This window comes from Lontra canadensis, unplaced genomic scaffold (genome assembly GCF_010015895.1).
Source record: "Lontra canadensis isolate GAN:19392208 unplaced genomic scaffold, GSC_riverotter_1.0 scaffold5, whole genome shotgun sequence".
NCBI classification, from domain to species: domain Eukaryota; kingdom Metazoa; phylum Chordata; class Mammalia; order Carnivora; family Mustelidae; genus Lontra; species Lontra canadensis.
The window spans coordinates 15,342,307-15,485,709 of NW_022630999.1; the positions used below are offsets into that span (position 1 = coordinate 15,342,307).

General features: G+C 48.5%; 2 protein-coding genes across 8 annotated transcripts in view; both read left to right on the plus strand.

Annotated features, from left to right (window-relative positions):
* Positions 1–11,632: 11,632 nt before the first annotated feature.
* ABLIM3 (actin binding LIM protein family member 3) lies at positions 11,633–121,240 on the plus strand. 6 transcript variants are annotated; one of them, XM_032851494.1, is made up of 24 exons: positions 11,633–11,802; positions 12,162–12,261; positions 49,199–49,336; positions 59,251–59,434; positions 61,657–61,769; positions 69,275–69,401; positions 73,189–73,282; positions 80,862–80,949; positions 93,584–93,642; positions 96,076–96,147; positions 100,098–100,253; positions 101,859–101,888; positions 102,365–102,494; positions 103,189–103,287; positions 104,695–104,742; positions 107,093–107,227; positions 108,539–108,603; positions 109,848–109,995; positions 111,225–111,254; positions 111,822–111,880; positions 112,920–112,980; positions 113,695–113,702; positions 114,230–114,310; positions 119,091–121,240. In XM_032851494.1, the coding sequence occupies exons 2-24, from the start codon at positions 12,249–12,251 to the stop codon at positions 119,202–119,204; spliced, it is 2,052 nt and encodes a 683-aa protein (XP_032707385.1). In that variant the 5' UTR covers positions 11,633–11,802; positions 12,162–12,248; the 3' UTR covers positions 119,205–121,240. The 6 variants fall into 6 exon arrangements, with proteins under 6 accessions (XP_032707385.1, XP_032707386.1, XP_032707387.1 ...); XM_032851495.1 differs by lacking the exon at positions 103,189–103,287 and having other exon boundaries at positions 119,091–119,204; XM_032851496.1 differs by lacking the exons at positions 103,189–103,287; positions 104,695–104,742.
* Positions 121,241–131,625: 10,385 nt separating this feature from the next.
* The window catches only part of AFAP1L1 (actin filament associated protein 1 like 1), a 56,690-nt gene continuing 44,912 nt past the window's right edge, over positions 131,626–143,403 (plus strand). For both annotated transcript variants that reach the window (XM_032851501.1, XM_032851502.1), the window contains exon 1: positions 131,626–131,702. In XM_032851501.1, the coding sequence (XP_032707392.1) occupies positions 131,687–131,702 (16 nt within the window). In that variant the 5' untranslated portion in view covers positions 131,626–131,686. The remainder of the gene's footprint in view (positions 131,703–143,403) is intronic.

The following is a 143,403-nucleotide window of genomic DNA, read 5'->3' on the forward strand; positions in this document are numbered from 1 at the left end:
TAACAACAGTAAATCACTTGTGAATTTGTAATTATAAAGGCGTAAATACAGAAATAAACAAAAGAAGAAGGTGTGGGGAGAAGGGAAACTCACGGCTAAGTGCGGCGCGTGTAAGGCGCCTTAACCAGCAGGGGGCAGCACAGACAGAGTGTCTGCGCTCCTGGGACCGTCAGCGGTGACCTTTTTTATTCTTTGCAGGTACAGTGATCACAGGAGGTCCTTTCTTATAGAGCTCATCCAAAGTCATCGACTCCTTCCGTGTTCACTCCGTGCCTGCGAAGCACGCTTCGTGTACGCGAGGAAAATGTCTGCTGGTTTTTCTGAGGTCTGATTCCTAATAGTTGGCAGAGACGCGCTTTCTCACATATGGGGGTGGGGACCTGTGTGACAGGGAATACACTCACAGTAGCTTCATCATTTAAAACTTATAAGAGAGCGTAAACCAGAAATACACACACACACACACATCCCACAGCACAAACCTCACGTCCATCTTCATCAGTTCTGCTGAATACTAAAGTCTAGATGCTTCTAACCTACCCAAAACCACTTTCTTATAGCAGTGATGCGAACAAGCAAAACAGACTTATCATCCACACATGCTCATGCACCGACAGCAAAAGTGAGAGCAAGAGGACCTTTTACATGCAGAGGCGAGGTCTTCTCAGTTCTTAAAGTGTATCTTAATACCATAGCCTACTATTTCTCAAACATGAAAATGCCACCAAGCCACTTGGGGATCTTAATAAAATGCAGATTCTGATTCTGTAGGACTGAAGGAGGCCCCAAGTGTCTGCATTTTCTAGCAAGCTCCCAGGGGATCAATGGCTGCTGGTCTACGGACCACACCGTAAGTTGTAAGGTCAGAGCCCCAGTCACCCACTGCCATTCCTCTCCCTCCAGTTAGCATGAGATGGGAGCAAGGGAGCTCCCAACCCCTCAGTTCCCTGCCTTTCACTGTGTGAGCAACTCTCCCCACTGAGAGTAATTCCAGTGTTTTTTTGTTTTGTTTTGCTTAATTCTAGTGCTTAAAGACACGTTTCACTCATACATGACTCTTAGACCAAGCCCATCAATTAACCTCAACTTCACCTGAAGAAACTTATCATAACTCCAGGCTCCCAAGTCACCCTAAGGATTACCTTCACCACTATGAGATTTTGAGGTTCGGTCCTGTGACATGATGTGAGTCCCATGAAGGCAACACTGCATTGACTTAAAGCCAAGAAAGAATTTTTGTTTTATTGTCCCTCAGTTCCCATGGTTCTCCACCAGGGGCAATTTCCCTCCGGGAATGTTTGGTAATATCAGGAGACATTTTTGGTTGTAGCAACCGGCTACTATATTCTTGGGGGTCAGAGGTCAGAGAGGCTATAGAACATCCTCCAATGCAGGACAGTCCCCACTACCAAGAATTATCCAGCCCAAATATCAATGGGTCAAGAAATCCAGCCCTATACAATCCACTCATACTGATCCTTATCTTTGGCAACTTCTTGAAGGACGCCTTGAATTCTGCCACAGATTCAGGGAAAGAAAAAGATCACAGGCGGCCTTTCATATCGGACCTTTGAGGTCTTGCTCTCTATTACACCAGGAAGTTGAGTGCCTGTGGGGTCCCGGGTTGGCTTGCATTCCAGTTCTGCCGCAGACAAGTTGGATAGAATGGACAAGTTACACAAAATCTCTCAGCTTTAACTCCCTCAGTTGTCAAATGACCAAAAGATCCATGAGGGCAGGGGTCTCTATAGAACGGTCTCTATTTGGGATAACAGAGTATATACATTCTCCTTGCATATACTAAGCCCTTGTATACTTCTTGAAGCAACGAATGATACCTGACCTGCTTATAACATAGTCTTTTTTTAGAACTCTGATGTTGACTGCTACTTTTTCAATCTTGATGAGAGACTTGACAGTTAGGGATTACTATTATTAGCTGCACCTTCTCTTGGCAGAGCCAGACTGGTACTCCAGGATCCCGTACTGTGTGTGGACAGCACTGGCAGTAGGAAGGACAGAGGGTTCTAGAATCTAGATGGCCCGGGTGCAAATCTTAGCTCCCCTACCTGAGCTTAGACATTTGATCTACCCTCTCTATGCCTCAGTTTCTCCATTTAAAAAATGGAGGTGATAACGATTCCTACATCACAGGGCACTTGGAAAAATTAAAGTTAAATGAGCATAGCGCCAGGCACCCAGGCACCTCTCCATAAAAGGAGTCTTTATCGTGCTTTTGGCCTCTTGCCTCCAAATCAAGGGCATCTGCTCAGATACTTCTCCTAACAGAAGGAGAGACACCACACTAAAATCAGAACTGGGCCCCAGAGACCAAGCTGACCCAGCTCCTTTCTGCTGCATGGAAAGTCAGGAGCTCAGCTTCCTCAGCTCCCACTCCACATGCCTGAATGAGGGGTTCTGGAACAAACATTCCCTACTCTTCTGCATGCCCACTTTGTCATGTTCAGAATACAGCCTGATGGCTAGACACACCGCATTCTCATTCTGCTAAAAGGCCAAAGGACACTAACAAAGATGTCAAAGCTCAAAATTACTTGGAGAGTGAAGAAACAAATGAGGAGAGAAAGCTACAGACTTTGATTCAATAATGAATTTTACATCAAGGTCTCGGGATTACTGCGCACCAGAGACCATACTGCGACACACACGACATTCCATTTTTTATGAGAAAGAAGAAAATGGGGGGGGGCACAAACTGATATTAAAGGCATATTAAAGAAAGTGTATTCAAGCATATATCTTGATTTGAGCCTGTGAACCCAAACCATCTATATTTTATAGCATAGTAAAAGCTTGGAGCCAGAAAGAAGCATGTAGTCCAATCTCTTGTCTCCTAGATGAGCAAATTGAACCATCTGGGTGTTAAGTAAAAGGCCCCACACTTTCAGCCTTGCAGTAGCTGACTTGAGAAGAAGACCCATGGGGTCTGTTCCTTCAGCCACTCCTGCCTTACTCAATGACTTGACTCTTAACTGGAAGGAACTGGAAGGAACCTTGGAATCCTTCTTCTCCCGGTGCACTGTTTTCACTGGGCTTGCAAAAGTCATACATTCATTCACATACTCTTTACTGAGCACTTACTATATGCCAGGTGCCATTCGCGGTTCTTGGGCTCCAGAGAAGGATAGGGTGGGTGCCCGCTCCCCAAGCACCTGCCTTCCAGGGAACCACACAGTTCATAAGAGTGCACAAATCAGTTAGACAACATAATTCTGGTGGTGTTTCCTGCTCTCAGAGAAGTAAAATAGCATGGATTGGTGGAGAAGGACTGACAGGGAGGGCACAACTCAGAAGAACCCTCTATGAGGCAGCATCACTGGAGAGGAGATCTGACCCCTGAGACGTAGCCAGGCTTGTGAAAGTCAGAGGGAAGAGGGCTCTGATGGAAAAAAAAAGCAACCACAGACACCAGACGCAAGTGACGGAGGCAGAGTGAGCAGACAGGAGGTCAGCGTGTCTGGAACAGAAGGAACAAGGAGGAGGTGGTAGGAGAGAGAGAGGTCAGAGTCTGCTGCGCTGCGGGCACTTGCCCAAGGACGCTGGGCGGTGGAAGCAGGACTGAGATTCAGACTGGAGGCTCCAAGCTCACAATTTTTATGAGTCTGTGTCAACTATATGGCGCAGACCCTTTCTGTCATGTTGAGTCACATTACAGGTCAGTTAAAGGAGGAATCTGGCCACGCTCTGCTCACACTCAGCACCTGGCATGGGACAGGCTTCCAAAGGCCAAAGGAGCCCTCCGGACCGGCCAGCACAAAGATAGAAAGCGAACCTTCCTCCACCGTTAGGCACCGTGACTCATGCATGTTTAATTAGTCATGAACCAGACAGCCCGGAGAAGGGGCTCAAGAGAGCCTAAGGCTAAATTTTTAAATCACAATTATTAATTTCTAATCACACAAGAACTCATGAATACATTTCCCTTATTTTATTTTTTTAAAGAATTTTTATCTATTTATTTGACAAAGAGAAAGAGAGAGCACAAGCAGGCAGAGTAGCAAGTAGAGGGAGAGGCAGGTTCCCCAAAGAGCGAGGAGCCAGACGTGGGGCTCCATCCCAGGACACCGGGAAGATGATCTGAGCCGAAGGCAGTTGTCCAACAAATGGAGCCCCCCAGGTACCCCACTTCCCTTATTTTAAAAATATGAAATGAAACATGGTCCCTCTAGGACACCTCTCCCCCAATCCTGGCCATCTGTCAGCAGCCCAGGTCTCTCCAACCCAGAGTTAAATACTATCATTATTCCAGACCACATCTAACGCCCTAAAATTTACTCCTAGGGAAGATAGCGGACGTTCTAAGTGTTTGCTGTCATCACGTGTGGCGTACAGTACGTGCAGGTCTGCAGCTTGCCCGGGCCCCTACCAGACACTAGGTCTCTGCAGCTCTCCAGGTTATGACATCATCGGCACCCACCCCATTTTGCTAATTGCTGCCTCCTATTCCTTAGGATGGCAGGCCCCTGTTCACGCCCCCTACAGTGTCATTTACACTGTTTCTGATTCTCTTCCCATTACAAATACAATCCCAGGGCAATGCAACTTCTCTGCCCACCTTGTGAGGATTCCTTTATGGCAGAAGGAGGCCTTCACTCTGAGATGCAATTCTCAAATGCAAGCAGAATGGGTCATGGGAATTTCTAAGCATCTGGTGATCCCCTAGACACCCCCTCTCCCAGACCTTGTTTTACCGTTACTGCCCTAATCCCCCAATGCCACTGGGGCTCCGTGGGAGGGACTTCTCTTCAATGAGCTCCAATGCTAACACAGCAGGGACAACCTAAAACACGTGACGCCCAAAAGAGTCCGCTGTGGGATTCTCTCCCAAACAGAGGTTTGCTGCCATTTCAGGGGTCACGAGGTGTTTGCTGGAGGCATGTCGATTGCAATGCCACGCCAAGAAGGGCAATGCCTATTAACGGTGTTCCCGGGGAAATGACGAGCACATCCATACCACAGTCTTCTGCTCGCCCTTTATTTACCATGGCCTTCCTGGGGATCGAGGGACAGGAGATTACCTTCTGCAAATTCTGTGTAAATAACCGAGCTTGAATGGCTCATTTGTAACGAAATGAGGGAAAAATAATCATCGCCTACTTTGCATAGACTTTCGTTCACAAAGCACACCATTTTTCACTGCATTCCCGGAACAATCCTGAGGTAGACACAGAACAGGGATAGTTATAATATGTATTATAATAATGTTTAAAGGCAACTGTTACTCGTTACTGAATAGCGGAGTAGATTCAGGCAACAAGAATTAATTGGTCGCCCAAGGTCACGTAGCGAGGAAGTGAGGGCAAACCCGAAACTCGTGTCCTCCGATTGCTGATGCTTTTCTCTTGCATAGGACAGTGCTGGACGTTCCCGCTGCCCTGCCACGAAGACCCACTCGTAATTTTTAATACCTACGAAAGAGGTGCGCCCACAGCAGATCCTAAAGGATATACTGGAAGCTCATACCCAGAGATAGAAGTTAGGTCTTAAAGAGCCAAGTGAATAAAGAGGGAAGCTCAGGGTAGGAGGGCATGGGAGTTAATTCAACTGAACTCTGAGATGAGTAAGTCCGTGTTGTCTGAGAGGCTTTCACCCCACCCATTAATTAAAGATTCTCTCGGGATACTTTAGCTAGCTGGTCATGCAAGGCCTCTCTAGGGAGGTAACAATTAAGCAAAGACCTAGAGGGAGAGGAGTTTCCAGCTTTGCAAAGAAGCAGGGGCAGAGCAAAGCAGGTGTAGGGAACAGCCTGTTCAAAGTTCCAAGATGGACAATCTCACTGCAAGGCCAGGGACTCCTTCTGTGCAGGGGGCCCAATGGAGGGGTGGGCAGAAGATACTGACTGGCCTGGGTGGTCAGTGCTCGAGGAGCTCAGAGGAGGGCTTCCAGGAGAAGACAGGGCTTGAGGGAATCCTGAAGAAATGCCTGGCTGTTCGAGGAAGGCACAGCAGGGAGGGTGCTTCGAGGCAAAACTGTAGGCAGAGGAGAGATGATGGGTGAGTAATGAGTAAGGCAAAGTCTCTTACTTTGAGTAGGTTAGAAGACTTGCTGACCTCCCTTTTAAATTCCAATAAGGAAATGGAGCCCAGGGAAACTTGACCAAGGGAACAGCAGGGCTGAGTCCAGCTCCTGGGTCTCCCAGACTCCCAGCCCCACCCCAGCTCCTGGCTTCTGCTGGCAGGTGCCCATCAGGAAGGAGGCTCGGGCTGTGGTTGGACGTGAGTGCGAGGCCTCAGCAGAACCCTGTGGTGGGACCATGGGCCCCGGGCTCCCTGCAGTCAACACAGCAGCCCCCAACACTCTGATCTCAAAGCCAGTTCCTTTGTTCCCCCCGACCCCCCGCCCCAGAAGCTTCCCAAAGACCTCGGGAACCGCTTTGATTTTTTTTAAAAAACATTTCTGTACAAAACAATGTAAGGAACAAGAAGAAAAGCATGGCTCCATCACCAACCTGTTTGGGCCAGAAAAACAGGCCTATGTCCTGCCAATTCCACCCCAGTTTGGGACACCCCCACCCTGCGCCCCAGGGAGGTAAGGGGCACAGACATGGAGTCAGGGAGCACCATGCAAAGCACCATTTCCTGGTGGGAAGTCTGTTCTTTGCTCAGGGCTAGGGGCTCTGCACAAACTCTAGTGGAACCCCTGGGGGATCAAAGGTCTCTACATCAGTCAGATCTTCTGCCAGACTCCAACCACAGCACACCCAGATGCTGAGATCCAAGCACGCTAGAGTGAAAGGTACGGCAGGACTCACCTGGTCCAATCCTCCATTTCTAGATGTGGCAACGTGGGCCCAGACAGGCACCTCCAAGTTGGTCAGGTTCTCCCAAGGCAAACAATAGCCAAGTATATGAGCAACACTGGATGCCTGGCACAGGGTAAGCCCTTCCACCTGTCACTGCCCCTGATATGAACAGTAAGCTAGCCATTACTATGACCCCTACTTTACACGCAAAGAACCTACGGCCGAGACAGCTTATGTCACTTGTCTGAGGTCACACTGCAATGAAGACTAGAGCTAGGACTCTAGTCCAGACCATTTTATCCCACTGCCTCAGGCTTCTTCACACCCCACTATGTCAGGATTGTAAGCAGGATCCCTCTCTTCCCACGCTAGGAGGGCATTCCCATCCCAGGTTCCTTCATCTAGAATGTGGTCTTGACCGCCGGCACCCCCACTCAGTGCTTCCACAAAGAAGCCTTTAGACTCATCATCTGCATCGGGTTCTGTCTCCCCTTGGACCTGTGGTTCTCTCTTTTGTCACTTAGTTCTGTACCCTTTCCTTCCCCAAGGCCCTACACCAAATCAGGATGGTCGTTCCTTCTTCTTCAGCTGAGCTCAAATGTCAACTGTTGAGAGAGACACCCATCATTTTGTGTCAATTACTGCCCTCTCTTTGCTTGCTTTACACTGTAATCCTAAGTCTGTGTGTTTATTTATGTATTGTCTCCTCCCCTGTGTTTCTGGCAGGCAAAGCTCCTGGCATGGATAGACACTGCATTCGAAGTTGTAGAATGAATGAATGAATGAATGAATGAACTAGAAAACAAAAGAATACCTCAGTTCTTCTTCAAATAAATGTCTGCCAAAAAGCTTACACTTGCCCAAGTGATTTTGTTAAAACTACATAATCCAAAACTTTACTTTGATCCAAGAGCCTGATAATTAAGAGTTCATCTTCCCAGGTCTTTTTCCTATGCATTACAGATATATGCATATGTGGTATCTCTATGGGATCCCACTTTGATTTAACTGAATTTATATGATATGTATATTCTATATGGTCTCTATATTATATGATACATATGTCCACAAATGTACATTACCCCCCAAAAAATACTGATTATATTTTTCTGCGATTTTCTGATTTAACCACATGCCATGAAAGTCTTTCCCTGCTACCACATGTAGGTCTGTCTCACATCGTTAACAATTACATACTATTTTTCAAAAATAAAAATAAAAGTACTCACTCTTGGTGAGATATTCAAATAGTCTAGGGATGGCAAGCAGAAACCATTGGATCACAAGCGCCTCTTCCCACCATTGCCACACCTCATAGGCCAGAAGGATTTTGTGCCCAGATGAAGGTGAGTCGGAGGGTATTCCTAAACGGGCAGGGGGGCACAGGAGTGGGGTGGCGCGGGACAGGCTCACGTAGAAGCAAGAAAAATGGGATGCAGCTGGATGGGATAGAGAGGAAGGGAACTGGGAGGAAAAGCCGGGGAGACTAAGGCTGGGTTAGTCAGGGAGAGCAATGAGAGGGTCAGAAAATGGGGACAAGAGCTAGAAAGCACCCCCATCAGGGACTGGAAGTCAGGAGACAAGGGGGCTCTTGGAGCCGAAGAGAAGCATAAGGGGGCAGCCCATTCGCCCTTGAAGAAGATGGAAAATCTGTCTCCCAATGGTTTTCCCACCTGGTTTTCCAACACCCAGGAGCATTTGCCTGTTTCCGAGTGAGACGTGTTTATCTCCCTTCTGGAGTCTCAAAGTTCAAAACAAACTTCCAAACAAAGGGACCCTCCGCTCTGTGGTTTTCAGCTTCATTCTCTTGCAAGGACAGAGCCAAGATTCTGCTTTCCTGATGACTTTCACAGCCAATTCCACCGACATCCCACCCCCAGCTTCCTTCTGCGTCTTTCCTGGCTGCCTCCAATTGTTGTGGACATCCTCATGGGTATAGTTTTTTTAGCTCCTTTTAACTCTTTTCTTCCTATCTTTATAACTATGTAGGGAAAATAAAATTATTTTCCCAAAAGATGTAATTTGGGGCTTTTAGAGTGGACCAAAATTCTCTCTCAAGAGCTGAATTCATCAGCATCAAGTTGTAGATATTATTACAAAGAATCTTAGACGAGAAGAAGCTATCTGTTAAGCCAGCTGCAGTTGGAAAATTCTGAGACATATTTTTATGGCCATCACCCTACGGAAAAACCCACCAGATTTACATAAATAGAAAATGACAAGACTGTCTCTGAGGGTAGGTGTAAGTGAGGGATGATATTAACAATCTGCACATATCATCTTCTTTTGCTAAGCCTTACACTGAGTATTTTAATACACACAATAATCCATGCGGCAGGTACCATATTATACCCATTCTACAGATGAAGAATTTGAGGCTCATAGAGTATATCACCCAAGGTCACGCAGACACTAACTGATGGAGCTGAGAATAAAAACCAGCCAGGCTGCAAATAGCTTCTGGGATCTTAATCAAGCCACCACTGGGTTTCCCTAATTCATGTTTTGCTACCTCAATTCTTGTCTACCACTCCTTCCCCAAGTAGGAGTTACACTCCAGGAGAGCAGGTCCTTGTCTGTCCTGTTATATCCCCAGCTGCCAGCACAGGGCCTAGCCCAACATAGACCCTCATAAATGATTACTGAGTGAATGAATTAATGAATGAATATTATGTTTTTATTGAACTATGTCTTGTAATCTGAAAAATTCTGAACACTGAGGTTTTGGGTGAGCTTAAATATGTTCATCCAACAGTCCTATTTCTTTTACCCATTTAACTTACTTGAGCTTTCTCCCAGAAAAAGAAATATCTTTTTCCAAGCATTAGAACCTAGCAAGTTACATGAAATGTAGGAATTGAGTAAGGAATCCCAATCTGAAAATGTAAAGAGAAAATGTAAATTTAAAGAGATCTTTTGTTAATCACTTACAAAGCTGTTCTAGGCCTCTGCCTTTTTCAGTAGCCAAAGTGGTCTCTGAATCACCTGGGATACTTATTTAAAGGCAGAGCAAGGGCTCCTGGGTGGCTCAGTCGGTTAAGCATCTTCCTTCTGTTCAGGAATAGAACCCCACATCGGGCTTTCTGCTCGGCAGGGAGTCTGCTTCTCCCTCTCTCTCTGCTGCTGCTCCCCCTGCTCACGTGTGCTCTCTCTCTCTCACTCTCTGTCAAATAAATAAATAAAATGTTTAAGAAAAAAAAATGCAGATGGGCGCCTGGGTGGCTCAGTGGTTTAAGCCGCTGCCTTCGGCTCAGGTCATGATCTCAGGGCCCTGGGATCGAGTCCCGCATCGGGCTCTCTGCTCAGCAGGGAGCCTGCTTCCCTCTCTCTCTCTGTCTCTGCCTGCCTCTCTGTCTACTTGTGATCTCTCTCTGTCGAATAAGTAAATAAAATCTTTAAAAAAAAAAAAAAAAGAAAAAAAAATGCAGAGCAAGAAAACCAAGAGCCTGGGAATCTGCCTTCTGCAGTCATCTCCCTTGAAACAGAAACAAAACTTGGACGCCCACTGTGAGGAGGTGAAGGTTATTCCTGATCCATTGAAAAAAAAAAAACAAACCCTAACAAGCTATCAACATGTGTTTCAGTACCAGTGACCCTTCCCTATATCAAAGGATTCCTGAAGCCTGTCACATTTAGGGGTCATGAGCCATAGCTATTTTTTGAACCCTGTATAAGGCAGAAACATTGTATTTACCTATAAGATATTCTTTCCCCGTTTTTAAGAAGGTGGTTACCTGCCATTGCCCTACCATACCACCTGTGCACTGAGTCACTCTCATATCTGCCACGACACACAGTGTGTCCAAAGGCAGGCAGCTGGGTGTCTGTGACCAACTGTTTCCCTGTCCGTACGTTGAGGGTGGGAGCGTTCACAACATTTTGATTCTATGCATGCTCGAACCAGAGTCATTCTAAGGACGGGGATCATGGAATCTCTCGGTCTTGGTTTGCTATACTCAGAAGTCATGCTTCTGTGACCGTGAATTAGGTTCAGAAGGTGAGAGGATAAGTAGTCAGGAGCCCCACCCCACTGAATTCATCATGACCAAAAGATCAGAATATAGGTTTCTGTAATACACACCTATGAGAACTAACTACAAAAATAATAATAATAATACTTTGGATAAGAGTCAGTCAGCCGGACGAAAACTGGATGAACCAGTGAGGGTGAGTCATGAGGCCATACACCAGCCTTTGCCTCAGTTGGGGAAATAGCTCAAGGTGGGGATTCCCAGACTTTCCACTCTGAGGGCTACACGATATTAGATCCACAGAAGACCTGGGGCATTCTATCAGCAATTTTTTGATACCTACTGTGTGCAAGGCACTGTTCTAGGTATGGGGGACCCTGTGGTGAACCCTACTGACGAAACCCATACTTTCACTGAACCAACATTCTAACTGGTTAGGGAAATGAGAAACAATTGTCCCCAGTGAAGCAATGATAAGGGATATAAAGAGGGAGGTAAGGATTCAAATGAGGACGGTAGAGGAACCCCTAACGTCTCACCCACTCGGTCCAGCAGCCACCTTAGACACCTGAGGAAAATGAGGCAGAGACAGCAGTGATCTGCTCAAGACCAGAGTACAAGGGCCCTGGTCAGAAGTGGAATTGGCAGTGAGAACTGGCTTCCTGCAAAGCCCATCCTTCCCTCGCAGGCCCTCCCGCTGACGGCTTTATCTTCCTAAAACTGTTTAGCCCATAGACCCCAGCACCGAGGGAGGGGAAAGCAGCGCTAGAGCACCCCCTGGCCTGCCCCTGGGCACAAGGGACCCCGCCGTCCCGCCATCCCACCCCAGGCCCCGGGGAGAAGCCCGGCGGGGCGGGGCCTGGCCACGCGCCGGCGCGTCCAGCAGGTGGCGGCAGCGAGCGGCCGCGCCCCCCGCGCTGCCACCCCGCGAGCCCGCATCATGGATGTCGAGCTCTCCTATTTCGCTTTGCTCGCCTTGGAATTCGAGACTCCAGACGAGGACCAGGATTCATGAGCCGGTCGCAGGGGCCCAGGCAGGGGCCTCTGGCTCCCGACGCCGGCCGAGAGGTGGGTCCCGGGGGCGGTGGCTGCTCCCGAGGCCGGGCGGGGACGCGCTGCCCCCGCCCTGCCTCCCCGTGGTCCACACCCCCTTTGGGCTCCGGAGCCGCGGGGCTGGAGTAGTCGGGGGTGCGCGCGGGCCGGCGCTGCCAGCCCCGCTTCTGCCGGGCACCGGGGTCCGAGGGGCCGCGGGACCCGGCGCGCGTGTCCTCCCGCCGCCGCCGCCTCCTCCCTGCTCTCACCTGCGCCTGTTAGTCCACTTGCCTTCAAGGCCGGTGGCTGCAGCCCGGACTGCCGAGGGGACGGCAGAGGGAGAGAGAGCACCTGAGGATACAGAGCTGGCACTGGACTGCCTTTTCGCTCCCCAGGTGATGAGTGAGGTCGGAAGATCGCAAGATTTAAAAAGCAACCGGGTCCTCCGTATCGAATGAAAGACCCAGTGCAAAGGCATCACCATGAACACGAGCAGTAAGTGGGTCCTCCTCTCCTTTGCCATGGGAACAGGGTGGGGGCGGGAGGTGCAGGAGCCTGCGCTGGGGCTGCCTGGAAGGAGGAAGGAAGCCTGGCATCGGGGTGGACACATGGCCCCCAGACTCCTTCTTGGTCCTTTCTGTGCTCCCCAGAAGAGGGATGGGGGTCCGGCTTTTCATGACAATTTTGCTCATGTTTTATTGGCAGCAACACTTGCCTCTGCGGGGAAGGCTGCTTGTCTCCTTCTAGCAATGCCTGGGAAGGCCTAGGAAGCACTAACGAACGTGGCCATTGTCTGACTGTGGGGGCTCTGAGGAGACTGCCCTGCACACAGCTGGAAAGCCGTGGACAGCCTGGCTTGTCCTGAAGCTGGGAGGAGGAGGCAGGCCAGCCCGGGGCTGGTGGTGGGTGGATGTGGGCAGGCAGTGGGCTGGAAGGGAGCAGTTTGATAAACAAATCATCAGGAAGCCACCTTTGGGTTTAGAGATTGTGAAATATCCTGATCTCGTGCCCGCAGCCCCATGGGCCTAGGGCTGATTTCTCCACACACCTACAGGCTGTGTAGCCATCCTGAGAAGAGAGGAGGGGGACAAGCCCTTTGGCCAAGATCGCTAACAGGCCAGAGGCAGCAACTGCTCTGCAGAGACAGGACCAGACATTTTGCTGCTAGGCTGGGCCTCAGCTGCTGAGAAATGCAGGCAAAAATACAAGGAGGCCCCATTCGTTTCTCTTCGGTGTAGTCCCTTGGACCATGGGCACCCACTGTGACCACCACCCTGGAGAGGAGGTCTGGGTTCAAGTCTCCCCCCCCCACCGCCCCCCTCTCCCGGCCTCCTCGTCAGCTCAGCTTGTCTGGGTCCTTTCAGTAGCAGGTGAGATTGTTGAAGCAGAGAACCCTAGGAACATTCGGTTCCCTGGGTCTGCGACTCTCCCATCATCTCCTCTCTGGATCCCAGATTGCTGATCTGTAAAATGAGAACGGCTGGATCTAAATCTGTAAGTTTCTTCTTAAAAAGCTGGAGCTGAAAAACAAGGCCAGAAAAATCAGCCCCTTCTGAGGCTGTGTCCAGACCAAAGCCGCTGTTTCTCCAGCCTCCCTCCATGTCAAGGCTGTTGGCATGGAGGAGAAGAAAACAAAGCAAAAGCCAGGGAGATGGAAGTGAAATATATTTATTTACTATGTATTTGTATGACTCATCTCTCTGCTGTCTTCCTTTGTGTATTGCATAGCTCTGCTGAGCAAGGACGGCTGAACTCCCCCTGCCTCTTCCAGCCAGAGAATTTTGCCTCCTGGTTTTGACAGTCAGGAACGGTGCTTTGGCTTCATACCAGGCTCCAGAAAAAAAGCCAAATTCCGTAGACCTGGTCACCCAAGTGGGCGACATGTTTACCTCTGAGTGTTTTCAGAGAAGTAAAGATGTGAGCTGTCTGTCACTGTCTCTCACTGTCGCCAGGGGAAAGACATATTTATGGGAGTCCTTTCTCATCAAATGATAGGAGAGAAAGATGGCTCATCTATTTTTCAAGAAACTTAGAATTAAGTTCCCAAGCCGCTGGCCCCCTGCCCTTTTCTCTTGTCCCATTAGCAACATTGAATATTCCTGAAAAAAGGAAACAGCTTTTACTTTTTTTTTTTAAGAAATAACAACCAATAGAGTTGAATGCTGAGGACTAACAAAAATGTGATACCAGCTTCATATACTTTTTCTAAATAGGGAAAGTATGTTTATTTTCCGGGAGTGGTGGAAAATAAACAGAGTAGAATGACTTGCGCAGCCGCTGAGGGCCCTGTAAGAAGTGCTTCTCTCTAAAAAAATAAATAAATAAATAAATAAATAAATAAATAAATAAATAAAAAAGTTCTTCTCTAAGGGCTACACCAGGGAACACCTTGGCCACTTGAGCTCGGGGGAGGGGCTCCATCATCCCTGCGGCCGCTCCCAGCCCTGAGAGTCTACAAGTAGAGAAGAGAAATCTGACCTCACATGAGTGAAGCCATGACAAGGTCATAAGGTCACAGGGACTGGGCATTGGCAGAGGCCCTTGAGGTGACCCAATGTCAGCAAAAATGCTCTCCCCTTTGGAATGTAAAATTCTTACTTAACCCTTGTGCCTGAAACTGGACCTAAGAGATAGTCTTACCCAGTTTTTCTCTCCCTTCCATGTTTTGGGTCCTCAGCCTCTACCGGTCCATGTGCCCATCATCGCACCTGTATGATCTCCCCAACTGCTACCCTGACCCTGGGAGATGGCATGACTGCTCCAGTTTCATGGGGGACACCTTGTAACTAATAACATTCACTAACGTCTTCAAGCCATGCGGTTAGCTTGGGGGTTATGAGAGGTGTTTGGACGCGTTGTGTTTTGACCGCGTGCAGCAGCATTCCTGATCGCTGGTTTGGATGGCCCCACTGAAGTGAGGGCAAAGTGGGATGAGGACGAAGTGCCAATCATTTCATCTGGGCAAGAGGAGTTCCGGGCCGAGGGCTTAGGGCAGCGCGTGAGAGCTGACAGAGCTCAGGCTCTGGGCTCAGCTGGTCCCAGGTTCTAGTCCTCGTGTTTCGCATCTTAGCTGTGTGGTCTTCACCGTGGTTGTCTTGCCTGCAAAGTGGAGATGATAGGACATACCTCGTGTGGGATGGAGGGAAATATTAACACGGCATTAACACAGCCAGAGTGTGGGGCCTGAGCCATCGCTGGCCTCGTATCAGCGATGGCGGTCAGGCCGTTCTTGTCACCACTGTGGTCATTGTGGTGGTTGTCGTGGACTCCTTGTCGTCAGCCAGCAGGTCCCTCAGCCTCTCTGATGTCACACCGTGGTCATGAATCCAGGCTACCAGAAGGTTTTTGAGGATTAAGTGGGATCAGGAGAAAATGCTTTGTACGCGTATGTGAATTGTTTTTATTCATAAATGAACCACCCATGGCTCAGATGGTAACACCAGGGGACATTAGGGCTCTGTTAGCAATCTTTCAGTGCACTTCTAGTGTCTTCTGAATCCTTTCCTCCAAAATCTAGCTGAGCTTCCATACACCGCAGAACAGGAATTTGAGAGGAAGAGGTAATTCCAGGGACGATGGAGTCGGTACCCGACGTGGCGGACTGCCCTCCCAGCCCTGCAGCCAAGGGGGCATCCCCCTGAGGTATGCTGTGGCTTTCAGAGGCCCAGAGCTGAACAGCAGCCCATCCTCCAGGTTGGGGGTCATCATGAGCACCATACACAATTAGGCCAAGAACCATCCTCCTTTAGCTCATTGGCAGTTCCCGTCCTCTGATCCTTTCCTTGATCTCTGTCATGGAAAGGTTACAATTTTGGAGCGGACCGTTTTGCTAAAAAGAGCATTGAAGATTCCTAGCGCCCATGTCATGAGATAAGCAGACACCATCCTGGGGCTGTAAGAACCAGCGCTCGGGGGTATGGATTCCTGACTTCAAATGCAGGATCTGTGGTAGACTCTGTGATCTCAGACCATACAGCTTACGTCGTTGAACCTAAACTTTATCATGTATAGGAGGCAACAGTAATGCCAAAGGGCTGGGTTGTAGTGAGGTTAAGAGAAATAACGTGAGAGGCTCGCTGGCCTCGGGTCCTAGGGCATGGAGTCGAATCTGAAGTTGAATTGGCCAAGGAGCAAAGTTCTGGAATGACAGGATCGGAAGAACTGAACCCTCTGGTGGAAAATGAACATGTTTTGCCACTGTGGTGGCTAGCACTAGGTCCTGTTCATAGGAAAACCATAGCTTCCTGAAGAAAACCTCTGGGAAGATTATTAACCTGGTGTTGTATAGGGCATGGGTTGAAAAGTGCAAGACAGGAAGTTAGGATCCTAGCTGAGAGGCAATCACCCTAGTTCAGAAAAGGTCTGAGGGCCAGGATTTTGGTGGTGGTAAGAATAAAAGTCAGGGGAAAGAGCTTTTAGAAAATAAAATCTGCATGGCCTCACAGCTGTTGGATTATAGAGGAAATTATAATATAATTAAAGAGGAGGGAAGGAGTCTATCAGTTAGGGTCCTGGAAGGGAACACATAGGCAGTTTGAAGGTTAAATAGAAGTTAAAGTTAAATAGAGTTAAATAGAAAGAGTCTATGCAAGTGTGTGAGAAGGGTGTAGAGAAACAAACAAGAAGCCAGGATGGCCCAGTACTAGAAGGCTGGTAACTGCCTGACTGCCCTCTCCTCCCTTCCTCCATCTCCTACTATGCTCTCCATTGGCCCAATCCAACCAGGGGCCAAAGGGTAAGGAAGGCAGTTGATGGGCCCATAATATTCAGCCTTGAAGGGCACAGTGCAGAGTACAGAAGGCAGCAGAGTGGGTGTGGAGACGCATGGGAGCTCAGAATTGAAGATGCCCAGCATAAGGAGCGAGATGACCGTCCTCTGCCAGGTCAGGAACTCCCGGAGTTCTTTACAAGAAGGATCCACTACAAACACTAACTTGGTAGGCTGCCCTCTAAAGCAATTTTACATTTGCAAAATTCAGATAAAATAGAGATGACTGTATGCTTTATAAGGATAGAGATTTTTTTTTTTAAACCATGCTTCTCAAATGAATGAAGCAGTTGTTGACAAATGAATCTTGGAGGCTAGGAGCAGGGTTGAGGAATAACATAAGGAACAATTTTAAAACCATCCGAAATGAGGGTGCCGGGGTGGCTGAGTCAGTTAAGCGTCTGCCTTTGGTTTAGGTCATAATCCCAAGGTTCTGGGATGGAGACCCTCAGAGGGCTCCCTGCTCCACAGGGAGTATGCTTCTCCTTTTTGCCTCTCCTCCCACTCATTGTCTCAATCTCTCTCTCTCAAATAAATGAATAAAAATCTGTTAAAAAAAAATCCAAAATGAGTATAACACAGCTCTGAAAATCACAATGTGATTTCAAGAGTATTTGTAGTGCACAAAGGAAGTGATACCAATTCTGAGCTCCAGCTTTCCTATCTGGCAAAGGCTTTATCTTGCTGAGATAACATCTGGTGTGGTGAATGGTCAGCCCCTGGCGGACCCCCAACAGTGGCCGGATACCATTGTACTAGAACAGAAAACAACCCAAAGTGTGGAAGCACCTCTGACTTTTTGAATATTTTGCCAGTTAAATCGTTCTCCTTTAGCCCTTAAGGGTACAGACTGGCTGTGTGTCCTTGAGCAAGTTGCATACCTTCTCTGTACCTCGGCTTCCTCATCTGATCACAGGGCAGCTCCTGATAGTTCCTGTCTCACAGAGCTATTGGAAAGAATGCGTGAGCTGATAGCTCTGAATTGCTTCATACGCCTCCGGGCCATGCAAATGTTTATAAAACAAATAAAAACAGCGTGTATCAGTTTGCTAGAGCTGCCATAACAAAGCAGCACAGATTGGGGGGCTCAAACGACAGAAGTGTATTGTCCCGCAGTTCTGGAGGCTGAAAGTCCAAAATCAGGGTGTTGGCAGGATGGGGTCCTCCTGAGGGCCTTGGAAACAATCTTTTCTAGCCTTTGTCCTTGGTTGTGGATGGCTGTCTTCCACCTGTGTCCCTCCCTTTGTCTGTCTGTGTCCAAATATCCCCTTTTGATAAGGACACCAGTCACACTGGATTGGGGCCCATTCTAATGACCTCACTGTAACTTGCTTACCTTTATAAAGACCGTTATCTCCAGACAAGTTACATTCTGGGGAACTGGGGGGTAAGGAGTCTAACATAGGAACACAATCCATAATGCAGTGTTTGTTACCTAAATGATTCATCAAGAAGATTTTTCTGTGGATGGGTTTCCCCCTGAATATCATCCCCTCCCCAGGGATCATGGAGGAGGCTGACCTCTGACCAGTGGGAACGGAGCCTCTCCTTGAGAACCGGAAACGTAACGCTCACACGTAGGAGGTCCCCAGAAGGGAAGACGGGGGCGACTTAGTATTCCACACTGTGTCTGTCTGCAGCAAAGGCAACTCCCACTCCACCCCCTATCCATGTCATTATGCACAACCATAGCCTCTCGATGGTGTAACAGAATTTATAGTCATGGTATTGGTTTTCAATTGGCCTCATTCCTGGGAATGTCCAACATGGGGAATAAGAATTGGATTGCTCATTTATTCACTCAACAAATATTTACTGACCACCAACTCTGCACCAGGTGGGATGCTGGGGACATGGCAGTAAATCTAAAAGACAGTGGGGCTCTTGCCTTTGTGGGTCACACAGGCCCTGAAAGATGGGCCACCTGGTGACTAGCATAATAGGACAGGTTTTATTTGCCCTACATGAGGTTTTCAGTCAATTTGAATTTTTAGCCAACAGTGAGAAATGGGGAAATTGAGATATAAAAATGAGAATTTCTAGCTTCTCTTAAAAAGCTGGACAGTGGGGGTGCCTGGGTGGCCCAGTCTTTAAGCGTCTGCCTTCAGCTCAGGTCATGATCTCAGGGTCCTGGGGTGGAGCCCTGCCTTGGGAACTCCCTGCTCAGAGGGGAGTCTGCTTCCCCCTCTCCCTCTGCCCAGACCCCTGCTCATCTTCTCTCTCTCTCTCTCTAACAAATAAATAAACAGTCTTAAAAAGTGGGGGTGGGGCAGAGAAGATTTTGCATCCCAGCCCCCGTTTTCCTGCATGAGGACAGCACTAGGACTGCCTGCTTTCCGTGGGGCATGTTCTGGTCTCCAGGCTGCCCACTTGCCACACTGTCCTCGTAAACTGCACAAGGACAGCTTTGTATTTTTATGTTCCCTTGCTGCTGGAGGCATTTTAATTTTTAACCCCCAGTCTAGTACATGATCAATATAATGTCAAACATGGGGAAGAGTGTGTTTACCCCGAGATGCAGAAACTGCAACATTATCTGCACGTTTTTACTGGAGAAAGTTCTATCTAGACTTAGCCACTGATTAACAGCGCCGTGCTATAAAAGTCCTCTTGAAGTGAGCAGAATCCTGCTGCATAAATAAGGATTTCCCCAGCTGACCCATTCCCAGAAGGGTGATATCATATCCTGTCTGATACAGTTGGGCAAACATGTCTGCCCCCATCTCCTAGAGGTCAGTTTCGTTTCCAGGGGAACCTAGTAGTAGTGGGTGGGGCATAGACCAAAGGAAGGCAATTCTGGATAACTGATCTCAGCCCGGGGTACTTTTTCTAGACCAAAGGAAGGTACTGTGCCAGGCTAAACTGTTCCAGGGATTGTTCTGACCTATGGGGCACGCCTGGCCCATTTGAGGACAACTGGTCAGCAGCATTAGCTCTGGGTCGGAAAGGTCGGTGTATCCCAGCTAAGGAGTGATTCGTGAGAGGGAATCACTGAACTTGACCCCAGACGGATTGATCCCATTTGGCTCTTCAAGATTTCTCCTCTATCAGTATGAGGTTCTCCTGCTTGGGAAAGATAGGTACGAGTGAGTAGATAATGTCAACATAATTTCCACAGCTGGGAGATTTTTCTTCATTCCTCTAGAAGAAATAGAGAGGCAGATAATTCACAAAAAGCAAAGCACAGTGCCTAGCCCACTGTAGGTGCTCAAAAGATACTTGATGAATTCATTTGGACAAAAAGCCTGTTCTCTTTGTCTTTATGATAAAGGTCTCTCTACTGAGCTCTAGGTTCATCTTTCTGACCATCTGTTAAGTTGCCCACTTGGATATCCCAGGGTACTTCAAATCCAACCCATTCTCCCTAAAAGAAAAAAGAGAAAAATGACTTCAACTCTATGGTCCCAGTTGATGGCTAGAATACTCACTGAGTTAGTCATTAGAAAGTAGTCCTTGTCTCCTTCATGCTTTTGTGTTCAGTCTGTGTCCACCTCTGGTCACCCCCATGTCCCAACTGGACCTCTTCCACTCCTCTGTTCCCATTACTTCCCTTTGTTCATGACACCAGGCATGGCGGCCACTGGAGTAGAAAGGTGGGGGAGGGGACACGTTGGTCTCAAGTTCAGTAAGAAGCAATGGAGCAATGTGGGTTGCTGGACAATGTAATTCTAGGTTGCGTGGACAGGCAAGGTCATAGCATGGCTTCTCAGAACCCTGCTGAAGCTGCGTCTGAAGTGTGGCATTCAGGCACCCTGGAGCGTGCCCAGGAAAGGGCGGCCAGAATAGTAGAGAAAGGGCATTGAAGGAGCAGTAGGGAGATGATGCGAGAGCCAGCCCCCCACATTGGCTTTGTGTCCCATGAAGAGTATGACCCCTTGACAATTTTACACAGCGCTGCTGGGATGTGCCCTGCCGCCCGGAAGTCTCTAGCTTCTTTTCTAAGTTTATCGCCAGCCAGACAAGGGGACTAGACAGGCTGTACTTGGCAGTCCCCATTGCTCCTGGTGCTGTGGTTATGGCTGTGTGCTCCCGCAACCATCCCCACCCCCTCTCCTGGCAGAATTCCACTCTCTCCTGCCTGTATCACTTCCAGACCTTCTTCCTCGCATCTGCTTAATTTTGTGCAAAGCGCAGGTCTTTCTCCATGGGCTGTTATCTCTTGCCCTCACCAGCACCAGCAGGGCCAATGAAACAAGTGCTTTGCGATAGTCTGTCTAATGACACAGTTGATCTATTTTAAGCACCTGAAGCACACTCCACCAAGTGAGAATCTTCCCGCAGCAAGCTGCTCTCAGCCTGTAGGGGAAGAGGCAGCCCGAGGTCTTCTCCTGCTCTTTGAAATCTGGGGAAACAGCCCAGGGATCCGGACTCTGCCCATGCAAGGACGATCTAAGGCAACTGTAAAATTAGATATTTTTACAGTCAGCATGAGTTATTCTGGAAGGAGAATCGCCTGTGATGCCAGGATTATATGGGGCAGGCACCTCGAGTGAAGAAAAATCCCTCCTTCAAGGGACAGAGACAGAGCCTGGACCCATTACACATGGGGAGAAGGGACCTAGGGAGGCAGCATTTCAGGAACAAAAAGAAGCCCAATGTCCATCAGAGATTTCTTAGCCCCTGACCACTTTTTTAATCTCCTTCCTAATCAAGAGATGATCTTTTCCAGATACAGCCTGAGTGCAAATCTTTTACATATACAATTTAGTTAATCCTTGCAACAGTCCTCCCTGAGCCTTCCCTGTATTCTGTACCTAAGACAGGTCCCCGTGTTATGTTGGCTCTCGCCATCCTCCATGGAACTTACCACAGTCAGTAGTTGCTTCGTCTGTGAGCACGTTTCCTTTGTTTCCGTCTCTTACTGTCTTTTGACTGTAAACCACGTGATGACCATGTGACAAGCTTGTCTGTTTCATTCACTGCCCAGCCCTCCAAACTCATTACAGTGCTTGACCCAGAGGGATGAAGGCTTAAAATGGTTCACGTTGTTGAGCATTTACTATGTACCAGGCACAGTGTTAAGTTCTTTGCAGACACAAGCTCACTTAATCTTCATGAAGGTTGTAGGAGATAGGTAGTAATAGTACCCTCATTTTCTAAAGGAGGAAACTAAGGCTCCAGGACCAGGTCATTGGCCACAAAGTTGGTCAACACCTCTTATCATCTGGGAAAGGCAAATGAAAGCCACCATGATCTATCACCTCACCCTTCTCAGAATGGCTAGGATCAAAAAGATAAGAGATAACAAGTGTTGGCGAGGATGTGAAGGAAAAGGAACACTCGTGCACTGTTGGTGGGAATGTGGATAGGGGCAGCCACTGTGGAAAACAGTGTGGCAGTCCCTCAACAGTTAAAAATAGAAATATCATCTGATCCAGTAATTCCAAAGAAAACAAAAACACAAATTTGAAAAGATCCATGAGCCCCTATGTGTATGGAAGCATGATTTATAATAGCCAAGATGTGGAAGCAAACTAAGTGTCCACTGATAGGTGAATGGATAATGAAAATATGGCACACATACACACACACACACACACGCACATATCTCTATATATGATGGAATATTGCTCGGTCATAAAAAAGAATGTGATCTTGTCATTTGCAACAACATGGATCAATGTACAGGGTATTATGTTAAGTGAAACAAGTCAGACAGAGAAAGATAAATGCCATGTGGTTTCATTTATATGTGGAATCTAAAAACAAAAACAAACAAACATTGAAAAAAGCAGAAACAACCCCATAGATACAGAAAATATGCTGCCGGTTCCCAGAGAGGAGGAGGTTTGGGGGATGAGCGAAGTGGGTAAAGGGGAGTGGGAGGCACAGGCTTCCAGTTATGCGATGGGTAGGTGATGGGGATGAAAGGCACAGCATGGGGAACGTGGCCAATGATACGGTAACAACGGTGTGTGGGGACAGATGGGAGCTACTCTTGTGCTGAGTACAATGTAAGGCATAGAGTTGTTGAGTTGCTATTGTACGCCTGAGACTGATGTAACAGTGTGTGTCAGCTACACTTCAGTAAAAAAAAAAAATAAGTAATGAAACCTTGAATGTTTATGTGAACGGGTGGATTTAACAAGGAATATTTAATACCCCATTTTGCATGAAAGGGCACTGAGGTTCAGAGGCGAAGTCACCTGGCCACCCTCACACGAGCAGGAAGTGTCAGGCAGATGTTCAAAACCATGTCCATGGGACTCAGATCTCCTTTCACTCCTTCCTGCTCCCTTCCTTTCACCTTCTTTCCTCATTTTACACTGATGAACATCACAGTCCGTCTCCTGTTCGATGTCCCAGCACTGCTGTCCCCTTCACTGGGACCATGACACAAATCCGTGCTTTGGATTTGGCAGTGGGCCAGGTGCCATAGGATGGAGACACACAGGACAGAGAGCGTGACCCCGGATTGCCTCCTTCTGGTGTGGCTGAGGAGTGAACACGATATGTGGCTAAAATGCTGGAGAAGCCCATGAGTGTTGAGAGGGAAGGAGTGAAGGGGAAGGCGGGCCAAATTCCTTTGGAAGACCTGGGACCTCGTTGTAGAGAGGACCTTGAGATGTGAATAAACTTTCGTTAGGCAGAGCGTAAGAGAAAGCTGGGGCATCCCAGATGGGCTTACTCAATCCTTCTCCAGCAAGATTCCACAGTCCCCGTTGCACAACGCCTGCGTCCTGAGCCCTGGGCTAGAGTGGAGGGTGAAATAAACAAATGCAGAGTATTCCGGGAAATATCAGGATGTCCAGTTGGTCTGTACTCTATAGAGTATGACTAGGTGGCCAGTGAGGAAATAAGGCTGGGCCGTTGGTGAGGATCAGATCTTGGAGAGTTTTAAAAGCCGTTCTGGAAGGTGTTTGTTACAGTCTCTGGCCAATGAGAAGCTGTGAGAGGTTTTGAGCCAAGCAGGGATCCGACCAGAGCCGTGCATTATTTAGGACGATCTCCCTGGCAACACATACCTGATGGATGGGAGAGTCCAAGGACAGTGAGAGGCAGATTAAGGGCAGCAATGCGGTGGGAGTGTCAGGGAGGGGAGGTGCAGGGTGCAGGGAGGGTGGCACCGGTTCTATAGCCTGCGCTGCGTTACTGTTCTTATACCCACAGGTGGACATGTTATCTGATTCTGATTTCTGGGACTGTGAACTGATACTTTGAAAACAAGGTTACTAACCAAATCGAGCTGCCTAGAGAGTGTGTTCGATAAACCCTTGAGCTGTGTAGTCAGACGGCCTGGGTTCAAATTCCAGCCTGGCCACACACTAGCTGTGCAGGTTTCAATGCCTTGCTTTATCTCCAAAGTAGCCTTTTTTCTCTCAAGATGGGAATATTGGGGGAACACTGAGTGAGGGATGGATGTGTGATGCTGAACACAGGGCCTGGCTCATGAGAACACCCAGCAGTGGTTAATAACTGTATAGTAATGAAATACAAATACATTGACTGTGTTAGGGAAACTCCCTTTAAATAAGAAATTAATCAACACATAATTAATTGTGTTGTTACAACACAGTCACCTCCCAACAGAATGATGGGATATCAATATATACTTCCATTGGGAAAGGGGAATGGAAGTATATATTGATATCCCATCATTCTGTTTAGCTGACATTTAAGGAGCGCGTTATTGTATGTCAGACTACATTCTAAACTGTCCGTGGATTGTCTCTTTTGATCTTAGGCATGAGTCAGAAATAAAATTAATGTTGTAGAGGATAATCCTGACTGAGTAAGAAGCATGTCCTACTAGACCAGGGGTTGACACACTTTTTCTGTAAAGGGCTGGGTAGTAAAAGATTTGGAGCTTTGTAGGCCCCACAGTCTCTGCAGGGGAGCATGAAGACTGGAGACAGCTGTGTACGGGCCTGAAAGCAGGCCCAGACAGTGTGTCATAGAATGGACAAGGCTTCAGCCCAGTCAAAATTGATTTACAAAAATAAAGATGGAGAGTGATCGGACCCACGAGCCAGAGTTTGCTGCCCCCAATGCTACATGACCTCCACTGTCTCTTCCAGCTTTGACATTGCTCTCCAAAATGATGACACAGAAATGCCTAATCCCCAGTTAGTTCATCCTTTTAATTCCAAGAGGAATTTACTCCAAGTGTGACAGACAAGATGCGCTGGAAAGATAGACACAGAAAGGCCTGTACGCAGCCGTCTCCAGTCTTCATGCTCCCTGCACAGACAACACACCCATCATTCACACTCTTCCCAACAGGCCACTAAATGTCAGGCTGCCCGGGCTGCTCTGGGATCCGCTGAGTAATGGCTCTTGGGCTGCAGAGAATGACACTGGGGCAAGACACCCAGGTGACATTCCATGTCCGTGCTCCATGTCTAAAGCAGAGTCTCCTCCCTACTCAAAGCCCACGTTCCCTTGTAATGAAATATAGCAGCTGATTGTCTGCTCAGTTATCTCCCTTCCTCTGATTCTTTCCCACCAATACCATATAGTACTAAGAGACTGTCATGTGTGGGGTTCTGCATCTCCCCCAGATGATGGCCCATGACCTAGACTGGTTGGCCAGAGTTCTCATCTACCTTGGCCACAAGGATTGGTATCATGAGTTCCTGATATGAGACCCAAGAGAAGCCAACTAGAGTATTCCCTGAGATTGAACAGGGTGATATTGGGAAGGAGAAGTAGTCATTTCACTGAGGTTGTGCAGCTAAGGAGATTCTGGGAGGGTCTAGGGATTCCAGTGGCCATTCTTGTCCAATATGTGGAAGTGAGAAGCTGTCTGAAAAATAAAGAAAGTCATAGCTCTGACCCTGTAGCAAAGGCCCTGAATCTAGTCAAGACCTAAAGCCAGAGACTACCTATCATTCCCCCTCACAGACCCCATCCTCACAAGAACCAACACATTTATTTTTTGCTCAAAGTAATTTCAGCTGGGTTTCCGTAAATTACAACCAAAAGGATCCTAACTAAGGCACCTCTTTTTTAACTATTCTTCCCATTAGCAGTTACCCCTTACAATTATTCCCATCTGTCAAAATCCTAGTCATCTTTAGGCTACAAGACTCTTCCATTCCCGCTTCCTCTCATGTACTCCTGAAGTGTTGCTATTCCCTCTTCTGAAGCCCCCGACCCTTGATTTAAAACGTCCTTAAGGTCATTTGCTCTAGGTCCACGTGGTTTATTTATGTGCATTTCCTAGCTCTCTTCTTAGATTATACGCTCCTTGAGGACAGGAGCCATATGTCAGTAGGGTATATAGTATATTTGCTCCCTAACTACACGCCACAGACCAGTGAGGAGCCAGAGAAATTGTTCCAGGGCTTGTAAACCCATGTGTGCACTCAGCCTCGAATGCATAGCAGTCCGTCAAGTGCATGTGTTTGAGGAAATTCAATATGGCAAAAAGCGACGGTAACTATTACTTAACTGTAAGACTGATACAAAGAGGCTAGCAAATATTTCTGATATTAAGAACAAGTCCTCTGGGCTCCCGGGTGGCTTGGTTGATTAAGCGTCTGGATGCATACATGGATAGACACGTATGTGAAAAACTTTTGAATTTTACACTCAACATCCGTGCACTTCATGCGAGGCATGCCATGATAAAAAGTAAAACTAAAAGTAAAGGAGGGGCACCTGGGTGGCTCTGTCGGTTAAGCGTCTGCCTTCGGTTCAGGTCATGATCCCAAGGTCCTGGGACCCAGTCCCGCATCACATCCGGGTCCCTGCTCAGCAGGACATCATCTTCTCCCTCTCCCTTTGCCCCTCCCCCATCATGCTTGCTCTCTCTCTCTCTCTCTCAAATAAATAAAATCTTTTTAAAAATTAAAAAAAAAATAAATAAAAATAAAGGAATCCTCATATTTGACAAACTTGTCCATCACTAGTCAATACACAAACATTCATCTGAAATAGGTCAGGGACCTAAATAAATTGAATGCCAAAACTGTACAGCTTCCAGAAGAAAATAGAGGAGAATATCTTATGACCCTGAGGTAGGCAATAACTCCTTAGAGCACCGAAAGCAACAAAAATGGGCAAGCAATTCTAACAGACTTTTCACAAAAGAGCATATACACATGGTCAGTCAGCACACAAAACATGTTCAACATCATTACTCATCAGGGAACTGCAAATTAAAACCACCAGTTGACACCCACTAAAATGGCTAAAATTCCCCATACCTTGTTGGTGGGAATAGAAACTAGAACTGGGGGAAACTGTGACTTTCATAAAAACCAAACCTATGCGTACCTACCATCCAGCACCTCCACCTCCTGGGGATTTACAGGTGAGAGAGGAAGACATGTATCTGCAGAGAGGTTTGTGCAGGAATGTTCCTGGCAGCTTGATTCATAACATCCCGGAGCTGAAAACAACCCAAAAGCTCATCTACAGGCAAATAGATACGCAAATTGTGTTACATTTTACACAGTGGAATACTACGCACCAAAAAAAGTAAAAAAGAACCAACAAGTGGTACAGGCCTCAGCATGAATGAATCTCAGAAGCCTTAGTCAAAAGCTGAGAAGAGGTAGCCAGGCATAAAAGAGCACATACTGTAGGATTCCATTATATGAACTTCAAGAACCTGCAAAACTAATCTGTGTGGGTAGAAATTATAACAGGGTTTGCCTCTGGTTGAGGGAAGAGTGATTGATTACAGATTATCAGAGGTGGTAGAAACCACCCCATCTTGACTGAGATGCTGTTTACATGAGTTTATACGTTTGTCAAAACTCACTGTTTTTAAGATCCACATATTTCCTTATTTATAATTCATACCCAATTTCTATATATGTATATATACTTTCATACTCTATATTTCATATATAAATAAATGATATACAGGTCTATGAGTATGTAATAGGTATATAAATATATAGGTGTGTAATACTTATTATATATGTAAATATATAATTACATAAATACAACTTATACATATAAGTATATAGATAGCAAGAGGAGACCTTCTAAAAGATTCCTAAGCTTAGGAACAGAAGAACTGATGCCAAATCTCAGGTCTCCCACTAACTCTGTGATATCTGCTAGTGTCCTCATCAATTCAGTGGACCCGTCCTATCAGGCTCGCTTACTTCGAAGAGCTCTTTCAACTATAAGAACTTCTGGGAAATGTTTGGAAATCTTTTAATTGTTTATTTTAAGAACCTTCTCTCATGTAGCCCTCTCCCTGGCCCTGATGTTCTAGCTACACTTGCCCCTTGAACTTGCCTTGTGTTTTCCAGCCTCAGGACCTTTGCACATGCTGCTTCTCCACCCACATGGTTCTTCTCCCTGGTCTTCCATGACTGGCTTCCTCAAATTCTTGCAGTGTCATCAGAAATGTGTTATGTATTCCCACCCCTTACTCATTTCCTTCATTCTACTTGTCCTACTTTGTAGTTATTTATTTATTTACTTACCATCTATCTTTCCCATACAAACTTTCCCATATCTTTCACATACAAACTTGGGGAGTTTGTATGTGAAACTCCCGATAAATAAGAAACGTACTGGTTTTATTCACTGTTGTATCCTGAGTCCTTAGCACGTAGAAATTACCCATCCACAGAAGATGACACAAACTTGTTGCCAAATAAATGACTATACCAACAAACATGAGCTTTATTGTGCGGACTTTAAAATCTGTTTGTGCTGACTTGGGACTTGGAGCCAGGTCTTCCCTGGGGCTTGGTGGGTGCCAGAAGAGTGACACCGGAATAATGCTAGTGTCACTGTAGTGTGCTCATGTGGGAAAAGCTTTCTGTGTCAAAGAAATCGAGGAAACCTTAGAACATCTTGTCCTTAGGAAGGCTGAGACAGCCTCTCTTCCTAGTGATGCTTTATAGTCCATCTGTTGGGCTACAACTCTGGGTTCTGCACGCACCTCCAGTGGAGAAGAATATGAACACAAGCTAACGATCCAACATGCAGGGATTGTCCTCCAGCTCTAGCAGGACAACGCGGAGTGTGTCCTCCGCATCCCACACTCAGCACAGGGACCAGGAGAAAATGGAATGAATGCCTGTGTCCATCTCCTTTTTTGGCACTTTTCAGACCTCTGGTTTTTCTCATGGGTCTTTAGGCCTAATCCCCTCGGTCTCTCTCCCACTAATAATTGAACCACTATCTTCTTTTAGTTTTCCAGATCAGAATGCCATTGCTGTTACTGAGACCATCTCTCTTCCTGGATTTAGCCCCAAGTTGAGCGGGCCACCCCGCAAGCCCAGGGCACCTGAGCATCACACATAGCTAATCTGCCTGTGGGAACTCTCTGCGACCTTCTGTTTTACAACTGGAATGTGTTGGCTGGCCCAGATTATTTTGGCTTCTGTGATATCAGTGCTATGGGGAAATGCTTGTTAGCCAGTTACAAAGTCCACATGAGTGTATGAACATAGAGAAAGCTCTGGTGAAAATGTAGGTATTTTTAAATCGGGAAGAAGTCCTCCCTCTGCCCCCCACCTACTTCCTCCATAGCCAAAATTCTATTTTCTCTCTGCCTAAGTCCCTTGAAATCTGTATTCTTTTCAACAGATAATGTCAATAAGCCCTTTATGTGAGTGGGATTTGGGGCTTCTCTGTTTCTCATCTGAGAATCTGTCCTGTGCCAATGAGTTTGGGCCTCTGGCCCACATGTTAATTATTGTACCAGGGTTCCTGGAGTCGACTGGGGACAGAATGGCTTTTTGGCTAGAAGAGATGTAGTCTGGTAGGATTTTTTTTCCCTTAAAACATTAATCTAGCTTAGAGAGGCCGAGAGAGTGAAAATGTTTGTATGTTTCATTGATGTTTGCTCCTTCTTGTCTGAGCAACACATTTAACTGGGTTTGAGAACCAAATGTGAATGAATCTCTAGGATTTCTTGAACTTATATTGGTGATCATCATCTTTGCTGACATTAATGCCAGGAAATTTTTTAAAAAGTATTATAAGATGCAAAATGGTGGGAAGGGAATCTAGCGGGGTGTGTGCGCGCGCACGCACTCACGGGCACAAACACAGAAAAGAAACCTCACTGGATTAGGGTCAGAAGGCATGTCTAGAAGTCTGGGCACATCTCTCCAGTTCCCTAAGCCTCAAGTTTTTCATCCATAAAACAGGCTGAATGACCCTCACCTCTCCTAACTCCCATGTTGGGTGACAATCAAATGAAGCAGTGAATGAGAAAGCCTTTGAGTTAGCCTCTGTTTTGCTAGCTTCTTCCCTTAGCTAGTCTTTGAAAGAGAAGCGAACATATATTTGGCTTTTATTATTATTATTATTATTGTTACTTTTGGTTGCTGGCCATGTTTCTTTTCATCATTAAAATTTAATACAATTCTGCACAGCAGTTGAGCACAAGGCAAATCGAGCTTTATTTGGGTTATAGGTAAATGGGGCAGGGTTAAAAGAGTCAGTCCATTGTGGGTCTAGTGTCCTTATGTATAATTGTCCTCATTTGAAATATTTCATCCCATTGTTAGACCACGCGTCCAACCATGCATTTCGGTCTCTCATTCAGAAAGCACAGTCTCTGTAATTAAGTGATGATAAAAAGAGGACACAGGACAGTGAGCACAGGATAGAAGCTTTGCTCTTCTCTTTGTGTCTGGAAGGACAGTGGGCAAGCCAGACCAAAAAGAAAGAGCCCTTTCATCATGCCCATGAAAGCAGGTGACTTGTTTTGGCCAACAGGCCCAGAATTTCACCCTTCAGCTCCTTTTACAATTCCCAGGTGAGTGGTGACACCCGGGTCTAGTTTGGGAAGGACATCCTGTGTCCATCTCTGTAGGCCTCACCTTTTACTGCACCCTCGCTTCAAGTTCTGACACTTTTCAGCTGCTCTTTGGACAATTTCTGCTGGTGACTAGGCTGACGAAGGCAGTGGGGCAAAAGCAGTGAAGACTTCTTCCTGCTGGAAGCCATCTGCCTCCAGACGCATTTTCCAGGACCTGCCACCCGTCTAAATGTGGAAGTGGCCCCTGGCATGTCCGTTTCCGACTGGAAATGTCTGGTGTGGAGAGAGAGCAGGATGCATTTGAGGAAAAGGAAAGCGAGCCAGTGTGGCTGTCAGGTGCCGCCAGAGGGGGCGAGGGGTCTGGGGTGAGATGGGGGAGCTGGCGGGGACCAGGCCACACAGGGCCTTGCAGATCATGGCAAGGAGCCTGGCTTTATCCCAACAGCCAAGTGAAACCACTGAATGGTTTTAAATGCCATTGGCAGTGATGGGAGTCAAGGTTAAACATCGCCAGATTTGCATTTTGAAAACATCACTGTGGTTCCTGAGTCGAGAGTGAGTCAGGGAAAGGTCCAGTCTAGACCTACTAGCATCCTCCAGGCAAGAGATGTTAGGGCTCAGACGGTGCAAGGCATCTTCTCCTCCCAGGGCATTACATGGTCTTGATTCTCTGACAGCTTTTATACCCTTTAGACTATCTAAAATACTGCTTGCTTTGGAGCCTGAATTACTTTGTTAGGGCTACCATAACAAAACACTACACGTGAGTGGCTTAAACAGAAGAAATTTATTTTATGATAGTTCTGGAGGTTGGAAGTCTGAAATCAAGGGGTCATCAAGGTTGGTTTCTTCCAACACCTTTCTCCTTGGCTTATAGATGGCAGTCTTCTCCCTGTGTCTTCACTCAGTCTTCTCTTAGGCATGCTTACATCCTGATCTCCTCTTCTTATAAGGACATCAAGTCATATTAGATGAGAGCTCACACTGATAATGTCATTTTTAACTTCATCATTTCTTTAAAGTCCCTGACTTCAGATACAGCCACATTCTGATACCCAATGTATTTTTATTTTTGGATTCCTTATAAAGGGTATTGAGATAAACTTTAGTGTTTCTAGTATTTGTCATTGTTCGCCCCCCTCCCAGGGCCCCACACACACACCCAGTAACCACATTGTGTAATAGAAGAGTTGTATAACCACTTGATGGATTCCATTTGGGTTTTGGTCTTCCACCAGAATATTGAACTTGACCGTGTTGTGATTTCTGTTACAGCGTGGTTTAGCAACAGAAATTTCCTGTACTGGCTACAGGTTACTCTTTGGGAGCAAGTCTGTTGCATTTGCTTCTTTTGTGGGTTCAAGAAATACCTGTTGTAGGAAACAGCTGTCAAGTTCATCCTGACCAGAAACGTAACTCCTCATCTTATCCCATAGGTGTGTCTAAACGTTTGTCCAGGGGACCCACAAGAATCCTCCAGACTGTAGCATTTCTCCTCAAGTAATTTCAAAGCTGCTGGGGGAAATAAAGCAAGCACAAAAGTGACATGGTTATAGGGTAGAACATGGTCTGGGTCTGTGGTTCTCCCCACATCAGTGGCAGGAGCATCACCGGGAGATGTTGTTAGAAATGCAAATTCTCAGCCCCACCCCAGACCTATTCAATAGAAAATCCTGGGGGTGGGGCCCAGCAATCTGTTTTGACAAGACATTTAGGGATTCTGATGCAGGCTCAAGTTTGAGAACCACTGCTTAGTCATAAAAAGTACATGCCATGCGTTTTTAAAGAAGAGAGCTCATATTTAGAGGAGAGTGAGGGGAGAATCTGGAAATAGTTCTAAAAGTATGTTGCATACGAGATAGGCCTTGAGGAGTGGGTTGGATTTTTATATTTATATGTAGATGATCATATTTACTACAATTGCCATCTGCATGTTTATGTATTTCTTTTACAAAAGTAATTAACAGCCTGGACTCTAACTGGAAAGATCTGCTAGCTGTCCCTTCCTTGCATTTTAACTGGCTCACTTTGAATTGAAGCTTCCACCAACATATGCTCAGTTATAGAACTGGCAGTTACAATTGGAGGCATTTTGTTGGAGGATAATTTCCATTCCAAACATAGCTTGAATTGGAGGTGGAGATTCTACCTCTCTATCCTTGAGGTAAAATCAGGCCAAACGAGCCTTGAATCTCATAGTGGGTAGGGATCTTTCAAATCATCTAGTCTAAGTAAGACCCAGCCAGAGTGCCTCTGAGCTGGCCTAGAAAGATGGGCGGCATCAGGACACTGAGCACAGACACACACACTTCTGCTAGCCCGCTGAACGATTCTATATAGCAGGGCTGGGCAAATGAGGGCTCAAAAGTCAGCTCTGGCCCACTGCGTATCTTTGTAAATAAAGTATTATTGGAACACAGCCATGCCCGTTCATTTACCTATTGTCTCTGGCTTGCTTTTGCACTACAGTGGTGCAAAATTTTAATCCCCTCCTTAAGACTATATCTGCAAGAACCCTTAGATTGCAAGTTCCGATTAGCTCAAGTTCAGCAGGAATCTGTAGGCTCCTGACCTTTGAGTGGCTGCTCACGAGATCTGAATGGACTGTGCTCTCTCTGTGAGCTGCTCCGGTCTGGTTGACTACACCCCCTATTGCCCCCGTGGTCAGCTTGACTCTCCTGCCTGTGCTGCCCATTTCCATTTCATTCCACCCAATCCATTCTCCTCTAAGTTCAGATCCTTTTCTTCTGGTGCAGCAGATCCTGCCCCTGTAGTATGAGCATTAAACTTGGCACCAGAAGTCCTGAGTTCTGGTCCTCACTATGCTACTGAAAACAAAAACATGAGATAAGATGTCAAGACGCTGAAATGACTACCAGTGGGTAGGGCCAGGGGGATCAGGGAATGGCCCCTCCTTGAGATGGAGAAAAGATGTGTGGTAGGAAGGTCACTGAGGTCGTCTAGGTGAGAGATGTTTATGGCTGGGACGGGGCTAGTAGAGATGGAGAGAAAAGGCTGAAGTGGGGACTTTAGTAAGGGATCTATCTATATGCTTGATCATGGAAGGACCATGTGAGTTTCAGCAAACCCACGAATTTCAGGGCTCATCATGTGGAAGAACAGACTCTGCTTTGAACAAATGGCACCATCTGAAGCTGGCTCTGAGACCCCAAAAGTGCATTCCTCAGAACACACTGGAGAGAGAGGAAACCCCTCTGCTCATGTCTCTGCCCACACCACTGTTCATCTCTGCCTGATGGGGGGTGGCTCTAATCACAGACCAGAAACAGCTCTTCCTAAAAGAAATGACAACTTGAGAAAAGAAAGGGGCTGAGTAAATTAAGTGGATGTTTAATCTACTTGTATTAGGACATTATTTCATTGCCAGATGACTTAAACATTTGTGAAGACTGGCAAACACATCGGAGAAAATATACTTTGTAATGCTCAGAAGGATATTGGCATCAAGTCATCAGTGACAACACTTTTGATATGCACTACTCTCAGATATCAAGATTTCTAAAATTCTCATCTTGATGCCAGAGAGTACATGAGTCTTCTAGTCACTAACCCAAGGGTTCTCAGCCGTTCATGAACAAAAGACTCTCCAGAGGAGCTTGTTTTAAAATTTAAAGTCTGATTCAGCAGGTATGGGGGAAAGCCCAGGAATCTGCATTTTGACAATCCATAACAACCCCTCCCCAGGTGACTCTGAAGCAGGTGGTTAGCTGATCACTTTGAGAAACACTCAGACAGTAAAAAGCACCACCGTGATGAAATTTGTTCCCATTTCACTTCCACCACTGACTTCCACTATACAACCACCTTGTCTCACCCCACCTCTGCTCGGTTAACTTTTTCACCTCCAGAGTGGCTCCAGAAATTTTTCCTGACTGCTTGGATGCTCCATAGTATAGCCCTCTTGGCTCCACAGAGTGTCCACAGCAATAAGTGACAGCCCCCCACCTAAAAGTAGCTTAAAGAATGTAGCCATGTCTATTTCGTAGACTAGAAAAGCCAACGAGGAGCTGAACCAAGGCAGGTTGATTTAGAGGCTCAGCAGCACCCTCAAGCACCCGGATTCTTTACAATTCCAGAATCCCTCAGAATCCATCGTGGGCAGCAGGGCTGCAGTTCCAGCATCCAAAGTGGACAAAAACCTCCAGAGACTAAGAAGAGCAAAGACAACCCTCCCCTTCCACCTGTCCTCCCTTTGTGTCTCCTTGGCCAGGAGTATATCACATGCCTTTGCCTAAGCCAGTCAGTTGACAAAAGAATCTGTCTCCCCAATCAAGATTCCCTCCCCAGGTGAAGACTGGAAGACATGGTTGCTCAGGGAAGGTAAACAGAAGCAGGTTTCCTCCAGGAGAGAAAAGTTCTGTTAGCAGACAAAGAGAGGCATGGCTATTGAGTCAGCAACAGACTCCTCTTCCTCTCTTGGAGCACTTTGCCTGCCATTTTCCAGGCTGGAGTGTGTCACATGAGGAGAGGGACCCATCCACCTCATCCGTCCTTGTGTCCTCAGCTAGATGCTGTGAGTTGTGTTAGATTCATGAGGTCCAGCATGAAATGGTCCTGGAATGTGTTTAACTTAAATTGATAACAGATTATGATTTAGAGGGAAAACTGTGATTAATTAAGACATAAAGTAGTCAACTAAAAGTGACAAAACTGCAACTCAAACTAACTCGTATTTTTTTTAGAAAGGGACTGTGCTATATTTGTTCATATAATTTGGAAGTTCAAAAATGCCAGTGACTTCAGGCCCATCTGGAGCCACAGACACAAGTGATGGGTTCAGCACCTGTTCATTCTCTTTTTCCATCTCTAGTAGGCTCTCCCAACATGGGGGCGGGGGGGGCCCAAGATGGGCAAGATGGCAGCAGGAGCCCCAGACCACCTCCTCCCACCGTATCCACCCAGATGGCTCCTCCAAGAGCTCCTGTAGAAAAACCCCAGAGATGACATGGTCACGTGCCTGCCAAGCATGTGGAAGAGAATCGGGGTCCTCTGATTGGCCAGGCCCAGGCTGCTTTCAGATCGGGCGTTGGAAGAGGGTCAGCCCACCGGAACTCCACGGAACGCGTGCCCCACGGGAAAAAGAAGTTGTGTTGCCAGAAGAAGCTGAGCAGATGCTGAGCAGGCAAAACAACAGATGTCCACTACACTTATGGATGGAAAAATCTGTTTGCAGGGCACTCTCCATGGGCCAAATGATAATTGAGAACTACTTGCTGATACACACAGAAAGTAAACACTTCCCCCTCATCCCCCAGATGAAACAGGTTCAGTTTTCAACCTGGAACAATGGTTTATTTCCTGAAGGCAAAAAGCAGCTGTTGCCTGTTGATTTGGGGGTAGAGGGAGATCTTTGTTTCTATAAAATCTTTTCTCTCCAGAGGAAGTATAGTCTTCATCTTTTCTCCTAATTATCTGTTAGTCTTTTTATTCTCCTTCTTGGTTGTGTCTCACGTCTTGACTTCATCCCAGGTATCATGTGTCGACAGCCTACTGGCAAATACAAAATGGTGCCTCCTCCAGTTGTGTTCTTTGTCTCTCCTCCCCTTTTCCATAAGAAATAATTTGCTCGTGCCTGGGTGACTCAGTTGGTTGAGGCAGGGACTCTAGATTTCCGTTCAGGTCATGATCTCAGGGTCCCGGGATGGAGCCCCGCCTTGGGCACTGCACTCAGTGGGGAGTCTGCTTTCGAATTCTCTCTCACTCTCCCTCTGCCCCTCCCCCCACTAGTGTTCTCTCTCTCTCTCATTCTCTCTCTCATAAATGAATCTTAAAAAAAAAAAAGAATTCTTAAAAATGTTACTCCGTTTTTGGACCTCTCTGATTCTCTTACCAAACTCTCCCTGAGACTGTAGCACTTAGGGACTATGTGTTACCACTATTCATTCATTTGGCAAGTATGAATGGAGCACTTACTAGTTCCAGGACTGGGTGGAACATTAAAAAGGTAATTAAAAAAAAAAAATCTTCCCTCCTCCATCCTGGAATTTCCTTTGGAGTGGGAGGTGTATTTAGTTTAGTCTTACATTGCCACAATATTTAGCTTCATTTTGTTATCATTACTGCTGCTATCATTATCACGATCATGTCATTACAACGGGCTTGGGTGTAGCACTTGCAACATAGCAGGTGATGGGGCAAAAAGCACTTCCTTGAAGAAAGGCGTTCTGTCGGGGCACCCGGGTGGTTCAGTCGGTTAAGCATCTGCCTTTAGCTCAGGTGATGATCCCAGCATCCTGGGATGGAGCCCTGCATCAGGCTCTGTGCTCAGTGGGGAGTCTGCTTCTCCCTTTCCCTCTCCCCCGCTTATGCTCTGCCTCTCTCAAATAAATAAATAAAACATGAAAAAGAAAAGAAAAGCACTATGTGTACACCACTTCTGCCCCATTCAGAACTTCTAAAAGGCAAATATATTATTCCCATTTTACAGATCTGGAAGCTAAGGCCCAGTGACATGGCATTCAGCTCAATCTCATACAGCCTATGAGAGAAAGTCTGCATTTGAGCCCAGATTTGACAGGTTCCATAACTGGTTCTCTCTCCAGTTCCCAGAACCCACTCCATAAATTTCATGGATGGCAATGAAAATTTGCTTTCGTTTTTCCGTGAGGGTTAAGGTTCTGATCCACAACCTTGGGTGTAGACTGAAGGATGTGGCCTTTGAGTTGTGGGTCTTGTCGTGAGGATAAATATGCAAGGGGCCACTCTTCATCCTAATTCCTCTTGTGACATTGGAAGACATCTAGGAGGCTACAACCATTTGTCCCCGACCCTTTCATCCACAATTTCAAATGCATCTCTCTGAAGGGCCGTGGGCCTTGGTCTCCTCAGTGGCAAAACTGTGAGGTTTTTTGTAGATGAGGATGTCTAATAGAGCTTTCTGCACTAATGAAAATGTTTTATTTCTGTGCTATCCAATATAATTGCCACTTGCCACATGCTGGCCATGGAGGACTTGAAATGTGGCTAGTGTGATTGAGAAATGGGATTTTTAATTTTACTTAATTTTAATTTGAATAGCCACATATAAAGAATGACTACCGTATGGGGCAGGGCAAACCTAGAAGGATCTTTATCATTCTTTTCCCTTTTGATCTTATACATATTATTGGGTTGCAGACAACATTTTTTAATGAAATGGCATGAGCTATTAAAGAGAATAGAAATAGAAAAAATACCAGGACACATCATGCCTACTAAAAAGAAGTTTTGTCTGGGAAACTTTTGTTTCACGTATTTGTGTCCTGGGTCATTCTGCAAAATTAATTTCGCCTAGTGATTCACGGTCAAAAAAACCTTGAAAACCTTTGCCTGTCCCTGAGTAATGTCATAGAGACCTTGAGAGTGACAGGCTTCTGTGGCAGTCCTTTATCCAGCCTGGGGCTCTGCAAGACCTCATTTTAGGAATATTCTGTTCTTCCAGATCCTACAGGCATATGGTGAGCATGTGACTTCTCAGATGGTAATTGGAAGTGACTTTGTGGTCATCTATCTGTCTGGATGCAGAGATCCCAAACTGGTGGCCCACGGGCAGAATACACTCCCACAGACACGCCTTTTGGGGACCCTCACATGCCTTTGCAGGACAGAAATCCCCTGGGGCCCAGCAGCTTCTTCTTCCTTTAGGTGAGCCAGCCTCCTTAGTTTGATTATCCACTAACATTACCTGCCTGGCCCCTGAAGGCATTTTGTGTTGCAACCTTGTTTAGTATGCATAGATTATTGGATCTGAAAGCAAAGTGAGAGATCCAAGAATGCAAGCCTTTTCCTTTGTAGGTGGGAAAACAGTGACTCAGGAATGGGGCGTGTCCTGCCGGAGGACTCTTACATCCCCCTCTCAAGGAAGAGCCAGGGGTTAACCGAAATCCTGGTAGGACAGAGGAAGGAAGGGAAGGGAGAAAGGGAAAAGGAAATCGAGGGAAAGAGCAAGACAGAAGGAGGGAGGGAGGAGATGGGACGCAGTGATAGGATGTGAGCCATCCCGTCAGCCTGGGGAGAGGGGGACCTGACTGATAGCGCAGATTTCGGGTTGAGGGGATGCTCTTGGAGCAATCATGCCTTTGGGCTAATGGACGGAGCAAAAGTCATCCAGGAGATCCCTATAGAACGTGGAGCAATGGAACAAGCGCTCTGGACACCAAAGAGGGGTCTCTGCGGGACCTCTGCCCTCTGAGTGCTGAGGCTGCTTGGAATGACTTTGAGAATTCCCTAACTTGTGTCACTTGGCCGTCATTTTGGCGTCCTTTCAGGCAACCTGCCCGATCTGAAGCCAGAGCATTTCTCTGCTGGTCCTAGTGTGGCCAGCATGGTGGGGACGCTGAGCAGGTTCAGCCACTCTCTGCGCCTCAGGGCTGTAAAGGTGTGCTTGGGTGGGAGAGGGAGCTGGGGGCCAGCTTGGAGAGAGAGGGTCATAAGTAGGTCCGTGTCGGGCCCTCCACCTCTTCAATTATAGAAGCTCTATGGGCCCCAGGCGGGAACAGCAACACCCGTGCCTTCAGGTGCCTGGTTGTGAGGGAGAGAAGTTGGCCAGGGGTGAGGCAGAAAGGAAGAGGTAGGAACCATGGTGTTCTGGAAGGCTCAGAAACAAACACCAGGCTGCCCAAGTAAAGCGTGTCTGGGAGCCCCATGCAGTACAGGCATCCCCTGGTCTGGCGACTGTCCCCGAATGCCCGCGAGGGGACCGGATGTTTGCATTCTGAGCATGGTTTACGATGGAATCTGTACAACCTGGAGGCCATTTCAGCATTTCAAGGAAATGTTTGAAGCTTCCAAAAAAACCAAAAAGGAAAACGAAAAAGAAACCTCTAGACGAGATGTTTTCTGTGTGTCTTCCGCTAAAAACCCGTAAGTCAAGGGGAGCCGGGGTGACAGCTGATGTTTCTTGCATTTCTCAACGGTGTCTCGGAGCCTGATGGCCTGCCAGCCTCAGGAAGCAAACATTGTATAAGTGTTCAAACCTCCGGCTCACAGGCCAAGGGATGGAGTCACTCAGAGCACAGACAATCACTGGCTTCCTGGAGTCCCTCTACTTCCAACATGGCTTCCAGGACCCCAGAGGAAACCCAAATCGTATTCCCAAAAAGCTGTAGAGATGCTGGAAAAGGTGTGTCAAGGCCCCAGTGCAAGGCAGCCCCATGCTGCCTGCTGGCGATGCTTGGGCAGGTCCCCCTCTTTCCCTCAGGATACACTGGGCAGAAGGAAGCCCAGCTGGAAATACCCCCTGGGAGGGAAAATCAAATCTCTTCTAGATCTACAGTGCCTGCCTCAACCCTAGCTCCAACCTTTACATGTGATGGGACTTCAGGCAAATTAACGAACCTCCCTGGGCCTCAGATTGCCCATAGATAGAAGAGGGATCCCATGGTATCTGTCTCCTGGGGCTGAGAGAATTCAGTGAGTTGGGAGGTATGAAGCCCAAGGGGCATGGCACAAAGTAATTGCCCAATTTGTGTTCGTATTGGGCTCCTCTTATAGCCCCTCAGTGTCCCTGACTGGGGACTTTGGTAAAGGTAGTGAGGAAGAGAGTCAGCAGTGTGACAAGAGACTTGGTGTTTGCTGAGAGGAGGCAACCCCAGTGGGAAAAATGTCAGATTCGCTAGGGAGTATCCCCTTCCCTGTCAGGGCTCAACAGAACCTCAGCCGTTCATACCCAGGTCTCTAGATTAGATTTTCAAAACTCATGGCCCCAGTGTAGCGAGATGATATTCTTGAAATATTAACTGGTATTTCCTTCAGCCGCCGTCTTCATCCTTCCCCCTCTATTCAGGGAGGGAGGCCTCAGGGCCAGGATGGGCAGCAGAAGGCAGAGACAAAAAGAGGTCGCTTCCTGGCTTTTGAGTTTCAAGTCTGTGCCCTCAAAACAGGAAGGATCCATTACAAAGCTAAATATTCTAGAGAAAGTATAAATTAGATAGGGCAGAAAGGGCTCCTTTACCCCCAGCTAACAAAAAATGATTCCCTGGCCCAGAGGTGGGGAGGAGAATCTCAGGGAAAGAAATGAGAACACAGATCTATTTGAGTCCTTAGAAAAGAGGCCCATGCTGCCCCCGCTGGGCTGAGTCCTGGACCAGACCCCCCAGTGAAGAGGGGAACGGAGGTGCAGACTGCCTGCCACTTAGTTTCTGCTTATCTTGAAAGAGGAACCACTCTGACTTACAGAATTGAGGACTTTTCTCGTTTTGTTTTGGTTTTTTTTTTAATCGTATAGTGTTTTATTGACTTCAATCAGAAATACACAGTCTCTTCTTTTTTTTCTTATCTTTTTTTTTTTTTTAATTTACAATCATAAGATGAACATAGAAATAAGGGGAAACCTAATTCTTTGACTCCGGATCTGGACCAGCTTTCTGAATTCACCAAATCAATAACAAATACGCTGTTCCCATTTCAGTGAGGAACCCCACTCTCACATGAAGAATAACTTCCAGCCACGGCTGCGGGTCAGGCCTCGCCCCCCCGCCCCTCCAGGGCCCTGGCTGTGCTAAGGGACCCGGCTGGGTCTAGCAAGTCCGTCTGCTCGAGCCCTGCTGCCAGCCGCACTCCCTGACCGCGGAGCACACTGCTGAGCCTGGCAGAGAGAGAGGCTGGGAAAGGGTTTCTGTGGCGGCGAAGGTTTGACCAGAACGTCTTGGGGTCACAGGCTGTGTTACTGACGTTCCTGACCTGCTGACACGGGAAAGTGTGGCCAGGTCAGGCCACCTGGGCAGGGACCCGGGGATCCCCAGAGGGCTCCTGCCTCTGCCCAGCGCCAGCTGCCAGCACCTGCTGAGCTGCCCCTCCAGGGAGCCCCACACACACACCTGCCAGGCCATCCGTCCTGAGCCACGAAGTGACTCCAGGTGGTCATGCCCTCGCCCTGGGGGCAGCCATCACAGCCCCTTCATCCTCACCTTCAGCCACAGATGCTCAGTCACTGCGTCCGGTTTCCTGGTCTGTACCCGACAAACATTATTCCTCAACCTGTGTGGAATTTATGTACGTATCTTAAGTCAGCCGGGTAATGGATGGATGATTACTGCGGGGGGCGGGGGGGATAGTAGATCCCCCGTAGCCTCCCCCAAGCCCACTCCCTCCCCAGAGGGAACCCCTCTTGGCCCTTCTGCGTGGCCAGCAGTAGAGCTTCATGGTGAGAGCTGCCTAAGTTCAGGTTCCTTCTGCCATTTCCTAATGATATGGCTGTGAGCAAGTGACCTCAGCTCTTTGGGCCTCCGTTTCCCCATCTGTAAAATAGGGATAATAATATCACCCCCCTCCCCGAATTATGAGAACTCAGTGAGACGGCATATTTACACTGCTGAGCCCAGTTCCTGACAGAGTAACCACTCTGCAAACATGCTCTCTTATCCTTCCAGACCTTTCCTTGGGCGTTCGCCCCTGCTGTTTCTTCATGCATGGCTTCATTCCGAGCTCCCTCCTCATCCTTCTGCATCTTGGACCTCAGACCCCCCTTCCCCACTCCCAGCCCACCTAGGCTAATGCTAAGCCTCAGCATGACTCCAGACTGATGGAAGCATATTCTACTGTGAACTCCCTCCCCCACCTGTCTGTGACCCGTGGGCCACGCTGCAGGTTGCGCTCTCTTTTATCCTGTTATCCTAGAACACACACCCTCAGACACTGACACGCGGCATGCCTGAGTTCTCTCCATCTCCCTCCGGGCCTCAGCCTTCTCATTTGCTAAATGAAACCATGGGACTCATCTTACTCGGTCTTGTATTTACCCATCAAGTAGTTACTGAGCCTTTACAGACCTGGCACGTACAGTGCAGAGACAGACAGGACACCGTGGTCCCTGCCCTCACGAGGCTCACAATCTCTGTATTAAGTGACCTCCCAGCCCAGGGAGCTCTGATGGGTTCCAGGGATTCGCACGATGAGCATAGATGTCATGACACAATGAGATGATACACGCGGGGCCCTTAGGGGTTACCAAAAGCAGCTCTCATGGTCTCCCTAGCAGAGTTTTCAGAAAACAAATCACCCATCTCTTCTAAGTATGCACACACAACTGACACGCCAACACATCCCCCTAGAAACAGCAGATGTGCCCAAAATACACCGCCCCAGGAAAACATAGATCATAGCCTCTGTTTCCCACAACAGGAAACACCCAATTCACACATTCCTCAGCAGGATACATCAAAAGCGTGTCAGCCACCCACCTCTGCAGCCCACAGAAACCCATCAACAGAAAGCTCAGGGATGGGGGCAGAAAGAAGAGGTTGCTTTAAGGGGGTGAACCGGCTGCAGCCGGGGCTTCTCTTCCTGAGCGGCAGCAGGGAGGGACAACCAGAAAACCTTTGCCCAAGTTGGACTGGCCCCAAAACGGATTTGACGATATTTGAGCCAAACCCAGGGCGAATGGCAAGGGGCAATTCAGAAAGAATTCCCGCACTGAGTTGAGGTGGGGGTGCGTGACTTGAGAGAGCCTTTAATATTAATTTTTGCTTATATTCGTTAAGCCCAAGCAGTGTCCCAAGCACTTTTATATAACTGAAGTGATTTAATACTCACAGCTGACCTGAGTTGTTCCCATTCTAGAGATGAGCAAACTGAGACAGGCGTCATCATGCACTTAACTTGCTCAAGGTCACACAGCCGGCAGGCAGCAGAGCTAGAATACCAACCCAGCCCCCCTGACTCCAGCATCCACACCCCGAACCCCTGCACCCAGTGCCTGTCAACACAGGGATCCCCTGTCACTGCCGCCTTTTCCCAGGAGACGGGATCAGGGCTGCAGATCCCAGTTCAACTCCAAAACCAAACTCAAGGTCATGTTGCAAAGGACCAGAGACTATTGTCCACAGACCCCACCCTAACCTGTCAGGCAGACTGCTTTCTACCCGTGAAATGCCTGGATCCACAGTCGGGTCTTCTCCTCCGTGCTTAGGAAATACCTGTGAACACACTCAGGGTACTTTGGGCCCTAATGAAGCCGTGAGTTGCCGACGTGTGACAGCTGCGGCGCCTGGCTGCTTCCCGGGGCCCGGGGCGGTTGCGAGCTCATTTTGGAGCTGGTTGATTCTCTCTACTTGATGTTGCACTGTTCAGGCAGAAGCTGCACTGTTTCTATTACACTTCCAGCCATTTTTCACAGTGGTTCTGTTGTCTCCAAGACAGCTTTGTCATTCTTTTAATTACGCCCCAGGACACCATAGGTGCTTCTACCTCCTAAAGACGAGTTTAAAGATGACGCGATTAGAACAGAGGCTCGTCTCTTTCTACAAGGTCAGGCCACCCTCAGAGGGGGGAAGGACCAAGCGTGCAGGCACCACATCAGTGAGGGGAGCATAACTTAGGTCACGTTGTCTGTGAGAGGGGAAGCATGCCGTGACCGGCTCTTAAAAGAGAGTAATCGAATGGCAGCACCGGGGAGTTGAAGAGTGAGACCGGTTAATGGAGAGAAGGGAGTGTGTGGAGGGCGGAAGAGGCACAGAGAAGGACACACAGAGCCAGAACCAGCTTTTAATTGGAGGGGATTTCATAAATCATTTTGTCCCATCTCATCCTCAGTGACTGCAGAGGGAGGGCGCGTCCAAGATGGTCAAAGCAGGTAACAGCGCAGAGAGAACCGGAACTCAGGCCAGCTGGGGCTCGTGATGAGAAACTCCTGAGACAGGAACAACAGCCCCCCGGAGAGAAGGAGGAAAGCGGGGTGCGGGAATTGGGTGTCGAGCTTACTTCTAGCTCCTCTGACTCATGCGCTCTCTTTAACTTACAGGGAGGCCAGCTGCCCCTCCCCTTCTAATGTGTGGCTGTGCTCCCACACTTTTAAATTATCTCTGTCACACTTGGGAAGAGCTTTACTTGCAAATTTAGTTGTGGAATTAAGTTGTATTTTCTCTTAGAACTAAAGGTCTGCTGGGTGTCTATTTTAGACCCTTCACTTTTCTTTTTTTTACCTGCACAAATAACATTTTTATTTTTATTTTTTTAATTTAATTTAATTTTTTCAGTGTTCCAAGATTCATTGTTTCTGCACCACACCCAGTGCTCCATGCAATACGTGTCCTCCATAATACCCACCACCAGGCTCACCTAACCTCCCCCTCTCCTCCCCTCGAAAACCCTCAGTTTGTTTCTCAGAGTCCACAGTCTCTCATGGTTCGTCTCCCCCCTGATTTCCCCCAGTTCACTTTTCCTGTCCTTCTCCCAATGTCCTCCATGTTATTCCTTACGCTCCACAAGTAAGCGAAACCCTATGATAATTGACTCTCTCTGCTTGACTTATTTTATTCAGCATAATCTCTTCTAGTCCCGTCCATGTTGATACAAAAGTTGAGTATTCATCCTTTCTGATGGAGGCATAATACTCCATTGTATATATGGACCATATCTTCTTTATCCATTTGTCCGTTGAAGGGCATCTTGGTTCTTTCCAGTTTGGTGACTGTGGCCATTGCTGCTATGAACATTGGGGTTCAGATGACCCTTCTTTTCACTGCATCTGTATCTTTGGGGTAAATACCCATTAGTGCAATTGCAGCCAACCCTTCATTTTTCATCTCACAGGTGCTGACTGGGCTGATTTTCTGTCTTAAAAAAGTATACTGACAGCCATTGCCAATTGACCTCTTTGCTTCTAGTCTTGGAAAAATTAAGATTGTTCAGTCTCGCAGTACCTGAAAAATTGTGACTTTTTAAAAAATTAATATTTATCGCATTGCTTGGAATCTTTTGTTTCTAGGTCAAATTCAGGATGGGTGAATGTGTGTGTAATTGGTTCAGATTGCAAACTGCTTTTGAGTACAACTTTAAAACTCTTCAAGGATGAAAAGGAATAATTTAAGTCTGAGGTGGTATACCCGAATTAATTTGCACATGTTATTTTTATTTAAGTAGGGTTCCAGCAGAGTTAATTTCTTCTTTCCCCAGTCTCAGTGCCTGGTTTTCTGTTTATGGATCTATAAAGTTGAAATGTCCAGTAGTGGTACCACTAGCCACATGTGGCTACTTAAATGTAAATTTATATTAATTAAAATGAGATAAAATTAAAAATTCAGTCCCTCAGTCACACTAGCCATGTTTCAAATGTTCAACAGCCACATAGGGCTATTAATTATTATTTTGGACAGTGTAAATATTGAACATTTCTGTACTCAGAAATCTGTTGGACAGCACTCCTTACAGATTGTCACTGCCAATGTCCCTCCTATGTGCCCTTTCCTGGCCATGTTTTAGAAACATATCCCATGATCCAGGTCTCTAAACTTCATAACTTCATGGATTATTTCACAAGTCATCCGAGCTAATGTCCTTTGAGGCTCATGTCTTCTCTAAAATGTTGCTGTCAAGGACAGGTAGTTCAAAATACAAGTCAATCTGGAATTAAAGAGACATTTGTACATAAGACAAATGTTATAAATCATGTGACTAGCTTCTAGTTCTTTCTGAGATCAAAATTCGTGGAAATAATAACCAGCAGAAAATCAGCAATAAAATTCCAGTGCTTTGGGGGAGGGTGGGTAGGGATTGGTGGGAAGAAATGGCACCTTCCACACACACAGAGTATGGTTTGATTATGTCATTGACTTAATTACCCAAAGATACAAGATCTTGTTGGGAACGAGGTAGCTTCAGGGCAAGAGCTGATATGGCACAGCTCAGCCTACCTTCCCCTGACCCCTAGAGCTCCTGTTGGCACTATCTAGATAAGGAAAATCTTCACACGTCTGTAAACTCAAATCTTGCTACACTGCTGCCCTTTTATAATCACAGTTTACATCAGCAATCTGGAAGAACTCATACAAATGAGGCCTGCATTTCTATTTGTGGGACGGTTTACAAACATCAGACGCTTGTGGGTTTCCAGCCACCCTCAGCAGCACCAAAGGAGTACCCTGATCCTGAGGAAAGCAGCAGAGTTGGGTGGGGGGGGTCATCACTAACTCTGTGCCCAGAAAACCCATTTTCCTAATCTGTCCCCTCCCCCAGATTTTACATCTTTTTATCTGAGTGGGTCAAAGACTGAGTCTTGGGGCATCTGGGTGGCTCAGTGGGTTAAGCCTCTGCCTTCAGCAGGTCATGATCCCAGGATCCTGGGATCGAGCCCCGAGTTGGGCTCTCTGCTCAGCAGGGAGCCTGCTTCTCCTCCTCTCTCTCTGCCTGCCTCTCTGCCTACTTGTGATTTGTCAAATAAATAAATAAAATCTTTAAAAAAAAAAAGACTGAGTCTTGACTGAAAACCATGATCCCAAGTCAATTTCCCCCAGAAAATCAAATCAGGGGAAAATCTAATTGATCGTAGAAGTTGGTTCTCAAGCAATAAGGCAGGTTAAATTAGAAAAGGTAAATGAGAATTCGGGCAGTGATTCTGGGGTGGGGAGGCTTTTGGGTACTTTTCAGACTTCTCATTGCTGTCGATGATGATTATCCTGTTAGTTCTTACTTGATTTTCAGACTCACAGTTTTGTTTCCCTCAACAATCGTGGATCAGCACACTGTTCAGATACCTTTCTCACGAACTGGTAGAAGAGGGAAGAGTGAAATATTTTCCAGGGGTGGTGAGCACAAAGCAAAGAAAGCAGAAGGGGAGATGGGATGAATGGTTATGGACGTTCTGGGGGTGGGGAAGGATTGCTCTGAGCTGTGGGGAGGGTGTGATGGTCATGGTACCGGTGAGCATTTGTGGAACACTTCATGCACTTTTTGAAATGCTTTGTGTGTATTAACCCATTTAGTGAGTTAATTAATGATTTAGTTAACTAGCTAACTCACTACATTTTGTCTTAAATTTAAGACAGCAGAAAAGTTGAATAAGGGGCAGGGACTCCTCAAGACAAAGATTCTGAGAAGGATATTATTCTCCCGCCTCAGACAGCAAAGTTGTCAGATGCAACACTTTCAGGGCTCAGTAACCAGCTTCTTGCCCTATAGCACAAGGGGGATTCGGGAGACCTGTTAGTGGAAGATAATTGAAAGTCCATGGTGCCTGGGTGGCCCAGTCAGTTAAGTGTCTGCCTTCGGCTCAGGTCATGATCTCAGGGTCCTGGGATCAAGTTCCATATCAGGCTCCCTGCTCTGCAGGGAGTCTGCTTCTTCCTCTGCCCCTCATCCCACTTGTTCTCTCAATCTCTCTCCTCTCTCTCTCTCCCAAATAAATAAAATCTTAAAAAAAAAAAAAGAAAAAGAAAGAAAGAAAGAAAGAAAGAAAGAAAAGAAAGAAAGAAAAAGGAAATCCTGTTTTCCTGTTACTTGTCTTTAAAAGGAGGAAAGCAGCTAAGATCAGTTTTGGAGGCCATCTTTGAGAATCTGAAGAGAGCTGTAGCATAATGTACATCATACCAAACTTTATATTTAATTAGAAATATTAGATCCCAGGCATATCCATCCAGATACGCTGCAGTAACAAGGTCATGACAACAAAAGTTACTCTCTGCTCACCATAGATGTTCGTCCTGGGTTAGTCTTGGATCTGCACTCCAGGGCTCAATCAGGGATCCGAGCTGATGCACCCGGCACACCATCTGGGATATCCCTGGTTGCTGGGTTATGGAAAAGGCAATATGGCAGATAACAAACTGGCTGGCTCCAGTTGAAAGTGACACACATGATTTCCATTCACTTTTCATGCCAAGCAAGACACCATGTGCCATCCTTCCTTGTGCCTAGAATAAAAGATTCAAATTTCAGTGAACACCCATTAACCATGACCACACTAGGTCAAGAAGCCCTGAAGCAAGTATTTTGTAAATTCCTTTGCAGTTCAAGGTTCATGTGAGTCCAGATTAATTTATAATAAACTTATTCAAAATTTAGGCAGTAAGCCTGCATGTCTAAATGGTAAACATCAATTCCCCTCCAATCAGGTGGTCATCTTTATAGCCAGGACAAGAGTGAGCTTCCTCCTAATAGAGTATGAGCAAAAGATTTGGGACTGTTGCTTCAACTTTGAGAATTGAGGAATTGAGGAAATCTCTCCCAATCTCCCCAGGGGCTTCTTACAAGAGACAAGATCTGGTTCCTCATTGGCAAAGTTATCTCAGTAGCTTATACATAATGAGGTTGGACCTGAGAGCTGGCAGTATCCCTCCCAACCCTGAATTTTTTTATTCTAAGCAGGTGCCTACTAATATTAAATACCAGAGGTCAGATTTAGAGTGGCCAAGTAAAGTATATCTCAGGGACAGGAGTTCTGGAAACGTGGCCATGGAGAGTCTGGGCAAGAGAATAGACCTATAGGGTAGTAGCTCTATACAGTATCGTCAAGTGCCCAACCTCCATGACCATAGGCCCTTCATAATCTCTACCAGATTTTTTTTCTTAATTATATACTTTTGACATTTTCTCATTGTTATGGAAAGTGCCACTCAGATGAGTCCTCTCTCCAACCTCCTTCCAACTAGAGTGCCACCCCTTTATGCATCTTTTGTACAAAACCCATACTACCATTGACCACCCTCATTTTATAGATGTCAAAACTAGACGCCCAGAGAGGGAATGTCACTTGCTTTGCTCCAAGCCCATTGGAGGTCGCCCATTTCTTTGAGACCCATGTCAACTGCAAGAACCAAATTCTCTTGAGAAGTCTGGGACCTGAGAATTCTGGGACCTTGAGAAGAAATTCTCTTGAGAAGTCCTGGTTTTGATCCAGAATCACCCAAGAACTGTTATTTCTGAATCATTTACCTTGAAATACTCTACTTCTTCTTTTACTTTACTTTTAGTTCTTCTTTACTTTACTTTAGTACTTTAGTTCTTCTATAAATTTGACCTCTATTATGGCAAGGAAAGCTTATGCTCACTCATAAGTCTTTGCCTGCTTAAGGAGATTCATGGACTCGCATCTCCATGATGACTTAGCTTGGCATATGCGGCCTGCTGATGTATTGAAGGTACTTGGCCAATTACCTGCACGTGTTCTGCTTTTTCTCCCAGTTAGGATTATGATAATGTCTTGTAACAGAGTTTGTAAAGGAGACAGGACTTCTGGATAGTGATCTCTTTGTTTCTTCCTACAGTTCCTTATCAGCAGAATCCTTACAATCCCCGAGGCAGCTCCAATGTCATCCAGTGCTACCGCTGTGGAGACACCTGCAAAGGAGAAGTGGTCCGTGTCCACAACAACCACTTTCACATCAGATGCTTCACCTGCCAAGGTAGGAAGCCCAGTCTCCCAGCTCCCTTGTCAGATGGCAGGACATGCCACGGGGACAGACAGAAAAAACAGGCAGTTGAGCTACCTCTACAGCCCTAGAGAAACTGTCCTTGAGCCTTTATGAGAATTCTCCCTTGGGCAGTTTGGAGGGAAGTGGGAGGGAAAATTCTGGATGTGGGGGAGGGAGGGAAGCTGGGGACCTCAGAATGGCAGTGCTGATCCAGAAGGAAAAAGGCAATCCTGCAAGTTTTACCTAAACATCTGGAAAGACTCCTGTCTCGTGCCTCTAAACCAATTTGAGAGTGAATGAAAGAATGGGGCTCTGAGATGAGCCCCTCTTCTATGACCAGTCCTCAAAGGTGAGGCTTAACAGGGGAGAAGGTATGTTATGACTTCACTGAGGTATGTAATTTGGGAGCAGATGGATGTCGGGTTACCTCTTAAAAACTACAAGTTCCTAAACAAGCAGGATAGCTAGCAGCAAGAAGAAAGTAGGACTCTGCTGAAAGAGCCCGGGAGCCCTCTGGCCCGGGCAGGGCAGCCATCCCTCCGCCGTGGTCCCTGACAGATGCCTCTCCAGCTTCCACCTTGAACTCCTCATCCAGGCTTTCTCTTCCCCAGAGCAGCCATTCTGAGGTTGGATGGCCCCGTGGGTTTGGGAAATGTTTGAGCCCAAACCAGGAACTTGCACCTGCTGGTTCTAGATTTGTTCTCACGAAGTGTGACAAGTCCTTCATGTGTGCTGTTCCCTGGGGCTGGTGCTCACATATTTGCAGCCAAGTCTCCCCAGCCCTGATGACATTGTGGGTCCTCACCTTGAGCTTCATCTGAAATGATTCCAACTTGTATCATCTTGGAGTCTTCTTCCTTGATCCATTCTGGTCTGTCACTATCATTCTTAAAACATGGTGCCTAGAACAGACCGCGGTTCTCAAAGTCTAGCAGACAGAGCAAGGGCACCATTTCTGTTAATACGATTGATGTTGAATTGACCTCCGGAGGAGCTGCTTCATGGCATTGACATATATTGAATTTAAGATCAATTGAAACCTCAGATCTTTTCATTTTAATAACTGCGTCCAACCTCAGTCTTATGTGTCTGAGATTGACTTTCCCTGCCACTGAGAAAAATTCTGGATTTCTTTCTCAGGATCTCAATAGACTCTGCATTGAGCAAATAAATGACATATTCATATGTCCTAATGTTTTTAGTGGAAGCATATATGGAATATATTTTAATTGATGTGATTTGAATTCCAGATTGAGGCTTGGCACACCCCTTTAGTGTAAGCTGACTTGCAAAAGTGTCCTGGCGAGTGACCATTTCTACATCCCCAGAAGCTGGGGCAGGACAAAGGGTAAAAACAGTAAAATTGTTCTAAGGAGGCTTGAGCTAGGACTGTGCAATCATATTCTTAAGAAAGTCAATTAGTTACCCTTTGTTTAGACCAAAATTTAATAGTTTTAGGTAACTTTTTGTTTTAGCTCATGATTCTCTGGGTTGGCAGGCAGTTCTCCCAGGCTGAGCTGGCTCTTCTTGTCTCCACTCACCTCATCATGATGCTATTGCTGGGTCAGCTGGCAGTGGTTGGCAGGCTGTTGGGCTGAGTGCCTGCATCTGGCTTCTCATCCTCCAGTAGCCTGGCTTGGACTCATTTGCATGGTGGTCTCAGAGTTCCAAGCACAGCCAGGGAGCAAGCTTCGGAAAGCAAGACCTTCTTAAGCCTCAGCTTATGTTATACCTGCCAATGTCCCATTAGCCAAAACGAGTCAAGGGGCTGACCCAGGTTCAAGATCATGAAGAAATAAACCTTGCCCTTGGTGGGAGGATTTGCAGACTTCAAGGGTGTGAATACAGAGAAAGGAAGAATTTGGACATTTTGACAATCAACCACAGGGAGGTTGGAAAACATCTTTTCATGGAGACTTTAAGGAAAAAAAAATAGATTTACTTTTCTGACTGTTTTCAATGTCAACTTGCTTAGAAGTGAAAGAAATGAAAGAATTTTTGTTTCCAGCAGTAACAGTTATAGTTACCTTAAATAGCTTCATTTGAAAAAGTTAAAATCTCTATGAATATTTCTTACAGTTCTTTTACCATGCACTACTGTGCTGACATGAAATGAAAGAACCCGCAGAGGTAAAAAAACAAAAGTAAAAGCAGAAATCCTCGTGTGCCTGCCAGTGCAAGATTTAATCCTGATGGTTTATGCTCAACCTTGGCAACCTTGGGCTTTTGCCTTGATGGCTGCATAGATGATGGAGACATAGGAAGTAGAGGCTAGAGCCTGGTCTAAGTAGGAATCTAATAGGAGACCTCTGAGTAAAGCTGAGATTTTCCCCTATGAAAATCTTACTTTCAATGTATGGTTGGGTGAGAAATAAACTGGAGGAGGAGACAGCAAGGAACCTTTTCTGTACCAACTTTGGCACTAGGTAGAGGAGAATAAAACTTGTATCAAAATGTCTACCCATAATCCACCCTTAACATGGATTCATGTTCTATATTCATGCTATATATTTGGCATAAATATTTAAAAAGGTGAAACAGAATTTAAAAGAAAGTCATCCTACACTTGGCAAATGGCAGAAACAAGTGATATTCCTCTTTGGAGGAACTCAGCTTTACTCCAGGACTCAAAGAACTCCCACATGTAACATTATTAGCCAAATGAGTAACTCACGGTCAAAAACACAGAAATCATACTGGGGGTAGAACACCACAGAAACAAAGAAGAAAAGAATCAGAACCTCAAAGACTTCATAAGTTGGCATTTTCTGACATTATATAATGACTACATACAATACATTTAAATAGGTAAGAAGAGCCATTTAAAAAAAGAACAAGAACAGAAACATTATAGGAAGTAGCACGGCAGATTTGAAAAAGAAACAAAACTTTAGAAATAAAAATAAATAATATTTGAAATTTAAAAGTCAGTGTATGGATTATATAGCAGATTAGATGTTGCTGAAGAAAGAATTAATGAACTGTAGGATTTAGCCAAGAAATAGATATATACATTTGGTTCAGAAATATAAGAAGGAGGTAAAAATAAAAGAGAAATTTATGCATGGAGAAAATAGTGGAAAGATTTGACATATATTCAATCAGAGTTCTAGAGATATGTAATTGAATACATGAGTGGGAGGATATTTGGAGACATGACAGCTGTGAATGTTCTAGAACCATGCAAAGACACAAATCCTTGGATCCAGAAACTTAATAAATCCCAGTAGAAAAATATAAAAGAACTCCACTTACATACATCATCAGAGTGAAACCACAGATCACCAAAGACAAAAGACAATTTTAAGAACAGCCAGAGAGAAGAAATAGATCATCTGCCTATGAATGGTAAGTAGACTGACAGCTGACATGTTAGTAGCAACAAGGAAGCCAGAGACCAGTGGGGTAATACCTGTATATACTAAAAGAAATAACTAAATTTAGAATTATGTGTTCAGCAAAAATATTTCTCAAGAACCAAACAAACCTATAGCTAACATCATATTTAATGGTGAAAGACTGCCTGCCTGCCTGCCTTCCTGTAAAGTCAAAAGTAGCAAAAGGATGTTTGCTCTTACTACTTCCATTCAACTCTGTACCATAGGCTTCTATTGGGTCAGTTACGTAAGAAAATGAAGTAAAAGACATCCGGATTGAAAAAGTAAGAGTAAAGTTATTTCTATATGCACATGACATGATCTCATAAATAGCAAATCCTAAGGAATACACTAAAAAGCTATTAGAAATAACAACTAAGTTCATCAGGGTTTGGGGGTGAAAGATCAGTATGCCAAAATCAATTGAATTTCTATACATTTACAATGAATGATCTGAAAATAAAATAAAGAAATGATTTATTTGTAATAGCATCAAAAATAAAATACATAGGAATAAATTTAACAAAAGTATAAAATTTATACTCTGAAAAGAAATATTAAAGAAGATCTAAATAAATGAAATCTCGTGTTCATGGATCAGAAGTCTTAATATTGTCAAGATGGCAGTATTCTTCAGATTAACCCACAGATCTGATGCTCTCTTACTCAGCTCAGGTTTCCACAATAAAATACTGTAGGTTGAGTGGCTTAAACAGAAATTTATCTTATCACAGTTCCAGAGGCCGGAAGTCCAAGATCAAGGTGCCAGCATGGTTGGGTTCTGGTGAGAGTTCCCTTCTTGGCTTGCAGATAGCCATCTTCTTTCTGTGCTCTCACATGTCAGAAAGAGAAAGAGAGAGGGAGAGAGAGAGAGAGAGATGGCAAGCTGGCTGGTGTCTCTTCTAAAAAGGACACTAATCTCATAATAAGGGTCCCACCCTTATAACCTCATCTAAACCTAAGTATCTCCTCAAGGCCCCTACATAAACACCATGACACTGGGAGTTAGGGCTTCAAAATACAAATCTGGGGCAGAACAATATTCTGTTCATAGCGAATACAATGCCCATAAAAATCCCAGCCCACTTCCTTGAAGAAATTGACAAGCTGATTGTGAGATTAATATGGAATTGCAGAGGACATAAAGTAGCCAAAGCATTTCTGAAAAAAAAAAAAAAAGAACAAAGCTGAAGGACTCAAACTTCCCATTTTCAAAACTTACTACAAAGCTACAGTAGGTAAGACAATGTGGTATTAGCACATGAATAGACATATAGATCAATAGATTTGAGAGAGCAGAAATAAACCCTTAGGTTTATGGTCAGGTGATTGTCAGCAAAGCTACCAAAACAATTCTATGGGGAAAGAAGAGTCTTCAACAAATGGTGCTAGGAAAACTGGACATACATATGTAAAAAAAAAAACAAAAAAATGAAGTTGGACTCCTTCCTCACACCATACATAATAATTAGCTCAAAATAAGTCAAAAACCTACCTGTAAGAGCTGAAACTATAAAACTCTCAGGAGAAAATACAAGAGTAAGTCTTTGTGACCTTGAGTTAGCCAAAGACTTCTTGGCTTGGATACCAGAAGCACAAACAACAGAAGAAAAATAGATGAATTAGGTGTCATCAAAATTAAACACTTCTCTGTGCTTCAAATATACCATCAAGAATGTAAAAAGGCAACCCACTGAATGGGAAAGGAAATTTGCAAAACATACATCTGGTAAAGAACTTGTATCTAAACTATATAAAATATTCTTACAACTTACAAATAATCCGATTTCGAAATGGGCAAAGGTTCCAAAGAGACGTTTCTCCAAAGAAGTTCTACACACGTCCAGCAAACACATGGAAAAAATGTTCGATAGCATTAGCCATCTGAGAATGCACATCAAACCACAAGGAGACACATGTCATACCCACAAGATCGGCCATCTTCAAAAAGACAGAGAATCCGACAAGCGTTGGCAAGAATGTGGAGAAATTGGAACCCTCACGCGCTGCTGGTGGGAATGCAAAGTACACAGCTGCTGTGGAAAACCGTCTTGCAGTTCCTCTAGAGTTACCCTATGACTTAACAATTTCAAAGTCATAAGATGTATGCTTAAGAGAAATGAAAACACATGTCCACACAAACACTTGTGCATGACTGTTCACGGCACTATTATTCATCAAGTCAAAAATTGGAAACAAATCAAATATCCTCAACCAATGAACAGATAAATAAAATAAAGTGGAATATTTTGTAGCAATACATCTGCATGGATGAACCCTGAAAACACAAATGGCCCATAAACATATAAGAAGATTCTCAATTTCATTAATAAGCAGGGAAGTGAAATTTAAAATCACAATAAGTTGGGGAGCCTGGATGACTCAGTCAGTTGAGCGGCTGACTCTTGATTTCAGCTTGGGTCATGGTCTCAGAGTCATGAGATTGAGCCCCAAGTCGGGCTCGCACTGAGCATGGAGGCTGCTGGGGTTTCTCTCTCTCCCTCTCCCTCTTTCCCTAGCCTCGCCCCCTGGCACCCTGCTTGTGCACATGCATACATGTGTGCTCCCACTTGGAAGGAAGGAAGGAAGGAAGGAAGGAAGGAAGGAAGGAAGGAAGGAAAGGAGGGAGGGAGAGAGAAAGAAAGAAAAGAAGAAAAGGAAAGGGAAGGGGAGGGGAAGGGGAGGGGAGGGGAGGGAGAAAAGAAAGAGTGTGTTTTTAAAAATTAATTAATTAATTACATAAAATCACAATAAGATGACATTTTACAGCCACTAGGTTGACGCATATATTATCAGCTTCTAATGATGATATGGATCGGTGGAAACTGCTGGTGGGAAAGCAAATGGGAAAAACTCTTTGGAAAACTACGAGGCTTCACCTCACAGGTACAAGAATGCCCAAAGCAGCATTTCCATAAAAGAAAAAAAAAAATTGCAAACAGTTCAAATGTCCTTTGACAGTGGAGTAGATCGCTTGTGATACAGACCATGGGATACAGCAGAAAAACCCAGTTACGGGCATCGACCTGGACGCATCTTCAGCACATCATCCTGAAAGTACGAAGCAAGCGCGGAAGAATAAATGCAGTGGGGTTCCACGAACATAAAGTTCAAAAAAGGCAAAACTAAACAAGGCATTATTTGTGGATACATCAGAGGTGGTCAAAGTAGGAAGAAAAGCAAGAGAATAACAAACAACAGTTAGGGACAACATGGGGAAGGGGATGCTTTCGGGAGATGCAAACAGGCTTCCGAGGCACCGGGAATGTTCTGTTTCATAGAGTTGGAAGCGGGTAGCGGGAAGTGTATTTTATTCTTCTTCTTTAAACCGTGTTTGTATATTTATTCCTTTTTCTGTATGTGTAATGTAGTTCATAGTTAAACATTTAAATGTTAAATGGATCGCCCTCAGGAACCCTTCTAAAGCTTTGGTTTTGAAAACTCCGTCTCGTTTGCAAAGTACGGGTCTCCGTGTGTTCTCAATTTCTTCTTCTTCATTTCACAAATGAGGCAGCTGAGCTTGAGAGAGGTGGGGTAACTTTTTCAAAGCCACACAGCACCTGAGTGGTAGAACAGAAATATGGACCACGGTCCAGTGACCCGCAACACGGTCAGTCCATTTTCCCCTGAAATGCACGATGACTGTGGGCAAGGTCTCTTTCTGGGCATTTTTTAACAATGAACACTCATTCTGGATTTTCTCAAAGCGATTCTGATTTCTCATATTCTGTCCCACTGTCAAACCCATTGATCTGCTTTTTTTTTTCTTGTTAATAGACTTCACTTTTTTGATTCACAGAATAACGTCTGCCCTGAGTGTGTTAACTTCCGCATCAGTTCCATGCTGCAGACCCTCTCCAAGGTCTTTCCTGTTATTTGGATGTCGGGCTCTGCTCAGCCTCAGACACATCTGTCGTGCTGTCCAGCTTGCCTCCCATCCCCGTGCTCCCCACTGTATTTCCAGGAACCCCCTGAGATTCTTATCAACCTTTACATCCTTTCTACCAAAAACTTCCTCCTGCAGCTCCTTGGGGAAAACGGAAGAACCGATTGTTCCGTTTTCTTACCGCCTCCTGGGTTTGTCCACTGGGAGAGGTCGCTCTGGGGGTGGAGCTGGCCGGGGAAACAAAGGGGAGAAAAGAAGGAAAAAAACAGGAGCTGTTTCCAATGAGGTCGTAGGCCATGACCTCACTAATTCCACAGCCGTGAAGTCAATCGATCTGCCACCTGCACGCCCCAGAACGCCCTGTACCCTGGCCCAGCCTGCTCTTGAGGCATTGTTTGCTGTGAAGAATTTTCATGAAGCCTGGTAGAAGATCAACCCTCCCATCATCAACCACCACCACCCCCTGCGCTAATAGGCCCTGCTTCTCTGCAGGCAGGGGTGGGCTCCAGGGCCCGCCAGCCCCACCTCGTACTGAGTTTAAAATGTTTAGGCCCCTGGTAGACCCCGAAAGGAGCAATGCTTCTCCTAGACTCATGGCATGCCGGTGTCAAAAGAAAAGCTCAGATCACTTTTTAATCCACCTTCTTCATTGTACATGCATGTGAACAGAGACCAAGTTCATTGTCAGCCAGAGAGTTAGTGGCAGTGACAAACCCAGAGCCCGGGTGGTCCAGTTTGCAAACTATCATGACTCCCACTGTGCTGCACAGTCCCCCTAATGCTGTGACCTCTGGGGCTGCCCTCTTGCTCACTCATCCTGGCCCCATAAGCCTGCCTCTGGCCTGCAAGGTGAACACACACTTGTGCCACATATCTCTCTTTAACCTGACTGCTTTTGCATGACAAGTTTCCCTATGAACAAGGAGACAGTATTTGCTGGGGTAGCCTCACCCAACCCAGGCCAGGTCCTCACAATTACAGGCTTGGAATTCTATCTTATTGGTTTCCACACCATTGATCATGCCTCAGAAAGCTGATCCATGCTCACCAAGACCTCAGGAAACCAATGTATAAAATCAGAGTGCCCTTTTATTAATGGAGAGATGTCATTCTCTGTTATAGTAGTTTGCATTGCCCTGACCAGCTTCTTCTCTCCCAAAAGTCTACCTAGTAAGTCAAACTGTAAGTCACGTAGTGACTACAGACTCAGAACAAGGGGGCTGGTCAAAGGGTTGGAATGGGCTCCCCAGTGGCCTTCCCTTGATGTCTGGCCAGCCTCTTCTGGGCTGCCACCCCTGCTTTAGCCAGATCAATACATTCAGCAGTTCTGGTGGCCCTAAAAGCCATTTGATCTCTTGGAAGAAATTTTGCCTCTTTCTGTCCTTCCCATTAGGTGTGGATTTCGTAACTTAACCCTCGGAGGGAAATCTCACTTCCCACGTTTCTAAGTCCTTTGGAGGTAGGGAGTCCTACATGCTTTGGTTGTTCAAGCACCTATAACTACCTCCACCTACTCCTCTGTTATCAACCCTATGCATCTTCGTATTGTCTGCAAGGATATCCCATAAGACCTGGTGACATACGTCACCTGTCTGTGCAAAAGCTAGCAATGCAATTGGTCATTTTTGCAACTGGGTGATGGGGCATCATTATAACCTTCTCTCTTCTTTTGTTTATGTCAGAGAGTTTCAAAATATTTTTTTAAGGTTTTGAAAAACTAGGAGAAAAACCATCCATGGCTCCTCAATATCCCACAAAGCCTAAACTTCTTAAGCTGGACTCAGGCTCTCCTCCAACAGGCCTATCAATGTCTTCCTGTTATTACTGCCCTCCACACCCTAAAAATACCACACCTCCACACAGATATCACTTGCAACTTCCTGCTTGTGTGCTTTAGCTCATTTTCCACCTTCAGGGTTCAACTTAAGTGCCTCCTCCTCCAAGAAGCCTACCATGATCCCTCCCCCACAACATTGCTCCCTTTTCCTCCCCACTCCTGGCACTTGCTGCCCGCTCCAGCCCATGGCCTGTTGCCCATGATGTATGTTCTATAAGGTCGTCTTTTGGCATATACTGTTAGCTCTTCATGGTTCAGGGATTGCGTTTTATCATTCTTGCCTTGGAACAGACCAACTCTTTATGTCTATGGGGAGAGCAGATTATAAATTTCTAACCATTCATCCCATTGCCATCCTAAATTGTGTTCACCTTGCACAGAATCATACACAGGGAAAGTGCCCAGGGACATTTTAACTGATCTTATCCAATTCATGAGATGGTATGGCCTTGTGTGAGCCACGCAGCCCGAAACTTCCATCCGTGCACGAGAGGGGGTACGACCTCCGTGGTCTCATCTGAATCACCTGCGGAGTGCGCCAAAACGCAAATCCCTGGGGCCTTGCGCCCAGGGGGTCTGATTCAGGCCCAGGCATCAGCCTCTTAAGGAGCCCGTGGTTTCTTCCAATGCAAAGGGTCTTCAGGACACACTTTAAGGAACACTAGCCCCACGAGGTCCTATGTGCCACCATTTTGGGGTCACTCATGACCAAGTCACATGCCAGCCTTGTCCCCTGCGAGAACCTCGTGCTGGCCAACCTTCCCTGGACTCACCCTGCCCTCGATCTTCTCCTTGTGTCCCGCAGTATGTGGCTGCGGCCTGGCCCAGTCGGGCTTCTTCTTCAAGAACCAGGAGTACATCTGCACCCAGGACTACCAGCAGCTCTACGGCACCCGCTGCGACAGCTGTAGGGACTTCATCACCGGCGAGGTCATCTCTGCCCTGGGCCGCACCTACCACCCCAAGTGCTTCGTGTGCAGCTTGTGCAGGTGAGCAGGTGGGGGAGGCCGGCCCCTCCACCTGGGACCCGTGGCAGTCTGGGGGCTCCCAGGGCTGGATGCTGGACACTTGGATTTCTAGACTGTCCTGGGCAGAACAATGTGACAGCAGCCGAATCCTGTCTGTCAAAGGTGATCTCCTGCGAAACACTAGTTTGCCTAGAGATCCAGACAGAGTGAGGACCTGAGCCCCAGCCCTCAGCCTCCCATTTCCCGTCAGAAGTCCTCAGAGGAACTACCGAGTACCCTGAACCCATTCTGGAAACCGGGCAACTGGGCCAGCTCCTACCCCCTCAGCCACATATAGTGTAGAGATATGTTTGTAACCTTCCCCCATGACCCTGACAAGTGATGCCCTCTCTATAAGCCTCAGCTTCTTCATCGGTAAAATGGGCATCAAAACCATTGCCGCATTGTTGACTTTTTATGAAGGATAATGAGATGGCATTTGCAAAGAGTGTAGCTCAGTGACGGGGACGTAATTGTGTCTGCTTTTGCTGTTCTTGTCATTATATGACAACCATCTAGCCTCTCAGGCAAGCTGGTAGGTGATGGGAAGTTCACCCTTCCCTCCCCCTCATGCCCTGTGCCCCGGTTCCTTGTTACCTCAGCAGACATATGTGAAGGGTCCACCGTGTGCCAAGCACTGCATTAAGGAGATGCAAAAAATAAAGGAGGCCTCAGCCTTGCCCACAAATACATTAAAATTTAATGGACTGTTCTGATTAAGTCATATGTAGAAACGTGGTTTGGAATAAATGTATGCTTTTTTTAATTAAGAAAGGAATTTATGGATTATTCTCCCCATAAAATAACTACCTATTAGTTACCAGTTAGGGTTGCTGCCGAGACTGATGACACAATGTACAAGAAAATAAAATCACGCAGTGGAATTCATTCACTCATCCATCTCCTAAAACCTGGGTGCTGGGCCCCAGAATCCCAGACCCACTGGAGGCTAGCACAGTAAGGTTCATATGTTGGTTTTTGTTGTTGGTTTTTTTTTTAAGATTTTATTTATTTATTTGACAGAGAGAGAGATATCACAAGTAGGCAGAGAGGCAAGCAGAGAGAGAGAGAGGAGGAAGCAAGCTCCCCGCTGAGCAGAGAGCCCCATGCGAGGCTCGATCCCAGGACCCCGGGATCATGACCGGAGCCGAAGGCAGAGGCTTAACCCACTGAGCCACCCAGGCGCCCCTGGTTTTTTTTTTTTGTTTGTTTGTTTTTTTTGAGGAATTTATTTAGTTATTTGACAGAGAGAGAGAGGAAGGAGAAACAGGCTCCCCGCTGAGCAGGGAGCCCGATGTAGGACTCAATCTCAGGACCCCGAGATCATGACCTGAGCCGAACACAGTTGCTTAGCCAACTGAGCCACCCAGGTGTCCCGGGTCCAGACAGTTTAAAGTGAAGTTTCTGTCAAGCCCCACACAGAGGCAGTGCCTGCCCCAGCGTCATGCTGTGTCCTTTACCAGAAGTCAGTGTCTGGGCCTCGATGAGAACCCAGCTCCCCCAACTCACCCCAGCACTCCCTCCCATGCTCCATGTTGCAAATACAAGGGCAGGGGAGCCCCCGGAAGCCTATGTCCAGGGCTGCCGTCAGAGTCTGTGTGATGGACTCTCCCAGACTTCATGCGCGAGAGCCCCTGAACGATGGGCTTGACGCTGCCGGGGACTCGTACAGCTCATCTTTGTTAGGGAGGCAGGACATGGACAAGTTCGAGACCTCTGAACTCTGAAACCCAAACTGCACCATCGCAGAGGAGAGGAAGAGGTTATTGGTGGATTTCTAAAGGTCCTGGCTAGTGAAAGGGAGACATTTTGGTGAATTTAGGAGTTGAATGAGTTCTTCTTGATATTTGGGGATAGAGGAGGTTGGGATGGAAAAAGTCTTTTTGGGAAGAAAGGGCAACTCTGGGAGGAATTATTAACCAATTCGTTCACAGATGAGAAATGTGAGCTTCACTAAGTGTCATGATTGGCCTGGTGTTAGTCCTATCAGTGGTCCAAGTGGGCCTCCAGTTCCAGTCGTGGTCCCAACTGAGTTGGTTGAGCCAATCTGGCACCGTGAACAGCACTTGAATTTACCTTGTCTAATAGAAGGCAGGCTGCGTGTGGTGCCAGCGAGCTTCGAGCCCATCTTCTGTCAGCTCACCAATAGAAATGGAATCCCTCTAGAGATGAGGTGTTGAATTTCTCTTCCATCTCCCTTGCAGGAAGCCTTTCCCCATTGGAGACAAGGTGACCTTCAGCGGGAAGGAATGCGTGTGTCAGACATGCTCCCAGTCCATGACCAGCAGTAAGCCCATCAAGATCCGTGGACCAAGCCGTGAGTGCTCCCCCCAGGCACCTCCGTGTCTGCGGGCCATGCGTCCTAGGGCTCCCTGTCCCAGCTCCGGCATCCGTTCCTGCAGGCCTGGAGGGAAGTGGGGGAGGTTTCCACCCTGGAGGACTCCTGAAGCCTGACCCAGTTGGCATTCGGCCCAGACTCACCAGCTTCCTTAAGCAGAAATGCAGGGAAAGCAGGCTGCTGACTAGAAACAGTGACAGCCTGTACCATGCTTGGCCGCTTGGGTGGGGCTCTTCTGGGATGAGCTAGGCTCCCCATCTCATCTCCCTTCTGGATCTGTGTTCCTCAGAGCACCCGAACAGGGCTGAAGAAGCCACCAAGGGTTCTCAATTTCTACAAATGCCACTAAAATGTATACACAGACACATCTTAAAAAGGAGAAATATGGGAGCAAACCACAAGGGATGGGCTAGTGTCTCTTAGAAAGTGTCCCAGGGAAACCTTCACTGCATAATGCTAAACATACAAATTTTTAGACCCACTTTGGACTTCTTTTTTTTTTAATTTTCTTTAATCTTTTTTTTTAGATTTTATTTATTTACTTGACAGAGAGCAAGCGAGAGAGAGAGAGAGAGAGCATGAGCCAGGGCAGGGAGGGGCAGAGGGAAAAGCAGAAAAGCAGACTCCCTGCTGAGCAGGGAACCCGATGTGGGGCTCGACCCCAGGCCTCTGAGATCATGACCTGAGCTGAAGACAGACACTTAACCCACTGAGCTACCCAGGCACCCCCCCAACTTTCGACTTCTAAGAAAGGAACCTAGAAGTCTGCATTCTTAATAAGCTTCCTAGGTGATGCATTTGCTGCTCCTACGACTGAGAACCAGTGTTTAGAGATGAAGGGAACATCTACAACACCAGAGTGAATGTTATATTTCATGACCAAACTGTAGATTTGGGGGGAAACCGAGGCTCAGGAGTGCACCTCAGAATAGTCATTGGAATCCGTGGAACATCCATTCCACTCAATGTGTCTAGTGGTAAGATGTCTAAATCACTGGTCCCAGATGCCTTCGATGGGCTGCTGACGGCAGGTGCCCACCCACACAAGACCCTGGCTCCCGGGGCTTGCCGCAAGCACGCTAGGCCCGGGGGTTCTTTCCCATTACGTGACAGCCCAACCGGCCCCACAGCAAAATCAATGAAAGTCCATTAGCTGCCTGCATGTGGGCGCGGGCACCGAGAGAGTCAGCAGGCTGGGGCTGCATGCTTCCGAGGGGCTGAGACAGAACACCCCGAGTCAGCAGGGCTGGACCCCGAGGGGCTCCATCAGAGCCTGCCGTGGGGAGCTGGGGAGAAAGACGATGGGAAGGCTACCTCCCTCGCCCTTCCTTCCTCCCGATCTAATCAGATCTGCTCGCAGAATGCTCAGAACACTTCCTTCGGCATCCTTGGTGACATTCGAGAAGACTTTGCTGGTCTGAGCAGGTTCCCATCTCAAGGTGCCTGAGTGCACACACTGTTCTCTTTCGTGATTCCTTGAAAGCCTCGTGCAGGATGACAGCAGGGCTGGAGGGCTGGGATGCAGGGCCACGGCCCTATGACTGATGCTGTGAAGGCGCCCAGAGACCAGCAGGACGGCGTGTGAGGCAGTAGAGAGAGGCAGGCTGGGGCCAGGAGCGTGAGCCTTGCTGGGGCTCCGTTTACCCAGCTCTGTGGAAAGCAAATGTGTTAGTATCCAGGAGCCAGACTAGCATACGCTGTGGTGTGTAATATGTTCTCTGAATATAAAGTGAGGATGCTGTGGACTTGGAGATTTAATCTGGAAAGCACACCAAAGAGAGAGTATGATTCCTGAATCTGTTACTTCTCTTGGCTCGTGCTGCGTTACTACACACGCCAGGGACGTCGGAGAGGTGGGACAGTTCCTTGGCTGAGTGTGGGAATCCTGTATGCAAGCGTGTCCTTGAGGAGAGGCGCTAAATGTCTCCACCATAATTCTGCAAGTCCAAAAGCAGAGGAAGGTGAAGAAGAGTGAATAATGAGAAGCAAGTATGCATATAAGCAGTCGCCAGGGGGAGGACCCGGGATCGTGGCTCATCTTGTTACTCACAAAGCAAAGACTACGAGCTGTGGATCTACGGGGAATATGTTTCATGGAAATGTTTTCTCCCGAAAGGTGGTCACTGTCCATGCTAAAAGATAACTAGAGGGGGTGCTGGGAGGTCTGCTGAGTTCCCAAAGGAGAGACGGAACCAAAACCAGATTCAAAAGAGGACTGAGATGAAGAATGTATCATGGAAAAAGAAAAAGGAGGAGGAAAAACCTGATGTATTTTTATCTATAGGGGTGTGACCTTTCATCCCTGGAGGGTGAATAAAGACGTTCTGGAACAGCAGGAGCAGTTATCTACTCAAAATAGATCAAGAAGAAGACTCGGGAACTATCAAGAGAAAAAATAACTTTTTATAAAAATAAGCGTTTCCTCACCATCCTCACTAAGAGGAATCAGCAGTGGGAGCAACATCAGCTTCACTATCACAACTGTCACCACCATCAATCCCAACACCAGCACTACCATCACAGTTGTCACCACCACCACCACCATCACCATCACAACAGTCACCACCATCACTACCAACACCAGCACCACCATCACAGCTGTCACCATCATCACCACCACCATCACAACTGTCGTCATCACCACCATCATCACAACTATAATCACCATCACTACGAACCATCACCACTGTCACCATCACCGTCACCATTACCATCACAACTGTCACCATCACCACCACCACCACCATCACAACTGTCACCACCATCACCACCACCACCATCACCACTGTCACCATCACAACTGTCACCCCATCACTCCCAACACCAACACTACCATCACAGTTGTCACCACCACCACGACCATCACCATCACAACTGTCACCATCAACACCACCACCAATACCACCATCACCATCATCACCACTGCTAACACTGATTGACTGTTACTATTGTCAGGCAATGCACTAAGTTTTCTTTACTTCTATACATAATATCTCATTATAGTTCAATGAGGGAGAGAAAAGTAATTGTTTTATAGATGAGAAAACTGAGACCCAAAGAGTATAAATGACTTGCCCAGAGTCACACAAATAGTAAGTAATGAAACCGGAATGTGGGACCAGGCAGTCTGGCCCTGGGGCCTCTTCCCTTCACACCCTATACCAGAGATATGACTGGCTAACAGGGAAGGGTCATGTCTTCCGGGAGTCGTTATCTAAAGCAAGGAATGCTTTGACTTGCTATGACTCACAAAACCCACTCGCTTTCGTTGATCTAGATGGAATGTATGACACAGTCAAGAAAAGCTAAAAATGGCTGCCTGCAGTCTCTAGAGACCTCAGGAGACTGAGGGACTTGGGGGAACAGGTGGTGGACTCAAACTTTCTGCCAGCTGAAGGCTGTAATCTTGGAAGAGAGAGGAGCATACGAGGAGCGGACAGCTGGCTGCACAGCAACCACCGCGGAGCAGGGGGTTGCTCTCCTGACTGCGCCTGTTTGTTGTACCAGACTCACGGGCTCCCGGCTGGCGCCTGAAGCTCCACCGGGGGTCAAGGCTGAGAGGAGGAGGAAGAAGAAGGAGAAAAGGGTCTTGATCAATCTGAGGACCCGCGGTATAACATGAAAAGGAAAACCACCTAGAGGAGGCATCCCAGAATCCTCAGGGAATCCGCAGGCCTTCCCGGCAACAGGAAAATTCTCCTGGCCTCAGACCAGACACAGGACCAAGCACAGAATATGGGTCAGAAACACAAGAACGTGAAGTAAGGATGACAGCGACCATTCATTGAGCTCGCATGTTGTGTCCTTACAGGCCTGAAAGTAGCGCATCTTCACACCAGTGCCGTAAGGGAGACAGTCAGATGAGGAAGCAGGGGCTTCGAGGTCACACAACCAGTCCCTGAGGGGGCTGGGCTTGTGCCCTCAGCCCGCCTCTCACCATTCACTCTGTCCTCCTGGCCCAGCCTCTAACCACACCCCTGCACGCCCTCCTGAATTTTGACTCAAGTTACCACATCCATCGCAGACACATCACAGCAGCTTAAGGAGATGGGACTCAGGACTAGAATGTGGCCGCATAGGATGCGGATATTCAAATGATATCTATTGGAGAGGCGGGGCTTTGTGTTGTTGGCTCTAATACACCAAGTCCATGGAGTCAACAATGAAGTTGGTGGGAGGATGACCCCATCAAGCAAGGAAAAGTGAGGTGTAAGGAAGGAGGGAGAAGAGAGAAACTGCAGTTGTCTCTAAATATTTGAAGGCAATGTCAGGAGACAAAGGAGGTAGTTCTTATTGCATAAAATAAGGGACATCACAAGGAGTCAGGTCTCAGCTCCATATAAAGAAGGCAGTCATGGGGCACCTGCGTGGCTCTGTCAGTTAAGGTCTGGCTCTTCTTTTCAGCTCAAGCCATGATCTCAGGGCTGTGAGATCAAATCCCACACCCAGCATGGAGCTTGCTTGGGATTCTCTCTCCCTTTCCCTCTCCCCCTCTCCCCCACTCACACATGCTCTCTCACTCTCTCTCTCTCTAAAAAAAAAAAAAAAAAAAAAAAAGGACAGTCAGGACAAGAAATGACAGGTGTTGGTGAGGATGTGGATTGGTGCAGCCCGTGTGGGAAACAGTATGAAGGTTCCTAAAAAAAAAACTAAAAATAGGGGCGCCTGGGTGGCTCAGTGGGTTAAAGCCTCTGCCTTTGGCTCCGGTCAAGATCCCAGGGTCCTGGGATAGAGCCCCGCATCAGGCTCTCTGCTCAGTGGGGAGCCTGCTTCCCCCCTCTCTCCCTCTGCCTGCCTCTCTGCCTACTTGTGATCTCTGTCTGTCAAATAATAAATAAAATATTTTTAAAAAACTAAAAATAGAAATGTCATATAATCCAGTAATTCCACTGTTTGGCATTTTCCCAAGGAAAACAAAAATCCTAGTTTAAAAAGACATAGGCACCCGTACGTTTATTGCAGTATTGTTTATAATAGCCAAGATATGGATATGACCCAAATACCTATCAATTGATGAATGGATAAAGATGTGGCAGATATATACCCTGGAATATTACTCAGTCACAAAAAAGAATGAAATCTTGCCATTTGCAACAATGTGGATGGACCTAGAGGGTATTATGCTAAGTGAAATAAGTCAGAAAGAGAAAGTAAAATACTGTATGATTCCCCATATATGTAGAATCTCAAAAACAAAATAAATGAACAAACAAACCAAAAAAACAGAAATAGACCCACAAATACAGAGAACAAACGGATGGTTACCAGAGGTGAAAGGGAGGAGGGATGAGCAAAAATGGGTGAAGGGGAGTGGGAGGCGCACGCAGGCTTCCAGTTATGCGATGGGTAGGTGATGGGGATGAAAGGCACAGCATGGGGAACGTGGCCCGTGACACGATAACAGCGGTGTGTGGGGACAGATGGGAGCTACTCTTGTGCTCAGTATAGCGTGAGGCGTAGAGTTATCGAGTCGCTATCGTACGCCTGAGACTGATGTAACAGTGTGTGTCAGCGACACTTCAGTTAAAAAAAAAAAATCAGATAGGAAATTAAAAATGGAGTTACAAAACAAAAAAGAATAAAACTTTATAGGATACATATTTTTAAAAATGAAAAATGAAAATGAAAAAAAAATAAAGAACGCACTTGTGACTATTTTGCTGTCCAAAGGCAAAGGGGAAGGCTTCCTCCATAGGGGGTGAGCTTCCTACCTCTGGAGGCAGTTAAGCAGAGGACGGTGCCTGCCTGTCAAGAATGCTGTAGGTTCCTGCATTAGGTGGGACTGTGACTAAGGGTTCTGTGAACCCTGCGCCCCTGTGGAATTATCTAAGTCTATCAAGGAGGCCCCGGACACAGGTTCAGTATGCGGGGTTCAGTCCTTGACCCCTGAGCCCTCAAGTTCTTCTGTGCTGGGCATGCACGAGTCATGTCTATAAAAGAAGAAGGGGTGCCTGATAATCTCTAAACGATTACATTCTAAAGCCTGCGATTATTGGGATGCAGGTGGGTAGACTTTTTCTGGAGGAGTGAGGAAGGAAAAGAAATCCCAAAGCTGTTCTCCCAGCCCCAGTCTGAAGGCCTGGGGCTCGAAGCATTTTGCAATGCGAGCCCCTCCCACCCCAGCCTGTGCTAAGGGATGTTCAGAAGGTGCTAGGGAGGGGTGCCTGGGTGGCTCAGTGGTTAAACCACTGCCTTTAGCCTGGGTCATGATCCCAGGGTCCTAGGATCAAACCCTGCCTGGGAGAGCCTGCTTCTCCCTCTCCCTCTGCCTGTTGCTCTGCCTACTTGTGCTCTTTCTCTGTCTGTCAAATAAATAATAAAATATCTTTTAAGAAAAGAAAGAAAGGCTAGGGAGCCAAGAGGCGGGAACCGTGGGAGCTGCCTCCTCCAAGCACTTTAGTGGGGCTCAGACCCTCCCCGCAGTCAGCTGGGCACACCCCCTTCCTCAACAGGCCGCTTCATCTTCTCTCCCAGGCCTGGCTCCCAGCTGGACAGGAGGGCTTCCGGCCAGCCTCTCCCAACTTGATCTGCAGTTTCTCTTCCCCCCACCACTCCAAAGTACACATCTGTCTGGTGGTGCCAATAGAGAGGCTCGTCCTCTGGTAAACTTTGTCCCATGACCCTTTCCCCCTCCAGAGTGGGCCTGCGTTCCCAGCATCTCCCAAGCACCTTGGATGCTGGCCCCCTTTCCTGCCTCCCCAGACAGGGCTTGAGCAGCAGGCAGAGGGCCGGCCGCCACATTCTGGGGCCCTGGCGCGCGTTCCAGGGTGATGAGGATGGGGAGTGAGAACAGCCCCTGGTTGGGGTCGGTCTTACCAGACTCTAACCCTTGGCGAGGGGAATGTTCCGCATACTATAAGCATGTTGGGGCGGGGGCAGGCACGGGAAACTCTGTCCTCCTGGGTGCTACGAGGTCCTCTCCTTCACGCTCATCCAGTTCCTACTATGTGTTGAACACAGCACAGAGAGTGCATTTACGCACAAAACACAGGGTCCTTGTCATGGAGCATACGGTCCAAGAGCAGGAAAAGATTAGATACTGAGCTTATCCCCTGCAGCTGTGCTGCTTGACTTGACTCTGCTTGGAGACCTTCAGTAGGTCTGCAGGCTCCCAGGTGCTGCTGATGCGACCGGTGCCCAGGCCACAAACAGTAGTGCGCTCAGTTAGCTGTTTGAGGGTAGGCCAGACATGGGACAGGGTCCGTCTGTGAGGGATGAAGAGCGGTCAGGATGACAGAGAGCTTTCTGGAGGAATCCTAGCATGTCTTTCCTTCTCCCTCACATCCAGTCCTCCTGTCCAGCAGCCTGGGCTCTGGGGCCCTTGCTTCCACCTGGTAGAGCTCAGCCAGGTGCCCAGGCCAAGCTGGGAGCTGCCATGGGAAGGCCGCTTTTCAGGGAGGGGTTTCCATCCCCGGGACTGAGAGGACAGCAGAGGTCATGGGCCCTGGGATGTTCTGCTCAGTGGCGTCCCCTTGTCTTTGCAGACTGCGCTGGGTGCAAAGAGGAGATCAAGCATGGCCAGTCCCTCCTGGCGCTGGACAAGCAATGGCACGTCAGCTGCTTCAAGTGCCAGACCTGCAGCGTGATCCTTACCGGGGAGTACATCAGCAAGTGGGTGTCTCCCCCTCCCCCATCCCTGCCTGGCTTCCAGGACCCCTGCATTCCACCAGCCTGCCCCAGGGGACTCTCGCCTGGATCTCCCCCGGGCCACCTCCTTCCACTTGGCCTCCAGCCACCACACTCCCACAGCCACAAAGAACAGCTCCCCAGCCTCCAGGCCCTTGCATGCCGCTTCCTCTCCCTGAGATGCTCTTCATGCCACATTTGCTCCTCCCCTCCCTCTGGTCTCTGTCTGCAGCCAGCCACTCTCCGAAGGTCTCCTACCATCCCTGCTGCCTCCGCTCCCCCAACCCCAGCCCTCGAGGGGTCTGTTCCCTTCACGCAGGCTCACACCATTTGCAATCATACTCTCATCTATGTTAACTTCTGACAATGACGATAACCCTAGCTACCGTTCACCAAGGATGTATGATGTACAAAGGATATGCTAATGGCCGTGGAAGGGTTATCACATTAAACCCCACAACTCACCGTCCCCCCCCCTCCCGTGAGGCGTCTATCCCCATTTTAAACACTGTAAAAGCTGAGGCTTGAGGAAGTAAGTAACTTGCTCTGTGATGATATTTAATGTCGTCCTCACCTAGGCGGGGCGTCTGTTTTACCAGCTGTTGCCGTTAGCGCGATGCCCATCCCTGGCCAACAATGCAGCTGTTGAATGAATTGAATTGAGATGAGATACAAGGGACACAGGAAGCTATCAGCAGAGAGGACATCACCCCCCGGGGCTGCACTGGGTCCCACAGGAGGAGCCCCGCGCCCCCCTTACCTCCAGACTCTAATGACCACATTCCCAAAATCAGGAACCCGAAAGAAGTTGACGGCCACAGCCCCTCAGCGCGCTGATGCTGTCTGAGCCAGACACTGCTGAGGCGCGGGCTGACCCACAGCCAGGGGAGGGCAAGCGCATAAAACCGTACCGTGTCTGGGTTTCTCTGTCAGGAGAGCTATTGTCTAACAAGGGAGATACACTAGATACATAAAAAATTACGGCACCAGGACTTAGGTGATGGGGAGCGCAAGGGTTTTGTTCTTTCAGACCCTTTGGATTATAAGCAACAGAAAACCCAGTTCAAACCCACTTAAGCAAAAAGGAGTTTATTGGCTCAGAAATGGGAAGGCCAGAGGCCTGCTAACTTCCAGCACAGCTGAATCCAGGGGCTTAAAGATGTTACTGGCACTGCGGAGGTCTCTCTCTCTCTCTCCCCTCCTACACACCCCTCAGCTCTCCCTTCCTCTATGTTAGATTTATTCTCAAATAAGCCCTCCCCCCAAGGGTATTAAAGATGATCACCAGCATCTCAGGGTTTCATTCTACCAGCATAGCAAGCCCAGCAGAGAGACAGAGGCCCCTTTCCCAAGGACCCCAGCAAGAGTCCCACGGTTGTCTCTGATGTGGCCACCCTTGGGTCACACTCCCATTCCTGACCAATCACTGGCCAGGAGGACGTGACTCCTAGAGCCAGAGAGCAGCCCTCTGTGACCCACAGTAACTGTGAGTGGGAAGGAAAACCAGACGAGGCTATGGGCAGAAATGGGACACAGATGCCACCAGACAGCACTGTCTGGGTCAGAGGTCCAAGTGACAGTCTCAGATTATTCTGAGAAAGAAAGGAGCACTTCTAACTAGCAGGGAGTGAAATCTGGAATCTGGGAGAGCTTCATGGAAGAGAGCACTCTTTGAGCCAGACCTTGAAAACGAGGGTAAGATTTGAAAACACACAGAAGGAAAGCTTGTAGGCGGAATGCCCAGCCTGGGCAAGGGCGGGCTGGTGCCTGACACACCCATCGTGTCTGCCCGGAGCTCCGACGTGTGCGCAGGTGCACCACGGTCCCAGGCTGCAGAGAGGAGCTGAGGTCACGGCACTGAGAGCTTTGAAGGCCATGCTAGGAGGAGGTTGGCATCTCACTCCGTGCCTGCCGAGTAAGAAGTGCCCTTACTGAGTCTCCGGCCTGGAGTCCTTGAGTCTGTGAGCCTCAGCCAGGGGTGTGGGGTTCACGCAGAGCTCCTCTCAAGAAGGCCCAGCCTTCCTAAGGCCTCTGCAGCCTGGCACTGGGCTCCTCATCTGGCTGCTGGTGCAGTGGCGGGGGCAGAGAGACACCGCCTTGGGGATTGACGATGCCTTGGTTAGCAGCCCAGCCTGGGTGTTCTTGGCAAGGGACTTAACCCTTTGGAGTCTGTTTCCTCGTTTATAAAAACAGGGATAGGAAGACCTACCTCACAGGGTGGTGCCAAGGCTGAGACAGCACCCTCATAAGTGTCTAGTGAATACGAATTGGACCATCTCTTTCTTTTTAGAATCAGGGCTATTTCTTATCAAAGGCCTCCTGACCCCGGGGCCAAACAAGGCGGGATTGGCATGTATACACAAATTTTGCTGGCTCATTGTACCCACCTCCTGACCAATGACTTTCTCCCTGAGCCAAGTCATCCTCCCACACCCGTGGAGGGCAGAGGGTTGGCAGGGTGGGAGGAAGCTTGTCTCAGGGGCCTTTAAAAAACAGTCTGACCACTGGCCTTCAGGAGAATACACGCTTCCTGCCTCTCGGGGTGGGCTCCAGCAATCCCAGCATGGCAACAACTTAGAGATGAAACAAGGACATGCCTGTCCTTCGGGCCTCTCTGCGTCAGCCAGTTCTGTGACACCCAAAAGAGGGGGAGGCGTCCCTTTCTCCTCAGGGACGTGTTAGCACCACAGGACCGTGTCGTCAGATCCGGTCCTTAGAGTCAGGCAGGGCCCAGAGCTGGGGTGAGCTGTCTGATGCCCCCAGCTACCTCCATGTCCACCTTGAAGGCCCCTCTCCGCCATCACGGGGTTTCTTCTGCAAGCCATTTGCTGTGTGCTCATGACAGGCCGGGCCCTGAGCCTGAGCCCCGGGGCATATGGCAGCCATGTCCTTCAGGCCACATGACCACCTGGGTCCGGGGGAGTGGAGGGGACCAGAGCGCCTGGTTTTGAATCCAGCTTTAGGTCCTCTAAGTTGAGTTTTCTCATCAATATGCTAGAGGGAGAGGGATAGTTCTGACTTCCCAGGGCTGCTGTGAGGATTCAATAAAATAATCTATGTAACACCCCATCGGAGGGCCCGCCATATACAGGGCCATCCATGTCAGTGGCTGTTAGTAGCAGGGGGCAGTGTAAGAATGATTCACAATAATCTTATTACTGCTGGATAAGCACATGGGAAGGGGTTAGGGTAGGTTCCTCTTATCTCCTGACCCGGAGCAGTCAGATGATTTACTACAGGTAAAATTTTTTTATCAGGTGAGGAGCCCTGAAAGCTATGCCCAAAACTTGACCCCATCGATGACCTCCTGGAAGGGGCTGCAAAGAGGGAGAAGACTTCTCCCTTTATGTCTTTGTAAGGTGCCAAATGCAAATACTACCTATTCTAAATAAAATAAAACTTCATACATTTTTACAATGCATTTTAAAAAGAGTCCTTGGAGATAAAGAGAAGAAAGTGGATGTGGAGAACTTGTGGGAGAGAAATAGAAGGGGACTAGAAGAGGGATCTCCGTGGCCAGCAGCCCAAACCAGTGGTTCCCAGGTTCACCTGGGAAGTTTGTCAAGAGGCAGATTCCTGGGCCCCCCTCCCAAGGGTTCTCTGATTCCATAGATCTGAGGGGTGTCTGGGGAGTTTGCATTTTTAACAAGCTCCCCCAGTGTTTCTAATCTCGATCCAGTCATCACTGGCTGCAGGTCCAGGAACTTGCCTGTGACACCCCCCCATGGACCACCCCCCAGCCTCCTCTCCCTGTGTGCATTTCCTCTCGCAGGGATGGCGTTCCGTACTGCGAGTCCGACTACCATTCCCAGTTCGGCATCAAATGTGAGACTTGTGACCGGTACATCAGCGGCAGGGTCTTGGAGGTGAGTGGGTTCAAGTAACTGGGAAGGTGTTTGTGCAGGATGGCCTCTGACTCCAAAAGGTCATCACCGAGGACCCCTCCTTCCATAGCCTACCCCACCCCCGCTGCCATGACCTCAGCTGAGTTTGCTCCCTGACTTGAGTAGGTAACTTTGCCTCTCTGGGCACCCCAAAAATGAGAAGCTGGACAAAATTATTCCTGGCTCCAAAAATGCTGTGCTGGGACTATCAGTGTCGTCTCTGGACTCAGACCCAGATAGATCACCACGGAGAGACAATTGTGGTTTTCTTCCCAGCCCTGCTAAAGGATGGAAGCCATTTTTAAGTTTTAAGCATTTGGTAAGGTGCTGATCTAAGAATCAGCTTGTCTAGCGGTTGGCTCCCTGGCTGGTCCATCGCCATGACAACAGCTATCCCCTGCCTCTGATGACCAGCTCGCTCTGCCTTTAACAGGCGACCCGTAGCTGAGCCCCTGCCCTGGCCCCCTGTCTGCTGCCCTTCCAGGCCTTCCTTCCACACCCTGTGGGTCCAGAAAGCTTCCTATGCTTTGGGACCACCCACCTTGAGGAATTAAAAACAGGAAAGAGCTTGGTACAACAGATGAACAATAGCCTAAGAGCAGGAACAATTGGGATCGGATATTGACTCAAGGGCTAACTCATGCTCAGGTTCACGGTGAGTGTCTTTGCCTCTCTAGGCCTCAGTGTTCCTTTCTGGAGGTGGCTGGGGGACGGCAGACTGGGGCAGATCTTACGGGCAGGCTCATCAATCATGTTACAGCTGGCCAGTCGGTGGTGGTCACCTGCAGTCAGCACTGTGTTGAGAAGGATTCTGCAGCCACCTCTGGGCCCAGCAGGAGAGAGTGTCACAACCAGGGAAGGAGGAGCCCAGGAGATGCCCTGAAGCTGAGCCCCAAGGACGAGAAGGAGACTGTCTGGTGATGCGCTAGGAAAAGAATAGAACTTGATCCCTTCAGGGAACAGAGAAAAAAGCCAGTGTTGCTGAATTATGTAAACTGAGGCTCAGGAAGGATGGTCCAGCACACGGGGCTTACCGCATAGGGCTTTGTAGCCGTTTAGGAGTTGGATTTTGTGGTAAGTGCAATGAAAAGGTATTGGAGAGTTTTCAACCGAGGAGCAATGGTGTTGAGATTGTAGGGATTCCGAATAAGATAAAGGCACAGAGCTGATAAACCATGAAAGCTTCCCAGGGAGCAGTAGGAGTGAGGTGTGGAGGAGAAAGCAAGCTACAGGAGCACAGCTAAGGTGTTGGCCCTGGTTTCCCAGGGCCCCATTCCAGGGTGAGGAGTTTGTATGGGATTCATTGGGCAACAGAGTTTGTGGAAAGACTGAGCATGAGTGACCCACTCAGAGCTGCTCTTCAAAGGGGGATGACGTGATGGACACAGGTTACATTCGGAGGAAAGAACCTGGAAGTGGGAGAGCAGCGAGGAGGCCATGACACCTCTGGCAGGACTGGAGACCTGTAGTGGCAGCAGACAGAGAACCGACCTGCCTCCCGCGTGATGGCAGTGGGATTCCCATAGCTTTGTTCTGGGGCCACCAGTAGACGTAGGGTTTGAAGGAAAAGAAGTCAAAAGTTGTACCAGAGCATCAAGCCTGGATGGGAGAAAGTGGTGCTGCCCCCTGGGGAACTGGGGGCGGCCGGGAAAGGAGCTGATCTGGGCAGTAACAGCAAGTTCCATCGGAGACAGGTTGTGATTGAAATTCCGGGAAAGGCTTCGGGAAGGCGGTCAGAAATGTGGAGCAGAGCTCAGGAACACAGCTCAGGCATGGACGGGATAATCTCAGAGAGGCTAGGATTTGAGGAAGTGGCAGCACCAGGGGAGTCACCCAGGATTGAGAGAGGGAAACAGAGGAAGAGAGGGAGGAAGATGGAGGGAGGAGTGAGCTGAAGGCACCCTGGGGAACAGGTGGCACAAGGAGACTGGGGGTTGTCAGAGAAAGAGGAAGAGCAGTCAGGGCTATGGGATGAGAATGGAGCGCTTCAGACAGCGCTTCAGAAAGGAGGGCGAGGTCCGCCAGTCTTGGCCAGATTCTGTGGAGCAGGTGAGGACTATGTGGGCTGGGGAAAAGCCAGGAAGGGGGGAGGCCTTCCAGAAAGTTTCAAGTCTGCAGGATTAGAGAAGAGAGGCATCTACACCTTAGTGGGGGTAAAGGGTCTATGGGATGAAAGGTCATAAAAGAAGACTTTTTTTTTTTAAGAATTTATTTATTTGAGAGAGAGAGAGAGAGAATGAGCAGCTCCCTGCTGAGCAGGGAGCCCCAGGCAGGACTTGGTGGAACTTGATCCTGGGACTCTGGGATCATGACCTGAGCCCAAGGCAGACGCCCAACAGACTGAGCCACCCAGGCGCCCCAAAGCAGACTTTTCTTTGGAAAAGGAGGAAATCTGGATCACATGCAGGGCTGCAGACAAGAATTCAAGCAGCTTTGAAACTGTGTCTGTGGTGGCTGTCCTCTCCCTCGTGTTATTGGGTTTAGCATCATGGGAGCCTCCTCTCGGGCTGCTGTTGTAACCAGCTTTCGATTGATTCCAATTATACGAGGTTCCATTAGCATCGTGGACTTACTGATTTTTTTTTTTCCTTAGCGCTGGAAGAGACTTTTAGCTATCAGCTAGTTAACCCTCCTCATTTTACAGATGAGAAAAGTGAGCCCTAAGACCTGTGATGTTATTCCAAGGTCATACACAGCGTTTCTGGTAAAGCAAAAGCTAAAAATCTAGAACTCGAGATTCCTGTATCCCATGACACGTGCCCACAGCTCTCAGCCACTCAGGGGTTGGTCTTTGAGGTTCCATGATGTCATGAGATACATGGTTGGAATGAAACAGATTTGGATTCCAATTTTACAACTTCTAGCCATGAAACTGGAAGCAAGTCACTTTCTCTGAGACTTAGAGTCTTTCTCTATCCTGTCGAATTCTACTGTCATTCAACTTCTCATGGATATGTTAGTGTGAAATAATAGAAAGTAAAGCTATTGGTCTCTGTCCCCAGTTCCTGGCACGGGGCTCCTAAAATCTCTGCAATTTCCTAAGTGTTAAGAGCACTAGGAGCATGTGTTGTTCTAATATTAGTCTTTGACCCTGGTTCCTGATGCAGAGTTCCTAAATCTCCTGGAATTTCCTGGGTGGGTGGTGATAGGAGTGTCTTTTGTGAATGAGGCTGGATGGGGTCCTGGAGAGATTCGGGATGGGAGCTGATCACCAGGAAGACCGAGCCATGATTGGAAGCTTGGAACTTCCAGCCCCATCTCCCATCTTCCAGGAGGGGCAGGGGGAGGGGCTGGAGCCTGAGGTAATGGGGGATCACACCTAAGTGATGAAGCCTCCATAGCAGTCCCCAAAGAATGGGGTCTGGAGAGCTTCCAGGTGGCCGAACCTGTGGAGGTTCTGGGAGACTGGTGGGTCAGGAGGGGACATGGAAGCTCCGAGCCTCTTCCCACACACCTTGTCCTACAAATCTCCTCCAGCTGGATGCTCACCTCTAACCTTTATTGTAGGTAAATGTGTTTCCCTGAGTTCCATGAGCTATTCTAGCGAATTATCAAACCCAGCTTGGGGGGCATGGGGACCCCAATTTATAGCCAGTTGGTCAGAAGCAACCTGGGTCTGACAACCTGGGACTTGGGTTGGCATCTGAAGAGGCAGCCTTGTGAGACTGAGCACTTAACCTGTGGGGTCTGACGATCTTTCCAGGTAAATAGTTTCAGAACTGAAGTAAGCTGTAGGATACCCAGCTGGTGTCTCAGAGAATTGCTTGGTGTGGAAATCCAGCCTCCAACACACATCTAGTGTCAGATGTCTTGTGGGTAGGGTAGTCATGTGAGAGTAAAGGACACATACAGGAGTATCTTTATAGGTAGTCAGAACCTTTTTGGTTGCAAGTGCAGAAATTATACTGAAATGGCTCAGGCCAAAACGGAAATTTATCAGCTCCCATAATAAAACACCCAGGTGGAGGGCTTGCTTCAGGCACAGCTGAATCCAGGACTCAGATGAATGCATTTGGAGTATCCTGCCATCCTGGCTCCACTTCATCCTGTGTTGGTTTTATTCTCAGGAAGGCTGTCCTTCATGATGGGAGAGTTGGACACCAGCCGCTTTAGGATATAAGCCTATCAGACAGCATCTCCAGGGGAAGGAGAGCTTCTCTTTTCTCATAGCTCAGCTTGGGACTGGTTCTCACTGGATAATCTCAGAGCCATCTCCAAACCAATAGCTGTGACCAGAGAATTGGAATACACTTATTGGTGGGGTCAGCCCTGCTTAACCACATGGACTGATGTGGGGAATATGTAGGACCACCTGGGTAAACCCTGGTGCTCTTTCTGGAAGAAGAGGGAAGAATATTGGCCAGGCAAAAAACACTTGCCCACTACAGGGCCCAGGACATTTGTAGGGACATAACAGTATGTAATGAAATTTCATTTCCCCTTTCCCATTCCCTCCCTAGGCCCTTCCTCAGTGACAGAGCTCAACACGCTGAATGACAGTCACACTCCCTCCTTCCTTGTCTGTGTCCTCTCCAAGGACAGCCAGACTGCCTAGTACAGCCTCTCCTGACCTTGCTCTGATTCTCAGCCTCTCCGATATGCCCCGTTTTTCTGCACTATTTTCTTGATTTCTGTTTCTTTTTTTTTTTAAAGATTTTATTTATTTATTTGACAGAGAGAGATCACAAAGCAGGCAGAGAGGCAGGCAGAGAGAGAGGAGGAAGCAGGCTTCCTGCTGAGCAGAGAGCCTGACGCGGGGCTCCATCCCAGGACCCTGAGATCATGACCTGAGCCGAAGGCAGCGGCTTAACCCACTGAGCCACCCAGGCGCCCCGTTGATTTCTGTTTCTTAACGGATTGTCCCATCTTAACCTCACTGACTTGGTTTCCCTTAATCTGGTGCCAGCTGTTCTGGCAGCCTCCCTCCCAACTTGCTTCCAAGTTGTCACTGTGATGGTGCACAGCGTCTCTCGGCCTGGGTGGGGTGATGGGGCGCGACATTGAGGAAGATGCCAAGCTTGGTTTTGCCAAGGCGCTGTTGCCTCCCTGGAAAACAGGTCTATAATTGAAATGAAAAAGAGACACAAAGTAGGAAGAGGCTACTAATTAAAACGATTGTCCTTGTCATGGTAGGAGAGGTTCAGTCCCATGACATATCAGCTTGGGAAAATAGCAGGCTCCTCCCAAAGTTTGAACACAGTTTGCTTTGGTGATGATAAGGGCATTTCATCATTGCTTGAAGCCACACAAACCAGAGCAAATAAGGAACACTGGAGATTTTTTTTTTCCTTTTTGAAAAATCTGCCCTTTCTTCATTCTTGCTAAGTTTTTAGAATAAATCAAGTATTTCGAGAATAGAGAAGCCCATGCCTACCCATCCACCACCCCCCCCAAAAAAGATTCAGAAATAAGCCTTCGGCGTTATTCAATTATAATTTTTGAACTGGAAAAGGAACCCATTCGCATCCCACCAGACTGGGAAGGGGCTATAACAATTTTCCAATATCCATTAATTTTCTGCAGGCATATCCCCCCAAATTAACCTTGCCCTAACATGCAGAATATACACTTGACTCTTAAACAACACGGGGTTAGGAACACTGACCCCACACAGTTGAAAATCCACGTATCCTTTTGACTCTCCAAAAACTTAACTACTAATAGCCTACTGTTGACTGGAAACCTCACCCATCACATAACATTGATTAACACTTATTTTTGTGAGGTATGTGTTATACACAGTATTCTTACAATAAAGTAAGCTAGGGAGAAGAAAATGCTATTAAGAAAATCATAAGGAAAAGAAAGTACAATTACAATGCTGTATTTATAGAAAAATATAGTCACCTGTAAATGGACCTACGCAGTTCAAATCCATGCTGTACAAGGGTCAGGTGTACCTTAAAACAAGCCCCTCCTTCCCACCCCATCACTGAGCTGAGTTCCTCCATATGGAGAGTCTGGAACCACCACTGAAGGACCCCTACATGCCAAGTCTTCTGGGCTTGGATTGTAGTATCAGAACAGTCAGCATAGAAGTGAGTGCTACACGGGGGACCTGCACCCCAAAACCCCCACCCCCATGACCTCTCCTCCAGGGGCCAGTATTGCTACCAGTTTCCAGTGACACCTAGAGGTGTAACCTTCTCTGAGGCTCTTTCTTCCCCCATAGAAGAATTTGCGCTGCAGTTGGAGGGGGAGCGCCTGGGTGGCTCAGTGGGTTGAGTCTCTCCCTTCAGCTCAGGTCATGATCCCGGGGTCCTGGGATCGAGCCCTGCATCGGGCTCTCTGCTGAGCAGGGAGCCTGCTTCCCCCTCTCTCTCTCTGCCTGCCTCTCTGCCTGCTTGTGCTCTCTGTCTGTCAAATGGATAAATAAAATCTTTAAAAAAAATTAAAAAAAAAATAAAGTAGTTGGAGGAAAAGAAAGTGGGGATAGTCAAGGGGGCTTACCAAAACAAGACTGGGGTGAGCTGGGGGATGGGGCAGAGACACTGGGGTGCAGCCGTCACAGGCCTGGAGCCTCACTGTCAGCAGGTCTTACATTTGTGGGACCCATTATTTGTCCACTGAGCCCTAAAAGCCTGTCCTTCATGTGCCACTCTCAGAAGTTTTGTCATGTCTATGGACCTTACCTAATACTTCCTTACCTAATACTTTCATTGGCTTTAAGTTGGCTCACTTACAAATAATAAATAAATAAATAAACAAACATGTAATAGGAAAACCAGGATCGCTTCCTATATTGTCAGTAACCAAAATAAATATATATATATATGCATATATATGTGTATATATATATATATATATATTCTCTATTCTCTCTCTCTCTCTTTCTCTCTCTCTCTCACACACACACACATACACACACACAGCTCTAACTGGATTCTACTGCTTATGGAGGTGCCAAGCCTCAAACCTATTCTCATTCTGAGAAAGGTAGGTTAGTAAGTTTCCAACAAATGTTAAAGACACGGTAGCGCCAACTGGTACTCTCGATTCCACTGACTTGGTTAGAAAAGCATATGTCTTGATCTCAGGGTTGTGAATCTAAGCCCCATGTTGGGTGTCGAGATTGCCTAAATAAATTCAATTTTTTTTAAATGAAAGCATTGAAAGAGGATTGAAAAGAGGTCCTGTTCTTTATTGATCCAATGTTATTAAATCCCAGGTCCCTGTACCACTCAGAGTCACTCTGGTACAGCCAGTGATAAGGGTCCCATTCTTGGGGAAGTAATGAGATGTCCTCCAAACAAGATTGTTTCCTCATCTAGAAATGAGGAGGTGGGACCAGTGGACTCCAAGGGGTCCTTCCACTGCCAAAATAGAAGTGCAGGTGTCCGGGGAAGTTCTCTGAACTACCTTCGGGGTCCCACGGCATAGAATCACCAAGCTTCCTGGGTGGGTTTTTAGATGGTTCTGGGTTCCTCTGGGTAGACTCCCAACCAACCTTAGGGTCACAAAGGCACCAACAATGCTAACGTGCCTAGGAGATGTTCAAACCCGACCTGCCCTGTGGACAGCAGCCCCAGCTCTGACCTCTTTCCTCTCTCGATCTCCACAGGCAGGAGGGAAGCACTACCACCCTACGTGCGCCCGGTGTGTCCGCTGCCACCAGATGTTCACAGAAGGCGAGGAGATGTACCTCACAGGTAAGCAAACCAGACCTTCTGGAAGGCATCCCTGTCCACCCACGTCTGTAAAGGAGAGACCATCTCCTTCATTTCGGTGTTATCTTTGTTTTTGGCTTGTCCTCAAGGCTGCAATTAATTCGCCCCCCTCTGGGTGGTTTGGGAGAGTTGCCGTTGTGGCTAATGTGAAGTGACATGTAATCTGCCTTCCGTCCCCGTGCACCTCCGCCCGCTGCTCAGCTGGCCTGCTTCCCGGGCCGTGCTCCGAGCAGACTCTCCTGGCTCCGCCCGGGGGGGCGGGAGCAGGAGCAGAACCAGGCTGAGGGGTCAGAGAACCCTACAAAGATGGCTGTGTTGCGGGACGTCTGCAGCCTCATGGCCTCTCCCCCACCTCCCTCTCCCGCCTCCCACAACACAGAGCACCACAGCAGACTGCCTGGGGCTTCCCGCAGACTCTCGGGGTACACCAAAAGGAATGGAAAGGAACCAGCAGTCTCCAAGAAGTAAAGAGGGACTGGTCTCCCTGTCCCCCCTCCCAAGGCCTAGCCCTCTGGCCCCAGGCTTCTTACAAGTCGGCCTGTTAGTCCCCAAGCTCTGTTTTCTGCTCCAGCCTCGGCCCCATCCATCCTCCCAGAATCTCATAGTGTTCTCGGCGGATCCCTGTCTTCAGGGCCCCTGGCTGCCCACCACTATAGGTACCCTCTCACCGAGGTCTCAGACTGCCTTTCCACTTCTAGCCCTGAATAAACCCAACACGTCGGCTGCGAGAGCCCGCCTGCCAGTGCTTCTCTGTCCACTCAGCAACCATTTCCTGAGATGCTACCGTGTGCGGGCTCTGCCCCAGGGCCCCTAGCAAGTTCCAGCCCCAGCCCCTTGCTGCGGAAGGGGCCACAGTCAGGAATCCCACAGATAACCGGCCATCGCGATAAGCTTCATGAAGGGGGGAGGTATGGGACTCTGAGAGCCCTAATGTGTGGGGTGGGCGTTGGGGAAGATGCCCTGAGGAAGGGCCAGGAGCCGGGATGTTGAGCTAAGAATCGCCCCCTGAGGGGAAAGAATCCACCAGGCTCTAAGGCGGGTAAAGAAAGCACAGGTGTGGGGGCCATAGTGGGGGGATGGGGGGGAGTAGGCCCGATGGGGGGCAGGGGCAGACAGGGAGCTCATTCCCTGCTGCATCCTCCTCCTCATTGTTGCGCTTTGCTCTCCTGCCTGCTGGCTCACTCCAGTCTCCCACACCCTCCTCTGGAAGTCCTGCCATTCTAGGCCAAGGTGGGTCACTCCGGACTTCACGACCCCCTCTGGTGCCCCCAACCCTGCCCACAACTTACACACTCCCTCCTTCCTGGTCTCTCCAGCTTGCCGTGGAGTCCTCGGCCTTCTCCTGGAGACTGTTTGCTCCTGACATGGACCCCACTAAGTCCTCACTCTACAGGGGATCATTGTTGGCTGATGTGTGAGCTAGGAGAGCCCTTCCTCCACATTTCCCCTCAAAGCAGGACTAAGGCCAGGGAAGCAGTCACAGAGCGTGTGTCTTCCTGTCACGCTAGGCAGTGCGTGCTTTGCCTAGAACAGGGTTTCTCAACCTTTGCACTGTTGACACTTTGGGCCAGAAAAGTCTTGGTATAGGGACTGTCTTAGGCCACGCACAGTGTTTAGAGGCACACCTGACCTCTACTCGCTCAATCCCAACAACATACTCCTTCCGGTTGTGACAACCCAAAATATCCCAGACATCCGCCCTGGGGAGGCAAAATTGTTCTCGGTTGAGAACCACTGGCCCAAAGATAGTCAAGAGAATCTCAGATCTTCTACTGGGAATGCTGGAGCAGGAATTCTCGGTTGGGTTGGACTAGGTGTCCATTTCTAAGATGCTGTGAGCTTACAACTACCTACTTATATGTACAGTCAGACAGGTAGCACAGATGGTAGGTCCCAGAGGTCACTCTAGACTAGTCGGAACAGTCCTCGTTGTATAGATAGGAGCTTTGAGGCACAGAGGAATGTAGAGCATGTAGGGGCAGACTGGCTTTATGACGCCCATCCTGGGGCTCTTCCCACCTCACCTCCTGGGACCCAGGCTCTGCCTGCTACTTAGGTCCCAACAAGGACTGGGCCTTCCTCTTCCATCAGCGCTGATCCCTAGCGCTTCCTGCTGCAGGACACTGGGTTACGTGCAGGGAGTCCCCCTGAGTCTCAGAACCCTGCATGATGTCTTTGTGCACCCCGACCACCAGGAATCTGGACTGTGCACTTAGTTTGGAAATTCTTTGCATGGTGTTCCTCTCCCCCTTTCCTGGTAAGCACATTTCCTAGTGTTGGAACTACTCTCTCACATCTCTAGAATCATCAACATCTTTATCTACCTGCCCGAATTCCCAATCCCGATCTCTCCATTGAATGGCTGGCTGCACTACTTACCAAGTTTTTGACCTTGGGCAGGTGTCTTAACACTGAACCTCAGTTACCTAGCCTGTAAAATAGGCTAATAACAGTCCCTATAAGATATGGTAGGTTTGTGACACATGGAAAGCTCTTAGTTCTTTCACTCATTCAACAAGTATCTATTGAGCACTGCCTGTATGTGTCCAGTGCTCCCTTAACAACTGGAGATGTAGCAGCGAGCAGGTCTGACAAGTTCACTGCCCTCACGGAGCTCACGTCCTCGTTTATCCAGAATCTCCAAGCCTTGCTTCTGGCCAGAACGTCACAGAATGCTGAAAGGGTTAAGTGATGAGGGGAACAGTTTGGTGATCATTCGAGAGAATGTGCAATCAAACCTACGAGAGAGGGGCCTGCTGGAGGTGGGAGATATTTTTGGTGATGAAGAAGGGCCTGTCACCCTCCTCCTTAATTATCTCCATTCCTAACCTCCTGGCTCCTAGGAGAGTGGGAGTAATTGCAGGGTGTTCAAGGACCTGCCTCAAGGGATGCTCTGTGATTGTACAGTGAGGGGGCCCAGGCCTTCCCATGCTGGAGTCATGCTGACTCTGGCTGTGGGAGTCTTAGGGGATGCAGCCACCTGGAGGTTCTGCTACCCCTGAGAGCCGGGCCTCTGATTGTCTTGGACATCCTCCCGGGGGGCGTGGGAGGGGTAACTAGCCCTCAGAATGATATTCCCCAGAAATGGCAAGAAAACTCTCCGCATAGGCAGCACAGAAGTGAAGAGAGCTGGGAGTCCTGGGTTCAAGGACCAACACGTCTGCAGATGGGCTGTGACCTTGAGAAATGACTTCCTTCTCTGGGTCTCTTCCCTCACCTGCAAAATGAGAATAATTGTTCTCCCTCGTTCATACATTCAAACCAGGGCCATGCTATGTGCCAGGCTCTCTGTGATGTGCTGGGAGCTCAGACATGAGCAAAGCAGGAGTGCCTGCTTCCTCGGCGGAGTGCGCTCTCAGGAGGGGAGGCTGACTTCAATCAAATAGAAGCATAGATATAACGACCAGCTGTGATAAATGCAGAGAAGGGAAGGTTTGGGAACCATGGGAGTGTGCTTAGAAGGCTCCTGATCTAGTCTGGGAGGTCAGAGGAGGCTCTGCTGAAGAGGGGAAATTTCAAGCCAAGATCTTGGAAATGAGTAGGAGGTGGGAGGGTGAAGAGGGGAGGAAAGATGGTGGAGGCGGGGGAGCAGCAGGTGCAAAGGCCCGCTGTGGGAGGAAGCATCGTGTGGTGGAGAAACTGAGGCAGGCTCCCACACACCCCCACCACCCGCCTACAGAGAGCAGGTGTGCTCCACAAGGTCCTCATGAATATCAGAGACTGAATGCAAAAGTGCAAAGTGCCCAGTGCAGAAGCAACATACAAGACAGAGACAGAGAGCGAGCGAGAGAGCATTAGGAAGGTTGCAAAGTTTAAAAACCCAGTCTCGTCAGTTCTGGAGCGGGACACAATGAGGCATTGGCAGCGGGCCTCAGGAGGTTCTTCGGGTCAGTTTGTTTGTGTTTTAATTACGGTGTGATGGCTTTCTGATGAGCTCTAATTGGGAGAAGGCTGACGTCTGTCGAGGGGAGAACTTCTGGGGCCCCCCCGGAGACCAAAGCAAGTTTTCTTCTATTTGTTTTAAGTTCTGTTGTGCATTATCTTTTAACTGCTTCTGTAAAGATGCCAGATTTCTAAACTGTTTGTTGTCCAAACCCTTCATTTGGGTTTCACCAGGAAATCACGTCATTGATTTCGTGCAGCGGTATAATAGCCGAGATGCTACAGGTTCAGGCAAAACACACCGAAATCACAAAGCTTACAGCTGCTGGGTCAGCGGGAGTTTTTCTAAACCCAAAATGTGGCTCATCAAAATCTGGCTTTATTCTAAAAACATCTGGACCCAGGGAAAAGGAGAGATAGACTTTGTTCCTGTCCGTCTTTCTACACTGCATACACCCCCTCCTCTGAGGGTCTGAGAGAGAAGGACGCTGGGAACCCAGGAGCTTGGCTGCAGAGTTTTAAACAGGTCTCTGTTATCATCGTATAGTGAACTACACAGGCAGGAAATCCTGACAAACCTGGCTCTGCTAAAGGAAGAAATGTAACAAATTGTAGGTCCTGCTAATAATAATAATGGCCCATCAGCTGATACTGGTGGAGTACTTAGTATGTGCCAAGCACTGTACTACAAGTTTTAAATGCAGTCTCCCATTGTATCCTCCCAACAGCCCTGTGAGTTAAGAGCCATGAATATCCCCCATGTAGAAAAGAAGAATGTTAGAGAGGTTACGTCCCTGAGCCAAGGTTAGCTGGCCTATCTTCCTAGGCTTCCTTTAAGGCACTTTCTCCCATTTCTTTTCAGAATCCTTTTCTTTTTAAAGATTTTATTTATTTATTTATTTATTTGAGAGAGAGAGAACGAGCAGAGGGAGGGACAGAGGGAGAAGGAGAGGAAGAGGGACAAACAGACTCTCCTGTTAAGCAGGGAGCCGAACTCAAACTCAGGGCTCAATCCCAGGACCCCGAGATCACGACCTGAGCTGAAGTCAGACCCTGAATTGACTAAGCCGCCCAGGAGCCCCCATTTTCAGAATTATTAACCTGTAGTTATAGTTTGTAGTTGGCCTTCTGAATCCAATGAATCTCTTTGAAATTGATTGCTGAAGTTTGCATGTAGGTATATTTCTCGAAGGAGAGGGTCCGTAGCTTTTCGCAAATTTTCAGAGGTGTCCAGGGCCCAACATCAAGTCAGGAGCCCCAGTTCTGTGTTAACACAAATCCAAAACAGAACCCTGAATGCTTGCTTTGGTAATTACCCCAAAACCTTCTCTTCTATAAGGTAGTCTATTTCAGATCACTTTTTTTTTTTAGTTCAGATGATAGAAGGTTCTGGCACCAGGAGGTGTGTATTTCTGGCACAGCTGGGGATGCCACTGACATATAGGAAGGCTTCTTTTTCCTCTGACAAGTACCTTAAAAGAGGTGCATGGAACAAACAGATGTTCAGGGCAGGTGCCTCCCGTTATTATGGCTTTGGAGAACACCAGCCCTCTGTCATATCTACGTGTCTCATCAAACCACGCTTTAAAAGGCACCAACGTACTATTGGTTGCTATAAGCTAGTAGTTTAGCATTGTTACTTTAAATTGGATCTCTCTACTGACAGCTTAGCTTGTAGGAGTAATGCTTCAAAACTTTAAATCTCATGTTTCCCCAATCCTGCTACATAATTTTAGACTCTTCAAACATATCCTGTTACTGTACTAAATTGATACCTCCTAACGTCTGAATCTACTAAGCCTATTTCACTTGAAATAGACTACATTTTCATTTTGGATGAGCTGCGATTTTTTTTTTTTTAGACTTTTAGGGTTACCAAACATCTTGCAGCCTATAGAAAATATTATAGCGTAGTAGTTTGAAGTTGGTATTTTAAAGTCTGTTTGCAACTTGCTTCTTCTCTCCGGTAACCTCAAACTCGAGAAGATGTGGCTATTTTCTCGAGAGTTACATGTCACATCTACTTCGCCAGCCAATTTGTCCATGTTGGTCAGAATTAGGTCTTGAGTAGCAATTTCCCTGGCGGCTTCCTCTATTTCCTGAGAAACAAAATTGCCCGCTGGGCAAGTCAAGAACTTGTCAGATACTGGGCTTTCACTCAATGAGAAATTTTATTAGTCTGGACTTTTTAGGTGGCAGAAACAACATTAGGTAAAAGGGGATTGATCGTCCCACAGAACTGAGAAGCATCTAGAAGCGGCACGATGGGGTTGAGGAGCCCACAGGGGTCGGCAGGTGGTTCTGCTCCTTGCTTCCTTCAGCGCGTGACCACCCAGTGTCCATCCCTGCACCGGCTGCCTCGGTGTTGGGGAAGGAGGGCTCCGTGGTCCCAGAGGGGCAGTATTCCATGCCAAGTTCAGCACAGAAGTCCCAGAGAGACTCTGTGGAGCCTGAGTCAGTCATATGTGCAATACCCAGGCCAGGGCGAGGACACCATGCTGGACAGAGCAAGACACCCCAATGTCCCCATCTGAAAACAGGGATAGCACTAGGCCCACCTCGCCAGGCTGTGGGATTAAGTGAGCGAACACAAGAGGAAGGCTTTGCACTGAGCCTGGCCCTCCCAGGTCCGCCCATATGAGCTCATGTAAACATCCGGGAATGTAGAAATGGCCACGCCCCGTGACGCATGCGCTAAAAAATGATGGCTCTCGTCAACATTACCGTCATTAGTAATAACGCTTAGCATATGGCTCAGCCTCTATGGTCAGTAAACGTTAATTATCGTGGTGAGCCTTGACTTAAGTACCACTGTTCTAAGGTATGTAGCGTAAGGCCTGGCATAGGCGCTTTCTAAATGTTAGTTATAATACTAACAATAATAAGGAAGCTTAGTGGGTGACACGTAGTAAGCACTCCTTGCAGTGTAATTGCCGGCCTCGCTCTCGTGATCAGCAGTTAGTATTTCCCGTGAGCCTCTGCACCTGGGTGCTGCCACACTCCTTCCTTCATCCCGCCTCCTAGCCTGCATGCCAACCAGCTTCCTGGGAGCTGAGCACTTTCTCCGTCCAGCTCTTTATTAAGCTTCAAGCCCACTTGATCCTCTCAGCGCGAGGCAAATGAGGCTTTTCGATGTCTCCTGAGCTGCCCTCGTCCCTGGGCCCAAGCCCAGGCTCCCCGAGGGGTGTGCTGGCAGCCAAGTCCGGCTTCTGTTCACCAACTCCACCCACACAGCCAGCCCTGTGCTTGCCGCAGGCCCCTCACTCCCCCGGGGCCAAGGTTCCCGGGAGTAGAAGAGTAAACTCTATACACCCTGCCCTCAGGTCTCTCCGGTACTCCTTTCCCCTTCCCAACACTGGATCCTGGCAAAGAGGGGTTTTTTTGGTAGGGGAGGGTAGATGATGATAATTACAACCGCTTACACTTGCATAGTACCCACGCTAACAGACCTTGTACTATGTGCTCTACGAACATGAACTCACTAAATATCACAACAGACCTCTGAGGCAGATAGTGTTATCATTCCCATTTTATCAGTGGGGAGACTGAGGCACAGAGAGGTAACTGACTTGCTCTAGACGATGCAGGTAAGCAGTGACGTAACTGGCATTCAGACCCCAGAAGAATATTATGACAAATAAGGCATAGATTACCCAATACGCGGTAAAGACTTACCAGGGCCCAAGATTATACTTGGGCTGTTATTGTGGGTCAGATTTGACAGAAAGGCTCGCTCGTCTCCCTATTGCGGAGTTTGGGACCCTTCAGTAATAAGTGAAGAGTCAAGTATCCTGTGGTCTACAAAAGCCATCCACCTGCTAGGGGCAGGAAGTGGGGATTTTCAGGTTCAAGGTAAAATTCATGTATCATAAAAGTAACCATTTTAAGGTGTACAGTTCAGTAGCTTTTAGGATATTGACAATGCTGTACAACGACCTCCTCTATCTAGTTACAAAACGTTTTTACCCCAAAAGGAAACACATACCCACTGAACACTTCCCATTCCCCCTCTGCTAGAGCCTGGCAACTACGAATGTGCCATCTGTCTCTATAGTTTACCTATTTGAGAAATTTCATATAGATGGAATCCTACAATACATAGGCTTTTATGTCTGGCTTCTTTCACTTAGCACAGCATTTTTTCTAGATCCATCCATGTTGTCACATGTATCAGTGTTTCCTTCCTTTTTATGGCTGAACGCTATTCTGCTGTGTGGATGCAGCATGTCTGTGTGTCCGGGCAGGGATTTTAAAAGAGCCATTCCATATGGTGAGTGCTGTGAAATGTGTAAACCTGGCGATTCACAGACCTGTACCCCTGGGGATAAAAATACATTATATATTTATTTAAAAAAACTTAAAAATTAAAAAAAAAAAGTCATTCCATGATCCTAGCAAGTCTGAGTCACAGAGGTTGTCCCACTGACATACAGGCAGAACTTTGAGAAACCTCATCCTGCAACCGTCAAGAGAAGTCCGGGGAAGAAAGCGGCTGTGAGAGTACATCCTGGCTGGGATCCGGGCTTGAAAATCTAACCGCCTACTGAAATGGAAGAGAAGGGCCAGGAGGCAGACAGCAGGGAGGGTCACTGGCCACCTGCCAGGTCAAAAAGCATTCAGATACCGAAAAACAAAAAAACGCTGTGCTGGGCAAATAGAACCTTTGGGTGAGCTGGGTTCCTTCACTGCTGTGTTCATAAGCATGACTGGGTGGTGTGGAAGACTGTGGGACCAGGTCTGGCTTCGGCCTTAAAATCTCCACTAATGTGGAAAAAAAAAAAAAAAGAAGTGTGGCAAATTGCATTTCAATGTCCCGCAGAGAGATGGGTGGGTTCCCAAATGTTAAGTAACCCAAAAGAATAACCCAAATGTGGGGTGTGCCGTCACCGGTTGGAGAGACAAGGCTGATGTTTCCTGTTCTGGGGATTAAGAAGAGCCTTACCATCGCCAAGGGACAGCTTTGGAGATTCCGATCTTGGCCTCTGAGTCAGCTCACAAGGAAATAGCTAATCCCTCCACTCGGTAACTTCTACACGAGGTTTGAACCGCAGGACCTGGACTGTCTGGGACAGTGTCCGAGGACAAGGGTATGACTCATGGAACCAGGAGTCTAACCAGCAAAAGGTGTTAACTTCCTACAAGAAGTCAACACATTCCTCTGTCTTATACAACTGGTTCTTTATCCCATCACATTCCAAAGGAACAGAGTTGGAGTGTCAAGGAGTACTCAGCCCTATGGTTCTCCACTTTGGAATCCTAAGTCCCTGGGGAGCTTGTCACAGATTATCAGGCCCCGCCCCCAGGAGCTGACTTCAGGGGCCTCCCAGGAGCCCAGGAATCTGCATTTTCCCAGGCTTCTGGACAACTGGGCCACAGCTCCCACTTGGGCAAACCCCAGTCCTGTGAATATGCTGATAGAAACTCACTCTGGAATTGTAGCTGTCAAATCAGAGTCTAAATTGTACTGTTTGTCTAAATCTTGGAGCCCAACTTGGAGAACTTAACTGGCCTGAAACAGAATAATATGTTTCTTTTGTTTTATTCATTCATTCCATGAGTATTTATTGAGAATCTGCAATCCCTGCAGCTGTATCTACAGATAAGACAGATGTGAATCCCGCTCCTGGTAGAACTTACATTCCAGTCTAATTCACTGGATAGGAGCAAATAATTCATTTTTTCTATACAGAGAAATCTGTGAAGATGAAAATACAGACTCCCCAAGGGATGGGAGGGAAAGTGAACATCCACTAGGGTAACTACCTCATTATATGTCTCCTCTATAATATCCTTGCTGAGCATGTACCCACCCAATGTGTAGTTACATACTTCTAGGGACAGGGGAACTCACACTCAGAATGGACCCATTCAGTCCTTAGACATTGAATTTTCTTTCCCTGAAACTTCTGCCCTTGGTCCTTGTTCTACGTTACAAGACGTGCAGAACAAGTTCATTGCTCTTCCCGCAGAGAGGCATTAAAATACTCAAAACTCTTTTTCACTATTCTGCTAAGTCTTCTCTTCTCCACAATGAAGACCCTGCCTTATGGCCTAATTTTGGGTCCCCTCTCCGTCCTGGTTACCATCATCTTCGGGGTGCCTTTCATCCTGTGTCTCATTTTAAAACACAAAGGTGGGGGCACCTGGGTGGCTCAGTCTGTTAAGCATCTGACTCGGTTTCAGCTTGGGTCATGATCTCATGGTCGTGAGATCAAGCCCCACATCAGGCTCCATGCTAGTGCAGAGTCTGCCTGAGACTCTCTCTCTCTCTCTCAAATAAATAAAATACTAAAAAAATAATAATAAAATAAAATAGAGAGGGGGGATCCAACCAGTCATTCATTTATGTCTTTATGAAACACATATGAGCCAGGTGCTGTTTTAAGTCCTGGGGATAAAGCCCATGGAAGAGAGTAATGGCCTTCTTCACTCAGGATGCTGTCTTTCTGTCTGTGACACGTCATTGAGCTCAGCCAACCACCACTTCCTAGGGGTCTTCATGAACAGATCACTTTTCTTACTGTAATTTACCTAAGTCTGTTGCTTGCAACCAACAAATATCTTCCCTCTTTAGATGCTATCCCGCCAACTCCCAAACTTCTGATTTCTTTCCATCTCTAATATTTCCTTTCTCCCTTTTGATTCTCCCCTCTCACTTCTTCTATAAACCTGCTTTCCTATGAGCTGAATACTGAAGTCATTTGTGGCTCAGCTCTATTTCAAAACAGATTATGTGAGCGACGTGGAGAGACCATCGAGTCTGACCTCCTCTCTTAACTCATCATTGCCCCCCCCACCAGGACTTCTACCCGACCTTTTCCCTTCATCTCACCACCTTCTGAGACATCCGTATCCCCCTCACCCATTTCCTGCAGTGACCTGTGACATAGGCTTCCTGCCGGAGTGCCAGGGGTAAACAGCTCCTAGTGGATTCAACAGTATCCCGGGACCGGAAATGCTCTCTTGAATAACTCCCCAAAGCAGGCATCCCCACCCACCACTGGCCGCAGACACACCCTGTGATGACCAGGCTTGGTTGAGCCACAGACCGGGAGTCCCTCTACTGGGCTCCAAGAGCCATTGCACCTTACGTTAGCAAGAATTAAACTCCTGTTGAATTACTAAGAACCCACAAGAAAAATCAGCAAACGAAACTGAAAGATCCTGATCTATCTCATAAATGGCAAACTGGGCCTAGAATTAAAAGCTTGGAGATGAAAACAATCTCCAGCACCATCCAAATCCCACCTCATTGTTATATTCCGATGAAGAAACCGGAATGGAAAAGAGAATGTGTTAGGGGCCAAGCAGAGACAAGAATCCAGGCTGAGAAACAAGATCCCAGGATCCTTGCCTCAGGCCTATCCTCTCTCCATTTTGGGGGCTAATTTTTCAACTTCACACCACCCCCCCGTCGCTTGGCCAGCATTCCAGTCCTGGGGGTTCCAGGCAACAAACCACAATGGAAAGCGTATCCTAAAAACAAAGTCAGACAAACAAATGCCATCTGGGTGCCCAGGAATCCAGCTATTTGCTGGCCCCCTTCCTTTCTGGGCTGGTGATAAGAGCAATGGCACCAGAGGGATAATATGTTCCTACTTTTCCTTCTAATCCATGACACCTGTTTCTTCTTTGGGGAATGTGTAATATTTGGGGCTTCTTCTCAACATGTGACCAGCCACCTGTTGTTCATGCCTTTCCAAATTGGCCTCTCGAGTTTGGGGCTGGCCAACTGGACAGCCCCACACACAATAAAATGCAGGCATTTGCAATATACTAGATTTGCAGAGTCTGGAGTCTCTTAGGAATTAGCAGGTCAAGGCCGTCCTCTGTAGCCAACTCCACGCACGTCATGGCCCCGCCCCCCTTTTCCTGTGATAGCTCTCAGACCCTGTCCGAAGTCTTTGAAGAGAAAGGAAGGTTGGAGGTCACCATGGTTGGCCGCTTTATTTCACCTCCACTGCCATTCATTCATTCAACAAGTATTCACTGAGCACCTGCTGTGTGTCACTCACTGCCAATCATGCACTCACCGGTTCCCCCCGCAAACATGGATGGGGCCTCTGCCGAGAGCCAGATCCCATGCTGCCTGCTGCAGGAGGGCCAGCAATGAATAAAACTCAGCCCTGCCCGGAAGCGCTTCTAATTTAGTTAGGGCCCTGAATGCACAGGCCACTGTGATTTGAGGTCGTGTGTGTTAGGAAAGATACCAGGAACTATGGACCGAAACGAAGAGAGAAGTCACTCCCAGCTGGCAGGTAAGAAAGTTTGCAAGAAGGGACGCCTGGGTGGCTCAGTTGGTTAAGCAGCTGCCTTCGGCTCAGGTCATGATCCCAGCGTCCTGGGATCGAGTCCCACATCGGGCTCCTTGCTCTGCAGGGAGCCTGCTTCTCCCTCTGCCTCTGCCTGCCATTCTGTCTGCCTGTGCTCGCTCTCTCTCTCTCTCTCTCTCTCATAAATAAATAAAATCTTTAAAAAAAAAAAAAAAAAGAAAGAAAGTTTGCAAGAAGATGCTGTGTGAGACCTGGACCTTGAGGCATGGGTAGGATTTGGACAGGTAGAAAGAGCAGGAGTGGCTGATCGATGGAGCTGCAAAGAGCCTGGTTCCCCAGGGGGTCCTCCTGCCTGCTGTGTAGGGGAGGTGCGCTGCCAACAAAATAAAGGGAGGTGAGGGGTGGCAAGAGAACTCTAGGGATGAAAGGTCTGAACCTTTGTTATTTGTTGGTCCCCTTAGGTTCTGAGGTTTGGCACCCCATCTGCAAACAGGCAGCCCGAGCAGAGAAGAAGTTAAAGGTAAGCAAGCTGGTAGAAATACCAGACCACACTTCTCACCTCTGGTGGGGGGCACTGTACTTTAGAGGGGGTCTTTCCTTAATACGCACCCTCCCAGATGCATGCCCATATCACTAGATTTCCTTCATGGGAACACCTGCCTCATGGCACATTTGAGGGGATAAAGACATGGGATGTGAGAGCACTTTGAAAACTGTCAAATTGTGAGGTTTTAACATTTCTGGGGCCAGGCCTTCGTCTTAGCGTGGCTCACCAAGACGGTGGCCTCGTTGAAGCCAGTGTGGAGACATGCTGGGGGTTTTCCCCAGCCTCATGTCATGTATTAGGAAGAATAGAGTTGACGGTGGGCACTGACAGTTTGTAAAGCGTCTTCACAGCCACTGTCTGATTTGCTTCCTTTAACCCCGTGGATCAGATGGCGCAAGGCATTCTATGTTCTCTTTGCTGGTAATTAAAGTCACAGTCTAACAAGGGTGGTGGTTTGCCCACAGTAATGCAGCAGGCAGAAACACAGCCAGTGTCCCCAGGCACGCGCCAGGCCACCTGCGGTCCTGTGTCCCTCTGAATTACTGTGCTCTGACTAGTCCCAGGAAGTCCTGTGAATCTGGGTTCTTGATCCAAGGACCATAGGGAGGGGCCCAGCTCCTGAGTCCTTGACGCTGTGGGGGAGAAAGCTGGGTGCATGCTGGGGACAGGCACTTGATATCAGAAGTGCCTCTACCTTTTGCACCTTTTGCACATCAAGAGATGTGCAAATTATACATCAATAGATGTATAATTGATGTATAATTTGGTTTCAGCCATGTGTTTTTTCCCCGTTTCTTCCAAATCCTTTCCATTTAAGAGGTATAAAGACCTAATTGTCCTTTCCTTCCTCAATTTCTACCTTTTTGGTGGCATTTCTCAAATTCCATTATCTTTCTACAACCCCGATGCTTTTGCCGCATCCGTGCACCACCTGTGTCATTACAGACTTAATATTCTTTTTTTTTTTTTAAGATTTTATTTATTTATTTCACAGAGGTCACAAGTAGGCAGAGAGGCAGGCAGAGAGAGAGAGAGTGAGGAGGAAGCAGGCTCCCTGCAGAGCAGAGAACCCGATGTGAGGCTCGATCCCAGGACCCTGGGATCATGACCTGAGCCGAAGGCAGAGGCTTTAACCCACTGAGCCACTCAGGTGCCCCCAAACTTAATATTCTTCATGAAATCAATCCACCACTCTTCCCTTAAAGGAGCTTATTTTAATGTAAATCTTGATATCGCCAAGTGGAAAACCAGTATTACTTACTATAAATAGAAGGTAACCATAAAATACATTCAATGAAAATAAAATGTTTTTTAAAAACAAATCTTAGAAATTCCAGCTGGATGGTGTTGCCTCTACTCTCTTTGTTTAAAAAAAAAAAAAATGGGAAATGAACAACAGTGGAGACAGTTGCTGAAATACATCAGCACTAAGTTAAGACCTCCTCCTTGATGTGAGGGAGATGAATGAAATACAATTTTACATTTTACTCTCCCATTCTGCAACTCAGTATCATCAAATGCTCCCCCTAAATTCATCTTGCCAGAGTCACCACCAGTTCAGGAGGCACAGTTTGGGAGACACTGGCTATAAAGCCCCAGGTAGAATGCTTTCATTCTAAACTGTGGCCTGAGACATCTGGCAGACAATGTCGCAGTCCCTCAGACCAGCCCCTTCATGTTACAGATCTCGAATCTGGGATCTCTGAAATCACATAGTTCATTCACTAGGGACTCTTAGTTCCCGGTCTGGTTTTTTGTTTTTTGTTTTTTGTTTATTTAATGACTATTCCATCATTTTTTTATGTTATGTTCATCCCCATACAGTACATCATTAGTATTTGATGTAGTGACTACATCATAGCCCCTCCTTCTGCCGAGGGAGCCATTAACGCCTCATTGTCTTTGTTCAGTGAAAGATTTTTTTAAGCTTATCACTTAGGCTGATGTCAATTTGCAATGGATACACTGTGAACAATCAGTGCTCTCTGCAAATTACAGGAAGTTGAACGTGCTTGTACATTTCACATAAACAAACTGCTAAGGAATGAGTCCCAACCAATTTTATTCAGTTAAAGTAAATACAATATTGGCAGGATAACCCCAAATGAAAAGTTTTATGAATAAACACTTACCTAAAAGGTCAATTACAAATATGTTTAAAAAAAAAAACACACACACAAATCCAAATTCTGTCCAACAGCCTGAAGTCCTGCACATTTCCCATTGCATTCACATCAGACATTGATTACTAAGGCAGAAAATAAAGAGAAAGTACAGAAAGCTGGCAAGTGTATTTAACCGTGTTGTTGCTGTTCCCTAAAGAGCTGCCGTCCTCCCTGCCCGTCCTCCCCTCCCCACTGGCGGGAGGTGAGGCTTCTCACTCCTTCTGTATCATCTCTCCCACAGCATAGGCGGACATCCGAAACTTCCATCTCACCCCCCGGATCCAGCATTGGGTCACCCAACCGAGTCATCTGCGTACGTATCGCTCTTCAGCCCCCCAGAGGTCTTTGTTATCCGCAGGTCTGGTTATCTAAAGAGTTTCTAAGGATAGCCAAAGACAGCTGTCAGGTTTTCATCCAACTAACATCTCGTGTGCACCTGTCATGTGCTAGAGACTGTGCTAGGTCCCGAGACACAGTGGGGCACAGGGAGGGCCTTGCCTGCATGGAGCACAGAGCCTAGTAAACAGAGTTATGGGGGATAAGGCCAACTTCAGCTGGAGCACAGGAAAGTCAAAGACAGAAGAAACCTTGGTGAGCTCTAAAACCAGCACAGTGGGCCTCCTTCCCCACTGCTTAAGTGAGCTAAGAGTGGGACAAAAATCTGGGGTCAGAGTGGTATACAGAGTGGGGAGTAGGGGGAGATATGGCTGTGTGATAAGGAGGCAACCACAAGCAGGCATCTGCACCCCCCCCATCCTCAGAGACACTGAAACAGAGACACTCATCATTGCAGAGACATGGAAGAAAGGACAAGAGTGGAGGCAGATGATCTGAGGTCCTTTGGCTATATCATTCATCCATTCAATCATTCATTCATTCATTCATCCATTCATTCAACAAACGTGTGCTAAGTGTCTCCTCTGGGCTAAGTTCTGGCTTCTGTGCTGGAAAACCGTGGTGAAATGCACAACCTGATGGCCATCCTCGCGACCTTGAATATATAACCCCAAAGAGAAGCAGTCGCAGTTCTGGTATGTGCTAGGAAGGAAAAGTGCAGGGTGCTCTAATGATGCTGCAGAGGGACAGAGGGACAGAAGGACAGGCCATCTAGGGCCACCTGGAAAAAGAATCCTGAGGAAGAAACATTTAAGTTCAGACCCGACAGAGAAACAAAAGTAAGTTAAAGCAGGTGAGGGAGGCAGGGCCAGAGAGGACAGAGACGAGCCAAGGACATGGGCCATCTGACTGTGGACTGTTCCAGCCTTCCCCAAGCCCCCAAGTTGGAAGGGCCAAGAAGACCAAAGCTGGGGAGAGGGGATGGAGGGAGGGGAATGGTCTAGAGCAGGAAGACGGCTCCTGATTAAAAGTTCTAGATACAGTCCCCAAACCAGCCAGCCCTGGGTGGGCCCTGGCCACCATCGCTCCATTATTATTTTACCCCAAATCCACATCTAGTTTCCTCCTTGATCCCTGGATAATGCCCACTAATGGAGCTGTTTCCTTTCCTTTCTTCCTCTGTTCAAATGAAAATCAGACATAAGAGTTATCACTGACAGCAACTTCCATGTGGTCAATACTGCCTTGCGGCTCCCACAGAAGACAAGCTCTTTGATCACAGGCCGTCCTCATTGAAGATTCCTGTCAAGAACAAGACAGATGATTAGCGCCACCGCCCCCCCGCCCCCGACCCGGTGCTATGAATGGGGCCAGACACAGCAGGATTAATGAGCTAGATTTCAGGGTCTACACAGTGAGAAGGTTATTAACAAACTGAGCGTGTCTCCAGGAGAGTTATTAGGATATGCAAACTTGGGAGATATAGATAGATGATGATAGATAGATAGATATGGCAGTTCTCTAAGATCAGCTCCATAGAGACGAACAAGGGCAGCTGGACACACCTGCCACTGGGCTGTCCATCTGGGGCTCGCACACCAAGCTCAGCGACCCGCGCATGCTGGCAGAGGCATGCGTCTCCCCTCTCATACTCTCCTTTCTTGCCTGTTATAACGGCTCACCTTCAGCCGCTCTGGGGAATGACCCCACAGGTCACAGGGGCCGTATTTTAAATCAAACCATTCTAAGGTGGCTTCCAAACTCAGGGAAGAAACCAACTGACCACTTTCGGGACACGCAATAACAGGCAAAGAGAGAGAGTGTGTGTGTTTGTCTGATTTTCATAAATGCTGAGGTTTGGTGTTAAAATAGAATCATCAGTGAATGGGGTGGGGGGAAGGTCTCAGACTTTGCCCCACCCCCCACTGATGGCTAGAACCACCTTCAGGAGGTCTGACCTCGAACCAGCTCCACGTGTTCTCTTCCTTCCTGCTTGCCTAATTATGTCAGGAAGCCTCTGTCCAGTCATTGTGCCTCCAAACCTGAGGCTCATTTATAACCCCATGAACACAGTGGCTATAAGAGGAAATATAAATATAGTATTTTTGAGGTTTGGACTGAAGCGCTGAGATGACTATTGATGGGTCAAGACAAGTTTGCAAGATGCCAAGAGCTCTCAAGGTCAAGATCTAACATCCCACGACAAAAGGCAGCAAGGGGACCATCCTAATAAAGTTCCCTTGACCCACACACCACCCCAAATTGGCACAGACATGATGTCTAACCCGGGCAGGCTCTGGCAGAAATGAGATAGCACCCTTCTAAGGGTTTTACTGAAGATGGTTTTGTGAAGCGACCACTTACAGAGGTGTAGTTAGGGTTAGGGGACCCACAAGACATCGTGTGGCATCCAGAGTCTACAAAAGCAGGAGCTGTCACCACCCTAGGCCTAAAGAGAATGTCCAGTGAAAGCCAGAGCTGTGAAAGGCAGCCCCGGATGGGAGCTATGCCCACCGTGGCTGCTGATGGCAGGACAGTGGGAGGGGACAGTGTCTCTCTCTACCACTCCCAGTGTGCAGGTGCCCCCCCACTGGCCCAGCCCAGCAGAAAGCCAGGGAGCCTCTGAAGCAGTCCATGGGGCCTCGGAGCCCAAATCAGGGAGAGGAGGAACGGATGGTGGATCTAGGAGCAACGGAGAATGAGCATCACCGTGTCCAAACAACAGGGGCTGGGACAGGGACAGAATGGTAGAAGGACCTTGGAATATGTTTTGAATAGCAAAGCTTGTAAGGGCTTTATGAAAGTTACTCTCTCTACAGTCATTTTGGGCTTGAGACTCACCTGAGCCCCCAGGCACCAGAAGAATGTTATTTGGATAAATACAGTTTCCTTGGAGTCTCTGTCTAGTGGCCTCTCAATTTCTCTCACATCAAGATCTTGAAAGTCACAGCAGTGGGGACAGATCCTGGCTGACCATAGCAGAAGCCAGGCACAGAGGGAGCAGCTGGAGGTTGCCAGCGTGGAAAGGACAGGGCTTCGGGAGCCACGAGAAGGGGTCTGCCCCATGCAAGGGAAACTGTTTCTTAATCCATGCTGTTCTAGAGAACTGGGCTCAGCCAGGGTCAGGTAACAGCTAGAGGCTTGTCTCAGTTCGATATAGGGTCTGCTTTCTGAGTGCAGCCCTCTGCCAGCTGTAGACAGTGAGCTCCCCACCCTGTAAAGCCAACAGAGGCAGCTGGGAAGGCAAGTCCTAAGGCTAGGCGGGCTGGGCTTGAATTCTGATTTTGCTACTTATTAGTTATGTAACCATGGGCAAATTCATTGACTTCTCTGTGCCTGTTTCCTTATTCAGAAAAGAAGATGGTATTAGTGCCTGCTAGTAGCACTGTGAGTTGTTTGAGCTAAGGGAGTTAATCCCTACCAGGGACTTCAGAGTCTGGCTCATCGTAAGTGCTCACCAAACGTGTGCTCAGGTTTCACTCTCTGTCTTCATCATCACCTTCAAGGAGCTGGGAGTGAGGAAGTCCTCCCAGCATGGGTTCGGAAGGCAGTCCCCACCAAGGCTGGGTAGTTCAGACAGATTCAGACCTACTGGCTAAGGGGCACCAAGCGCAGAACCGTCTGAGCTTCACCTGGAAAACAGTAGTAACATTGACACTGACCTCACAGAGCCATCAGGACACTTGGAGGAGATAATTCCTGCAAAGTGCAGGGTCTCACACATAAAATACACTCAACCAGTGTGAGCCCCCTTGGAAGGGAGGGCCTCTAAGACCTGCCGGGTTCTAATATTCTGTGCATCTTCCATCCTAATATTCTGTTTTTAGTGGAAACTGGAGAAGCTCCTTTCCCCTGTGCCTGGTTTTTGTTTCCTCTCCTTTCCCTCTTATCTCTCTGCCTCTTTCCTGTACCTCTCCTCCTCCCCAGGCTAAAGTGGATAATGAGATCCTTAATTACAAAGACCTGGCAGCTCTCCCCAAGGTTAAGTCCATCTACGAGGTACAACGCCCCGACCTCATTTCCTACGAGCCTCATTCCAGATACACGTCCGACGAGATGCTGGAGAGATGTGGCTATGGAGAGGTATGGCGTCTCGCCCCTCTCCCTGGGGCTGTTGGAGGAGAGAAGGCCCGCACGGTCCCCATCACTCCATCACACACACTTTGGCCTCCACAGTGTCAGCCCCTGCACTCTTTTAAACTGGAAGTTAGAGTGTCATCATTTAAAAATCGAGTGATTTCATCCAAAAATCTGGCTTTTCTTAAAAAATCAGAGCAGGTGTCTTTCCATTATTTAGAGTGGGGGGAAGAGTGCCTCCTATAGGCACGACATGGGCTCCCCATTTCTCCCTACTTGCCACCACCCCGAGAACCCCAGCATTGAAGCCACAAACCTGTGACTGCTTATCACTTGAATTACTGTTTTTCTCCTAGTGGAGTGATTTTATACGAGGCCCACGGCTTTCATCCCTGACAGGCTCAGTGGCCACTTAGGTTTATAATCCCTGGTGCGTAGGCTCTCTGGGTTTTGCACCTGGCCTTAAGCCCCTATGCTCAAAGCAAGAGACACTTTTTAAGAACTCAGCAGTTCTGAGTTCTACTGAGTTGTCAAAAGCCAGCTTTTGAAAGAACTAAGTGGTTGCTGGACAAGAGAAAGTGTTCTTTGGAGAAGGCCGGTGACCATTACTCTGAAGGTCCTGGCAGGCTGTATCGCAGGTGAGTCCTCACCCCATTCAGAGCCCCTGAGCAGAGATTGATGAAAGAAGGAGCCTTGGCCTGGGGAACAGGGACCTGGGTTCTTGTCCCCACTCCACCGCTGTCCCCTTCCTTTCTAAAGGAGTTAGCGTTCATTTGGTTGGAGAGCCCAGTGCTGAGAGTCTCAGGGCTCTGGACCCTGAAATAGACCAGGGAGGGGGGACCAGCTAGAGACTGATGTCACTGAAGCCAGAAACGGCACACTGGGCCCACAGGCCAAAGCCAACTCCCAGATTTGTTTTGTTTCACTAAGTATCTTTTCTTTCAAAAATGTAAATTAGTTGCCAACTATTTAAACATTTAAAAATTAAACATTAAAAATTTAAACATTAAAAATGCCAACATTTAAACATGCCGAGATTTCACATAAGAACCTGCATTTCTCACTTGTCTTGGAAACGGAAAGAGTGGGGTTAACATGCAGGGCTGAGCAGCCACTGCCCTCTGCAGACGGGATGCTCCACCTCCAGCCCACCACACCGCCCACTGGCCCAACTCCCACGTGGACAGCCCCAGCCCAGGCCTTGGTTGGCCCAACCTGTGTGTCCCCAGCCCTGCACGTTGTCCTCATGAACCACAGAGTAGTCACGAACTGGTAGACAGGACAGGATCACGAAATGGCTCTGAGTGTGTGATAGAGAATCCTGGGTCCAAGTGGAGACCCCACCACATTGTACCCAAGAGTCCCCAAGACACCCCGTTCCCTCTCTGGGCCTCGGTTTCCCATTGGTACATGAAGGGCGTGATCTCAGGTCTCCCTGCTACGTGTCGGCACTGCTGGCGTTCCAGCACACTCGGCGCGACTGCTGTCTGGGGAGGAGGCCCCAAGCAGCTGCTGGCCCATCTCCGCTCCGCTGCCTAACCCCTCTTCCTCTCTCCCTCCTCTCTCTCCTCTGCTCCTTTCACGATGGCCTTCCAACTCCTCGCTCCTAAGTCGCTGGGAACATTATCTCCCTACTCCCAGGTAACTGGGTTAGTTTGGGGAGGACTTTTCTATACTTGGGTCCCTTTAGGCAGACCGAGCAGACCCCCAGTTTCACTGCCCCCACCCAGCACCCCAGGGTGCCCCTGACCAGGGCACAGACGGCAGAATTAGGAGCATAACCTGGAGGAAGTAGCTGTGGCATAAACGGTAGAGGAAGTGCCTTTTCCACCCAAAGGGAGCCTTCCTGGCGCTCCTGGAATCCTTGACCCACGGGTTCTGTTCAAGAGACTCTGAGTGATAGGCAAAGGCCCCAAAACTTGTCTGCAGCTTTCCTCGGGCTGTGTGTGTAACCCAGGGAGGGGGCCTTGGTATTCGGAAGGGCAGCACCATGAATTTTGGATCCTCAGCCCCCCAGAATCCTGGATTCCGCATCACAGCCCCACCTGCCTGCTAGACACTTGAGCCACAGGCTTGCTTAATTGCCGGCCTGGCTCATGGCCCACTTCCTCTCCCAGGACATCTACGAGAACCTGGACCTCCGACAGAGAAGGGCCTCCAGCCCAGGATACATCGACTCTCCCACCTACAGCCGGCAGGGCATGTCCCCCACCTTTTCCCGCTCGCCTCACCACTACTACCGCTCCGGTAAGGAAGGGGGAAGCCCCCAAAGGAACAAGAAGAACCAGGGGGACCACACAGTGGCTGGCTGTTGCCCACTGCAGAGACAGCCCAGGGCTTCCCCCAGGATCTCCATCACAGCTCCGCCCGTCTGGAGGCCGGTGACCACCCAGAGGACCAGCCAGGCCAAACTGACGTGCCCCTGGTGGGGGGAGGGGCACCCGGAGTTGAGAAGCAGCAGGAAGGTGGGCGGTAAGCAGCCAGGAGAGGAGAGTGGTGGACAACCCAGCAGCCCTGGCTGGAAGAAGCCTCCTCTGTCCTCGTCCCTTGGCCTGCCCCATCCAGAGGGCTGGAGGACTGGACACAGACCCAGCCTTACCCCATTCGGTCAGGTCAACCACAGCCACATTGAGGTCAGGGATGAAGCAGGTGTTTGGGTGGAGGAAAGACGCAGTTGAAGGGGGGAGGGGAGCCAAGGGGTCCATAGGCACCTTCCTGAAGCCCAGTGGAGTGGACGCTTTATGGCCCACGAACTCTGACTTTTGGGGTGAGGCCAAAAAAGAAGGTCGAGCTTGTATCCGCAGACACGGTGCATGAGAGCACAGCCCCTCCCTGCCATCCCTGCTGTCATCACGTCACTGCTGCCTTAACTGCCACTGCGGTAATGCCTGTTTTCTCTGTGCCTCTGTTCTCTCTGGGGACCACTGCCTGCGCGCTCCAGGGCCCGAGAGTGGCCGGAGCTCTCCATACCATAGCCAGTTAGATGTGAGGTCCTCCACTCCGACCTCTTACCAGGCTCCCAAGCACTTTCACATCCCAGGTAGGCTGTCAGCCCGCAATTCCCAGCATGGGTGCATGCTAAATGGGGTCGCCGGGTGCCGGCACCGGCAGCAAGGAGAAGCCAGTCCCTGGGACCCTCCCTAACCAGTCCCCCACATTAACCCTCCCCTCGGTCCCCACATACCCATGGGCTTTAGTCTACCCGCTTGACACAGCCAGCCCTGACTAAGCCGGCCAGGAAGCAGCCAGAGAAGGGCCTCGACTGTCTGAGAGCCTTGATGGGACGCAGCAGTAACCATGCTGAAAGTCACGTACTTTTGCATCAAAACTCTTGGGACCAAATCCCCATTCCCCCACTTGGAAGCCTGCGACCTTGGGCCAGTTCCTTAAATTCCCTGAGGCTTTCTGTTCTCTCTGTATAGCCCAGCACTGTTCTGGGCCCTGAGGCTGCAAATGTGCTCAAACTAGCCCAGATCCTTGCCTTCATGGTGTTTATACATGGGGAGAAACTTAATAAATGAGAACACAAACAAGTAAAAGGGTAATTTCAGGTAAATGATGTGGGCAGTAAACATAATAAAACAAGGCATGTGATAGAGTGATTGGGGTGGGGAGGCTGGGCTAGGCAGGGTAGTCAGGAAGGGCTTCTTAGAGGAGGTGACATTGAGGCGGAAAGATGAGAAGGAGCCAGCCACGTGAAGATCTTGGGAAAACATCCTGGGCAGAGGGCATAGCAAGGGCAAAGGCCCTGGAACACTGAGCTGGTAGCAGTCCAGCATGGCTGGAAGTGGTGAGCAGGAGGGCAAGTGATAGGAGAGAAGGGAAAGGCAGGGGCTCAGTGACACTGTAGATGGTCTGGACAAGGTCTCACCCTGAGTTCACTAGAGCTGGGTCTGGAACCTGGTCTTTCAACTCTGAGCTCAGAATTTCACTCCCCACTCACTTTTCCCCAGGATCGCATCCTGCTGTTTCATCCGTACCTTTCTCAACTGCCCCAGAAAGGTCCCATCCTGTCTGTTTTTGAGGGAGAGGGTAGCGGATCATGCAGAATGGGCGGCTGCAGCATTCTGGGGACTTCCATGTGGAATGAGGCGTTGCTGCTGGGTGGAAGCAGGGGGCACCTTCGTGCATGGGGTCCTGCTGAGCACGCACCGCCTCGTGCATGCATGCCCACCATTCAAGCCCGAGTCCCTTCCTCAGCACCGTTAGAAGCCATCCATTCCTCTCCCCTCACCTTTCTTAGAACCTCAGGCGTTGAGGTGGGAAATTGAGTTTTGGAAGAGCGTGTCCACCAAGGAAAGATAGTGGACCTTCGGGAAAGATGGGGACAGCCTCTCTTTCTGAGATCAGCTGACCAACTCCTGTCTCCTTCCTCTTCTCTCTCTCTCTCTCTCTCTCTGTTCCTCTCTGTCTCCTCCCCATCGTCAATTCCTTGCCTGCCCGGCAGCTGGAGAAAGTAACATCTACCGGAAACCCCCGATCTACAAACGGCATGGTACGGTCTGGGCAGAGAGAGCATGGCCAGACAGGGGGCGTAGCCACCTGTGCGGATGGTCTGCCGGGGTCACCAAGAGGGACGCCTGCGAGGCTGCAATTCTGTCTCTCTTGGGGGCTATGCCCCAATCACTTGAGGTGACACTGGGGAGGCGTTTGGTGTCACTTCAAAGGAGCAAGGAAGGCCTCGTGTCCCCTAAATGTTTCCCCACCTCCTTTCCAACCGCCCTTCCCTGCTGTCTGGTGTCCTAAATTCAGGCGCAGAGCAACACTTGTCAAATGCACGGACCACTGGGAGCACTCCCAGGCGTGGCTGCTCAAACTTTGACGGTCGTTGGAATCATGTGGGATGCGTACAGATTCCTGCTCCTCAGCCCAGACCTACTGAATCTCAATTTTGTGTTTGTAACAGTTTCTCCATGTGATTCCAAAGCCCGCCCCGACTTGAATGAGACCCGAAACCGCTGCTTTAAGCTATTCTCAGTCACAGTGTCCTGAGAGTAAATGAAGGCTTGGGGAGGAGACATGGATAAGAAAGGAGTGGGGCTTCGATAAGGGTGCCTTCATTCTTCCATTCATTCATTCAATGTTTCCTCGAGAATGATCTATAGACCCCTGTACCTGAGAGACTTAAAAAGCAGGTGCCCTGGCCCCTCCTCTGTCCTAGACTTTCATATTAGAAATACTGGGAGTGTGAGCTAGGAATCTACACGGGAACTGGCCTCATTCATGATTCCTACCTGCACTCCATATGAGAAGCACCAAGTCAGGCAGCACCAAGACCCCCGGTTCCTTCTTGCAAAGGCACTTACTGAGCCTCAGCAGACAAAGCACACCCCTTGCTTCTGGGATGCAGAGAGGCAGCGGCTACCCTGTGTTGCCCTCCCTGCAGGTTACCTGGGCAACCAAGGGGAGCACACAATGGGAGAAGCACAGAAACACGGGTGGAAACAGTCCAGGACTGGAATCCGAGCTCACTGAGCTGATTTGGGGGTGGGGGGGGAGTTCTACCAATATAAATGATGGCTCTGGCTTAAGACCTGACAATTTAGACAAACGTCCTCGGTTTCAGAGGGGCCCAGGCTGGGCTCCAGGTGAGTCTGTGAGCACGTGCATATCTCTGTGTGGCTGTGGGGTACAAGCCATGCACCCCGAGGGGTCACAGAAAGGTACTGACCCTGACAAAGGCAATTTGTCCAGGAGAAGCCCCCCAGGTCTGCTATGCCTCAGGAATGTGTGTGAATTCTCTAGATGGGCTCTGAGGGGCAGCACTGTAGCAGGCTCAGGACGAGTTTGGAGTGGGGGTATAGACTGCATGGATCAGTGGGCACATAAAAAGGCTGAATGGCATCCATTGCGGGAGGATGAACCGCCCAAGACCCAGGTCTAAGAGAATCTGCAAGCTCTAGAAGTTTTGGAAGCCAGTGCTGCAGGGGAAGGGTGCAGAGGCAGGAGCTGGCAAAGGGCCAAACCCAGACCCCTCTGCTGCTCTGGCAGTATGGAGTGTGGGACTGTCACTTCTCTCCTGAGAAACGTCAGGGGCCCGCTTGTTTCCCCAGCCCTCTCTCAGCCCTAGTCATCCTCTTGCCTGACTTTGGGCAGGGCTAAAGTCGCTGCCCTGTCAGGATTGTGTCTGCACTAGGCCTGCTGGTCCATGTTGTGGAAGCTTGAAGCTGGGTGGCACCGGATCCAGCAGACCGGTTCAGACACTTACAGATAAGGAAACTGAGGCCAAGAAGGATGGGATGTGCCCAGTGTTACAACTAAGTTCAGTGGCAGAGCAGGAGCCAGAACCCAGCACTGCTGATTCCCTGTCCAATGCTCCTTTCTTTGGGATGTATTGTCTCCCTAGGCAAGGTCTGGCATTTCAGTGTGAGGAGAAAGTTGAGAGGCCACATGGCTCTCCTTGGCAATTCCCACCCTAGGTACGGCTCAAATCCCAGAAGAGGCAGGCTTTTAGAGGCTGAGGAAGGTAAGGGCCCGGGATCACCTGAGACCCGTCTAATCTTACTTGGAGGAGCCATGGCCCTAGTGTTCACTTGGGAACAGACCTGGGAATCCATGGGATGTGGTAGCAGGAGCCCTGAGTTGGGGTCTCATTCAAGTCTCGTCTACTTGCTGTGTGGGCTTTAGCAAGCTCCTTCCCCCCTCTGGCATCCAGAGTCCCAGCTGTAACATGGGGGGCTGGGCCTCGGGGCTTTTCCAGCCCTGATGGTCCGTGTCCCAGACCCTGGCCCCAAAGTGTCCTCATCCTCCTGGGCCAGAGCCTGGCTGGGACAGATAAACAGTGTACAGCGCACTTTTCTAGGACACTCTGCTTCCCTGAAGCTCTTCCCTTGTTTTCTTTGCAGGTGATCTGTCAATAGCAACCAAGAGCAAAACGAGTGAAGACGTCAGCCAGGCCTCCAAGTACAGTCCGGCCTACTCCCCGGACCCCTACTTTGCTGCAGAGTCCGAGTACTGGACCTACCATGGGTCCCCCAAAGGTAATGTGCCCCACAGAGGAGCCTGGACCAGAGCCTTGTCACCCACGCCAGGCACACAGGGTTAGGACGGCAGCCCCCTCCTTCCACGATCGTTGATTTATTCATTCATTTAGCAAACATGTACTGAGGGCCAGCCTTGGGCTCTAGGGAATCACTAGGAAGCAAAATAGACCAGGTCCCTGCCCTTGTGGAGGAGATCTAGGTTCCAGCTGGAGAGGGAGGTAAGGTGCAGGAAGGAGGTGACACACGAGAGGTGGGAGACGATGGCAGGGGCATGCTGTCTAGCCCGGAACGTGCCGAAAGCTTCTCAAAGTTGAGACTCAACTGTCCCAGGAAGAGTGGGGCAGAGGTGGGCCAGCAGAGGACAGAATCACACCTGCAAAGCCCCCAGGTGGGAGGGCAGCTTCCACTGGAGGAAAGGAAAGGCTGTCAGGTTAATGGGGAGCCAGAGAGAGGGGGAAGCAGGTGAGGAATGAGGGGCCAGATCCCACGAGGCCTTGTGCCCTAAAGCAAGGATTTGGGTCTCTCTCCTGAACAGTAGGAAGCCACTGAAGGTGACAGGGTCAGGTGTGGGGGTTTAAGACCTCACTTTGGCTATGGGGTGGAAAGCGGTTTGGAAGATAGAAAAGGCAGTTTGTATAAATGGAAGACTTTCGTAGACACCCTGCTGGGGTCTTCATGGTCCTTGGGAGGCCATCCCACCCAGTTAGGCATCTTGAGCTGTTTCTTTCAAGCACAGGGAGTGCATTTCCATCAAGCTCCTTTTTGATATTCAGCACACAACCTGTCCTAAATGAATGTCCATTCTGAGCAAATCTTCACAGGAGCTCAGAAATGGTCCCTTCCTTGCCCTCAGAAGAGTCTGCATTGGGAAAAGGAGCTAAGACACAAGCACAGCTACCCCCGAAGTAGACAGTCTGTCCCTGGGGTAGCTTCATTCTCAGGCTGGCCCTGCCCCAGTCATGGCAAGATGAGCTCCAGCCCATCCAGGCTTCTGTCCTACCCAGGACAAAAAGAGGTCTTCTCTCTCCCACCAGCGGCAGCCAAAGTCCCAACATCGAGACTCATGAGCCATGTTGGGGTAATCAGTTTCACCTGCTCCTCACACCCAAGAATGGGAAGGGCTTCTGGGCCCCTCCATACAGGCGACCCCTGGCAGAGGGGTGGTTCCCCAAAGTACACTCGTTCAGGGCCACTCAGCTAGAAAGGAAGCCCCCACCTGTAGAGTCTCGGCGTCCCTCCATGCCCTCTGTCGGGGGCAGGCTGAATGAGGAGCACAAACAGGAGCTGATCCTAGCTGTCCTTTGGCAGCGGCCAGAGCCAGAAGGTTCTCATCTGGAGGAGAGGAGGAGGACTTTGACCGCAGCATGCACAAGGTAAGCAAGCTTCACCTGGATGAGATGAGGGTCTGATGATCACTTGCTGGTGACTGAAACCAAATTCAGACCCACTTACGGTAGAAAAAAGAAACGTGTAGCTTTGCATAACCAGAAAGTCAAACAGTAGGAGGAGTTTCAGGTATGGCTGGATCCAGCTGCTCAGCAAACTGCCTTAGGAAAGCTGTCTCTCTCTCCTCCTGGGCTGGCTCACTGCTGCGTTGGCCTCATGCTCATGCAGGCTCTCCATGCTGGCAAGTGGCTGCCGGCAGCTTTCATGCACTGCTGGTTAGGAGTGGAAAGTGGTACAGTCACCGGGGAAAACCGTTTGGAGGGTCCTCAGAAAGTTAAACACAGAACTACCCTATGACCCAGCAATTGCCCTCCTGAGGATTTACCCGGAAGAACTGAAAACCAGGCCTCAAACAAGCACATGTCCTCGATCTTCTCAGAGGCACTAGTCACAAGAGCCAAAAGGGGGAAGCGCTCAAATGTCCACCCGCCCACAAATGGAGACGCAAAATGCGGTACATCCGTATAATGGACTGTTAGCCAGACATAAAAAGGAATGAAGGATGGGTACAGGCCACAGTGTGGACAAACCTTGAAGACATTATGTTGAGGGAAAGAAGCCAGACACAAAAGCCCACATATGGGATGATTCCATTTATACGAGATGCACGAAATAGGTAAAGCCACAGAGCCAGACGCAGACTGGTGACTACCAGGGCCTGGGAGGGGAGGGAGAGAGGGAATGACAGTTTACTGGGTCCAGGGTTAATTTGGGCGGGGCGGGTGGCTTAAAACTGTTTGGAACTAGACAGAGATGGTGTTTGCACCAAATGCAACTAAAGCGTTTAGTCCAAAGTGGTTAATTGTATCTGATGTGAATTTCACTTCAATAAAAAATGTTTTTAAAAAGATGTGTGCTAGGAACAACAGCTAGAGTCCCAAGGAAGACCCTCCCAGGCACGGCTGGAGCCTTCTTCCCACCTGCCACGGGCCACGCGGGCTTTTGGTGCCCTCCACCAGACCCACCTCCCCTCCCCAGCCCACAGGACCACTTGTGGAAGAGAGGCGAAGTCCCAAAGGAAGCTGTGAGGCCATAGGGAAGGAGGGACGCTGGGAAGGCAAGAACGACAGAGGTTCCCCGGAATCTGGCCACCCAGCCTCTGTCCTTACCCTGTTCTGTTTCATGTTCTCTGCTTCCTTCCCTCTTTCTCTTGTTCCTCCCGCATGCCCAGCTCCAGAGCGGAATCGGCCGCCTCATTCTGAAGGAGGAAATGAAGGCCCGGTCCAGCTCCTACGCGGATCCCTGGACCCCACCCCGGAGCTCCACCAGCAGCCGGGAGGCCCTGCACACGGCTGGCTATGAGATGTCCCTCAATGGCTGTAAGCTCCACCCTGGAAGTCTGCCTGCCGGGCTGGGGGCACTTCCTCTCAACTCCCTCAAAGAGTCTGAACTCCTATGGCCTTGCTTGGGTCTAGCATATGGACTTGGTGAGGTGCTGCATGGGGCACTAAGTAAGACCATATTCTGCCAAGAGCGGGCACTTGTTTCTTTGGGCCATCTGAAAGCTGTGACTTGAAGTCAGGTTCGGTGCAAAGGAAAATGTCTTCTAATTTTCTGAATGGCTCAAAGATATAAGGGACTGGCTCTTGAGGTAGTGAGCCCCACATCACAGGAAGTAAACAAGCGGAAGCTTGGTGCAAGAACTTTGCCCAGAGATCCTCTCATTTGTAAACTTCTCCCTGTTTCTGGACAAACACATGCTTCCCTCCCTTTCTTACCCCTGTGAGAGTCAGTCCTGCTGGGAAATCCTATCTCAACTCCATGAGACAGATAATCCTTATTACTCTTGGTCCTCACAAAGACTGGCAAGTAGAGGGATTATTATCACCCACTTTATAGATGAGAGACCAGAGTTTACTACTTGTCCGAGGTCAAAATCTGGTAAATGACAGAGCCAGGATCAGGCCCAAGTCAGAGGGACTCCAAGGCCATAAGCACTTCCCTCTTTACTGTACTGCATCATGAGTTGAGCTGAGATGGAAGATGATGGTGATGGTAAAGACAACAAAGCCAGTTTCATTGAGGGTTTTGTATGTTGTCGAACACTGTGCTAATACCTCATGGTATTATGTGTCTTATATTCTTCCCAATAACCCTATAAAGGAGACACCATCCCTCTCCGTTTTACTATGAGAAAACCAAATCATGATTAAGTTATGTTTAGAAATTATGGCAGAGCCAGGCTAAATTGATGAGCCTGTTTCCCTGTTTGACCACCGAGGCACGCTGTTTTCAGTCCCTGGCTCTGGGCTCTGTGCAGTGCACCAAGGCGGCTCAAAGTCCATTTCTGTTCAATGGCATCTGTATAGCAAATACCAGAGAGCACCTGCTTGCTTTGCACCAGGTGCTCGAGGCAGGGGAGAGAAAATGTGGTACAGGTGCGGCAACTGGAAACTGACCAGTGAGAAAGGAGGTAGTGAAGGAGGCCCCTCCTCTCCACCAGCTAGGGTAGCCCAGGAATGGGAGCCATGTCTGTTTGTCCCCATGAACTTTCCACCATGTCCATCTGTCTCCCTGAAAGCTGATCTCTGGCTTTTTTCTCTTGCAGCCCCTCGATCCCACTACCTTGCTGACAGCGGTACGTTCCGCCTGCCCTACCTTCAGCCTCTCGCGTCCTGTGACAGCCAGAGCCGAGCTGGTTTCAGGTCCCCTGTAGCTGAGATGTCCCAACACAGTCCTGATCTCATATGGTCCACTCCATTGTGTTTGTCAGATCTGGGCCTCCATCTTTGGCCCTGGAGCCAGGGTTGCCATACCCAATAGATCCCAGAGAGAAAGAACATGTGTCTCTTCCACCCACCTGAGAGTCTGCCTGTCTGGGCTCTGAGATCAACTCCAAATCCAGGGCCTTTGTCGAGCCACCTGTGGCCAGGACACAGGGGTTCATCACAGGACCATAGATGTGTGCAGGGTGAGGCCAGGAGACTACATGCATGGGCTTTGGGCGGGCCTGGAGTTCTGCCCCAGCGAGGCATCCCTGAGACGGTCAGTTGTTTGTAGAGCAGAGGAAAGAGCCTGTGGCCTCCACCCCTTCTAACCTCCCATGGAGTCAGGGAACAGTACTGGCCATGTGCAGCTGGACGGCCTCCAGGAAAGGGACCCCTGGCTTGGGACTCCTGGGAATTGTTTGGCTATTTCTTTTCAGACCCCCTCATCTCCAAATCCGCCTCCCTGCCTGCCTACCGGAGGAACGGGCTGCACAGGGTAAGAGGGGCTGTGCTGAGACGTCGCTCCCAAGTTGTTGGCAATGCCGGCATTAGCTCCACATGCTCAGAGCCTAGACATGACTTTGGCTCATGCAACAGATATTTGCTGAAAGCTTTCATATACTCCGGGTACTTGGAATACATCAGTGACCCCTGCCCCTTGGAGCTTCTATTCTTGTAGAGAGAAACAAAAAGGAGGTAGTAAATAGTATGCGAGTCACACTAGAGAGAATGTAGAAGATAATAATGTGCTAAGGAAAGAAAAAAAAAAGGAAAACTAGCAGGATAAGGATTGGCAGCTTGGGGCAGGGGGCAACTTACAATTTTATGTATTTATTTATTTATTTATTTATTTTTAAAGATTTTATTTATTTATTTGACAGACAGAGATCACAAGTAGGCAGAGAGGCAGGCAGAGAGAGGAGGAAGCAGGCTCCCTGCGGAGCAGAGAGTCCGATGCGGGGCTCGATCCCAGGACCCTGAGATCATGACCCGAGCCGAAGGCAGAGGCTTTAACCCACTGAGCCACCCAGGCGCCCCTGTATTTATTTATTTTTAAAGATTTTATTTATTTATTGGAGTGAAAGCGTGCACGAGCAGGGAGGAGGGGCAGAGGGAGAGGAAGAAACAGGCTCCCTGTTGAGCAGAGAGCCTGATGCAGGGCTCGATCCCAGGACCCTGAAATCATGACCTGAGCCGAAGGCAGATGCTTAACCGACTTAGCCACCCAGATGGCCCTTGTGATTTTAAATGGAGCTGCCAGGGCAGTTTTCATAGGAAAAGTGGTACTAGAGCAGCAAAAGAAAGCATGAAATGTAGTTCACCAAGAAATGACTATTTATTGAGTACCAAATGCATGCCAGCCCTAGGCACCAGGGATGTGGCCGCAAGTAAGTTCACCCTGACTTGAGACTGAGGCTGCTCTGAGAAGGACCACATCCCATCCATCCCGGGGCCATATACGGGAGGTGGGGGAGTGCTTCAGGGAGGCAGCTGTGAGCTTGCTCAGGCCAGCCCTGGCTCTGTCTCCCCTGCAGACACCCAGCGCAGACCTCTTCCATTATGATAGCATGAACGCCGTCAACTGGGGCATGCGAGGTGAGTGCCAGCCTCTCCTGGGACTCGCAGCAGCTTTGGGCGCCCTGCTCATAACTGTGGCTTGACCTTCCACCAATAGTCACTACAGATTCTGGCCCCCATGCTGGGCTCGGTCCAAACCCCCGAGTTCCCACACTCCCTTTCACTTCCCATTCCCTCCCTTTTCCCTCCTCTTTCCTCATCCTCTCGAGTCCCTGGCCTTGGGTGATCTCCAGGCCATCTGTCCCATCTGGGTTCCCAGAGCCATTGCAGAGTCGTACTGCTGAGCTAGAGTTGCCTGCCAGCCCCGAGTGGAGGGAAACACTCAGAGCCAAATGCACATTGTTCCCGGCAAACGTTCCATGAGCTTCATGCTCTCTGCCAGTGATACTCCCCTGCCGGCCTCCCCACCAGCTCCTACAAGCAGGCTCAGGCAGGAGGATAAGCCTACATCAAAACACAGGAAGACTCCTCCGGAGGATGGAGGACCTTGCCCAAGTACTTCACAATCTCAGAATCTTCTTATTTCTATTCTAATTACCTCAAAAGTCGTTTTTGTTCTAAAACCCTATATCTGGCTCAGCCCAACCCCTCTCTCCAGCCATCCACTGTGCTCCTACCAGGCTTGATTCAGGGTGAATTCGACAAGGAGCCTCTAAGACCAAGGGTAGTATCATGATGCAAAGCAAAAACCAATGTATTTCCATTTTCCGTGTCTCTCTTTTCTCTCTGCAGAGTACAAGGTAAAGGAGATACAGAGACACTGGGGGTCCCACCCCAGATGCTTCTACATTGAGACCCAGCAGGAAGATGTCAGCACTATCTACTCAGGGAAGGGATATCAAATAAATAACCTCAAGGTTCCTCTTCAGGCCAGCATTTCCAGCCCCTCTTTGGCCTCCTTTCCCTGAATTCTGTCCTATCCCTCTTGCCCACTAAAATCAGACAATTCCCTGTGGGCCTCATAGACTTTCTGGAGGCTTGCCAATCACCAGACATTAGACATTTACAATTATGAGGCCTTATGCCGTGTTAATGTCAAATGCCACCAAGCTCATTCCTGGCAGTATTACGGGACTCGCGTTTTCCCTTTGGGGAGAAGGTACCTTGAGGTCGCCAGGCAACCCCAAGGAGAACAGAGCCCTTCCTTCAGACTTTCATTTCTGGCCCTCTCTGGGGAAGGGAGGATACCCAGACACAAAATGTGGCTGGAGGGACAAGCCCACCTCCTTCAGCCAGCCTGGCGCCCCACCCCATCCTCTCTCCTCAGATCTACCCTTATGAACTGCTGCTGGTGACCACGAGAGGAAGAAATCGGCTGCCCAAGGACGTGGACCGGACGCGTTTAGAGGTGAGTCTAGAAAACTCAGCAGGAACCTTTGGGTTTGAAGGGATTCTAGAAGTTGCCTGATGTAACCCAGCTTGGGAGGTCCAGCAGAATGAAGAGCTTTAAGGTCATGTAGCTTGTGGAAAAGAGCAGAGATGCCAACCTGGTGTCTTTAGCCTAAGACTAAACATTGCTGTGCTGCCTTCTCAATTTGATTAGCGTCTGTGGCGCACAGCTATGTCCTGTCCTACCTGATGTGTCTATAGACATAAGACAAGAGCTGGTTTTGGTCCCTGCCCACGGGGGCCTGCAGGCTGGTGGATAAGAAGAAACAGCCCGGTTTCCTGCAGGATGGTACAGAAAGCTGGTGTTCCCTGTGGGGATCATGGGGGTAGTCAGCACTGTATACAAGATGAAAGCATAAGATAATCTCACAGCAGACCCCAGTCCAGCCCTGGTCCTGCCATCCCTAGGCATTCAGCTGAGCCCAGTAACAACTTCTCCAAACCTTAGTTCTTTCCTCTGTGGAGAGGGGCAGTTGTGTTTCTTCAAGTAGCCAGAGAAGTAAATGAGACACTAGCCACAGAGCCCTTGGTACAGAGTCTTGTGGTCTCCTAGGTGCACAGACTTTGAAGGAACAGGTTTGGGGTGGAGAGGGGAAGGAGAACATCATGATGAGCGGGACAGCATCAATCAAGCACAGAGGCAGGGCTGAACATGGCATGCGGCTTTCCAGCAGTCCACTCCACTTGGCCTAGAGTTCCAGGCCCTGGGCCCCTGATGCTAGAGCACACTCTGCCCTTTCTACTGTGCCTCTCCCTCTCTTAGAATACCCTTCCCAACTTGCCAGCCTCCTCATTCCTCAGGGCCCCCCTGTAGAGATGCCTGTGTCCTAGAGCCCCCCAGACCTTCTTCCCAGGATGCGTCCCTCACCCCTCCTCCAGCCTCACTCAGCCCTGTCTGGAGATCAAGCACCTCTTGTCCTTCCTTTGTATCAGATCACTGGGCTATCCACTTCCTCTGTCTGACAAAGATGGTCAGTCCTCTACCATGAGGCCTGAACCAGGGGAAGTACTGGAAAATGTTCATTAAGTTGAATGCAGGTTTCTAAGAGAGGAGGTTCAGCACCCCTTGGGATGAGTGTATCAACCACCGTTCACCTGGCTGCTAAGAATTTGTCCAGAATAAAGGGTTGGGGTGGAGGGAAGGGAATGTGAGCAAGCCAGGAAGCTCTGTGAGTCCTTCCAGGTCTAGCAGGCTGGGCTAGCAGCCTAGCAAGTGGGTGACCCCTCAGGGTCTAGCAGCGAGAAGCTGCCGGTGCTGAAGGGGACAGCTCCCAGGGCAGCTCAGTGGAACCTGCATTGAGGGATGGAAACCTGGTTGTTTCATCCTGGAGGACCAATCGCCCTCTTACATCCTCCAGGACTCCCAGAAGCTCTGGCCAGGGAAGGGTAACATCCCCTAAGAATCAGAAGCTTCCTAAAAATACCAGTACTGCGCTTCAGCCTAGACCAATGAAATTGCAATCTGGGGAAGGAGCTCAGGCACTGACTGGTATTTTTCAGATGCTCCCAGGGATGTCTAACAGGGAGCCTGAGCTGAGCCCACAGGGCTACAAACACTGCCCTAGCCCCCTGCGTCAGTTCAAGGACAGGACTGAAGAGCTCCTAAAGGAGCTCAGAGTGTAGATTGTCTTCACCCAAAAGATATGGATTAGAAGCCTGTTATATAGACCAGGTCCTGTTCCAGGTGCTTGCAGAACATCAGTGAATAAAGTGAGGTGCATTCTCACTTGAGAAGACAGACCCCAAATGACACAAATAATAAATAAATCATCTAGAACATGGAACCTAGTAGGGCTGAGGGGAGAAGTAAAAGGAGAGCAGAGAATTGGAGGTTAGAGGGAGAGGTAAGTGGCCGTGTCAAATCAGGTGGTCAGAGCAGATCTCCCTGCCTACCTGACTGAACAAAGACTCAAAATAGGAAAGGGAGTTAGCCATGCTTATATAAAGAGGAAGAGCATCCCAGGCAGAGGGAACAGCCACTGTGAAGGCCCTAGCAAGTGGTGAGTATGGCTGGGTCACGTGAGCACAGGGAAGAGGTTGAGGAGGAAATGAAATCAAAGGAAATGAGGACCAGACTCCACCATGTGACAGACACATAAGATCGTTACAGGGGTGAGAGTGAACAGCCTCTGAGTGCGTCCCAAATCTGGGCCATTGTCCATGACCCGCACTATCTCATTCACCCTCGATGTATCCAGGAGGTAGGTGCTAGGATGTTCCCACTTTCCAGAAGAGGAAATCGAGGCTCAGTGGGGTAAAGTAACTTGTCCAAGGTCACACACCCATATCTGCCTGGCTTTAAAGCCTGTGTGCTTTACCTTTATGGTTTCAAGTCCGTGCAGAATGTCAAAGGGAAAGCGCTGGCATTGGTGCTTTAAACTCACAAGAGAGAGGAGGCTCCAGCTGGCCCTTCACAGAGGGGGAGCAGAAGTGCCCCGGTCTCCTCCAGGGTGAGGACACCATCCAAAGGTTGAGTCGGCCATTCCTTGGCATCGAAACTCATGAAAAAGATTTTTGGGCACAGCAGAGAAAATGACCTAGAGAATCAATAGTAACCTTCACCCTCCAACAAAAAAAGAACAGATGAGACTAACTGACAGTCCCCCTCAGTCTTTATGGTGGAAGGAGCTGAGAACAGAACTCGCCCGTATCCACAGCATTTCTCAGCCCTCGCTTGAGTGCAAGCGAGACAAATGCAGACATGGCCACAGCGTGGACAAAGGAAGGCACTGTCTGGCCTGGCAGAGGCTGAAGGGGTCCAACAACAAAATGTGATATGTGGATGCTGTTTGAAGCCTTATTCAAATAGCCAAATCATAAAAAGACATTTTTGAGACAACGAAGGGCATTTTATTACAAGCAAGTATTGGGTAATTGCGAGGAATGATTGTCAGTTGTTTTTAAGTTTGTTCATGCCCTCATGGTTACCTAAGAAAATATCCAGTAAGTTTTGCTATCTCTGGGGGAGACACATAGGACCCTAGAGAGGCAGGAATCCATACAATGTCTAAAGTGTACTTTGAAATACTTCAGCAAAATACAATAGGTGAAAGAAATGTGACAGACTCTTGATAACTATTGAATCTGGGTGATGGGCATGGGTGTACACTGTGCTATTTTTTCCCCTTTGAGTATTTTTGAAATTTTTCATAATAGAAAGACTTACTTATGAATTTTTAATGGGATTGGCCAAGGGGAAAACCAGAGTGTACTGTGTTTCCAAGCCGAAGGCCTGGCCTTTGGTCTCAGCTCTGCTACTTACCCAGGCTCCTTTCTTCTCTCCCTCCCTCTTGGTTAAGTTAGTCATTTTAACTCTTTGACTTTTGGTTTTCTCATCTTTTTTTTTTTAAGGATTTTATTTATTTATTTGACAGACAGAGATTACAAATAGGCAGAGGCAGGCAGAGAGTGAGGGGGAAGCAGGCTCCTTGCTGAGCAGAGAGCCCGATGTGGGGCTCGATCCCAGGACCCTGAGATCATGACCTGAGTCAGAGGCAGAGGCTTTAACGCACTGAGCCACCCAGGCAGCCCGGTTCTCTCATCTTTTAATTAGATAGAAATAATGTCCGATTTTCAGAAGGGTTGGAAAGATTAACTGAGAAAATGGGGGCAACCACACAGTCATGGGCATGGCAGAAAAGTAATGCTAGGAATTGCTGGTGTTATTAAACGCTCTTAGGTATCGAAAACCCAGCTCAAAGCCTCCAGCAACCAGTGATATCTATCAAAAGTATCAAAGTTACCTTTGCTTCAAGATCCAGAAATGTGACCAAAATATTAGTTCACATAGGTGAGAGAATTGGCTTATGATGGCGTGGCCATATACCTAATTCTCAGGGAATCTCCTTCAATATTCAGTGAGCTAACATGATTGCTACCAACAGATCATCTCAGGGATTCCCGTAGGTTTTCAGGGAGGATATATACCCTACATATCTCTCTTCAAACAGAATTTAAATTTTTATTTTGAAGAATTTCAGACCTCCAGAAAAGTTGCAAGAAGAGTGAAATGAACATCCTTCTACCCTTGGCCTAAATGCGAATTGTTAACATTTTGCCACATTTCAGGTGCCATATATTTCTAACTGGGAGAGCTTTTGACAATGTATCAACCTTCAAGACTGTTTGAAAGGACAGGAGGAAGAACAGGCGGAAAGGAGGGGGAAAACCTGCCAAGGAAGGCAGAACGATGTTTCATTATATGGTATATTTGTTTTCATGTAAGATAGATATGAAAGGACATTTCAGTGGATAGAAAGTAGAAACAGCAGGTTTTTTTTTTCATTGACTGGAAAAAGGAATAACCTTCCAGCTCATTTGTAAAAAATAGTAATAAGAGGAAGTACACCCTAAAATCTTGGCCACGCCCCCCTTTACTCCCAAAGTTAGGAAGAATCCTATTAATTCATACACATTCCGGGGCACAGAATGCAAAAAGCAGGATGCAGACCGGTGAGGTCCTCCAGGATGCATCGAGAGGCACTTAGGTGAAGCCAAATTCCCACCTAAGTCCGGGCAGGGGAGGCCCCCATAGACCAGCTACAGAGGCCCCTCCCAGGAAACATCCTTGCACACAGTCTAGCATTCACCGACTACTCATCCCACACGTCTTCAGGTCTGTGCCAAGCACGGCACAGCCAGAGGAAACACCCAACGTCCCCTTCTGCCTGCACCTGCCCCCAGTCTCCACCTGTCGTCCTCAAGCTGTTCCCTCTCTGTGCCCTCCCACCTCCTTTCAGCGCCACCTGTCCCAGGAGGAGTTCTACCAGGTCTTCGGCATGACCATCTCGGAGTTTGACCGGCTGGCCCTCTGGAAGAGGAATGAACTGAAGAAGCAAGCCCGGCTGTTCTAGGCAGAGGCTCTATAAATATATATGCATTTATATAAAGATACATGTAAAATCTCTATACTGAAGCTCGGTATAATCCTCTCTTGTGTAATGGGACACACTGCCAGCCATGAGACTTGCTTTTCTGTACTGTCAGGCAAGCCCACGTCATCGAGATATTTTTATGCTCCTTACTTTCTCTTTTCTAAGTGCTCTGGGGTTCGGGAAGGGATTTGAGGAGACTCCCATCCTTTTACTGGGGATCCTTTTTATACTGAAACATCTGTCCTAACCTGAGTCCCCCAAGGTCCAACTCTCTTTCCTAAAGGAGGTGCCTGAAGAAGTCTCTCTTCTCTCTGCTTCTTGGCTCTCTCCCCAGTCTCCAGGGTGGATGCTGACCAGGCAGTTTCCACACCTTACTGGCCCCAGAGGGGCCCTCCCATGGGAGGATCCACAGTGATCTCCCAAAGTCACCGAGCGCCATGGAGAGCCCGTGAAGAATTCTCCCATCTCTCCCAGTTAGGAGTTCGGTGCTCTCTGGGGGTGATGCCCTTAGCTGTGTGGGCCTCGGATCTACTCACTACAGCAGCAAACGAAGTGGTTCGGGCCTGGGCCTCTCTGCAGCTTCTCAGTCCTCCTCCTCCTGCCCTTGGCCCTAACTTCTCCCTTGTCCAAGTCTCATGGTAGGAGGAGAAAAGTCATTTCCCTTCCATCCACCACTTCCAACTGGTCCCTTTGCCTGGCCCCGATGTGGAGATGAGAGGGAAGGCATGGGAGCCAGCCACAGGAGCCAGAGCAGGGCACCTGTTGGAATTGGAGCTACAGGACCTTTTGCAACCTTCCTCTCACCCTCACTGCCCCCAGCACCTCCTAACCCTTCCCCCCTTCAGATGAGAGGCCCATTATTACAGCCTTACTACGATCTATGTGCCTGACAACTCAACACACCACAGGGCTAACTTTCCCATCACAGTTCCAACAGAACAGCTAGACAGACAACCTCTAACTCCCCTCCAAACATAATACAGGCCATGTCCCAAAGAAAGCCTCCTGGTCTATGTCTGCAGGCCCCTGGGCTAGAAGGGCAACCGAAGCTGTCCCTCACCAGTCAGTCATTGGCTCCCACTGCAAAGTTGGCCATGTTTCATAGGGGAAACCTTTGGAAGAATGGCTGCTTATGGAATTCCAAAATGAAGCATTTGCCAACAGTGCTCATGACCACCCTGGATTTCCCCAGCGGCTGCCTTTCCTGCCCTCTGGCCTTCTTGAACAGCGATGAAAGATTGACTTTAACTTCTCTCCTCCCTTCCCCAAACCTTTGACCCCCGGCCCCCAGTTGGCGATGTGTGGTGGGGTCTGTTCCTCCCCAGAGATGCCTTGATGTAGATCATTTTGAGGTCACGGAGGGAAGACGAAGAAGTGGAAATAACCATTATGACTCTCAAGAGGCTGGTGTCGTGACCTGGCAAATAGAGAACTGACTCCAATCCAGCGAACCCTCACTGAGCCCCTGTGATGCTGAGCACCTGCTGTATCCTGAGCACTGAAGGGGGGAGGGAGGTGGGGACACTGAGATGATCAACACGGGATCTGGACTGGGGGACATGCCTGCTAGCACTGAGTGTCGTCGGACATGGACTCACACGTGATGGAAGTAAGGCAGGAAGTGATGGAGATGGCGTGAGAACGTGTTTGTGGGATTACCGAGAGAGCCTATGCAAGTTGGTGCAGACCAAGGAACTTTCTGGAAGAGATTGCATTTGAGTGAAGTTCAGGAAGGATCTCTGTAAACTGAGAGGAGACTGTAACTTGAAAGGGTGACAGGGTGAGGGGCCAGAAGGGGGTCTAATATTCTCTCATTTAAAACATCAACCCTCTCTGCAACTCTCCTTTTGGCCAGTGTCTTTCAACTGTCCTGACCCTTTAGAAATGTCCCCAGCCAGACGCAATCATTGAAACTGCCTCATTATCACCGGTTGAGAACTTGGCAAGATGAAGGGCTTTTGTTATTGTTGTTGGGTATTTTTGTTTCCCATAAAAGCACATAATTCCAACCCAGACCCGTGTCCTTCTGTTGTTTCTGGTGTGAGTGGAAATGTGTGATATGGGAAGAGGCTGAACCGTACACATTTTCCAAAATAAAAGAGTCTAGGGAGAAGCTCTCTCTTGGCCTCAGTTTCTCCTTCTGTAAATTAAGAAAATTTGACAAGGTAAGCATCACCCAGAGTGTGTCCTGCAGAACACGGGGTTCTGCAAGACGGTGAAGGACATGCCAACAAATACGGCTGTGATCCAGAAACTCACCAGAATAACAGTAGCTCGCTACTAAGTACTGATAGTGTGCTGAACTCTCCACTGAAGACTTGGCACACATCGTGTCATGTCAGCTTCTGTAACAACCAAGAGGGAGGAAATAAGAATAATTCTTTGTATCTCACGGATGAGGAAACAGCTTTCAGGAGGACTTATAATTACCATGATGGAGCCAGAAGCCAACTCTAGCCTGTATGGGCTTAGAGAGACCAGCTTAGCCCCTCTTAGCAGTCAGGATGCTTTCAGCTGCAAGTAAGGAGCACCTTCTTAAAAGTGATTAAACAACGAGAGTCCATATTGTCCTGCGCAACTGGGAATCCAAGTGCAGGGCTAATCAGTTCAAGAGTTCGGGGATGCCATTGGGGGCCCAGGCTCTCCATATCTCTCCACTCCCCCATCCTCAGTACAGTGGCTTTTGTCCCGAGATGGGACCCCTCATGTTTGCAAAAATGATGCCGTGACTCCAGGCATTGTGTCTTCATACCACAGCAAAATGCAGAAAAGAAATTTCCCTTTATGTGTCTCTTTTGACCAGTAAACTATCCCAGAAGACCTCAGTAGACTTCTCAGGTCGCACCAGCAGAGCTAGGGAACAGGTTCATGCCCTTGCTTGCACAGAAGGCTGGAAGTTCAGTATTTGGCATTTTGAGCCTCGATAGTGGGTGGCAAGTGCTGTGCAGAGAAAGAAAAGAGATGGGAAGACAAGGAAGGGCCTCTGGATAAGTGAATCACAGTGTCCCTGCCACAGCCGCTGTCCCTGTCCTTAGAAATCCACAATGTACATTGCCAAAATGTCCCACAAAGCTCTACAGTAACTTTGTTTAATCCAAAGTTTCACAAATTCATTGGACATAACTCTAAGAAATGTGAGACTTACTCTATTTCTACTGTGCGTCCTATTTCTATCCTAAGATAAACACTTACTCACTTCTGACATCTTTGAAGATGAGATGTGGCTTAAAAGTATATCCTTTCCTGACCTCCCATCATATGAGTCTTCTAAGAATTACCCCCAACATGGCCCCTCCACCCAGGTGGCTCAAATGTACAAAAGGACACTAAAGAATGCTCCTTTGCTCCCTGCCTACACACACACCCAGCAAATACTTACTGAGCCTCTGGTGGGAGAGGCAGGAGCACTGAAGATCACCAGGGTGTAAGGCAGTATGAGCTCTCATGAAGCTCTGGCCTAGAGGAGGGAGCAGACCGTAGGTAAGCAACAGCAAAGGAGATGACACAGAAAGATAACAGCTGCACAGACAACAAATGGAGCACCAGAGAGGGGAGCAGAAAGGGACAGGCTTCACATACTCACTGAAGGATGAAAACAAAGTATGCAAGGGAAAAGTAGGGGTGGGGGCACTCTAAGCACAGAGACAGCATGTGCAAAGGCACTGGTGAGAGTTTGGTGCATGTGCACAGGCACTTGGTGAGAATTTGGTGTATTTGAGGAACTGAATCCTCCAGAGAAGACAGACAGGAGTGAGTGAAGGGGAGAATGAGACTGGAAGAAGGGAGGAGGGGAGGGGGGCCTGGGTGGCTCAGTTAAGTTGGGGGTGGGGGGGGCAGGAGGAGAAGTAGTGAGAAGGCAGGCAGGGTCCAGAACATGCAGGGAGACTGTATGCCTCCCATTCATTCAGGCTTTGTGGACATTGTCTGGATTGCACTGTGGTTGCTAACCCACCAGATGCAGGAAAAATTGCTCTGAGCCTTGTTCCTTTGACTGTAATCCCGAACCAGCTGCCATGGAGTCCCCTTGGGAGTTTGTGAGAAATGCTGAATCTCAGGCCGCACCCCTGACTTACTCGATCCACATCTGTATTTTACTAAGACTGCTGGGTGATTCACACACATAGTGAAGTTAGGGAAGTGCTGCTCTAAACCCTCTTCCTTTTATGGACAAGTTGCCAACACCTTGGAGCCAGCCTTTCTGAAGTTGGAGAAGGGAACCTTTTCTCCCTGCACATGACCTTTTTGAACCACTGGGGGGCAACCTCACATTAATAAAGCAGAACATAAAGGGGAGAGTGCAGAAATCACGGAATCTGAGAGCTTAAAGTCAATACAATGGCCGCTCTTCGCAGCCGCGGAAGCAAGCTCCCTGAGCATCTGAGCAGAGGAGAACAAGCAGCCAGCTCGCCTGCACTGGGGCCCATCATCCTCACCAGGCCCCTGGAGCAGAAACGCGGGGCTAGCTGTGGACGGGGTCTGCAGCTGCCGCTGGCCACTGAACAGAGCCACACGTGGAGAAGAAGGGCTTGAAGTTCAAGGAGGGGAAAGCCTTGCTAAAATCCATAGCAATGAACTTCACAGAACCATGCCAACTCCGTGAATACCCCATGTGGAGTTAAGTTTGAAATGCTTCATTTCACATCAAACTTAAAGGTGCTCAAAATCTTGCCTCCACAATGATAAATACCTACTTATATACTGAGGCACGAGCTGCGGCCAACCCATGCAAGAGCCCTGGGGTGAGACCTTCAATAAATAAAATCCTGAAGCTCTGAAGACGAGGGCTAGCTTCTCATTACCCCCCCAGGAACCCACACCCTCTTCACCTGCCCCGATCCAAGATGGTGGGCACAGGAACACAGACGGGAGAGAGTAGAGGCCTCCCGTCTCTCTCTCTCTCTCTCTCTCTCTCTCTTTCACACACACACACACACACACACACACAGTTAGTCCTCAGGGCAAATTAAGGCCAAGTGTGCAGAAGAACTGGGTCAAAAGTAAGGGGACATCTATGCCCATGACCAAAAGTGTTTCCCAAATTTCAGATGCTCAAACACAACCTTCTCAATTGTCATCAGATTCTGTTCCTAATGGCTATTTGCCTGATATTTTTCTTTCAATTGACTCATACTTGATATCTCTATTTTAAAGCAATATCAGGGAAAGTATGGATTTATAAGGACCAGGGATATGCTTTTAACACAAATGCAAATCAATTAGTAACTCCTCAGATATGGTGGTCTGTGTAACGCCGAAATCCATCCCACATTTCCAGCAAGAGTCTGAATTCCGTACTTTGGGAATTGCTCCGACAGAAGTGGGAGGGGAGAAGCTTTGTATTCCCTCAGTCCCTTCAGGATGACTGGGCTTTAAGGAGCGGAAGGGAGAACAATCAGAAGATGCTACACAGAGAAGAAACCACTAACTACTTTGACAATCAAGCAGGGTCTGACTGACGCCTGCCCACATCAGAGAGCCAGCCAAGACTCTCGTACCGCTGGCTGCTTCCCAGGGGTTGTGCCGGCAGGAGGTCCCTGGATCTTGAAAACTGTTCATTGGATACAGTTCTTTCCCAGCCACCCCGGGCTGTAGAGCCTTTGTCTTCATGGGTGCCATGATGAGCTGGCAGCAGGGATAGTAGCACTCCCTGAGTGCTACTCCCAGCCTCCCCATTTACCATGCGTGGGTTGTGGGCTACCCTGTGTCACCCCAAAATTCCTATGTTGAAGCCTTAACACCCAGTACCTCAAAACGTGTCTGTATTTAGAAGGAGGGCCTTTACGTGAGGCGCCTAGGGCAGCCCCTACTCCAACTAGCCTGGTAACCCTATAAGAACAGAGATTGGGACACACAGAGACACCAGGTGACAGAGGAAAGCCCATGTGAAGAAGCAGCAAGAGGGTGGCCTCGGAGGACACCTTGAACTTGGGCTTCCAGCCTCCAGAGCTGTGAGAAAATAAATTTCCATGGTTTAAGCCCCTCTCCCACCGCCCTTCCTCCAGTCTGTGGGATTTTTTGGACAGCCCTAGCACACTAATATACCACGTGAAATCAGCTTGCAAAATAAGAATGAAAAACCCTTCCCCTGGGTAGGGGCCATAATGGTAACATTGTGCTGGGGTGGACTTACTTCACAGGGCGGTAAGGGCGGAATGGTGTACTTCAGGTTCAGTACCTGGCTGCGGGGCAAGGGGCCTCCAGACCGCTGGGCATCTGCCGCTTTCCTAGATCAGGTGGTTTACCCGGACTACAGTGCCCCCTCTGGCCGGTGCTGGAACTGCAAGAAAAGAGGACTGACTTCCACTCTGTCCCTCTGAAGACCGGCAGGCCTTCAGCAGCGTGACTTCCTCTGCCACAGACTGGGACAGACCACCTGAAGGTGAGGCAGAGGAAGGATGAGTCAGGAGCTGGAGACAAAGCGGAGACTGGTCTGTTTGCCAGCCTCATCCCTTACGCTCCCCAGTTACCCTCTGAGTGAATGAATTCCTTTTTTGGTTTAAGCTGGCTTGAGGCATGATTCTGTCACTTGCCACCAGAGCAGTTGTGACCAGTACGCCGGCTCCAGAGGAAATTAACCCTCACAGGGGAGTCTCGAGTGAAGTCTCCCATGCCTTCTTGTGGATAAAGAATGTATTGTCCATCTAACTCACAGACAGGGTCTTTACCCACCTGGACCAGGAGAAACTGTCCTGAGCAATTTGTCCTTCGAACAAAATAGCGCACTGTTTTAAAAATATACACACAAAATTCTACTGCGTATAACAGTAGCTGGAAGCTCTGTTAGCCTTCTATTTAAGAATACAAGGTGTTGGGGTACCTGGGTGGCTCAGTGGGTTAAAGCCTCTGCCTTCGGCTCAGGTCACGATCCCAGAGTCCTGGGATCGAGCCCCGAATTGGGCTCTCTGCTCAGCGGGGAGCCTGCTTCCCCCTCTCTCTCTGCCTGCCTCTCTGCCTACTTGTGATCTCTGTCTGTCAAATAAATAAATAAAATCTTTAAAAAAAAAAAGAATACAAGGTGTTCTTTCAGGGAAGGCAAAATATCTGACAGAATCTATCCCTTTTCCAATGGTTTGATTTACATAAGACTCCCTGCAGGGGGCAGCCTGGGCATGTGGCTGCGATTTCAGTATCCCCTCGATTTCCAGCAGCATCTGACCACCTCTGCAGAGGAAACCCATGTTGATTACAAGAATAACTCACACTGACAATGGGGCTGGCACCGGATTGGGTCCCTGACTTATCTCATTTAAGCCTCTGGCTACTTTTTTACCCTCCTTTTACAGATGAGGAAATTGAGTTCTTGATAAGTAACTCTTTCAAGGTTTCACAGCTATACATAGCAAAGCCTGAACCTGAACTCAGGGATGTCTCACCCCGAAGCCCATGATCTGGCCACTGTACAACAACTCCCTCCCTCAACAGAGTGCGAGCTGAATTTGGAGGACGCTTCTCTGGGCCATGCCAGGCACCAAGCACCTTACATACACGGTCGCACTGAAGGTTCACAAGCCCCATGAGGAAGTTATTATTAGCCCCCGATTTTTAGATGATCTTTAGGTGAGCCATCAAGGGTTCAGAGAGGTTGAAGATCATGTCTTGGATCTTGCTCTTCCCCAGTGTGTCCCACAAATGGCAGAGAATGACAGTTATGGAGGCAGGAATATGGCTCCCGTGACATCACGTCTGGAGTCCTGGACACCACTCCTGGCCCTGCCTCTTGGGCCTTGTGTGCTTTGGGTTGTAGTTTCCGTAACTGACCAACGAAGAGACCATCTCAGCTAACATTTCCGGTTCCCCTCTGCTCTAAAGTTTTTCTGGATTTCCAGGATTCAGAAATTCCCTTTGGACTTCTGTAGCCTGGTCTCATCCTGCAGCATGGATGTGAAGATGGGGTACACAGGGCAGCCTTTCAGAATAGAGGCAGCCCCTGCGGCAGTGTTAGGGGCTGGGCCTTACCTTGGGCCGTCGGGGCGGACGCACCCAGCTGGACAGACTCCTCAGAAGTCTTCATGAGGCCATACTCTGCCTCGAGGCTCCACTAAGGTAGCTGTGGGCGCCATGAAGACCAGCTCACAATGTTTTCAAGCAACTGTAATTCATTACCAACCTTTTTAAATCAAGAGATTTTACATTAAAATCTGGATTTCTGGGTTTTCCAGAAAGGTTTAAAAAGGGTGGCCTCTTGGGACCCATGTTCCCACTGGCCACACCGACCCACACAGCTGGCTACTGGCCCTTCTGAGGGCACAACAGGGCTCTCCTTGGCCATGGACCCAGCGCTCCCCTGACCCTTCACACATGCCCATCCCCAGGCTGGCATTTCAGGCTTTTCAGGATGGGAACCTCACAAACGGAGCCAAGAGAGCTCTTGTTTTTAAGAAAGGACCCGGAGAGAGGGGACAGGTTTCATGCAGCCTTTGGGCATAAAAACAAAAGTTCTTTTCCTCCAAACACAACCAGAGCACTGGGCTCCGTTCACTACTGAAGCAGAACCTGGTGGCCCGGGTACAGGTAGGAAACCCGTGCCCAGGGAACAGGCACCAGAAAGTGTGACGGAGGGAGGGGTTTTCAGCCATGAAACTCCTTCTCTTTCTCCCAACAGCCACCACCCAGATCTCTATCTGCTTTCCGGGGCCCGGGGTGGACTAGCAGACATGTGTCATTTCCCTGGGTAGGGGCCATAATGGCAACATTGTGCCGAGTGGAACAAGAGAAGTTTTCATCCTGCCACCAGCCCTGGGCAGACACTCGAGCAGGGGGCTCTGTGGCTCACTCTGCACAAAGGAGTGGGGAGAGGGGCCCCAGGCCCAGGAGAAGCCCAGTGGGCTGGGCTGCCTGCCTCCAGCAGCATGCAGTAAGGCAGGGGCACAGAGACCAATGGCTTGCAGAACACCTCACTGTGATCTCATCTCCCCCTGCAAATAAGTGAGCAAACAAACACTCCCAGAGGATCAAAAGCACCCTCCAGGATGTGTGCATTCAAGGAAGCCCAGTAGCCCTTGAGCAATTATTCACGGACTTACTCGCCAGTACTTACTATCACTCACTAGGTGCCGAGAACTGCACTAGGCTGTAGGGGTTTAGTGGGAAATAAAACACAGCACCCATCCTCACGCTGCTTGCAATCTGGGGGACCAGGAAGAGGCAAGGAGAGAAGCAAGAAGGAAATGAAGCATTGGTGACCCAACCGAAGAATTGAGATTCACAGAGCAACAGAGTCAGTTTAAGAACCCAGGTCTGAACACCTGACCTGTGGTTCTTCTGACTCTTCCCAGGGTCTCCCGAGCTACTTGTCTGTAATGAAAAAGGGGGTCAGTGAAGAAGGCACCCCAAACGCCATAATAAGGAACTTGGGCTCTACACTGAGGGCAGAGGAGGCCAACACATCTTTTTACAGGGGATCTGATTGGAGTCGTGGAACGTTCACTTTGGTATCCGTGGTGCAAACAGACCTAGAGGCAAGGGGACAGGGTAGAAGGTGAGAGTATGTTTCTTTTGCTGGGACGCAGGATCTTTAGCCTCCAAATTTTTCATTCCCAGGTCTTCCCAGCTCCACCTGATAAGCTGAAAATGAGACTGGGGAGTATCATTTGTTTTCACAAGACTGGGAGCATGGGGGAGTTAAAAGCTTTCTTCCTGCTATTGTTCCCAGGATCAAATTTGGTATCTTTTTACAGAGCCCGGAGCTCTCCACACAGAACTCTTTAGACAGCACCAGACAAATCTAGTACAGAGAAAAAAAAAAATCCTCTCTGAGGGTCACAGTCATGCAGAGACATGGGAAGGTAAGGAGGAAACAGAGCATCTACAACCTCCATCCCAGTCCTTCACCAACGCTTACCACCTGACACCCCCAATCGCACCAAACCAAACAGCTTTGCAGGCACGTCCTGCCGTCTTCCATCTCTGTGGCTCTGCTCCCACTGTTTGCTCTACCAGTCATGTAATCCCCCACTGTGGGCTCACCCAAATGTCAGTCATCCAGTGCTGCCTCCGTAATTAGCAAGAAGTCCTCACCTTGTCTTGATGAACTCGAAGAGCATTTTATCTCTCCTCTGGTCCTTTTCACATAATAATCTGTTGCTCATTCATTTTGTACATATTTATCTCCTCTAGGGGACTGCAGATTCCTTGAGGATAAAGCCCCTTCCTACTTCGTGTTAGTTCTCCCTATAAGAACTTGCCCAGAAAGCAACACATATTCCTAAGTGAACTGATGAAACGTGCTGTTGTTTTTATGGTGATGATAGACCCCATTAAATGAAAGGGACAGAGAAAAAAAATATACATAGAGAGAGAGAGAGTGATTCCTTGCCGGGGGAACCCACAAACAGGGTTTCTCATTCTGTCATGCTGACTGCAACCAAGCTGTAGTCAACTTAGTCAACAGTGCCACCCAGTGGGCATTATGAGTAATTATGTAAACCAGAACCACCGGCCTCCACAGCCAATTCTTTTCCTTACTCCTTAGCAGAACTGCGCATGAACTGTGTTCCTCCACCTATACATTTTCTCCAGTTCACAGCTCAGTTAATCCTACTCCATAAATTATTCCACAGAGCCATATAAGTTCTCCCTATCCCTTTTTACTTTTCTGTCCCAATTCTCTGAGGAACCTCCAAAGTCCTTGAAAGTGTCTGAAATTTCTTTTAAAAATCTACCAGACTCCATCTGTCTTGGCAATTGTTGTATTTTATATTATTTTATTCTTTCAAGTGAAATATTATGTTTTTAAAAGTATTAATGGGCTGGCCTAGGAACTTAACTGCCATTTACAGCCTTGTTTTCAAGGGTTTCAGAGTTCCAACAGTGAATTTAGGGAACTTAATCCGCTTCTAAATTGTTGGTTGTCTGCTTTAGAATTTAAACTGACCTTTTCAAATTGGAAAAGTAGGCAGGAACAAAGAGGAACTTGGAAAATAATAATGGCTCACATTTTTATAGCTATTTATGGTTTATAAAGTGGGTTTGTATCATCATTTGCCCTCTCAACAGCCCTATGAGGTCAGTAAGAGGTCTCCCCAAGCACAAATGAGCAAGCCAGGCTTACGCACTTTATAGAGCAAGACCTCACACACAAGTTTTCAGACTCAAATCCTATTGTTTTCTTCAGTACACCACATTTCCTCTGCGTGTTCACACATACACACTACAGACAACACACACAATTTTTTGAAGACAGTATTAATTACAACTTTCCCATAAAAGCCATGGAGAAAAGACACTCAGGCCAGGAAGTTGCAGGATTCTCTTTCCCAAGCTATTCCTCCTCTCTCTGCCTCTGCAAAGGCATTCCCAATGCCAGGATGTTCTAAGTCAAAGGAGTTCCCTAATCAAAACTGAAAACAGAAGACTTGGCCCATCTTGGGGAGGAAGGTTGCCTAGGAGGACAACTGGGCTTGGACTTCACATTATAGAAGGTCTTCACTTTAGACATTTGATATAGTCTGTAAATGAGTTGTACCCGCTTTCACAGAGATAACACTAATAGGATGAAAGAAGTTGACATTCTTCATACACACTTAAACTTAAATCCCACTTCTGGCCCAGCCACACTGGCCACAGCAGTATTTTTTCTATATGCTCCAATAATATTTGGAAAGAGCACACTTACATTGCACTAGCATACAAAAGTATGCTAAAAGCATTCACTTCCACACCGTTGTACCCCTCCGTTTTGGTATTTCTTCACCCGTTAATACACAAAGGATCTCAGAAGTTGGAAATATCCCAAGCTATGCCCACCTTTTAATCGTCTCTGTCCTTGTCTTTGGCGATCTTCCTTTCTGGAGATCTTTATTATTCCGCTCTTCTCTCACACTATTATTGACGGTGCACCAGCCTAGTGTCCTGTCCACTATCAGCACTAGAAAGTGCTCAAGCAAGACCTGTCGGGTAGAGACCATAAACCCAGAGTCAGGAAATGAGGGGCAGCTGCAGGGACAGGTTTTTATTCCCCTGGGGGTGGAGGGGCGGGGTACAAGTTCTAACAGTCTGGGCAGTCTGCAGATGGAATGGGATGGAAGGTGCGACAGTAAGCTCCCCCATCCGCAGCCTAGCGCTAGCAGAGCGCAAGACCGCGCGGGCCGGGCAGGGGTGGGCCGCTCCGGAGAGAGAGCGCGTGAACCTGGCAGTGGGTCCCCCGGCCACCGCGGGAGGGGCGTGGGGGCGTGCGCGAGGCAGGGCGTGGCGTGGGTGTGTGCGGGACCGGGGGACACCGGCCGGCCAGCCGCCCAGGGGGCGAGGCGTGCTCCGGGTCTATTCCGGGAGCGGCGTGGAGGGCGGGCGCGGGCGGGCGCGCGCGGGCGGGGGGGCGCCGGGCGGGCATCCTGTCTGGGGGAGGGGACGTGCGCGGAGGGCGCTCCCGCGGGGCCGGGCGGGAGAGCGCAGCGACGGCCGCCACCAGCCCTAACCGAGCCGCTGCGCCCTGCTCGGCGCGCCCGGGGACCGCCGCCGGCGCCATGGACCGAAGCCGGGGTAAGAGGAGCCGCGGAAGCCGCACTGGCTGCCGCGCGGGGCGGGGAGGGAGAACGGCAATCCAGGGGCCCGAGGGGAGGAGTAGGAGGTAGAGGGGTGGGGGGCTGAGGAGGGGTCGGAGCCGGCGCGGGGTCGGGGGTGGGAGGCCCGGGGCAGGGTAGACAGGTGCCTCCTTCCGCCGGGGCAGCACGGGTGTAGATAAGTCCCTCGCGTCCCGGGTCCGAGTGGCATCCTGTGTGTAAGATCAGTTTCACACACTCAGAGTCAACTTCATGAGAGAATGCCCCCACGGGATTCCTGAGGACAGCGACCTCCTCTCACCCCCATTCCCCTCTGGAAGGGTAAGATGGGGTTGGCAGGTACACTCCCAAAACCCCCCACCGTGCGCCCCCCCGCGAGACGCCCCTGGAGACCGGAGTTTGCGGCTGCCTAGGGCATTGAGAGGAGGGACAGGCGTGCGTGCCTCTGTGCTCGTGGATATCTGAGCCCGGGCTCTGCCTTTGCCAGGCTGTGTGACCTTCACCCAATCCTTCTACCTCTCTGGACTAGTGACAAAGTTGCATTGTGGTCTCTGCAAGGCCCCTTCTTGCTCCCACCCTTTTTCAGGAATTGAGTGTGTTTGATAAAAGTTTCAGAGATTGGAGAGGGCATGTGTATATTGACATGAGAAAAGATAGCAGCCCTTGAGGGGTGCCCTGCCTAAGAAAAGGCCTAGACACTTCAAAGGCATGTGTCTGCGAAGAAGTAGTGGCCTGCTTGGATATGGAGGCAGTGTCTAACTCTGGGGATCGGAACGCCAGGGTTCCAGCCACCCGCCTCTGCCAGGCTGAGCGATCACAGGTGGGAATGCGCTTGGTAAACTGGTCAAGGCTGTGCCGACATGAGAAGCATTATTATTCTTTTTGTTGTTATTATTAATGGAAAATTCCTCTACCTCCTTAATAATCTCACACCTTTCCTCCATCTGCTTGTTTGCTGTGCTGAGGCCCCCAAGGCGGGGAGTGGGGGACGGGAAGAGTGACCGGGGTGTGGAAGCGGTTAGGAGAGCACTGGGGTCGGGGGTGAGTGCGTGAGGTTTCCGGATAAGCTGGCCGGCACTCCCAGTACAGGACAGCCAGTCTAAAGGATTTCCCAGGGCTCTAGGAAGCCCCAGCTTCCAGTTCAAGATGCTGGGGAAAACCTTTCCACCCACCTGCTCTCAGCACAAAATACCGCCTACACCTCCTTTCATGCTTGGAAGGGCAGGCAGGAAATGGGCGGGGCCTCTGATTCGCGTTTTGGAGACCGAGATTGTGATCCCAAAAGCAGTGCTCACCTGTTAGCCGACACCTGGATAGGTTTACAGAGAGCATACACACTCACCAGGGAGGAAAAGTAGAGAGAAGAGGCACCTCTAATGTCCCTCAGCCCTCCCTTCCCACCTCCCACGTGGTACATCTAAACCAAAGAGCCCCCACCCCCACCCCGGAGATAAAGTTGTCACATATCACCCTGTCTGGTCCCCAGTACAAAAATCCATATCTAGTCCGCTCAGAATTGTGGGCGGACTGTGTCCTCCTTAGACTGATCAAGGATGACAATAATTCAGTTAGCTTTAAATGCTTAGTAACTGACACCTCACTTAAGAAGGCTGTCTCCAGAGCACTCCTGCTAGGAAGCTGGACTTCCTGGGGCTCTGTTAGTACTCAAAACGTTCTAGAACTCTCTCCCATGCTGCAGGCTCTCCCCACCTACTCTCCTTCTCCTTCGCAGCTCTTATCTCATTGTGCTGTTATTCTAAGAGTTAGTTCTCGCACTGTATGCTTTGTGCCTACCTTCCCTGCCCAGATGGAAGCTTCCCAGATGGAAGGCAGGGAATGGATCTCTCTTCCTGCTCCTGTAAGGACATCAGTCCTATCAGGCCCACCCCTTATGATCTCATTTTGCCTTAATTACCTCCCTAAAGGCCCTGTCTCCAAATACAGTCATATTGGAAGGTTGGGGCTTCAACATATGGATTTTGGTGGGGGAGGGGGGATACACTCCTGTCCAGAGCAGCAAGGTTGGGTCACTGACATGAACTTGCCCAGTCACTTGCTGTGTAAGGGACAGAGCTAGATTTGAACCAAAGTCCTGATCTTAAGCTTACTGCTGATTGCCTCCACGGTGGCAGGTGACCTGCCCATGCCCTGGAGCAAGGCTTGGATGCCACGTCTTCCTGCTCCAGCTCCAGGGGTCTCTTCCACACCTCACCTGTGCTGCTCAGATCTTCAGCAGTCATGACAACACAAAAGCTCAGCACTAAAGTCAACCGCCTTGAGAATGAAAACAAACCTGGGAATTAGGATTTCTCTACTAACACGATGTGTGTCTTTCCATGAATAGAGCAAGATTCGTAGGACACCAGAACAGAGAAACCGCTTATAATGAAATCTCTTCCAGTAGGAATTCCCAATTCATGAATATCATACAAAGAGAATCATAGACTGATGTCCATAGACACCTCCTTCCACAGGACAAATTAACCAACTCTCTGTCCTCATAGGAGGCTAAAAAAAAATATGTATATATGGATACTGATAATAGCTATTTCTTGGGGTTGTTGTAAATATTAAATGCATGGAAGATAATTTAACCAATGCCTAGCATGTTGGACCCACTCAATAAATGCTATTGTAATTACAGTCTTTTTTCATTAGACTCTGCATAATAAAATTTCTTTATAAAGCTTCATTTGGTCCTTCCACAAGCTAGTCTGACTCTGATGACAGATTTTTGAGTCCCTACTCTGTTTTAAGAACTGAGCTAGACAGTTTTGTGCACAACTCAAGGACAGGGCCTGTGTCATAATCTACTCTGTGCCCTGGAGCTCCTTTGTGCTGTTTATCTCTTGAAAATCCATCTCTGACCTTCAGTAATTGGACCATCCAACTGACATCTCTGAGTGACTGGTAAAATATTAATACACATGCCAATGTCTCCATTTTCCCTTATTTATCCTATTTATTCATGCCTACTGACTGGCTGTGTCTTTATATAAGTTTGCCTCTGCAAACTTCCCAGTCTTCTCAAGTCATTCTCTCTTTGAAGACTGTAGTCTAATATTTTCCTGATTTTGTCATATGCCTTCTTAATGTCCAAGGTGATGTCTGATTTGTCTGCCTCACAGAAGTCACTGATTTCCCCAAGGTTCCTTTCTTTTCCACTTCACAACTTGTTCTTCTTCAACAAGCTGAATTCAACCCAAGATGGGTATTTCTTTTGTAGTCTGTATTCTTTGGGAGAGCAGGTTGTCTTCTGGGCAACTCAAGAAATAATCTGAAACTCTGCCTTTCATTAAATGAAATTTTTATTGTTTGAGAGATGGTAGAAGAACCCATTCTAACTATTGTCCCGCTGTTGGACCAGCTTTGAGATCTATGTTAGGAAAGCCACATCTTCCTTATCCAGCTTTCATGGGCCAAGCAACCTGTAGCTACTCCTAGAATGAGCTCTCCACAGTGACTCAGCACCCAACTTCCACCACCAAGGCCATGAATTGCCATTCAGACATACCTCTTCCCTGACATGCAAGTTCATTGTCTACTCCTATCCATTACTGGCCTTCTGAAAGGAATACTCAACCATACTCATCTTTTCCATCCATATAGGTTTTGTGACATCCTCTTTGTCAGCCTGGAGACTCAGTAAAGCTGAAATGGTTCAGAGAATGGATAAATGTGGGTTTGAGATGTTTTGGTTTGTTAAGTAGGCTCCATGCCCAATGTGGGGCTTGAACTCATGACCTTGGGATCAAGAGTTGCATGCTCTACCAACTGAACAACCAGATGCCCCAAGGGTTTGAGTTTGGGCTGCAACTTTCTAGCTGTATGATCTTGTATGAGTTGGATAAATTAATTTCTCTGAACTTCAGTCTCATTTCATTTGCAGTGTCATAGGGAAGGGTAATACATGTAGGCTAGCTCTTAAACATTCAGGAGGGATAGCTATTATATTTATCAAATACAGTTGCTTGGATTTCAGCCACTCTTGGCAATGGGTGTACGTGGTCCCATGGGGCCATGAGATTTGAACTTACTCTCTTCCATGTAGAGGCTTCTGCTGTCATTGGGCACTGCTTCTATGACCTTATCCCACTCAGTCTCCATGGTGTTTGGCTTCTCCATTGTAGTCAAGGTTTTTTCTGCCTCTCCCTCAAATATCAGTTTCAAACCCCCCTTCTCACATGGGTGAGAACTCTGCCAAGTAAGTTCCTCCCTCCCTAACCTCTGCCAGAAGCCTATCATTACTCCATTCTGATCTTTGCTTGGGAAAAACAATCCTGTGTTTGGATACCATCCGCTTCTCATACTTCTCTTACCCTTCTAAAAAAAAACGTGCAACTGAACAAAAAATTAAAGTCCCTGCTCACGCGCGCGCATGCACACATGCCCTCTACCCCTAAGTGTTTTCCTCCTTCCTTTCTCGGCCAAACTTCTCAAGTATACAGTCAGCATGTCAGCCTCCAGCCCCGTCCCCCACGCCCTGTGCGCTGCCTGCATTCTCCCTTCCAATCACACCTTCTGCAGAAAGCCCGCTCTTCTGGGTCACAAATAGTTCCATGTTGTTTCATCTTTCCCCTCCTCTGAGTCCCATCCCCTGGACTTCTCTGTAGTGTTATTGACCCACTATGGACTCCTCTAAATGTATTCTGCTACTTGGTGGAGATGAAGAAAGCATGCATTTTGGAATCAAATAAGTCTCCATTAAATAACCACTGCTCCAACCCTCCTAGTGTCTCTTGCATCTCCTCCTGTCCCTCAATCCCACTGCTATCAGTGCTCACAGCCTCTGGACTTCTCCAGCCCTCAGGCAAGTTAACCAACTAAGCCTTGTCGCCTCAGTCTGCAAAGCTGGAAGAATGACACCCAGAACTGGGAAACTGGACCGTGATATCATTTGCACAGTGCCCAGCACCTGGCCCATGGCAGGTGCTCACGAATTGCTACTCTCCGTGCTGCCCTCTGGCTCACTTGCTTTTTCTTCTTTAAAGACCCTTGCCCCTCTCTCCCCACACTCTCAGCCATCTCTCTATACTCCCTTATGTAGAGAGCCACACCTCCTCGAGGGTGATGCTCAGGGTCCGTCTTCAGCCATGAGTTGGGTCCAATCCTGCATTATTTACCTCCTGCCTATGGTGCATTTCCATGCAGAAGTCATCTCAACCTCCAAGTGACCCGGTTTTGAACTCCTCTTATTCACCACCAAATCAAATCACCTTTCCTGTTTCTCTTTTTCTGTTAACAACACAACAACGTGAAGAGATTTTGGAGGAAATGGGGCTGTTTGTGAACAAGACCGAATTTGAAAGGGGGACACAGGATCAGTCCGGTAGAAGAGATAATAGAACCACTCTCCAGAAGGCTGTACAGGAGCTCAAAGAGAGGCTGATTTGGGCTTGATCTAGGAGAAGCACATAAATGAGAAGAATTATCCACTACGAGAACTGAAGTTGGCCAGGGACATAGGAAGCAGAGGCTGAGTGGCCACAGATCAGGGAATCACGGAATGCTTCCTATGGGGATCATAGTCACATATAAACTAAGAACAGCCGTCACATAATATTCAAGTGGCTTCTCTAGGCATGGCCCTTTTGTGAACTGTAGAGAATGGGACTTCCGCCTGAAGTATCCACCTTTTATTTAAACTATACTTTGTCAGGGCACCTGGGTGGCTCAGTGGGTTAAGCCTCTGCCTTTGGCTCAGGTCATGATCTCAGGGTCCTGGGATTGAACCCTGCATCGGGCTCTCTGTTTAGCAGGGAGCCTGCTTCCCCCTCTCTCTCTGCCTGCCTCTCTGCCTAGTTGTGATCTTTGTCTGTCAAATAAATAAATAAAGTCTTTTAAAAATTAAAAAAAATAAATAAATAAGAAAAAACTGCCCTTTATCATAACTTTTAGTGGGTCTTATAAATTATACTCAAGGATAGAATTCAGAAAGGAGAGGACCTGACGCCATCAAAGACAGTCATTTAAACTATAGATCCGATCACGCTTCAACCCTTCAGTGGGTTCTCAGTGTTTTTAAGATATAAACGAAAATCTCCACGTCGGTCCTCAGGATGCTGCCCTGTCACCTGCTTGCTTTGCTCCCTGTCCGTCTCTGGCTGTGGGGGTCTCCACACACTGGGCTTTGTAGCTCTGCCTGCTCAGTCCTGCTTATACTTTGCTGTCTGCTCAAACCTGACTTCCTCAAGGCCATCTATCCCAATCTCCCAGGCAGGGGCCCTCCTTCCTCCTTGGCTGCTCTTTTCATAATGAGAATCAGTCGTAGGATTGAATTAGCTGTGAACGTGAGCTCTGTCGAGGCAGGGCCCTTCTTACCCGTGTTCACAGCTCTTTCCCTAGCACCCAGAGTTCATGCTTGGCACGTAGTAAATGCTGGAAAAGCCTCTGTTGAGATGATGAGTTAATGAATGAAGAAATACAAAATTCATAACGTAGAAGTTGGATATGGCCACTTTCAACTTCAGGATTCTCCATTTCAATGAGTCTTACCTTAGGGACACAGAAACGGAGGCTTCAACGTTACTCATTGCTTCCTTTGCTTTCATCCTTCAACCAAGAAGACCTTAAATCCTGTTGACTATTCTTGAAAAACGTCTCTTGGATGGCTTCTTCTCCTCCACCCGATGGGAGCTTCCTGTTTCTGCTCTCACCTTCTCCAGCCTGCCCCAAGGACCGCTCTCAGTTTGTCTGACCCCAGCTGGGATCAGAATCCCCTCCCCTGGGGCCCACTGAAAATATGCCCCCAGAGATCTAATCAGTGGGTCTGGAGTCAGGTTTGGGTTTGTGTGCCCTTTGCACAGCTCCCAGCTGAGTCTGATTAGCTCACTGTTTTAAGCAGTGACCTGCTTTTATCATGACCCTTGACCCTGCCCAAACACCGGCCAGGATTCCCTGCTGCTGTCTCAAACACAGTCTTGTGTACTTCTCAGCCAAGTGGGACTCTAGGGTCTGGATCTTTTATCCAAAGTAGTCTTCTGAAATGTCTCATTTTATCTTTAAAACGCCAAGCAATTTTTCTATTGTAGTCCATAATATATCTGAATACATCCCCCCCAAACCCAACAACAACAAGTCTGTGCCCATTGGACTTTTAGGCATGCCAGTGTTCACCTTGGGGCCCCTCCTTCCCTACCCCACCCTGCCCTCTGCTGTGGGCTCTCAGGGTGTGTGAGCCCTAGCCTGAGGAGACCCATCTTCAGTAAATGGCTCAGCACACAGTTCAGAGTAGACATGAGTCTGGCCATTGTAGCAGGATCCCACAGCCTCGCCTTGGCTCAGCCACTCGCTCGGCAACACGAGAACATACATTTTTATAACACTTATAACTTTTAGAAGCATTTCTGCATTTACCGGTCGTGTCTGTTGCAGCAGAGTGTTGGGATGGTGAGCACGGCGAAGGCTTCGTTCAGAGCCTGTACAGCCTCTTGTAACCATACCCACTCTCTCTCCAGTCATACACTCGGGGGTTGCCATGGACAAGAAGTAACCTGTGTCATATGGATATTCAGACAAAAATGACCACTAAATGCCTTTCTCTGCGAACCCCTGCAGCCTGAGTTTCTCTTCTGTGGTTTCTCTCAACCCTGGTAAAAGCCCTGTGGAGTGGACGGTTGAGTCCTCATTGGACGGATGCAAACACTGGGTCTCAGAAAGATGTCTCTGCTGCCCCCCACCCCCGTCCAAAAAGAGACCAGCTCAGCATCACCCCGTTGTGCAAACATCTCTGCCATATCCCCCTTCCACCTCCTCTCTGACTTGGGGTGACTGCTGCCCTCCTCAGTCTTGGCTTTTAAAAGATTTTATTGCACTAACCGAAATGCCCCTTCTAGGTATCTGTGAGTTCTGTGGTCTGGGGCGGTCTTGTCTTCTCATGGCCAGTGTTTGACACAGAGTTCAGTAGAAGAGCCCACTGAGCACTCCCTGGGAGTCGGGGCGTCTGCATTTGACAAGGGGTCCTCTCATGCTCGCACTACCGCTAGCTTGATGTGTTTTAGCCTTTCTGCACAGCAAAGGTGCCGTTTGTTTCATTGTTTCATTTGGACGGAAAATTCCATCCCAAACTGCCGCCCACGGCTATGGCTAAGACTGTCTGTACCGCGTGTAGCGAGGGCATGTGTGTGAATTATAAAAGTATGACTACGATTTTGTATTAAAGGTTTACAGCAGGGATGCCTGGGTGGCTCCGTCAGTTGAGCGTCTGTCTTCTGCTCAGGTCATAATCCCAGGGTCCTGGGATCGAGCCCCGCATCGGGCTCCCTGCTCAGTAGTGAACCTGCTTCCCTCTCTCCTGCTGCTGCTCCCCCTGCTTGTGATCTCTCTCTCTCTCTCTCTCCATCAAATAAATAAATAAAATCTTCTAAAAAAGAAAAACAAAAAAAGTTTATGGCAAAATCTAGATCTGCAGTAGGCCATTAAGTGTGTTCTCCATGAAGGAATGTGGCTCATGTCAGTGTGCGAACTCATGGACAGTGTTTGGTGTATTTGTGATTCTTACCTTTTTTGAGCACTGCCATCTCACCTGCCAAGGGAATTCAGTAAGAATGTGTATTGTAACTTTGCCCTCTGTTGGATTTTAAAGTTATTTCCCGTAATTTACTTTCGCTAGATAACTGAACGTTTATTGCACATATTTTTTTTAAGTATCCCCATTTTACAGATGAAGAAACTGAGCCTTAGAAAGGTCCTTCTATTTACGCAGCCCTGCCTACCTCCAAACCTCAGTTTTTCACTGAATGCTGGAGGGTCATCCCCAAGTCAGTTATAGGGAGGACTTGCTAGATAAGCTACAAGGATTTACTAGGTCCGGATTTCAAGGCCGGGGCAGAGAGGGTGCTAAGAACCAGGGGAGGGAAAGAGGGCACCTTCCGTCAGTGAGTGATATGGCCAGGCAGCTGGCATAAGATCTTATCTTTTACCCTTTCCCCTGCTCCCACCGTGGCCCTCAGAGTTCTAGTGTTCAGGATTCAAGAAGCTCTCATCCTCCTGGAACGAAGAAAGAGGCCCCAGGCAGGGCTTGTCCTCCATCTAAAATTCCATTTGGGTAATCCCAGCCTCGCCCCAGCTGAGGGTGGAGGTACAGAGCCCGTCCGGCGCGATTCTCCTCCCCGGAGCAGCTGTCAGGCCGCAGCGGGGACAGAATGTGGCACCACATTGCAGTCATTCCAGCTCTGGGGAATTTGTCGACAGCCCGCTCCGTGGCTTTTTATAGCCCTCTTAGAGCCTCGGGGAAAACTGATCTCTTGAGAGAGAGAAGTGGGGCACGTGTCTTTTCCAGGCACCATGCCCTCAAACGTGTAGCCCGCAGTTGAAATTGGGCTAAGACTCATGGCTAAATGAGCCGTGTGGGGCCGTGGAAGCAGGTCCGCTGTCTGGGAGACAGGGATCCCAAGCAAACCCAGTTCCTAGAACCCCTCCGTAGCCTTCAGTTTCTTCGTCTGTCTGGTCAAAGGATTAGTATTATGAGGCAGGGATCTTCGCACCTTGGCCTGCGGGCCAAATCCAGCCCATCACCAGCTTTTGTAAATAAAGTTTTATTGGAACACAGAAACACCCATTCCTTATGCATTGTCAATGGCTTTCTCACTACAAGAGCAGAGTGGAGTACTTGTAACAGAGGTCATATGTGGTCAGTAAAGCCTAAAATACGTACTATTTAGTCCTTCATAGAAAAAGTTTGCCAACCCTTGGATTAGACTACAAGGAGTTTGGGAGTATCGACCCAGAGCACTGTGCTAAGAAGGATTCTGACGGTGTCCAGACTAAGAAAGGAAGCTCTATCCTTTAGACCATACAAGAGTATGTATTCAAGAGTAGTGTTGGAAGGACCCCAGAAGGCCATTCACTCATGTTTTTCAAACTACTTTTAGTCCCAGAATCCTTCTGCAAACAAAATCTTAAGCAATAGAACTGTTCAGAGTCAAGTGGGAGTGAGAACGCAGTACAGTCCATTCCATCCCTCCTACGCCCAAGGCAGCCCTGAAGGAAGCTCCACAGTTCCCATAACTCCATTAGAAGAACATTTGAAGACCACCTATCTTACGCTATGACTCTTGTTTTACACCTGGGGAAACTGAGGTTCAAGGGGCAGTGTCTTGCCTCAGGTTCTATGATGGGCTCCAACGGGCTTTCCATGGGACCACCAGCATGGTCGTGAGGTATCTGCAAGCTCGGACGTAATCTCTGCTGGGGAGAAATCACGTCCATTGGCTTTGGGGGCCTCAGAGCTGCCATTAGCGCACGGGTGGCCATGCCATACCCGCGCTGAGCCAGCAGCCCACAGCGCTAAACAGCACTGCAAGGGGGCCAAGACACTTGCTGATAACCTGCCATGTCTCACAGTAGTTAAGCAAGGCTTGGGAGCTTTTTTTTCTGAGAATACCAGAGCCCCAAAAAAAATAAAATGAGAATTGAATTGGACCATGTTTAGAAAAAAAAAATTAACTGATACCGAGGCACCTTTTTTAAAAAATAGACCATGTCTCACAACTGATATATCAGTTAGTTCATTTTTCTGTTTTTCCTCCCAAAAGCTGTTATTAGGCAGATAAAACATCTTTAAATCGATGCCATCTTAGAATGGAGAAATTATGATAATTTATACAGCAGTTTTCTTTTGAAGATGGAATCAGATTTATTCGTTTGTAGAATAAATATTTATTCTCCCTGCCCATTCTTGTTGAAGGGTTTGCTGAGAGCAGATGCAGCTGATATGAAACCAAGGGGGATTTTTTTAGCTCCACTTGAACCCAGAAGAAAACTGATCTAGGAGTGTGCTGGGAATCCGGAAAGACTGATCGAGTTTCCTCATGGCCAGCAACCAGATGCAGCTCTGAGGTGTGGCGGAGGGGAAGCTCAGAGTCCCTGCACCCGAGTCTCCCAGCAAGGCCCCCATGCTTGTGACATGAGGTCCTCTCTGCTCCGTGTCCATCAGGGAATACAGAGCATTCAAGGGGCATTTTCTAGCCAGGAACCTCAGAAACCCTGGGGAGGCAGCATGTAGGTAGAGAAAAAGCCAGAGTGAAAAGAAGAAAGCCCCAGAATTGTGCTCAGTGTGCAACAGGGTGGGCGTGCCTACAGCCCAGAAGATCAGGTAGAGGTGTTCCTTCAACAGAGGAGGGCTTTATCTTCCAGGTCCCCAGCTGGGCCTCTGCCAGTCCCTGAGAAGCCGGGTTGCTGGGATTTGTAACTAACGACTGAAGCAGCATAATGCAAGAGCTCCGTGCACTGGCTGTGGTGTCAAGTTGCCCAGGATTTGAATCCTAGCTCCCCTCGTCCACTTAATGCCCCAGGGTCTCAGTTTCCTCAACTAAAAATGGAGATCACAATCTCCTGTCTCCCTAAGGGGTCATTGGCTTCATGCAAGGAAGGCACTCAGCACACAGGAAGCATTTAGTTTAAAAAAACAAACAAACAAACAATAATGCCTAATACTTAAAATACAGGTTTGTAAATGATCACTTCTCTTAATGAATGAAGTTGGGATTCAAGTTCCCTCTGTAGCCGCTTTCCCTCTAGATTCTGCTTTCCCTCTAGATTGTGCCCATCCTGGGAAGGGATGAAACGACAGAGGAATCGGGGATTAGCCATAGGGAGCACATGGGAAGGTCTTCGGTCATCTATGTTACAGAGGAAACTGGTGTCGGGGCCCTGGGGAGCTGTCAATCGGGCAGGTGCAT

What these genes read in the sequence shown, in the direction of transcription:
- ABLIM3 (XM_032851494.1), top strand. An exon ending in CACCCAACCGAGTCATCTGC is followed by an intron (nt 96,148 to 100,097) that starts GTACGTATCGCT and finishes CCTCCTCCCCAG; the next exon opens with GCTAAAGTGGATAATGAGAT. An exon ending in TTGACCGCAGCATGCACAAG is followed by an intron (nt 108,604 to 109,847) that starts GTAAGCAAGCTT and finishes CCGCATGCCCAG; the next exon opens with CTCCAGAGCGGAATCGGCCG.